The sequence below is a fragment of the Mercenaria mercenaria genome, chromosome 18 (genome assembly GCF_021730395.1).
Source record: "Mercenaria mercenaria strain notata chromosome 18, MADL_Memer_1, whole genome shotgun sequence".
Taxonomy (NCBI): domain Eukaryota; kingdom Metazoa; phylum Mollusca; class Bivalvia; order Venerida; family Veneridae; genus Mercenaria; species Mercenaria mercenaria.
The window spans coordinates 3592601-3736779 of NC_069378.1; the positions used below are offsets into that span (position 1 = coordinate 3592601).

A 144179-nucleotide genomic window follows, 5' to 3' on the forward strand; every position below is an offset into this window, starting at 1 on the left:
CAGTAATTAACCTATAACTTAGGGAATGGCCATAGCGGACACATCGGGTCATTGGGGTAAGGTAATCTACGATTGGGATAGCAACCAGATCATGATGAATCTTATAGAAGAGTGATAACCTACAATCTATACGCCTTAAATCCAGTCGACGAAGGTTTAGGAAGTGTAGCATATCTGTTACACTAGAAGTACGGCCGTAATCAGTCTTGATCCAACGGGCGGCCTTCCTTTGGACGCTTTCAATTTGGTCTATCTGGGTTTGGGTGTCGGGCGACCATACCTCGGAGGCATATTCAAGCTGGGGTAGGACTAGAGTACAATATGACATATGTACGAGGATGTTACATGTGTTTACATTACAAAATAATGAGAGGAAAAAGAAGAAACGAATATTCTTCTAGCATTTTACAAAACAGTTCATATGTATAGATACTATTACACGTGTAGTAATACGTAGTTTAAATCAATTCGGCAAAAATAAATATGAAGTTGATTATCTTAAGATGTCTAATTCTGATGGCAATTTTCATGGCCCTTAATCTGATATATCATTAAAATATTACGAACACATTAAAATTGAATCTGGCATATTTAATGAGACCATTAATCAATTTTTTAATAATTTACGGCCATTAACAGTGTATTAAAAAAATAATGGCCCCATTAGTTCTTACTAATTAATGTGGAATTAAGGGGTATTTTTTAATGGCACATTAATTTCATGCCAATTAAAATTTTCACGGAGTTTTAAGGAGCCTGTTCACTTATTTTATTGGTTTATTTTAAGCAGCTTTTCATGGCCATCAAAGTCATTTTAACAAGGTATATTTTACCAGGGTTTTAATATACTTATTTCATGGCTTTTTAATGTATGGCATTAAAACTATGGTCATGAAAATCCCATTAAATAGTAAGAAGTAATGGGTGAATTTTAATGGTGACCTGTTAGAACTCTGTTAAAAACGTTTGAAAAAATTAAGGCCAATTTCATGACCCTTTTAATGGCATGTGCATGCAGTAGTGAGTCATGTATTGTAAGGTATGTAGGTGCTATATTGTTATGTACTAATACATGGCAAAACGTTGTTTGATGAAAGATTGTATATGATTTTAGCTAAGGATTGCACTGAAGACACAATATAATTAAGAAATAATAAATCTGTTCCTATATTTTATCAGTTAATAAAATATGGGCTGGAGTTTGGATGCGTAATAATTAAATCACGAGTGCGTAGCACGAGTGATTTAATTATTCGCATCCAAACGACTGCCCATGTTTTATTAATTGATAAAATTATTGGAACATATTTATTATTTCGATTCTAACAACGCAAATAATTCGCATTTTACAGTACTACATTTTCAGCGTAATATGTCATTCGGGTCATATGCTGTTACAATTTACCCCCTATGGTTAGAGAGTGTTGCATAGCCAATGGAACGTATAGATATTTGTTTCTTTTTTATCAGAATTTTGAGTAGTATTCATAAATTAGTAATCTAACAGCTCGCAAACTAATTATGAACAGAATCATCAAATTTGGCGAGTTGACCCTGTGCTATGAATGACGAGCTTAACTTTTATATGACGTCACATCATTATGACGTCACACTTTATGTCATACGTTTATGACGTCACCGCTGAATCATAATAAATCTAATTGAATTCGCTCGTAGAGATCAGAACGTGTTTTACGGACCTACACATAAGTCATTATGACTTTTTATTATATTTACGTTTTTGAAATGCTGTTTTCAACCGTTTGGCCCTGAAATAATTCGTATGTAATGGAACTGAAGTAGAATCTCTTATGTTACAATCATAGGGGGTGAAATGTAACAGCCAACCATATTTTATCGTAGATTCATGTATAGGCGATTTCGCTATATGTTTATATAGCAATTGCTGCGGATCGTGTTAGAATAACCAACAGAAACTGCAACTGCTGCCTATACATATTTGAATATAGAACACTTGTCGTAACATGCAGAGTGAGTTATAACTCTGTTAAACGTTTAATGTGTTTACATTTTCAAGTGGAATGTTGTTTCAAAGGCAGTTTTTTTGCATAATAGTGACTGGAAAACCAAGTACGACGTCACACACACACACACACACATATATATATTTTTTTTACGGGTGGGAGGGGGTGGTATATTTATTCCAAGATGAAATCATTGGTTTGTGACAAATGCAGGAAGTGCTTGTGTATAAGGTACGATAGCCGATATATAATATTGCTGACATCAGAAATATATTTTCACTTGTTGTGCGATCACACTAGTTTAAATAGAAAAAATCATGCTGCTTGATAAAGATATATGGAGATATATGCTTATAAAAAGCAAGTATAAATATTCAACAGCTTAAGCCATGTTCCAAAAATGCAGCCTCCGCAAAACGCAGCCCACATCACGCGGACGTGCACCAGGCTTACACATAGACAAATACTCACATGTACAAACATAAACAAAGCAAACACATGAAGAAAAAACAAATAAAGGAACACAGTAAGAGTCTGTCTCGGAACGGCCAGTGACAGAACCACCACTGTGGAGCTTAAACCGGTTTATGGTACCCACTTAGTTCCAAATTCATAGGACAGTGTAATTAAAAGTTCTCCCCACCAGACAAAGTCCTAACACAGGCAACGGTAACAGGAGGCATACCAAATAAAACACAAATAAATGCACTTATAAGTTTAAAAATTAAAAGGCAAACTTAAGAACCAAAAAACGCATAAACTCAATGCCTTTGAAGAAGACAGAGCATCAAGCGAATCATTCTTGAGGACATGACAAAAAAAACCAGAAGACAGATATCAAAGAAGACCAGTTCCGCTGAGATTTAAAAAACAGCAACAAAGAGAACTCTGCCTGTTCCATACAAACATTGTAAAACTAAGGATAATCCTCTTTTTGCTCTTTTGTTTGATATAATTTATACCCAGGATAGTAATTCAGCAATTTGGACACCAGTCTTTCTTATAATACTTCTTACGTATAATACTGATAGATATTAATGCGCACTTTTCATCTTTGTAGATTCAATTTGTATGCGAACATGGCACAGATGTGAGGGAAGATTGTTTAAAACACTACATTATTTGTAAAACAAATAAAATGCTTCTATTATATTTTGCCACATCAAACGAATTGATCTACAACTACAACAAACGAAAGATTGCAAGAAACAGATTTGTATTTAGAAACTGATCTTATCTGAAGTTGCAAAAAATAAGTCTGTCTAGCCTTTAAAGATGGTCAATCAGATTTTAGTGATCGAAACATCAACACCTGACGATTTACATTTATTCGCGTTCACCGAGTAACTCATGATCACATACTGGATTCTGGTTTGAATTCCCAACTAAGGCTGTGTTATTTTAGCATAATTATAAATTCAATAAACATACTTTGCCTAAGGAATGGCAGATATGTAAGACTATTGTATTGTATTTGTCAAAGGATTGTACTTTAGTGCAATATATTACATATTGAAGTTAGTTTCCGGTCTTATTTGCGATAGATTGAAAACGGATATTGAACTTAAAATTGCTTAAAGTAGCTGATATATGCCCGTATCTATCACTCGAAATAATATTAAAATGAAAGTTAGACTTTTAAATACTTCAACATTAAAAGGAGGTAAAGGCAAAATTTAATAAATAGTATTAAAAATTTCATTTCTGACGAGGATATAATACTTTAAATGGCCTTTTGCTTCCTGAGATAAATTTGTAATATTTGGTTGAAATATGATTTACCAACTTTAATGTATTCCTGTCGAACCTGACTGATCTCATTTGCAAAAGAAATTGCATTTAAATGATATAGTATACAAAAACGAAATATTACATGCCTAATATTTGATATTAAGTGGATTATACATAACTTAAAACTTGTCCGTAAACTCAATTAATAATTTAGAAATATTCAATAAAAATGGTGTACTATACAAAACATAATTTTGATGTTTGTGTTTTTTTTTTCTTGGTATGCCTACGATGATAATGTGAGTACTTTAACTTTTGCTGTGTGTATATCTTGTTCAGCATTTATATTCATGTATACGTGTATAAATAATAAAAAGAACAGTTTTTCCTACAATACGTTGAATAAATAATACGATATATTCTGTAACCCTTTCCAGTTTAAAAAGTAAACCAATGGCATACATTTAATTCAGTTATTAAACACAAACGTGTATAATCTGGCTGATAAGATGTGCACAAATATTTTATCATGTAGGTATATATCTAGATCACTAGGTGTTAAGTTATTAAAATCATATGAAAGTGGCACAGTTCACCCTGTATTTTTTTGTTTTCAAGGTTGTTTGCCTGAATTTGCGTCTGTTATCAATTTTTGGAATTTTCTGGAATGATTCTACACAAAAAAAGTATTTGAATTTCTTACTCTGCAATTTTTCACCTGTTGATTTTTACTTTACATTGTAAGATTGTTTAACATCGGCGAGTGCCGCAGCTGTTTAAAAACTTGATTGAAAAGTTTTATCGGAATGTTTATAGGATACTGGATATATAATGCGGAGTAGTGAAAATTTTATATATTTTAATGTTCGTTGGGGGTAAGAGTGAGGTTGGGTGCGCACCATAAACCGGTTTAAGCTCCCCAGTGGTGTTTTTGCCACTGACCGTTCCAAGGCGGTGCCCCACTGTGTTCCTTTGTTTGTTCGTTTTGTCCTAATGTGTTGGCTTTGTGTGTGTGCGCGTGTATGTGTGTGTATGTTTGTGGTGTGCACGTCTGCGTGCTGTGGGTTTCGCTTTGGGGAGGCTGCGTTTTTGGTACGTGGCATTCCCTGTTTGATATTTGTCTTTGTTTTTTATAAGTTGTAAATATTCAGTTTATGATCAAATGTTTTTATTTGTAAAAAAATATTTTGAAAGGCTTTGAGTTTTATGCCACATTCAGATAAATCAGGTATACAAATAGAAAATATGCGTAATTACTCGGTTAGAGAATATTGTCAATATTGCACAGTCAGGATCATAAAAGGGAGGTTATCAAAAATATGGATTCAACAATAGTTTCTACTTAGCTAATTAATATTCAAGCATTTGAGGCGAAATTAACTTTCAGAAATAGGATTTAACAAGAACATTATATATTTCAAGTTCATAACAAAAATGTGACAGCGACATTATAAACAAAAACATTTTGACCATTTGATATGTAAGTGTAATGTTTTTACTGTTTCGGGTTAATGGAAAATGACGAAAAGTTTACATCAGATGATATACTGTAACAATTGAATGGAGAGTTCACCAATTGATTTCTTTAACATGTATCAAATGGCAAGTAAGACGGATGTTGTGGCAATTTTACTATTAAATGAAATGTTAAATCATATTTGTGCGTAATTAATTCACTGGTTTTAAGACAGAATAATGTTAAGATCTGCTCACAGCATCTGGATATAAATATTCACAGACATAGCGCGCCAAAGGTAAGTTAAGTTCTTTAACAGTGTCATGTTTGGAGTCTTTGTAATAATGTAAAGGTGTAAATATATTTATATACAAGTATATACGTATTCTTTGATTGACAGCTTTAGAATACAAAAATGAAAATCATTTAGCAGTTGCGTGATACAACACGAAATAAGATAAACAATCAAGAAAAAAAAATGATTACAGTTCGTTATATCGTTCTTACTAGAAATATCATATTTGTGCTATAATGATTGACCAAGTACTACTACCTTGTATAAATTAGCTATAAACACATTGCAGACTTAACTAAGTAACTAGAGCTGCTTTTGAGAAAAGCGCATGTCTCCCACTACTACCTAATCATCTAGATTTGCATTTCTTCTCCATTATGTATCTGAGTCAGCCATGTACCAAGACCTGTATCAATGGCATCAGTAATTTAGGTAATTCAAGGACCATAATTCCGAAGCGCCTGGGCCGATTTGGCTAGTTATCGAACTTGTTCGAGGACTTATTGGCAAACACAGTGGTTTTGCAGACATAATTACTCAAGATTTGTTCGTGAAACTGGGACAAGAACATACAAAATACCAAGTCCAGTTTGGGGAGACTTTTATTACTGATACTTTAAAACCGCTGTTGTGTTAGAAAATTTGAGTAGGTAGGGAATCGTTTCGAAGGGTAGCACGCAAACACATAAAATAATATCGGACTCAGTTTCATTGAGTTCGTGGAAGGTCCAACATCAATTATCCCCCAGGCAAGATTATCATGTTAAATGTTAAAAATAACCAAGCTTAATATATAACATTCAGTTCTCGGAGTTGAACAAATAACTCTGTAATCATGTTTAGTACGCAATGGAACGTGCTGTAAATCGGCACTACATTTTAATTCAGTTTCTTTCATTAATCAGCCATAGAAAAAAAGTGGAAAACTCACAGATCGCATTAACCCGAAGCATTTAAATATATAAACAGAACAAGATGTGTTTAGTCAGCGTATTCACACAATTATAACTATAATACGAACATGATTTTGATTGATTTTAACCTGTAAACGAGCATCTTATCTGCAGGTTTGTGACTAATTCTTCGTTCTGACTGAAATATTATAATTGCACATTTATATATACTCATTTTTTCTAAAATAGAAACACTTTTGCCCAGTTAAACATGTCAAACTGTGTAAAATGATGAGAAATCACACCCAGAAAAAAATAAACATTCGTAAGATGTTATTAATGTAATAGAAGCAGTCACGAGGTCGGTTTATTGCCTTCCTTTAAAAAGATTATGAATGTCACCATAGTGAACGTTGGAATATAGAATTAAAGTCCTTCATTTCATTTAGACAATCGAACAGCGAGGCCCTATGCAGCCCCTTTTTTACCGTCACGTGACTTTTTTAGGGATTCCATGAGCATTTTTGACCTTTCAGTCCAGTTTATGCTTTACACACTAGCACTCCGCATGGAATTTGATGCTCAAAAGCTGTTTTTTTTTAATAATTGTTACGTTAGTACTTAAAAGATATTTCATACTGAGCGAACAATTTCAGATAAAAGTGATAATTGAAACTGTAAGGAATTTAAGTTCAACATATGGGTAAAAGTTGCCCAATGCCTCCACCAGGGAGAACTTGTGAAATAAGAGGCACTAAAACTTGTTGAAATGGGGGTCTTAAATCAATTGGACTACCCTAAAGGCTATCAAATTTATGATGAACAAATGAACAAATGAAATGGTAGCGCTGTCAACATAGCTAGTATATAACTAAGTGAGCCTTCGGTTGAGGTATTACTTGATGTTGTCGGCAGTTAGATCATTTGTTTATAGCTTATAGAAAGAAAAAGACATTTAATTGTCAATCCGAACAAGGACACGCCAAACAAACCAGTAAATAACATGGTCCCTAGAGTGTTATTGACTCTGAAGGCAAAATCTCAAAAGGTCGTTCATATTAGTACACACTTTGTTACGGACAAATGGAAGAAAAGGTGACAGAGTAGGCGAAAGGAGAACGGGAGCGAACGATTCAGAAATGTTTGTACTGCGAACCGAAAAGAATCACCCATTTCTTGGAATTTACATTGAAGAACGGGGGCCGCCAATACGCGGTTGCTTAATAACATTCTATCAACAGATGAGTTGCATCGCAGCTATATCGAATACTATCTTACGTATACGACAAAAAGTTGGAACTTGTGAGATGGAAATGGAGTAGTGAACTGAACTTTGACCACACTTACAGAGTGCTCCATGGTGAGCACAAATTACAGTGGGGAATATTCTCACTCCATACAGAATTGCGAATCCTTACTCCAAATTGCACAAGACAAAATCAGCTAACACGTCAACAAGGGACAGCCCAACAGTCGAAGAAAGTCGTATTTTGAAGGCTAAAAGATGATGTCCTATTAAAACAAACTGCCGATATCGGGTAAGGTAGACAGCCACATGTTACACAAAGTGGACAAAAATCGACGAACAACCAAGCATCTTTGTGACAAGCCTCTATGTCGTGATTAGAATTAAAGACGGTTTTCATATACTGAACCCTGGCAATATCTTTAGACAATTATAAATCTGCCACTTATATGCACGCGCGGTCTGAGTCTCAGATTTAACACGAACTTGCTAACAGACTTTATGATATAGTATATGAAAGACCCATAATGCATCAGCACTTGGAGCTATTCTGAAAAAAAATGATTCCAACAAAGTGAGATTTATTCATGGTAGCAGCCGCCCTGTCGGCTACTCTATTTTCAGTATCAAACGAACCAGGATCCTGTAGAGTGAGTTTAGTATCTGTGTATAGATCATTTGGAATACACCAATCAAATTTCAAAGCCATGGGTCTTAAATGATGTTTTACTGGGCACACTCATTTCACAAATATGGAAGATCAACGCTTGTCTTTCGGTGCTTCGATCAGCCGAAAATACAAAGTCTGTAAAATAAATTATGGTAGACAATAGTATGTTACCTTGAGGATTTTCTTATAGTTACAGGAACTTATGAAGAATGTTTAAACCTAATTTATTTCAGACCTTAAGTCATTTTTAGGCTGCGCATTTAAAATATTATTTCTATATATAGACAAATACCCGCTTTTGGGATTCCCCATGCCTATGTACTGGCTTTATTTATTGTAAGGGATACTAAGTCTGAACTATGTATTTTTTTCTTGTGATTTTTCTGGGTTGAATTTGAACCAATGTAAATGTTTCAGACATGTACGCAAACTGTTAGTTCAGTTCTTTAGCAGTGATATTTGTCTGCATGTCTTTTGTATTTATATGAAAACAATTTTGTTTAAGGAGTAAGATACTATGGCGAAGTAAATCGTGTCATGTGCAAAACAAACTGATAAATAAAAAAACGTTGATAAATCCGCTGAAACTGTTTAAATTGATAAATTCGACGCCATGTTCTCATGTTTTTGCTCACGACACGGAAAGCTTTACCAAAGTGAAGAGAAACGTAGATAAATGCGTTTTCTCCATTACAAATAAGAACATAGTTTTATTTCTATTGCAGTTCTTTTACGTTTTCGCTTAAAATTTAGTATCCGCTTTTGTGATTTTCTATGTGTATGTACTGGCTTAACATATTGTAAGCGATACTTAGTCTGAATTTATGTAACTTTCTGTTGTGATTTCTCTAGGTTAAATTTGAAACAATGTAAATATTTACAGACATGTACGCAAACAGTATGTTCAGTTCTTTAACAGTGATATTTGTCTACATGTCTTTTGTATTTATATGAAAACAATTTTGTTTGAAGTGTAAGATACTGTGGCGGAGTAAATCGTGTCATGTGCAAAAACAAAATGATCAAAAAACGATTTATAACTTGTTGATAAATCCGCTGAAACTGTTTAAATCGATAAATTCGACGCCATGTTCTCATGTTTTTGCTCACGACACGAATAACTTTGCCAAAGTGAAGAGAAACATAAATAAATACGTTTTCTCTGTTACAAATTAAAACATAGTCATATTTCTTTAAAATTTGAATTTCAGCGTTCTGTAAATAGGTACTTCGTTCTATACTTCAAGTCTTTCTATCTAAAACAATGGTATCTTACTTGCTCAGCTTAAATGCCTCTAGCTTTTATCATCTATAATGCAGGGTAAACACACGTTGTTTTTTTTGTAACAACACCTGCAGAGGGATTGGTTGGAGCACGAGCCCGTAGGGCGAGTGCACCAACATAGCCCGAGGGATTCTGCAGATGTTGTTTCACGAAACAAACGTGTGTTATCGCTATTCTTGCATAAAACACAACTAAATTGCTGGAAATATCGAAAAAAAAAACAAGACTATTCAGTTGACATTAGTCGATCGAAGTCGGCCGTTTCAGGTTGTTATGGACACATGTTTTATTTATGCATTTCCAGGACCTACAGAAACAATGCATATTTCATACATGTCGAACGGACATTCTTGATGTGGTAATTTCTTTAATATTAAATATATGTAAAAAAATTTTAACAACACCTGCAGAGGAATTGGTTGGTGCACGAGCCCGTAGGGCGAGTGCACCAACATATCCCGAGGGATTCTGCAGATGTTGTTTCACGAAACAAACGTGTGTTATCGCTATTCTTGCATAAAACACAACTAAATTGCTGGAAATATCGAAAAAACAAGACTATTCAGCTGACATTAGTCGATCGAAGTCGGCCGTTTCAGGTTGTTATGGACATATGTTTTATTTATGCATTTCCAGGACCTACAGAAACAGTGCATATTTCATGCATGTCGAACGGACATTCTTGATGTGGTTATTTCTTTAATGTTAAATATATGTAAAATAAGTATGACTCCCCCCTTTTTCCGATATATCGGTAGGAACTTTAGCTTTAGAGGCTCGGAAATATGAGAAAAGGGCATATACGGCATCCTGTCTTTACACAATTTGCAGGTGTAGTGAGGTGCCGACAGAACACAATTCTGCTTGGTTTAAATTAATAGTCTGTCCCTTACGCTTTTTTAAATGTAAACATTATCGTGTAATAGAAATTGGTATCAATACCTATATTTTTCATATCGTTAAAAATGAAATCTCTAGGTCTATAACGTAGAAACTTTTGCTGTGCACCCCACTCCATCGCGATCAAAGTTTGATAAACACAAAAAATTGAAGTTTTCCAACATCGATATAATCAACTTAGATCGGATTTATAAACCCAAACATGGTTGGTGATATCTACAAATAAATTGAAAAATATATGATAAATACCTTCTGTTCATCATATGTTCATTAACTATGGAAAAATCCTTCAAACTTAACGCTTCGTCATGTTTATGCTTTACATTACACACCATCACTACATCAGTACACTGCATAGATGTGTAAAGTAGACACAAACATTTTTTAAAAGTTTTAGTGTAAGATTTAAAGTTAGCATGTCAACTTTCTCGACTCAAATTAATTTGAAAAACGAAATTGTATTTTTGTAAATGTTGTTTGCCTATCATTTTCAGGGATTAAATCGCGGCGTGTAAACTTACTTTGAGCAAATACGCGTAATAATACAGCCAATGCAGTCGCGTATCAAGAGAGGTAGCACTTATTACAAGGTTGAAAAATGAGATTTTTAATAAAAATGCAGATGAAAAGATTTCATAAGTCTCGGACCTTTCGACTTCCGCCAAAATTGATTCGGGATCTATAATTTGCTTGCGTTGGACCCGCAACAGCATATTCAAAATGTTCACCAACAGCGCGTGCTCACGAGAATCTCCTTGTTTGTACACGTTTTTTCCCTGTTTGTGCATGCCCGAAATCAGCAAAAAACAAAGGTTTTATGCAAGAATTCATGTTTAATACCGTCACGGCCTATCATTGATTACAAAATGGACTTGGCTTTAAATGCATATATATATACAGGGGAATTATGTAATAAGATGTTTTAACCGAAATGTCAAATGCTAGTGTTCAATATTTCATTATTATTACCGCTGTAAAATCTTCTGACAAAACATTACATGTTTTGTTTGTAGTTTCAGACGTTTTCATAATCGTTCATAGTGATTCTGTTCCCTTGTGTAATATTCATACAATTCGCCCTTTAAATAGCTTACAATATTCTTATACTTTGGTGTAAGTATGAGTAGCGAAACTGGCTCCTGCATAAAAGTGTTTAGTTCAGTCACAAGAACACATTCAAATCATGAAAGTTTCCATCAAACAAGCAAGGATTACAATTCACTTTACTTTATAAGATTTTGTCGGCTTTGCCAGCTTCAGAAGATAATACCTCAAGGGTCTTAACGACCAGGCGTTCACATTAATCATTGGTTGAGACATAAAATAAATCGGGACACGATCAGCCAGACAGACTGAATAGCGTGCACGAAGTCTATTAATTATACGTGAAAAACAAACAACTTTAGAAACAAAGTCTGTCAGTTCAAATGTGTTCTTACACATGAAATACAGATATTTGATTCAATCAATATTATTCGGTGGCAAAAATCTCACGTTCCCTTCAAAACTAATGTAAATCTAGTGTCTATAATTATTTCAGTAATTATTTACTGCTGTGCAAATTAGATATCCAGTACATCAGATCTTGCAGCTCATTCTGATCTTACATCATTTGAATTTCCACAGAGTAGAACATTTGAAAATATGCACTATGAAGGTATACATTATTACGCAGCACAAGAACGGAATTACTTTACGGAGTTTTTTACCTTTCTCTAATTAACCTCGATATTTAAAGTAAATGATGTCTCGTAATTGTTTTTATATTAATGAATGATAAGAATCTCATTTCTACTTTCCTTATTAGTTAAAACACACCGATTAACTATTCACAACAAAACCAAGTTAAATGAGTAGTATAAATGGAATGGAGCTGTTCTAGCATCAGGTAATTTCCCGTTGTAAATTTATCAAATTTAGCAATATAAAAACCTAGTTTTGATTGATGTACCATAACCGGAATTGTATTGGTAATGTTCTTTGTGCTTATTATTACATACGTTATATTCCACGAAACGAATGGGAGTGGCTACTGAGAAATACATTATTTAGAGTTATTATACCTCTTTTTTGTCTACAATGATAAAATCCCATTACCCGAGAAAGAGATATTTTGACTATCAAAAACATTTTCAACCTTTCTGACACGTGACCAAGCGAAAGTGACTGTCAGGTCATGTGACCGCGCTAATATTTTGAATGTCATATAAGTGCAATTATCTGCTTCAACGTTTTAGCCATATGATTGCCTCCCTTGTACACATATAATAGTGACGTCACTATGAAATGTGTACACAGGCGATTACCGGGTTAAGATGAAACTGTTAAATTAAATGAATTTAAAACATTTTAAAACATTTTTATGTACAAAATTTTGTTCGGTATAATGAAATAAATATCATATGGCAGCGTGTGTGACATTAATATTGTGTACCCTCGAAACAGAATGTCACCACTCGGCTTTCGCCTCGGGTGACATTCTGTCCTCGGGTTGACAATATCAATGTCACACACGCTGCCATATGATATTTACATATTGACAACCTTGATACTATATAGAGATATGATTCAGCCAGATTTGCGGAAACGCAATGTTCCAAAATACGACAAGAAGTTGGCAGCGACGATTAAGCTAAAGCATTTTGTTTTCAGCAAAATATCACCGTAAAGATTCAAAAGTAATAAAGTTGCACAGAAGTGTTAGATTTAAAGTCATTGATTGTCAATTACGCAATCAGTCAGGAGTTAGTGGCAATCTGTCTTTTACATATGAACTGACTGCATTGTTTTGCAATTATTTGCCATTTTTTTATGTCACAGCACATAAGTATTCTAGGCGAAAACATATTACTAGAATGCATATGTAAAGATTGTTGTAAAATGCAAGGTTGTTCTTATTTTCTTTCGCTAATTTAGAACTGGAATGCCAAGATGAAACCATTGGTTTGTGACAAATGCTGGAAGTGTTTGTTATAAGTACGAAAGTCGATATATAATATTGCTGACTTCAGAAATATATTTTCAGTTATTGTGCGATCACAGTAGTTTAAATTGGAACATTAATGTTGTTTGATAAAAATATATGGAGATGTGCTTATAAAAAGCAAGTATAATATTCAACAGCTTAAGCTTCGTTCCGAAAATGCAGCCAAAAAGCAACCAACATAACGTGGATATGCACCAGGCTAACACATAGACAAATAATCGCATGCAAAAACATAAACAAAGCAAACACATGAAGAAAAAACAAATAAAGGAACACAGTAAGGGTCTGTCTCGGACCGGCCAGTGGCAGAACCACCACTGGGGAGCTTAAACCCGTTTATGGTGCGCTTCTAACCTCAATGTTACACCCACCAAGTTCCAAAGTCATAGGACAGTGTAATTAAAAGTTCTCCCGAACCAGACAAAGCCCTAACAAACGCAAATGTAACAGGAGGCATGCCGTATAACACAAATTTAAAAATGTTCTTATCAGTTTAAAAATTAAAAGGGAAATCTTAAGAACCAAAATCGCATGAACTCAGTGCCTTTGAAGAAGAACATCAAGCGAAACATTCTTGAGGGCATGACGAAACGAAACAGAAGACAAACATCAAAGAAGACCAGTCCCGATGGGATTTAAAAGCTACATCATAGAGAACTCTGTTCCGTGCACGTGCAAACGTAGTATAACATAGTTCCTGGCTGATATGCTTGATATAGATAATCCTCTTTTTGCTCTTTTGTTTGATATAATTTATCACCAGGATAGTAATTCAGCAATTTGGACACCAGTCTTTCTTAGTTGACATATAATACTGATAGATATTAATGCGCACTTTTCAGCTTTGTAGATTCAACTTGTATGCGAACATGGCACAGATATCAGGGAAGATTGTTTAAAACATTACATTCTTTGTAAAACAAATAAAATACTTCTCTTATATATTTTGCCGCATCAAACGAATTGACAAACGACAACAAACAAAAAATTGCAAAAACAGATTTGTATATAGGAATTGATCGTATCTGAAGTTGTAAAAAATAAACCTGTCTAGCCTTAAAGGTGGTTAATCAGATTTTAGTGATCGAAACATTAACACCTGACCATTTACACTTACTCGCGTTCACTGAGTAACTCACATGCTGAATGTAATTTCCTATCCTGTTTTCCCAACTAAGACTGTATTATTTTAGCATAAGTATAAATTCTATAAAAATACTTTTCCTAAGGAATGACAGGAAAATAAGAACTATTGTATTATATTTATCAAAGGATTGTATTGTCAAGTATATTTTAGTGCAAAAAAAAGTGAAGTTAGTTTCCGATCCTGTTTACGATAAATTGAAAATGAATATTGAACTCAAGTTTGTTTTATGTACCTGATATTTCCCAGTATCAGTTGCAAATGTAATATTGAACTGAAAGTTAGATTTTGAAATACTTCAACACTAAAAGGAGGTAAAAGCAAAATTTGATAAAAATATAAAAAATCCGTTTTTGACGAGGATCTAAGTCTTTAAATGACCTTTTTCTTCCTGAGATAAATTTGTAATATAATATATAAAAACTGACAAAAACAACATGATTATATGGGTGAAATATGATTTACCACCTCTGATGAATTCCTGTCGAACCTGATTGATCTCAGTTGCAAAAGAAATTGCATTTAAATGATATAGTATACAAAAACGAAATATAACATGCCTAATATTTGTGGATTATACATAACTTAAACTTGTTTGTAAACTCTATTAATACTTTTAAAATATCCAGTAAAATGGTGTACTGTACAAAACATAATTTTGGTGGTAGTGTTTTTTTTTTCTTGGTATGCCTACGATGATAATGTGAATACTTTAACTTTTATTGTGTGTATATCTTGTTCAGCATTCTCTATTCATGTATACGCGTATAATGTAATAAAAGTAAAGTTTGTCATACAATACGTTGAATAAATTATACGATACTTTATAACCCTTTCAAGTTCAAAAAGTAAGCTAATGGCATATATTTAAGTTAAACACAAAAGTGTATAATCTGGCTGATAAGATGTGCACTAATATTATATCTTGTAGGTATTTACCTAGATCATTAAGTATTTACTTAATACTAATTCATATGAAAGCGGCACAGTTCTCCCTGTAGTTTTATTTGTAAGCTTAAATTTGCTTGAATGTGCATCTGTTATCAATTTTTGGAATTTTCTGGAATGATACTACACAGAAAAATATTTAAATTTCTTACTCTGCAATTTTTCATCTGTTGATTTGTACTTACCTTGTGCGATAGTTTAATATCGGAGAGTGCCGTAGCTGTTTCAATACTTGATTGAAATGTTATATTGGAATGTTTATAGGATATTGGATATATAATGCAGAGTGGTGTAAATTTTATGTCTTTTAAATATTGAATGTTCGGTTTATTAATTGTAAATGTTCAATTTATGATAAAATGTTTTTATTTGTAAAATGTATTTTTGAAGGATTTGATTTTTATGCCACATACAGATAAATTAGCTGTACAAATAGAAACTATGCGTAATTATTCGGTTAGAAAAGCATTGTTGTCAATAGTGCACATGCCCTTATACAGTCAGGACCTTAAAGGGAGGTAATCAAAAATATGGATTCAGCAATAGTTTCTACTATTAGTAAGCTAATTAATATTCAAGCATTTGAGGAGAAAGCAACTTTCGAAAATAGGATTTAATAAGAAAATTATATGTTTTAAGGTCATAACAAAAATGTGACAGCGACATTATAAACAAAAACATTTTGACCCTTTGATATATAAGTGTAATGTTTTTACCGTTTCGGGTTAATGGAAAATGACGAAAAGTTTACATCAGATGATATACTGTAACAATATGAATGAAGAGTTTACCAAATGATATCTTTACATGTATCAAACGGCAAGTAAGACGGATGTTGTGACAATTTTACTATTAAATGGAATGTTTAATTGTATCCGTGCGTACTTAATTCACTGGTTTTATGTCAAATTTATGTTAAGCTCTGCTCACAGCATCTGGATATAAATGTTCACAGACACGCCAAAGGTAAGTTCCGTTCTTTAACAGTGTCTGGTTTGGAGTCTTTGTAATAATGTAAAAATGTAAGATATATTTATACATTTGTATACAAGTATTCTTTAATTGACAGCTTAGAATACGAAAACGAAAATCATTTAGCAGTTGCGTGATACAACACGACATAAAATAAACAATCAAGAACATGACTTAAAAATCTAAATCGCCGTATGAGGTTTTAACGTCATACCGACACAACAATTAGCTAAGTCTGTTATTTCAAATGCTTGTTTTTACCCTTTATACGTCTTTCAAATATGTCAGAACCTTGTATGACTAATTCATAGATTAAAAAACTAAAGTTAGTTATATCGTTCTTAAATAGAAATATCATATTTGTGTGACTGAAATAATATTACTACCTTGTATAATTTAGCTATAAACAGACTTAACTAATTAATTTCTCAAGATTTTATAGTGAAATTGGAACAAGAACATACAAAGTACAGAGTCCAGGTACGGAGAGACTTTTATCTACTGGTACTATAAGACCTCTTTTGTTAGAAAATGTGATATACTTGGCAGGGAATCATTTCGAAGCGTAGCACGCAAACAGGTAAAATAATAACTCAGTTTCATTGAGTCCGTGGAAGGTCCAACACCACTTATTCCCCCAGGCAATATAATCCTGTTTAATTATTATACCAAGTAGAATAAACATTATTTAATTCTCGAAGTTGGACAAATAACTCTGTATTCATGTTTAGTACGCAATGGAACGTGCTGTAAATCAGCACCACTTTTTAATTCAATTTCTTTCATAAATCTGTCCTTCTCGGCAACTTTGTTTGTATAAATTATCCATGCTAGATCGAAATACAACATGCGCCTATGATGTTTGCCGGTGGCAGTTCCAATGCGGAGCTCCACTGTCCTGTCTACTGTATGAAACAAATGCACTCTTACAACGTTAGCATTCAACTTTAAACGCATTTTCAAAGTGAATATGTAACTTTTTTAAGTAGAGCATCGATTATACTAAGAACATCTTTGTATTCTATTGTAATTATTTACAATTAATTGTGGAGACACTACCTTTCAATATAAGTGCAAAATTATCTAGCGAAATTGATACATCAGATTTTTATATTTTACTAATTTTCAACAGAAGGTATAATCCGTTTTAGATATTTATTATATATTTTATATACAAATACGCCCGTATCAGATTTCATGCGCAAGGACAATTGACAAAAATTACTGCTCTTCCATTTATATAGACGAGCTATTCAGTTAAAACCCAATAAAAGCTATAAAATTCAAATATTTACCGACTTTAAAGTTCGTGAATGTAATAAAGAAGCTGTTTGAAAGTCACGTATTCATCCACCGACTAAAGAACGAAATATATATACATGACCATTTTCAATAATAATACCCTGGTTAAAGGACGCTTATTATACGGTAGTACCATGATATCTTGTAAGGAGTTTGTTAAAGGGGAGTTCGTCCCGTTTTAATATGTTAAACTGCTACACCCTAGTGAAGTTATTTCCACACGCATATAACCTCATTGTGTTGTTTCGATATGTTAAAACATGGTTCTGCTATAAATTATTTAATAAATAATTATCATGTTTATACCTATCATTCGAACAAATAACATGACTTGAATCCTGGCTGAAACATAAATACACGCTGTACGCTGTAATATCAGTGTCTATCACAGAGGCATAGGGGAGTAAATTTGAAAATCCCAAAAATTCGTGGTTGCCAGAAATTCATGACTTGTTTTAAATAAAATGTCAGGAGAGAGGAGAAAAGCGAATATGTACCCTTCACGGTGCGCTTTATTATCCTTTAGCTGCTAAATTTCTAAAATGGGCAACACCATTTATTATTCGAACGGGTGTTCTCTCAAAATTTACTAACTGAATAGCGAACAGTACAGACCATGATCAGCCTGGTCTGCACTGATCGCAAACTATAAGGCAGAAACACTTGCCGCCAGCAGACTACATGTTAATATTTTAAGCATAGACCACAATCAAACAAATATACAGATACAACAATCACCCACGCCACGGGTCCACTTACAAACAGCATTTTCATACATTATACATAAACATATACACTCCTTTAACTTACTTCAGATAAAGGAAATATACAAAATCTATAAGGTAAAGAGCTATTATTAACCCCAGTATTGATTGCATTAAATATAAAAATACTATACTGAAAACAAGATTTTCATATCTAGCGTATATAGAAAACAAAAGTAACAATGAAATGTGAAAGAAGTTGCATGCACCTAAATAATAATATTAACCCTTTAAACTTGCTCTGTTTTGCTTTACATTACATACAGGCTATGTTCGGTGATCTAAATTCAAACCAAGCATGAACGTGACGGTATGGCATATCAAATAACATATATAGCATATTTTTTTGATCTACAAAGAAACCTAACAAAGCAGGTATAAATAGTAATTGATTTTATCTAAAGTTACAAGTCGAATTGTACTCCAGTCAAAGTGAATATTTATAAGTGGCGTTGCATGTTATGTACATAAAATGCACTAGAATAGATATAAATGATAAGTTATGTGAAATAGATGGGCTATAAACTCAAGTTATGAATGAAAGTTGTTTATAAACTGTGAACCATGTATGTATTAGCTCTATGTACGAGGAAGATAAATTATAGTAATATTTAGGATATTGATGATTAAACATTTCAGATTTATAAGCTACATGTAATATTTTCAACTTATTCTAAATAAAGTGTTTAGTTTTCATTAAATAATCTAGGTGTAGTACAGTTTTTAAGACTTTTCTTTCGTCACAGTTGACTTCATTCTGAAAGGAAATAATATTCTATCGGATATATTGTGAAGCCTATCAGGTTTATATTATTGAGGTATTGTATTTTTGCTTATTATTGAAATATTTTTCTAAACTAAATCTAAATTGCTAATGCGTACAAATGACAAATATTTACAATTCGGTCCCACACTTAGATGTTACAAAATTCAGAGTGTACTGAGTACTGTAAACGGACTGGAAATACACAATCAAGGTAGTTCTGCACGTTCGGATCAAAATTGTTTTCAACAAATTGAATGTAGAATTTGATCAAACTCTGATTTTCAACACTTCAGAATGTAGTTGGAAAATCGGCAAATAAAAATGACAGGGTCGAAAGCTTGATGTTTTGCTAGAATGATTTGAACTTTTGGACTTTATACAAGTTTTCATAATTGGAGTCTATGGAAAAAATGATAATCTTAATATAACATTTTCGCAAATAGAATTGTTCCATAAAGTAGCTTTTAATAAAACGTCTCACAGATCAACGTATATAATATGGTGAAACAAAATATACAGGTCCATGTTCTTGTTTTTTTAGGTATTTGCACATGATTGAAGTGATCTGCGCATTTTAAGCTAAAAAGGCATTATTTGGGATCATTAAACGTGTCAGATGTTTTAATATCATATTTTAACTTTAGAGTGATAGTAACGTTGCCGCTGTTATAAATTTACTCACAGGTTGTCACCAATTGATAAAATGATTTTAATTTCCATACATCGAATCCAGGCTTTATTCTACTTCCGGTTTATCAAACGAGCAGAACTACCTTAAACATTGGCCTCTTTTGAAGGAATGAGCAAAACGTTGTAAGGTAGGGCAAATACAAATAGAAATTGTAATGGAAAGATATTATAGAAGGGTTGCTTCAAATACCAACCTAGAGACGGAAGACTGGCTGTGATCGAACCAATGATTTCTAAAGTACTTAGATAATCTGAATCAGCTATGCACTTAAACGTATTTCGACCCTACGTTTTAAAATTCGTTTTACCTATCTATCGGGATATATAATGCTTCATTTTATATATGATTCCGGAAATAAAGCCTTAATTATAGAATTATGAATTTGAATATATTCTCACGCATGAGTAACAAAAACAATGAATTACAATGTATTTCAATGTTAATTTTATCGTCTATATACACTTTTTCCTTTAACCTTAGACATTTAGTTTATGGTGATACATGAGATTTTTGTGTCGATTCGTCGTAAAATCTAAGTCACTAGATTTTATGCCATCCACTGATATCCCAAAAATTTGAGAAGGAGATAACTGTAATTGTATCTGGTTTTATCAGTCTTGATACCGATCATGTGAATTAAAATGCTATCCAAACCGTTACATATACTAAATCCAAGCCGTTAACTGTTTTTCGATTACTTGTATCCAAACCGTTACATACTTGATACATGTGTTTGACTTCAGTTTGTATTTTGTTTGCAAAATACTGATTTTTTTTCAGTTGAGAGACCAATAGCTACAATTTTGTATATACAATTGTGTTATATATGCCGCTATATTATATTATGTATCACTTTGTCCTCTTGGGTCTAAGACTTCTGGAATATGTATGAATAAACTTTAATACTTGTAACCTTATATGTTGACATCTGGATGAACATGGTCTGATAATGAGTTAAAACAAAGACACTTCGTGATAGCAGACGCCTACAACCTGGAAATAGCCTGTTGGAGAATTTCGTATAACTGTTAATAATATGTCTGATAATTCTTTTGTGCGGCATAATTGTCGCATCTATAGAGTTTCTAGGCTTGGCAGTTTAGTGATGAATGTCTTTGTTTAGCTGTTTCAGGAAACAATTCACAACTTCATGATATGTTTCCTGAATTTTGAATATTAATAACAAAATTGTGATAATAATCTTCGATATTGAAGTCTGGTTGAGTGAAAAAGGATCGTATACATTGTGCTTTATTGTTTGGTTGATATTTCAATACCCATTTTCCGATTAAATTGTATTCTAGAAAAGTAATAATCTACACCTTGCGGCGCATCTTGGATGGAAATGTTTTAGTCAATTGTTAAAATGCTAGGTTATTAATGAGAAAAGTCTGTTGATATCAAGTAATCTGTAATAATGTTAATTTCTTTCTTCATACTTACACCGATATTTTCTCCGAAAACTTTTTTAGAGTCAGAGATATTGTAAATGTTTCAAGAAAGTGCTATTAAAGAGGAATTTATGATAGAGATGGTCTTTACCAACTGATGCCAGTCTATGAGTGAGAGCAGAGTAATAAAAAAATGCAAAAACATCGAACACTGGATTATAATTGAATCTTTACTGCTACTAAGAAGATGGTTCTCTCTTCAAGTTAGACGGGTCTTTTGTTCTAATCATACCTTATTACAAACATTACTACCACAAATATATGTTTTAGACGTACATTGTATCTTTGTACACGTTATTATAAGAATAATGTCCTTATGTAAACTATTCGTTTGCCTTGTTTGTATAATTAGGTAGTTAGGCTTGGTGCATTTAATCCAATGTGTACCATTGCAAATGTCAACAAAACATCTTCCTTACATATTACTTAAACTAGAAATTAATTCATTCTTGCCCAACATTCGTCATGTCTTATTCTAGAATCAGTATCATTAACTTTCATTTAAAACGATTACCCTGTAAAACATTGACTTTGAATGAAATATAAATATTAATGAGAAATCAAAGTAAAAGAGCACGGTTTCCTACACGTATATATTTATTTGCAGGAAAGTTAATTAACTTTATCCATATCAATATAAGATATCGCGGAAGATAGTTTACAATGTTTCTCGCCATCTTTTCTTCGTTCAGTAATTTGTCTAATCCTAGCAAATTATTTCATGATAATGCGTTTGGTAAAAATATTGTCTTGTTATTCACTTGAAGCTGATACTCTTTCAGATGTTATGTAAAATTTCCTGTCTTCGCATTAATTGCTTTAGCGCAGACATTTAGTCTGCATTAGACATTATTTATATTTTGTCTTGGCGTTTGATTCAGTAATATGATATATATTCTAGGAAAACGGCTAAACTCGATATACACACTGGAGTCTACAGTGCTTTAATATTACTATAATTGTCCGTACTATCTAATACGTTTGTCGTATTTATTTTTTTTTTGGAAAGTGCTATTTACAAAACAATACAAAAAATAGTTACCATCTCTGCACATAATGCAAAATGAAATGAAAATTCAACAGTGCCAGACAAGTTTCATAGGATAAAAAACTACATTTTTACGTCTTCGTAATTGAAAATAACAAAAATAGAATTCATGCCTCAGAAATAGTTTTGTAAATAGCACTTTCCAAAAAAAGTTACACGTGTATGTCTGTTGTGGTCAAAATGAGCAAAAACAGTCGAAACGTAAAACTGTTTAAAATTTCATCATTTCCGATTGTTCCATAAAAAACTATTCTTGAGAAAATATTACTTTCCTTAACCTCTAAACCAGGAGGATAACAGATCGTTGGTGTAGAAAGTAAAAATATAACATTATATCACATATTTGCTGCTGCTTTCGATCGCAAAAGTTTCTTTGATGCTTTTCTGCTTTTTTAGATGTTTACATAATAATGTACTACTTGCTTAGACTGGGAGTGGAATTCTTAACTTTCTTTTTCGTCGGTTAATTAGCAAAATTGCTAGAATCAAAATTTTATTCGACACCAATTAGCACTTATTAGCGCCAGATAAGAAAGATGTGTTTAATGTAGATATTTTCCGGGTGTAAATCTTTCTTTATTGGCAGCGTATCATCGATTCAGGCCACATTTTACCACTTTCTAACAGTTGAAGATGTTAATTAACTTTGTGTTACTTGCTTTGCCTTTGAGTGTTGGTACGCACACTTTTCCTTTGAACAAATTATGCTGGAGATATGTTTTACACAAATCAGATTGCATCGCCAAAATGAAAATAAGTATTGATTTGCAAAATATAGTCTTAAGAAATTTAACAATAATTTCCTGAATTCTGAACTGACTTTTGCACTCGCCCCAGCAACGGCATCGGCGTCGGCATCGGCGTCACCTTGTGTTAAAAGTTTTTGATAAAGTCAAATATCTCTGTTAATTTCAAAGCTGTTGACTTGAAATTTAACATATTATTAACTTTCAAAGTCAACACCAGGAGAAACAATCCCTATAACTCTCATTTGAATTTTGACAGAGTTATTCACCTTTTTAACTATGAATATTTTGGTTAAAGGAAGAATATCCAACAGAGAAAGCCACTTTCTAAAAACGCAGCCTCCCCAAACGCGCACACGATTAACACATGCACACCACACACAAAGCAAACATATAAGGACAAAACAAACAAATAAAGGAACACAGTAGGGCACTGCTTTGGAACGGTCAGTGGCAAAACCACAATTTGGGAGCTTAAACCGGTTTATGGTGCACCTAACCTCACTCATACTCCCACAATAACCAATAACCTTTATTATACTGGACAAGATTGATTTGCACCCAGTGTAGATCATGATCAGCCTGTACATCTGTGCAGTATGATCATGATCTCCATTGTTCGCCATTCAGTCAGTATTGTTTTGGTAAGCATCTCTTTAAACAGTTAATTGTACTGTGCAAATTGAAAGATGGACAAGTTCATTATAGAAATTCAGCAGGGTAAGGGTTTACTGGCAAAGCTCTAATTCAGAGTCAATCACTGAGAAAAGTTGATCGCGCTGTCTTACGGACAGCTCTTGTTTTTTTGTTGTTTTTTTGTTGTACGATTTGGAGGTCCGTCCCTTTAATTCTTTCTTGATGAAAGAAATGGTAACTGCATATAATATTTCAGAGAAAATATATCCATCCCCTCAAATATATTTAGTATACAACATTAACTTTAATAAAATATCCGTTATTATACTACGAACAAAAACAAAACTTTTTAGGAAAAGAAAATTATATTATCATCATGTTAGAACTAAATAGTTGCTTGCATGGATATAAAGATGCCATTATCTTGCTTCGAATAGGAGAGTTATCAGCCCATAAAGCTTTGTTATCAATTTTCCAAGAAAAAGCGCACAGGCAATACGTGTAACTTTTATTTAAGAGAACAATATATTATTTGTAGACGCTTACATTATCAGAATGTCTAAACACACCACAACTGAAACTAATCAGCATGTTAGATAGACTTCTCATAAACGTCAATAAAAATGAGTGTTTTCTCTCTAATAATCTAAATACAGACTTTAGCAGCCAATTCATGGCAACTGAGGCGCTCTAAAAAATATGTCCTAAACCCCTGCTTTAGGCATAGTTAATGATTCTGATTTAATGTGTGAAACATCTCTCAAATACAAATATATTTAAGGCCCCTTTAGATCAGTTTACCATAAGTTGCTTTAATATAGAGAATAACAGGCTACTGTCTTTTGATATCAATGTTATCAGGTCGAGGCTGATATGGGCCCATTTCAGCCGAGACCTGATAACATTGATATCAAAAGACAGTAGCTTGTTATTCTATTTATCATGAAACTCATACAAACTGCTTAGAAAAACATATGTCTTCATCTCTTATTTCTTAAGAAAAATGTCTTCTGAAGCAAAAAATTAAATTTATATTTTACGGATTTGAAAATTCATCCGCCCCTGAAACATCTGAACGAAACAATACGGCAGCCATATTGAATTCCGACAATGTTTTTGACTTTCTGATAGTCCTGTAAAAAAATAACAATGAAATAATTTCATCCTCTTGAACATGCTTTATTTCCATATTATACAACATTTGACTCAGACAACTACATGTCCAAAGCGCTGAAAATTTCACTTCCAGTTCCAGGCTTTAAAGATTTTAAAATCACTAAATTTACACTGATCCAAGAATAATAATTAACACAAACACTTTTGCTAATACTTAATAAAATGTGCTTGCCTTAAATATGGCATACATCAAGAATAAGTATATCATACATTGTCAAGTGTGTTCCTTTCCAAAAATTGATCTATGTAAACATTGTGATGTCATGATGAACGTTTCACAAATGATGTCATTCAGTGCTATTGTCTGTGTAATAAAATTACAGACAACCATATTCAAGGAAATTTGTTGAGATTACAGAATCTATTTAGAAAAAAAAGTTGTGCAACATTGAAACTGGACTCTGTAATAAAATTCAGTCTGGAAGGAAACTGATGTAAAAACTAGTCCGTCAATATGGGAGGAGCTTAACAAAATAAAATATCAGGCAAGTGATATCAGGTAGTTGCATGATAAAAAATAAGAAATGTACCAAGTCTTATTCAGTGGCCCAATTAAAGCTGAAAGTTTAGTCAATTAGTCATACTTTATCGTTACAAGTATTACATGTTGGATATTCTACAGATATGACCGGAACTATATGGAATGTATGTTCACTAGTCTACGTGATCATCTTGTGATGCTTACCTGCGCATTGTTACATGTTCTGTTCTGTTTTATTGTCAGGTATTCAAACTTCAGAAAATGGTCATGTGGGATGCCTATCACGTCTCAGAAACAAATCAGTCTACCCGAGTCTGCTATTAGCTTGCTGTGTCGCATTGTATGCTTCCAAATGATCTTCTGAAACCTTATCCTGCCTAATTTCTATTACGAACTTTCAATTTGGACAGTACCATTAACTGTTAAAAGGGGTGATTATCAAACCGATTCTGACTTGACAACAAACAGTGCAGAACTTGATCTACACTGTTCGCAAAGGCAGAATCAATCGTGTCCTGCATGCTAAGGGGTAAAGAATGAAATACATACTGAGAACTTTATGTTCCCGTGTATCATTGAAGGTTCCATGTTCACCGCCGTTTGAATACATCTGCGGATGTCTCTAAATTGCTTTTTGTACTTTTAGCATGTGTCAAGCCGGAGCTAGAGGGCGTGGACGGTAGCATCCATTTCGACTACCGTCCATGAACAGGCTCAATCAAACCGAGCCTGCAACATTTCGTTTTTGTCTTGTTGAGCGACCTATAGGGTTTCCACTTTTTCTATTTCATATTGGACTTGAACATTTCTTCTAGACCGCGGAACAATCTATCTGCTATCTAATTGATTGCTCTGACAGTTTCGGCATGCATACGTGTTTTGGGAGAAGAACAATCGTATCAAAGATACGAAAACTTTTGCATGATTTGACAAGATACATTTTGTAACATTTTTGCCATAAAAGTCGATGAAAATTGAAACAGCTTCAACAGTATCGATTTTCCAAACCCGTTACATCAGGCTCATATACATTATTAAACTACTGGGATTATATTATGACAGCACTCTACTTCTAACCTTATTAAAATGTATGGACATGTTAGTTCATTAGTTAACTTTCGTTTGTTAATTATAATACTGTTGGAATTTTACATTTATCACGTGTGATGATGTTATAGCTCAGGACACTGAAAGGAAGAAACTGGATGTACATTGTGGGCTCTTTTGTTTTAATTCTATTTATATGAATGCTGTTTAATTTTAAAAAACAAAACTGTTTTCATGTTTATGCCACATACTTTGCTCATTAATATTTCATATTTAAAGACTCAGTATTTGATGCTCCAAATTATGTGACGCTCAATTGTGGCATAAACCAGATATTCAAACAAGACACGTATCAGCCTTTGCAAATGAAATCAAATATTTTTATAGTGGTATTGTACAAAGAAATTATGAATAATAGTATTATTGTATTAGCGACTACTACAAGTTAAGCATGACTGATTTATGTTCAGTGACAACAGGATGTGCAGTACACTCTTACACGACCCAATCTGTTTTCCTATTAAAAAAAGGACTGAAACTGTGTGTTTTTACGTCACAGTTATTACGTCAAACGTTTTAGCGGCCCGCTGGAATATCCTTCGCATCTAAACTCCAAACAATGATTTTATTCAATGACAAATTACTGTTTTAGGTATATATTACGTCTTAATTCACAAACTTTTGATATTTAAGAAACGTATTTATCTGTTTTCAACAATTATTTCTAACAAGCTGACTACGGTGTAACATTGAACAGTCAGTTATAGGGTTAGATATCTACGAAAGACCCGTGGTGACATTTCAACTTCATTATTTCACGATTTCTGCTTCCTGATTTCACGATTTCCACTTCATGAATTCACGATTTCACGATTTCCACTTCATGGATTCACGATTTCACGAATTAACGATTTTACGAAAAAACTTCACGATTTCTTGATTTCACGATTTCATGATTTCACGATTTCTTGATTTCACGATTTCCACTTCATGAATTCACGATTTCACGATTTCTGCTTCCTGAATTCACGATTTCCACTTCTTGAATTCACGATTTCACGATTTACACTTCATGAATTCACGATTTCCACTTCACGATTTCACAATTTCAACTTCACGAATTCACGATTTCCATTTCACGAATTCACGATTTCAACTTCACGAATTCACGATTTCCACTTCACGAATTCACGATTTCACGATTTCCACTTCATGGATTCACGATTTCACGATTTCAACTTCATGAATTCACGATTTCCACTTCACGAATTCACGATTTCACGATTTCAACTTCATGAATTCACGATTTCCACTTCACGAATTCACGATTTCACGATTTCAACTTCATGAATTCACGATTTCCACTTCACGATTACACGATTTCATGATTTCCACTTCATGAATTCACGATTTCACGATTTCAACTTCATGAATTCACGATTTCCACTTCACGAATTCACGATTTCCACTTCATGAATTCACGATTTCACGATTTCAACTTCACGAATTCACGATTTCACGATTTCCACTTCACGAATTCACGATTTCCACTTCACGAATTCACGATTTCATGATTTCCACTTCATGAATTCACGATTTCACCATCGTGAAGTCGTGAATTCGTGAAGTGGAAATCGAGAATTCGTGAAGTGGAAATCGTGAATTCGTGAAGTGGAAATCGTGAATTCATGAAGTTGAAATCGTGAAATCGTGAATTCATGAAGTGAAAATCGTGAAATCGTGAACTCATGAAGTGGAAATCGTGAAATCATGAAGCAGAAATCGTGAAATAATGAAGTTGAAATGTCACCACGGGTCTTTCGTAGATATCACACATTAATTTCCTTCGAAGATAAAACCAGCAGGTATCCGTTCTTGATGTTTTTATCAAAGTTGCAAAACTCCAAAGAAAATCGGCACATAAATCTACTTTATTGGATAATTTGTCAATCAAAGAAATAACATCTGCGTAATCATTATACCCTTTTCCTCCTCGACGAATATTTCTCTAAAATAACGTACATGAAAGTATGGTGTATGTGCAAAAGGACCATTTTATGGTGTATATGTACTTTGTAATGCATGTATAAGCTAGTATAGTAAACAAAGAGTTTCTCATATTGAGAGCATGACACGTACAATGGAACATATCAATTAGAGGTTATTATACAAGGCTCATAATGCATTTAATTAAAATGTGACTATCACATTTTTGTTACAAACATAAAAATATTATTTTCTTGTTAAATCCAATGTTTGATAATTTTGTCATAAGTTTGACTATATGATTAACATAAAAGAAAGTACTATAAAATGCACTGTTTTGATTATCTCCCTTTGTGACATTGACTGTAATATTGAAAGTAGCGCTTCTTTCTTACTATTCAATTGTGTGTAGTCTCCGCTTGAACAGCATCATTATCTGTTTTAACATAAAATTAAGAGCCTTATGGATCTTCAGTATTTATTAAACTGACAAAAATGTAGCATGCCCCTGTTTTATTACTTTTATACACATTTAACAAACTCAATATCCTGTGCCTTTATCGTTAATACCACTTTGAAGTTCATCCTTTTTATGGGTGTGTATGTGGTTGAATAATAATGACATAACATGAATAACTAATGAATTCAATATAACTGTACGGAAAACATAAATATCGGATTTTGTTTTGTTTACTGCTGAATGTTTTTCTGTTAGGAAATATAGAGGGCTGTCATTAGTTTGTTAGATTGTTAATAAATCATGAAGTACCGTTGTTGCTGGTCGTTGAAAGTAACAGCCGATATTTAGTTCACCCCGCTATAGCGAGAGAGTTGTTTTAAAATAAGCAATACGTTATCGTACGTACAAAGATTAAACAGAATACTGGATCACTGTTCTGCAGAATACTGATTGGACACAGTTGTCTTAATCGACATGAAAAATCTTAATTAAAAGATAAACGTATTATACAGGGATCTTTAATACGGTTTAAATGTGTTGCATTTGGATTATATTTCGTTTTAAATTGTTTTATATAGAGTGTGCTAAATGTTTTCTTTTAATTTGAACTCTTTATCTTTCCAGGGTGATGACAAAAGACCAAAGTACGGAGGGTAAAGTGACTGTTGATTGACGTGTCTACTTACATATATAAACCTAAATGGGACTGCTAGTATATTGCTGCTTGTGTGCGATTGGGGAAATATAAAATGTCTCATTCGGGAAGTGTGTACATTCAAGCTATGATTTCTTTGGTTTTATTTCGAAGTGCTGCCTGCTCAAAATATTTGGATACTAATGTTTACAAACAGTGTACTCAGACTGTAAGTGTACAAATTTCAGCATAAATTTCAAACTAAATGCCCTTCTCCTGCCCCTTGTACATAAACTGTTTAACAACATAAAACAATTTGCATATATGTACGTTTTGTCCATAAAACAGTTTGCTTATATGTACGTTTTGTTATTGAATAAGATAATCATAGGTACATTCAAAGACGCTTTCCCTTCGTGTGTAGTCTCTAGAGTATTTGTTTCTTTATCTTCTACTTTAATTTTTATTAATATGCAGAAAGCACGAGGTGTTTTTATGTTCAAGCCCTTTTGTTAATTTGTAATCATCGTAAGATCTGGCCACGTATGGACACAGAGACAAAAAAAGCATAATTTGTTTACATCTGTGCTAAAGCTTTAGCCTGCTAGCGCAAGTTATTTTGCCTTTGCAACCAGTGCAGACCAGGCTAATCATCGTCTGCACTGTTCGCTATTCAGTCAGTAAATTTTCAGAGAACACCTCTTCGAATAATAAATGGTATTTTCAATATTGAATGATAGACCAGTCCATTGTAGAAATATAGCACGGTAGGGGTTAACTTCCTGTTACAGGAGTTGATCCCGCTATTCAGACTTAAACATTTCAAACTGCTTGATGCTTGATAATGTAAAATTGTAGCAGGGTTTCCTGGTACAGGAAGTACCACACTAGAGTTGATCCCGCTATTCAGAATTAAACATTTCAAAAATGCTTGATGGTGTAATTATTTCAAGAGCCTCGTAGTTCACACAGGACTTTAAAAGTGTTAGCTATTTCCGAGAATGCAGTTGCTTATTTCTCAAAAAATATTTCAGTCAATCAATTGACAAATTCTTTAGATTAATGAACTGCTTTCAGATATTTTAAAGAAGTGTCAGAGTTTCTGGAATACAGGATTGTATATGAGAAGCTTTTCTGTTCTGGTTAATCAATGCAGAGTGGAAAGGCATTCGTCTTAAAATTCTTTTTTATCGCAATGTCACGTTTTTCTGACGAAACATCTAATGCTCTTCTTTCTTTCTATTGCAAATTTCTAAACAAGAAACAACGTAAACTGCACATCCTTCCAGATGTGTAATGTATTGTTTATAGTATACCTCATCAAGATGGTTATCCAGTTGCATCATCCGATATCGGAAGGAATCTTAGATTTTATGTCTTTTATTTATATGTTCGCTAGATTTCGCATTACATAACCTTAATCATACGATTGTCTGTCATCTACCTTTATTGTTTTGAAAGTCAGTAATCAAATATCAAGGCCATAGTGACGGTTTTCGGTCAAAAATGTCAAAAACAAAAGCACTCTTTGATCGTAACTCTTCAAAACTTCTTAGGCTGTTTGCCAGTGGTCATTAGATGATCTCTTTTATTTTGAGATCAGTAGCTTAACGGTTAATTTCACAGGATTCTTGAGACTGAAAACGATTTCCTCACAGTTACTAAAGAACACTTATATACAATCATCAAACTTCAGAAAATGATTGCCTCTGGTCAGTGGATGACCTCTATTGTTGGGGGCCTGTAGGTCAGATGTCATCTTCACAGCTGCCCCTTAACTGAAAATGATTTACACTCAGTCAGGGTGGTTTGCCAGTCTATAAAACACACATACAAATTAAAGTTAGTAAAAGTACATGATAAATCCCGTAAATGAACAAATGACGTATACTATTTACATTTCGGTATTCCCTGATGACTGGATAAGGAAATATTCCAATATCTTAATCATATTAACAAACATCGTTATGTCGTCATCTTAAATGAAATACGCGATATAGGATAAAGAATAATTATTCTGACAGCTGCTTCAATGGCCGAATGCACCTTGAAATCTGGCTGTGAACAGAAAATACCGTGATATTGACAACCACAGCAGTTTCCCGCAAAAGTGTGCAATGTATACGTAACAAACCGATCTTTATGTAAAATCATTTGATTTTGTTGATGCTAAATCGACTGTCTGGTCGAAACATTTTATGTCTACAATACTTTCTGAACCAAGAAACAATGAGACAGACCAGCCACAAAAAAATTCTTGTCAGCAATTTGATGCGTGAATGAGCCATAGAAATTTGAAGGAAACAGACAAGATAATCAGCTTTGTACAATCACTACCTTAAAAATGTTATAATCGGATTAAAAAAAAGTGATGTAAGTGATAACAAGGGTTTGCATTATCTCTGAAAATATAAACAATATAAAGCTGGGCTGTAAATGCAGAAAAGAGATTTTAATTTGTGCATAGAATCAAGTGGAACAAAATATCTTCAAATATACTTAACTAGTGTTTATATCTAAATAACGTCTTAACCAAAGATCAATTTGGCACACACGTCTTAAACACTTTCATGCCAGTAATTGAATTCTCTAGGACATAATTGTATTGGCATGACTCGATGGAAACAGAAAAGGAAGACAGAGATATGTTTTGTCAAGTGGCCAAATTGTACAAATTAAGTCGTCTAATAAATGCTTTTCGCTGATGAATAAAGCGCATATGCATCTTTTGCAGGGTATTCATCACTTGGTTCTTACATACTTAAATTAATGCCAGTCTGATTTTCAATATAACATTATCATTTCACAGAAACAGTTAGCTACGCGTATTTCTTTGTAATAAAATACATCCATTTTAAGATAGCGATAACTTCCTGTCAAAATATTTAAACTGTATAGCTCACTTTCAATATGAAGATCAATTCGTAAAATGTTAAAAATGAAATAAATCTGAATTTATTTGATACATATAAGAAAATGTAAAGTGACAAAATATGAAAAATACTTATTAAGCTTATACGGAAAACAAAACTTTCAAGTATAAAGCATTATTAAAATAGCATTAATTGTCTAGTTATTGTAATATATATTGTGATATCTAACACTTTGCAACACTTCGCAGACTGACAGCTATTGACTTGACTGACAATAAACTAACAACAAAGGTAATTTCAACAATCAGGCTGAACAGGATCACACAGTATTAATTATCAGGATCACACAGTATTAATTGTCTAGAATATAAGTATATACGTGTTCTTAGGATTGACAGTTTAAGAATACTAATAAGTTTTGTTGTGTCGGTATGACGTTAAACCCAACACATAAATAGCAAGACCATAATATAGTTAGATTATTATCAAATGGTGTTTTGCTCATGTGTTGAAATCAATAAAAAGATCATTTCGAAAGACAGACCGCAACCAAGACCAGTAACAGCAGATTCGGTTTAAGGCTGTATGTTTATGAGCGGTAATGAAACGTGTAACATTCCTCACGACCTCATTAGTTTCCACAAATTCAGTGACTCCACAGTACCAGGCCCTTATTTCACGAAAACGAACTTAAGTTATTGCTTAGCTAAGTCTGTTATTTCAAAGGCTTGTTTTTGCTCTTTATGCGTCTTTCATCTATATCAGAACCTAGCATGACTATTTCATAGTTCAAAACACAACAATTCAGAATTTTACAGAAAGCGAAGTATAGTAGTAAAAATATACTTAAGTTCGTTACATCGTTCTTAAATAGATATATCATATTTGCGTGACTGAAAGAAGTACTGCAGATTAATACTACTAACAATAGTATAATTTAGCTATAAATACATTGTTATAGAAAAATTCACAATAAATTAGAATAACCTAAGTAATGGCAAAATTTAAAAAAAACTTTAAATCTTGCCATTACTTAGGTTATTCTAATTTATTGTGAATTTTTCTATAACAATGTATTTATAGCTAAATTATACTATTGTTAGTAGTATTCATCTGCAGTACTTATATTACTTGTGACTAGATATCCGATGTTATGAAAAGAGTTTGTTAAAGTGTGTGTGTATGTGAAATGTTTACCGACTTTTAAAGTTCGTGAATATAATAACGAAGCTGCCTGAAAATCACGTATTCATCCAGCAACAAATGAAAGAAATATATAAACATGACCGTTTTCAGTAATAACAAGCGAAGTCCTGGTTAAAGGACTCTTATTTGATCTCATTTAAAACAGTTATATTACTTGTGACTAGATATCCGATGTTATGAAAAGAGTTTGTTAAAGTGTGTGTGTGTTGTGGGGGGAGGTCAAACTGCTATGCCCTGGTGAAGTAATTCCGCTTTCGTATTATTTCAGTATGTTGAAACATGGTTCTGCTATAGATTATTTCATAAATAATTATCATATTTATACCTGTGATATGAACAAATGACTTGTATCTTAGCTACAACTTAAGTACAAGATGTGCTCTGTATTACCAGTGACTATCACAGAGGCATGGTATAAAAAATTTGAAAATCCCACAAAAATACGCGGATACCAGTGTAATAAGGAGAAAATGAAAGAATTTTTTTTAAATGTCAGGGTTGAGGAGTGAAGTGCTAAAAATTTTAAAGGGACTGGTCCATCATTCAATTTGGGCAGTACCATTTAATATTCGAAGGGTTGTTCACTGAAAATTTACTGACTGAATTTCGGACAGTGCAGTCCATGATCAGCCTAATCTAGTTCTGCAATGGTCGGAAAGGCAGCATGCTAAAGTTTATTGATTGAGAAGCTAATTTGAAGCATAGAACGCAACCGAACAAATATACACAGATATAACACTCATCTACTCATTGACAATGAGATCACGGGAACCACATACAAAATTAAACATGTATCTGCATTTTCATACAGTGTACATAAACATATTACACTCCTTTGACTTACATCAGATAAAGGAAATGTATGAAATGTATAATCAGTACGTATAAAGGTAAAGAGCTAAATTAATAACCCCAGTATTGATTGCATTATGAATGATAAAAACTATACTGAAAACGAGATTTTCACATCTAGCCTAGTGAAAGTTTAGCAGAAAGAAAACAGTAACAGGTAGTTACATGCACGTAAATAATTATATTAACCTTTTAAACTTACCCTCTTTTGCTATACATTACGTACAGGCTATGTTCGGTAATCAAACCAAGCATGAACGTGACAGTATGACATATCAAATTACATATTTTATTCGAGCTACAAAGAAACATAACAAAAAGGTATAATAGTAATTGATTTTATCTAAAGTTACAATTCGAATAGTAAATATTTATAAGTTATAGACATGAAATACACTAAAATGGATATAAATGATACGTTACGTGAAACCGATGGGCTATTAACTCAAGTTATGAATGAAGGTTGTTTGTAAGCTGTGAATCATGTATGCATTAGATCTATGAACGAGGAAGAAAAATTGTAGTAATATTTAGGATATTGGTGATTAAACATTTCAGATTTATAAGCTAATATTTTTAACTTATTCTAGATAAAGTGTTTAGTTTTCATTAAAACAATCTAAGTGTAGTACAGTTTTTAAACTGGGTTTTCGTCACAGTTGACCTCATTCTGAATGGAAATACATGTTCTATCGGATATAGTGTGCAGCTAATTATTGAGGTATTGTATTTTTGCTCTTTATCAAAATATTTTTCTAAACTAAATCTAAATGGCTAATGTGTACAAATGACGGATATGTACAATTTGAACCCACACGTAGACGTTTTAAAATTCAAAGTGTACTGATTATTGTAACGGACAAAATGTTTTCAAAACTTTAGTATGTACTTTGAAAATCGGTAGATAAAAATGATAGAATCGTGTGCTTGACATTTTGCTAGACTGATCTGAAAAGGTTGGACTTCACACCTCTCACAGATGTAGATAAACGTGTGGCATATAATATGGTGAAATAAAATGTTTAGGTCCGTTTGCTTGCTTTTGAGATATTTTCCCATTATTAAAGTGATCCGCACATTTCAGGCTAAATGTAAGACATTATTTGGTCAGATGTTTTAACTTTAGAATGTTATATAAAACGTTGCTGCTGTAATAAATTTACTCACAGGTTGTCATGAATTGATAAAATTAGTTTAATTTTCGTACACCGAATCCAGGCTTTATTCTATGTTATCCGGATTAATTACGTTTCGCAATTACTTCATATCATTCTACTTTTTATCAAACATGCAAAACTACCTTAAATAAATACCTTTCGAAGCAATGATCACAACAGACACGGTCAGAACAAGACACCGCAAAGTAGGGCAAATACAAATAGAAATTCAAGTGGTAAGATAGAGTAAAAGGGCTGCTTCAAATATCCATCAACAAGTACATGTTTTCGAAAATATATTGAAAACGATTATTGGGAAAATAGGATGTATGGAAGAAAATGGTAAGTAAAAGGTTGGTGGCAGGAAAAGGAGTTGTAAAGAGAAGCAACACCACCAACATTGAAGACAATGTCTAGGATCCTGCAAAGGGTTAGAAAGTAACGGAAGTCTATCTACTAAACGAAACGAAGAAAGGGCACCGCCTTGGAACGGCCAGTAAGCTACATAAAGGATACTGAGGTTTTAAACACATTTGGGACATACAAACGTCACACACCCTTTTTTCAACTATGACAAAATAACAGACTGTATAAAGAAGATTATATAAATAAGGTCAGTCCGAGTGATCATTACATAAATGTTCTCATTAACTTACCTGAAACCAGATCACCAGGAGCCTGACACTTAAGGGCACAGCTAGGCAAGTTATAAGACAAAAATCTACTCGCTCCGTCCATTTTTATCAATCCTCTCCATCTGTCCGATTGTACTGTTTAGAAGAATAACATCAGGGAGTCGCACAGTTGAGTAATCATCGCGTCATTAAATAGGAACACGTGCTTTGTTCTTGACAGCTTTTGCGTTGTTATTTTTTAACAGATGTTCAAATATATTTAAAGAAAGCATTATGTTTAATCTTCTAAAGTTTATAAGTTACATCCTTATACCATATTGATGTGTTGGACCAAGTTTGAGAAGTGTTGTTAAGCATGCATAATGTCAGACTGAGTCTAAATGGACAAAGTAAGCAGGCAAACTCTTAGTAGACACTTGGATGCAAATTACTTGTCGACATGTTTTATTGCAAACAAAATCTATTATCCAACAGAAACAATATTTTATGGCAGTACGGTGTCAGAATAATTTGTATGTTTGATATATTGATAAGGTAACACATTAAACACAGATAGTGCTTGACTCCCTTTCCATACTATCATTGCTATAAGTATTGTTGAATTGCTGTTAATAATAGGATTTGGGTCATTTTTGGTTCATTATGTTGATAGCTGGATCCCAGCATCACACATTATGTCATATACAATAGTTCAAGGGAACCAGATATTTGATAGAGCAAGTACTCGTTGTAAAATACTATGTATAAATTTGGACCAATCAGAAACAAGTTCTATAAATAGCACGCCTGCTGAGGTATAAATAGCTAGATGCATAACAGAGGGGGCATTCTGTATCCAGCGATCGAAGAAGACACATCGAGGATTCAACTAATAATTTATCCCAGTACCTTGATAAGGAAGTTATTGCAACAACCCTGTCAGGGCGGATAAATTATTAAAAAAAGAAGACGTTTGAAGTTCATAGACTAAAGAAGAGTTGCAGAATTTCAACAAGGTTTCGAGCTATAGGGCCAGCGCATAGGAGTTTTACCTTTATGGTAGTTGAATGCTATAGACTACAGCAAATACAGACTGAGCATCGGAAAGCTGAGACAGAGACCCAGAGTTTGGTAATCTACTGAGAGTAGGAGAGTTCCAGCATATAGACGGTTCAGCGTTATTGACGAAGTACAGCCAAGGCATCGGGGATATACCTATATGGTAGTTGAGTGCTACATGTGATAGCATATAGGCGCTGAGCATCCAGAAGTCAGGGCAATTATATAGAGTTGCAACTTCAATTAAGAGGACAGAGGTCGAGCATCTATACGATATGACTCGTATGTTGTTGATTCAAAGACATTGTCTGACGGGAACTTCAACAAAAAGACTCTAGAGTCTGCAGCCTATAGGAGTTTGAGCTAATCATTATTAATTGAAGATTGTTAGTTTGAAACATTTAGTGATTTGCCTGATCCCTGAAATTATTTAGCTCATAATAGAAATCATTCTCAAATCATTGGTACACGAATCATTTAGGCAAGGTAGCCAGAGGAAAATTCTATATATGAGATATTAGGTCTCACCAGCTATACGTATTAACAAAGGACATCCTATTTCGTTTGTCAGCTAGTCTAAGACATAGTCGCCTTAGCGATTGGACCCATTTCATTGTTCAAGATACTAAAGGCGTAGGCACTTCCCTGGGTCTTATACCTCGTATCCTGACATACGGATTGTTTGAGTGGTATATATTCACTTATGGGTACATGCATTAATTATTCTGGGTTTGGCTAGAAATGATATAGCCAGAATGATTCGGATATAGCTGTTAACAATATATGTATGCAATGTATTCCAAAGACGTAAGAAAAAGTTATAAAAGCTTGAAGCTATCATTTTAAAAAATAGTGTAAACAGCTCAACTCCTAAGAAAACGTTCTAAAACTCATTACATTCAAGGACATCAGCACCAATGTCCCGTCATCTCGAGAAAGTTTTCAAAAGTTTATTTCAGTCAAATTAAGACAACCATACCCATGTGCCATTGTTGAGAATTTATGGGTACAGACTTTATTGCTTATTCAAATTCTATCAGTTCCAATAATAAGTTTACAATGATGTTTATTTTTCTTTTTTTCATATTACTTTATATTAATATCAGGATAAGACAAATGTTATTTACTCTCGTTCCAAGTTTAATGCTTTTATTGCCTTCTGCATTAATATTTCAATCAATAAAACCAGTAACAACAAAAATTATTAAAGATCGGTTTAAAAGGCGTATGTGAAAATGAAACTATATGACTTGAGCAAAGATAGATTTGTGCGCGATCTCTTTCATTACATGTTTCAATGGTATTGTTGGCTAAACTTTGCCTGTACATATTGAACTTTTGCACTAAATGTATAACAGTTGCGTCAATACACACACTAAGCGGGTGATTAAAGATACTGGAAGTTGAAATGACTTCTCTCGGATTAAACATGCAGTTATTACAGAAAATATAACACAAAAGCCTCACGTGCAACAACGAGGTTGACCTAAACTACCTATAAAATAAATATTGCACATGTTTGAGTGCGGTTTTGCCCCTTGCAAACGTAACATTCGAATTGTAGTGGCATATGTTGCGTACATTAATGGCATAATACGATATAATATGGAGTAGTTTATATTTGTCAATTTTATGTGTGTATGCCGTCATATTATATTATGTACCGCCTCTCGGCCCTAAGACCATCTGGAATTTATATGAATAAACTTTAATACTTGTAACCTTGTATGTTGACACCTGGAGGAAAATGGTCTGATGAGTTAAAGCAAAGCCACTTCGTGATCGTAGACGCCTACAACCTGGAAATAGCCTGTCAGAGAATTTCGTATAACTGAATAATATGTCCGTAATTCTTTTGTGCGGCATAATTGACGCATCTGTAGAACTTCTAGGCTCGGCATTTTAGTGATGAACGTCTTTGTTTTGCAGATTCAGGAAACAATTCATGACTTCATGATATTCATCCTGAATTTGAAATATTAATAACAAAATTGTGGTGATAATCTTCGATATTGAAGTCTGGTTGGGTGTAAAAAGGATCGTATACATTATGCTTTGTTGTTTGGTTTATATGTAACCTTTTTGCGATATACTTTATTCTAGTAAAGTAATAATCAACACCTTGCGGTGTATCCTGAATCTGTATTGTCAATTATTGCCCTCGTTCTATATTTTTATGTCTGCATACTGCCAAACCATCTAGCAACTCTTGCAGGCAGGACTACGTGCACGTAGGGAATGAGAATAGGTAAAAGGACTTGGCAATGAATATTGTCAAGTACAGTGAAACTTTAGTCAATTGTTAAAATGCTAGGTAATAAGTGAGATTAGACTTAAAAAGTCTGTTGAGATCAAGTAATCTGTAACAATGTTAATTTCTTTCTTCATACTGATATTTTCTCAAGGAACCATTTTCTCTCTAGGTTCATCTCAACAGAGTCAGAGATAAGCGATATTGTATTTTTTACAGAAAGTGCTATTAAAGGGGATTTTATGGTAGAAATATTTGTTTTGAATGACTGATGCCAGCCTTTTAGTGAGAGCAGAGTAAAAAGTAAAATGTAAAACATCGAATACCGAATTAATATTGAATCACTACTGCAGCCTGTTTCAACTGGTCAAGGTTAAATAAGGTTGCAATGATACTAAGAAGATGTTGGGTTTTTTTATTCTAATCATACTAGTACCTTTATTACAAACATTACTACAGCAAATATATGTTTTGATTTAATCAGATGTGTAGACAGTTTACCATTGCGAATGTTAACAAAATCACTCCTTATATATTACCGCTGTAACTAGAAATTAGTTCATTCTTGTCCGACATTCGTCATATCTTATACTAGACTCAGTAACATTTAACTTTGATTTCAAACGATCACGCTACTTTGAATAGTGAGAAATCAAATTAAGCGAGCACGGTTTCCTACACGTGTAGATTTATTCATACCAGCGGTATAGATCTAGTTGCAGGAAAGTTCATTAAATTTATCCATATCAATAAGATATCGCTCAGCGGAAGATTACAATTCTTCTCTTCCATCCCTTTTTCGCTCAATAATTTGTCAAATCCTGGCAAATGTAGTTCATGATAATGCTTTTTGAAAAAAGAAATATCTTATTATTCGCAGGAAGCTGATACTCTTTCAGATGTTATGTAAAATTTACTGTCTTCGCATTAATTGCTTTAGCGTAGACATTTAGTGTGCATTAGACATTATTTATATTTTGTCTTGGCGTTTGATTCAGTAATATGATATAATAAAAATTATATTCTAGGAAAACGGCTAAACTCGATATACACACTGGAGTCTACAATAGTTTAATATTACTATAACTTTTCTTACTACCTAATACGTTTGTCGTTTTTGGAGAGTGTTATTTACAAAAAAAAATAGTTACCATCTCTGCACAAAATGCAAAATAAAATGAAAATTCAAAAGGGTCAGACAAGTTCGTAGGATATTTTACTACATTTGTATGTGTCCGTAATTGAAAATAGCGAACTTGAATAGAATACATGTCTCAGAAATAGTTTCTAAGTTACCCAAGTATGTCTGTTGTGGTCAAAATGAGCTATAACAGTCGAAAAGTAAACATGTTTAAAATTTAATTATTTTCGACTTCTCCATCAAAATATTCAGTCTTGAGAAAATATTACTTTCCATAACCTCTAAGCCTGGAGGATAACATATCGTTTGCAGTTGGTGTAGAAAATAAAGTTATTGTATTATATTGCTTTCGATCGCAAAAGTGCATTTTTGGATGTTTACTACTTGCTTAGACTGGGACTGAAATTTTTTACTGTTAATTGGCAAAATTGCTAGAATCAGAAATTTATTCGACACCAATTAGCACCTAATAGCGGCAGATAAGAAAGATGTGTTTAATGTAGATATTTTTCGGGCTTATACTTATCATCGATTCAGGCTACTTTCTACTACTTTCTAATAGTTGGAGATTTCAATTAACTTTGTGTTACTTGTTTGGCAATTTTTCTTATTTTCTGAGTATTGGTACGCATACCTTTCATTTAGACAAATTATGTTAAAGATTTGTTTTACAGCTTTGGTAACAGTAGAAGATTTATATCAGATTGCATCGCTGAAAAGAAATAAATATTTAATTTAAAATAATATTTGAACTGAATAAACGTTAAATGGACATGACTCCAGATTTTTGCCTAAAATTGATCTTTCTTTCTTTAGTCATATAATGAACATTAGACATGAGGTTTTGTTTTCAAAACAAACTACTTTTAAAAGATGCTAGATCAAGAAAACAAAACATGTGTGGGTCGGGAATCGAATTGACAATAAAAACTTTCCAACCATCTTGATAAATGTACCACGGAGGAATTCATACTTAACGATCGCTTTCATAAAGCTTTATGATTATTGCAGTTTAAGTTAGGTACCTCGTTACAAACGTTTTTCAATTTTATAAAAGATAGTAAAAAAACCCAGAAAATTCCATGTTTTCCATGATTATAACCTGTCAGTAAGTTTCAGACAAAGCTTTCTTAAGAAGTATAACAATAATTTCCTGATATCTGAAAATTTGCTTTTTTCTTTGTTGTCACACGATTTGGAGTTCAGTCCCTTTAACTGTCTTTACTGAAAGAAAAGGTAACCGAGTGTAATCTTTCAGAGAAAATATATCCATTCCCTAAAATACATTTAGTATACAATATTAACATATTAATAAAATATCTGCTATTATACTATGACAATGGGTATCGAAAGTTCAAAGGCTATAGTTTTCACTCTATTTTATTCCATGGGAAGGCTATACAGTCTTATTATACTATGGACAAAAAACAAAATGTTTTCGAAAAGAAATAGTTGCTTGCATGGATATAAAGATGCCATTTTGATACGTACGAACTAGCAGATTTGTCTATTGAAAAGAATCTTGCTTCGATTAAGAGAGTTATCAGCCCATAACGTTTTGTTATCAGTTTTCCAAGAAAATGTGCACAGGCGATACGTGTAACGTTTATTTAAGAGAACAATATATCATTTGTAGACGCTTACATTATCTGAAAGTATAAACACACCAAAATGGAAACTAATCAGCATGTTAGATAGACTTCTCATAAACGTCAATAAAAATGAGTGTTTTCTCTCAAATAATCTAAAATAACAAGAAAATACAGAGTTTAGCAGCCGATTCATGCCAACTGACACGATCTTAATAATCTTTCCTAAAACCCTGCTTTAATTAAGCTGATTCAATGTGTAAAAAACATCTCTCAAACACAAATATACCTTATGGCCTTTTAGATCATTGTACCATAATTCGCTTATTTAAGGTATTGGACCCATAATAGAGTACCTTCTTTTTGAAGAGTATTCAGTCCCTACAATAAACCTACTTTGACTGCAATTTTCAGGGGAGCGAAGGTTCAAGCCCCACTGGGACCAAAATGTTTTTCTCCATAATTTCTTTATTTCTAGTAAGTTTTTACTTTTTTCAAGACTTATTATAGATGTATTGTACAGATGTGGAAATTTTTCATTCTATAAGCAATTTCTTGCTGTTCAAAGTGAATTTACCTCTGAATCAGGAGGGGTAGAGTTATACATCTTTAAAAATACTGAGTTACACGCGGTAAAAGTTCTCTATTTTGCCTTCATTCTTTAGAGTACATATTGTGGAAAAAATGCAGGTAGGTTTTACTTCTACCCCAAGGTTATTTTTGAATGACGTGAGCAAAATTCAAAACAGACCCGCAGGATTCGACCTTGACTTTTCTGTGTTTGAGTTAGAATTCCGTCGCATTAAATCTGTTTACTTGAGACACCCTGGAAAAAATGATATGTTTTATTTTGTGTTTTATAATTGTTTAACAATAGTTTGATGTTTCTTTTATCAAAATTAATGCTGTAATGAATTCTCTGCAAACGTTTTATATAGTCGCCATCACATTGAAATTTGTCTCTACTTGAGCTTGAGAAAATACCATAAATTATACAAAATTTACAAAAAACGGCACGGTAAAAGTTGTTTAAAATTTGCAACACAGTGCAAAACATGGTCAACTTTAAGAATACACCAAGCAAATGCCATTTTTTAAACATTACTATTAGGGGTCCAATACCTTAAGATAAGAAATGTACCAAGGCTTATTCGATTCTATTAAAGCAGCATGCCTCCAGATCGTTCGACAAGAAAAAATGTTGTTGTTTTTTAGATATCTTGAAATAAATGCTATATTTCTTAAGAAGGCTTTAAAACTTAATAACTGACAAACTTTCTGTTACACTTGAGAATTTGCTGTTTTTACTACTGTTTACGATGAAAATTGAAAAGTGTTTGTCACGCTTTTACTCCAGGTAAACTGTCTCGATTATAAATATCTATATAGAAGTCATTATTCACTACTTCAGCTATAGCGCTATTGGTTACGACGACGGGAAAATGTCTTTATTGCCGCGGCGGTACGGGGTTCGATTCCCAACGCGGTCATCTTATTTTTTTTTATTTGGAACTTTTAAAATATGTTAGAAACAAAAATTCATATTCTAATGTTCATGAAATGATCAAACTTCAATTTGAAAGAAAGATCTTTTTTAGCCAAAGTTGGAGGCATGCTGCTTTAAAGATGAAAATTAAGTAGTTAGTAATATTGTATGGTTAGAAGTAGTATAGCTAGACTAAATGTACGTGACCAGCTTGTGATGCTTGCCCGAATCATGATTTTGTGTTCATTTCACTCTTTTTTTTATTGTCGGTATCCAAACTCTAGAAAGGGGTCATGAGGTGCCGACTGTTTCAATACCTATCACGACTCACGAACAGACTCAGTCTAACCGAGTCTACTTTTATCTTGCATTGTATGTTTCCAAATGATTTTTTATATATTATATTCAGAAGAATGAAATATATACTGAGAACTATATTGGACTCGTATATTTCTTCTAGACTGCGAAACAATAATATGCTATCTAAATGACCGCTCTGACAGTTTCAACATGCACATGGGTTTTTTGGAGAAGAACAGTCGTGTCAAAGATACGGAAACTTTTGCATGATCTGACAAGATACATTGCATAAAATTCGATGAAAATTGAAACAGCTTCAACAGTATCGATTTTCCAAACATGTGCTTGCATACTAGTATCCGTCACATCAGGCTAATATATATTATTAAACTGTTTAAACTACAGGGATTCTTCTAACCTTTTTAAAATGTATGGCATGTTATGTCATTAATTAACTGTCTTTTGTTAATTATAATAACGTTTGAATTTTACAGCAATTATTATATCTAATTAATGCGTGATGGCGTTTTAGCTCAAGAAACTGAATGGAAATAATTGAAAGTACATGACTGGGGCTTTGTTGTATTTATATGAATGCTGTCTCAAAATTTGCTTTTTAATTTGTTTTCATGATTATTTATGCCACCTACTTCGCCCATAAAAGATTTATATTTGAAGACTTGAAGTGTTTGATGCTCCAAATTATATGACGCAATATTGTGACATATACCAGAACTGTAAACGTGACACGTATCAGCCTTTATAAATGAAATGAAATATTCGTATATCGATATTGTACAAAGAAATAATGAATGATTGTATTATTGTATTAGCAACTGCTACAAGTTAAGCATGACTGATTTCAGTTCAGTGGCACCAGGATGTGCGGTTCATTCTAAAACGACCCACTCTGTTTTCCTATTAAACAAAGGAAGACTGAAACTATGTGTTTTTACGTCACAGTTATAACGTCAAACGTTTTAGCGGCTCGCTGGAAAAGAAAAAGTAGTGCCCTCGGGATATATATCCTTCGCATCTAAACACCAAATAATGATTTTATTCAATGACAAATTACTGTTTTGTATATAAATTACGTCTTAATTCATAAACCTCTGATATTTAAGAAGCATAGTTTTCGCCAATTATTTCTAACGAGCAGAATACGGTGTAACATTGAACAGCTATAGACTGTGTTGCCAAACTTAAATTCCTTGGAAGATAAAACCAGCAGGTGTCCGTGCTTGTTGTTGTTTTTATATCAAAGTTGATAAACTCCATGGAAGATTAGTACATAAATCTACTTTATTGCATAATTGGTCAGTTAAACAAATAACATCTGCTTGATCTTCTACTATTTCTCGTTCCTGAAAGTCTGGTGAACGTGTAGAAAGGCAGTTTTACGGTATATGTGTACTCTGTAATGCATGTATAAGCTTGTCTGGTAAACAAAATGTGAGTTTCTCATATTGAGAACATGACACGTACAATGGAACATATTAAAGGGTCATAATGCCTTTGATTAAAATGTGGCTACCACATTATTTGTTATGAACATAAAAGATGTAATTTATTTGTTAAATCCAATGTTTGTTAATTGTTTTCTCATGTATTTGTCATAGGATTGAGTAAATGATTAACATAATAGAAAGTACTATAAGATGCACTGCTTTTAGTATCTCCCTTTGTGACCTTGACTTCTTAATTCCCTGTGTAATATTGAAAGCAGCATTTTTCTAAATATTCAATTACGTGTAGCCTCTATTTGTACAGCAGCATTATCTGTTTTAACATAAAATTGAGAGCCTTATGGAACTTTAATATTTGTTCAAATATGCTTGTTTCTGTTAAAAACGCTTACGCTTAAATGACGTCACGTTAACGTGCGATGACGTAAATGTTTTTGTTGCGACTAAGAAAGAGCGCTACTACATTTTATTTACTGTTTAAAATTAAGGGCATATTAGAATCGAAATAATATATAGCAAAATCGTTCTTTACCTAAATCAATACACTCAAAATCGGTTATACGTCGCCTGAATAATTCACTCGGGCTACGCGGATGTATAACCTATTTTCGTGCATTAATAACGTTAAAAGACGGCTTTTCTATACATTATTTCTTAACTATATTGACAAAAATGTAGCATGCTCCTGTTTTATTATGTTTTATAAACATTTAACAAAGACAATATTCTGTAACTTAATCGTGAATATAACGCTTTTAAGTACAGACTTTTTAAGAGTGCGCATGTTATGTTGTGTTTGATTAATAATGACATAACATAAATAATTAATAAACAGTAGATATCCTGTACGGAAAACGTAACTATCGGATTTTGTTTTGTATATTTAATGTGTATATTGTTAAGTGGTCTACTGCTGAAACCTTATCTTATAAGAAAAATAGATTGCTATCATTAGATTGGTACTAAATCATTAAGTACGTTGGTGTTGTTGTTGGTGTTGGTAATGCTATTGGGCACGCATTATTCCCTGTTTGTTGAAAGTAATAGCCGATATTGAGTTCATCCTGCTTAAGAGAGAGTTGTTTGAAAATAAGCAATACGTTCTTGTGCGTACAAACTAGAACACTGTATTGCAGAATACTGATTGGACACACATGAATAATCCTAAAATAAAAGATAAGCGTATTATACAGGGATCTTTTATACGGTTTAAATGTGTTGCATTTGGATTATTTCTTTTTATTTTGTTTTTATATAGAGTGTGCTAAATGCTTTTTTTTATTTTAACTCTTTACCTTTCCAGGTTGATGACAAATGACCACAATTCGGAGGGCAAACTGTTGAGTGAACTATACTGAAAAGCCTGCTTACGTCTGTAAAAGTGTGCAGTGGACTGACGCTCTACTTACTTACATTAAAACTAAAAAAGGACGCTAATATATTTTATTTTTTACGCGATAGGGAAAATATAAAATGTTTCATTCGGGAAGTGTGTGCATTCCAGCCGTGATTACTTTGGTTTTATGTCGTAGTGGTGCCTGCTCAAAATATTCGGGTACTGATGTTTACACACAGTGTACTCAGACGGTAAGTGTACAAATTTCAGCATAATTTTCAAATTTAATGCCCTCCACCTGTCCCTTGTACATAAACTGTTTAACTACATAAAACAATTTGCATATATGTACGTTTTGGTATTGAAGATTATAATCACATGTACATTCACTCTCTAGAGTCTATTGTTTCTTTATCCTCTGTTAAGATGCAGAAAGTACGAGGTACCTTTATGTTCTTTCCTTTCTATTAACTTGTAATTGTTGGAAAATGTTAGGGTCTGACCACATGTGGATATGTGGAGACGAAAGAGACACGTGGTAAGGAATATAACATGTTTACATCTGTGTTAACGTTTTATTTGTAAAATATTTTGTTAATGTTATATGTAAAATATTTTGTTAATGTCCTGATACAGGAAATGCGACACTAGAGTTGATCCCGCTATTCACAAATAAACATTTAAAAAATGCTTGATAATCTAATTATTTCAAGAGCCTCGTAGTTCACACTGGACTTTAAAGTGTTAGCTGTTTCCGATATTGCAGTGACTTATTTCACACAATTCATTCAATTGACAAATTCTTTAGATTAATTAACCGCTTTCAGATATTATGAAGAAGTGCAAGAGTTTCTGAAATATAGGATCGTAAATAAGAGGCTTTTCTTTTCTGATTAATCAATGCAAAGTGGAAAGGCATTCATCTTAAAATTCTTTTCATCACAATGTCACGTTTTTCTGACGAAACATCTAATGCTCTTCTTTCTTTCTATTACAAAGTCAGCTCGACCAACGCCTTATATACTAGAAACGTGTAAAGTATTGCTATTTATAGTATACCTTTAGGTTGTTACCCAGTTGCATCATCTGATATCGGATGGAATCGTAGATTTTATGTCTTTTATTTATAAAATACGTTCCTTCATAATAGTCAATTTAAGCTAAATAGACGTAAAAAATAGAGGATATTGTTTTATATTAGTGTCTTTTCATACTGAACTTACGATCTTTCTGTCAGTTGTTCCGCCGGTCAGTAGACCATTTAGTTACAGATAACAGAAGAATGCTAGATTTCTCAATGCATAACCTTCATCATACGATTGTCTGTGGTCAGTAGATGACCTTTATTGTTTTAGAAGTCAGTGGTCATAGGTCAAGGCCAAAGTGTCCTCAAGACTAAAAACGGGTTTCGGTCAATAACTAAACCACCCTTTGATCTTGAACTTCAAACTTCTTAGGATGTTTGCCTGTGTTCATTAGATTATCTCTATTGTTTTGGGGACAGTAGGTCAAAGATCAAATTCACAGTGTCCTTGAGACTGGAAACGATTTCCGCACAGTAACTCAAGAACGCTTTGTCCTACAATAATAAAACCCAAGAAATGAGTGCCTCTGGTCAGTGGATGACCTCTATTGTTGGGGGTCAGTAGGTCAAAAATCATCTTTACATTGGTCCTTTAACTCAGTAATGGTGGTTTAGCAGTCTAAAAACACAAAAAGTCAAGTTAGTAGAAGTACAGGATAAATCCCGTAACTGAACAAATGATGTATACTTTTTACATTTCAGTATTCCCTGATGACTGGGTCAGGAAACATTCCTAATATCTTAATCGTATTAACAAATTTAGAAGACGACTGAATTCGGACAGTTTGGCCTCTCGAGAAACATTGTGTCTTCCTTTTCTCTTTCCACCAAGTTTCTTTGACTTTTTAACTCCAGTACGATTATGTCGTAGAGAATTCCATTACTGTCATGAAAGCTTTTTTAAGACTGGTGTGCCACATTGATCACAGGTAAAGACGTAATTTAGATATAAACATGTGTTAAGTATAATTGAAGAAGTTTTGTGGCACTTGATCCTATGCACTAATTAAAATATCTTTTCTGTATTTACAGCCCAGCTTAATATTGTTTGTATCTTCACAGATAATGTAACTATCAAAAATAACCTGTTATCACTTATATCACGTTTTACATCCGATTGTAATATTTTTAATCGAGGTTATTGTACATAGCTGGCTATCTTTCTGTTTCCTTTAAATTTTTATGGCTCGTTCACTCCAAAGAATCATGTGTTTGAGCATCACATTGCTGCCATGAAATCCTTTTTTACGACAGGTCTATCTCATTGCTTTTTGCTTCAGAAGGTTTTGTAGACATAAACGTTTTCGACCAGACAATCAATTAAATATCAACAAAATCAAATGATTTTACATAAAAATCGGTTTGTTACGTATACATTGCACACTTTTGCGGGAAACTGCTATGGTTGTCAATATTACGTTATTTTCTGTTCACAGCCGGAATTGGTTGTGTGTTCAAAGTGCATGCGGCTATTAAAGCAGCTCTCAGAAAATTATTCTTTATCCTATATCACGCAATTTATTTAAGAGGACGACATAACGAAGTTTTTCTCTGATGAATAAATCGCATATGCATCTTTTGCAGGGTATTCATCACTTGGTTCTTACATACTTAGATTAATGCCAATCTAATTTTCAATATAACATAATTAAGATGACGATACATAATATACAGGAATCACTTCAGTCATGTTTTTAGACTGCGATTTCTGTTGAAGTATCATTGAAAACTATAAAGTAAAAATTACCAACTCTCTAACATATTTTTGTCATGTAATTTGTATTTTCGAATTCAGTAGACAATACACTTTCAAATGATACCGAAATTATATGAGCTTAACAGGCATCAATATTTGATACATTTTGACAGCACTGTTTTATAGATCTTGCTTAGTTGTGGATCGGACACCTTATGTTAGCGATAGCTTTCTGTCAAAATTATTAAACTATATAGTTCATTTTTCAACTGAAGATCAATTCGTTAAATGTTAACAATGAAATAAATCTGAATTTATTTGATACATATGAGAAAATGTAAAGTGATAAACATGATATGAAAAATGCTAATTGAGCTTATACGAAAAGCTAAACTTTCATCTTTCAAGTATAAAGCATTATGGAATATAACATTAATTGTCTAATTATTGTAATATACGTTGTGATAGGTAATTTTACGGTCATATATGTATTTCAATTCAACATACTGATATAACTTCATTACGTATTAAGCAAATTCTGGCTCATGTACATGCATCATTATAACAGAATCACTCACAGAAGAAATCACAGTGAAAATATACAAGATGTGTAAGCAAGATGGCAATAAATATATCAATAGATAGCACACTTCAAACCAAATATATGTTACATCTGTGAAAGAGGGGGAGGCTGTAATAGCGTTATGTAACATTATGATAATTATCAAGTGTTACACCATGACAGAGTCATTTAATTACTTTTATAAATGGTTGCTAAATTGAATTCAAAAGCAAATTTCGTTTTTCCAACGTCTTGTATAATAAGCTGACAGTTTTCAGTAACATTTTTCGTTTTAGTTGATATAATAAGAATGAAACCAATGATTTCTTCTAATGTACTGATGCGTTAAATCAGTATTTAGAAGACATTCGATAACATACAAACAGAGTGAGCAGGGACAAACGAAAAACTATCGGACTTGCAATTTGAAGTAGTTTTCGAACTAAACGCAGCACAGTCGATCAGATATCGGTATTCACAAACATTCTTGAAAGCAGAAAACAATAGAAAAATATAATTCTCTAGTATGTAGACCTTAACAAAGCATTTGTCAGAATCATATGAAGTAATCTGGAAACTGTTAATTCAAAAAAGCTGTACCCTTCAACTAACGATGTAGAGTGCTCTTAAATATTCTCTCCTGAAACACCTCGGCCACTGTGTGTTTAATCACTGGCATACTAAAACGTGTTTTACAATACAATTTTAGAAATAAGTTCAATAAGAACCAATAATAAAACATCCTATATAGCGTTATTATAAAATAGATTTTCTGAACATTAATAACGCGTTTGTAAAGAAACATAAATGCCTACAGATTGGAAATAAGCTAGTTTTCTTATATTTCATTTCATGTTACCACGACGATATCGACGCATTCATAATATTTCTAGTTATGATCGGTGTGTACACAGATTTCATAAATATTGTTTCCTTTGACCAGAAACTATAACAGTGAATGTTTATTGACTGATAAAAACTACCGCACTACCGCTATTAAGTAACAGTCGTACTAGCTAAACAATGAATATATAACAGATTTTTTTGGGTGGACGAATGTAGATTTCATTTTCAACCAAAGATGGACAAGATGGCTACCATTTGATATATGTCATAAATACTGATCATAACTTTCTCTCTGTAATGATATAAATAGTGAACATTTATTTTCCAACTCATGTTTTTTTTAAATAAAAAGTAAAAATATAATCCATCAAATTATCTAACGCAGTACTTGTGCCACACGCCACAAAACAGGACGTCTGAAGACTTTTCGTCCAACATCGAAATAATTCGTGATAGAAATACTCATCGTTTTACATTACTTGCAGCTTTTAAAGAGCACATCAGGCCGTAATTAGTTGGTACATGTCCAAGAGATTGTCGAAACTATTTCAACGTTCTTTGAACATATGATTTTGCAATTATTTCCCCAAGTGTTTATTAGGACTAATTTGGAGGAAATTCCTGGTATCAGATATGATAAATATGTCGTTGGAAGATTCTTAATGTTTGAAGTGTAGTGTGGGGGAAGCAGGACCTGTGTTCCATGCATTCAGTTTAAAGCTTTCTTCGCTGTAAGAGTGTGTTTTTGCCAATCTGCTTTGTTCCATTTTAAAACAATATAAATGAAAGAATAAATTCTGTAAATGTCCACGCCCATGAAATATATGTGTATAGACTAAAATATATCAGAAAAGAATTTCCTAACACAAGATGAAGACATTTATAAATAAATAACTGAACGTTTAAATCATTACAGGTCAATAACTGGTGAAATGGTTTCATCAAAACTCATGTCTGTTAACTAGCATGGTATTTGCATGCACGTCATAGAATGACTTTTGGTGCCTCATAGCTTAATTCAAAAGCAAAAACATTTTACAAAAACATATATGATATCATCATGTTAGAACTAAATAGTTGCTTGCATGGATATAAAGATGCCATTTTGATACGTAAGAACTTGCAGATTTGTCTACTGAAAATTATTTTGCTTCGATTAGGAGAGTTATCAGCCCATAACGTTTTGTTATCAGTTTTCCAAGAAAATGTGCAGAGACGATACGTGTAACTTTTATTTAAGAGAACAATATATCATTTGTAGACGCTTACATTATCTGAATGTTTAAACACACCATAATAAAAACTAATCAGCATGTTAGATAGACTTCACATAAACGTCAATAAAAATGAGTGTTTTCTCTCAAATAATCTAAATACAGACTTTAGCAGCCAATTCATGGCAACTTACGCGTTCTATAAAATATGTCCTAAACCCCTGCTTTAGGCATAGTTACTGATTCTGATGCAATGTGTGAAACATCTTTCAAACACAAATATATCTAATGCCCCTTTAGATCATTGTACTATAATTCGCTTAAATAAAATAATAAATGTCTTCTTCAATGGCCATGTTAAAGCTGAAAATTTAGTAAATTAGAAATATTTTATCGTTACAAGTACTACATGTTGGATATTCTACAGATATGACCGAAACTATATGGAATGTATGTTCACTAGTCTACGTGACCAGCTTGTGATGCATGCCTGAAACATTATTATATGTTCTTTTTTTATTGTCAGGTATTCAAATTTCAGAAAATGGGCATGTGAGATGCCTGTCACCTCTCACGAACAAATCAGTCTACCCGAGTCTGCTATTAGCTTGCTGTGTCGCATTGTATACTCCCAAATGATCTTCTGAAACCTTATCCTTCCTAATTTCTATTACGAACTTTCAATTTGGACAGTACCATTAACTGTTAAAGGGGATAATTACCAAACCGATACTGACTTGACGACAAACAGTGCAGATCTTGACCATGGATATGCAGGCTTATCATGATCTACACTGTTCGCAAAGGCAGAATCAATCGTGTACAGCATGATAAGGGTTAAAGATTGAAATACATACTGAAAACTTTATATTGGACCTGTACATTTCTTCTAGACTGCGGAACAATCTTATCTACTATCTAATTGACCGCTCTGACAGTTTCGACATGCATATGTGTTGATACGTAAACTTTTGCATGATTTGACAAGATACATTCTGTTACAATTTTGCCATAAAATTCGACGAAAATTGAAATAGCTTCAACAGTATCGATTTTCCAAACCCGTTACATCAGGCTCATATCTACTATTAAACTACTGGGATTATACCATGACAGCACTCTACTTCTAACCTTATTAGAATGTATGGACATGTTAGTTCATTGATTAACTGTCGTTTGTTAATTATAATACTATTGGATTTTTACATTAATCATGCGTGATGATGTTTTACCTGAGGAAACTGAATGAAAGATATTTGATGTACATGACGGGATTTGTTGTTTTTAGTTCTATTTATTTGAACGCTGTTTCAAAATATTTGTTTTCATATTTATGCAACCTACTTTGCTCATTAATATTTTATATTTAAATATTCAGTATTTGATGCTCAAAATTATGTGACGTTCGATTGTGGCATATACCAGAAGTTCAAACGAGACACGTATACATCAGCCTTTGCAAATGAAATAATTTTTTTTTGTATAGTACAAAGAAGTTATGAATAATTGTATTATTTTATTAGGAACTACTACAAGTTAAGCATAACTGATTACGTTCAGTGACACCAGTATGTACAGTACATTCTAACAGAACCCAGTCTGTTTTCTTATTAAACATGGAAGACTGAAACTATGTGATTTTACGTCAAACGTTTTAACGGCGCGCTGGAAAAGAAAAAGTTGCGCCCTCGGGATATATATCATCCTCATCTAAACTCCTATGACAAATTACTGTTAGTTATGGATATAAATAACATCATAATTCATAAACTTTTGATATCTAAGAAGCATATATCATTCGCATCTAAACTCCTTTGACAAATTACTGTTATGGATATAAATTACATCCTAATTCATAAACCTTTGATATCTAAGAAGCATATTTTTCTGTTTTCAACAATTATTTCTATACAGTGTTCTATTGAACACCTATAGACTGAGTTGCCAAACATAAACTTCCTTTGAAGATAAAACCAGCAGGTATCCGTGCTTGTTGTTTTTTTAATCAAAGTTGAAAAACGCCATGGAAGATTGGCACATATATCTTCATTATTGGATAACACCTGCTTGATCATTTACCATTTTCCTCCTTGATGAATATTTCTCTAAAATGACGTACATGAAAGTATGTGTATGTGCAAAAAGGGTCATTTTACGGTCTACACGTACTTCGTAATGCATGTTTAAGCTTGTATAGTAAACAAAATATGAGTTTCTCATATTGAGAGCATGACACGTACAATGGGACCTAAACCTTTGATTAAAATGTGGCTACCATATATTTTGTTATGAACATAAATATAATATTTTCTTGTTAAATCCAAATTTTGATAATTGTTTTCTCATGTATTTGTCATAGGTTTGCCTATATGATTAACATAATAGAATGCATTATAAGATGCACTGTTTTGTGACCTTGACTTCATAATTTCATGTGTAATATTGAAAGTACTTAGCTTTTTCTTCTAACTATTCAATTATGTGAAGTCTCTATTTGTACAGCAGCATTATCTGTTCTAACATAAAATTAAGAGCCTTATGGAACTTTAATATTTATTTTGATATGCCTATTTGTGTTGAAACACGCTTATGCTAAAATGACGTCACGTTAACGCGCGATGACGTCAATGTTTTTGTTATATGTTACCTACTGTTTTAGATTAAGGGCATATTAGAATCGAAAAAATGTTTAGCAAAATCGTGTTTTACCTAAATTAATACCCTCAAAATCGGTTTTAAGTCGCAAAAAAATAATTCACTCGGGCTACGCCCCCGTGAAATTATTCCGCATACGTTTAACATATTTTCGTTCATTAATGACGTTAAAAGACGGTTTTTCTATACATTATTACATAACTATATTGCCAAAAATGTAGCATACCCCTGTTTTATTATGTTTATAAACATTTAACAAATACAATATTCTGTACCCTTAATCGTGAATATAAGACTTTTAAGTACAGACTTTTTTAAGACTGTGGATGTTATGTTGTTAATGAAGGATAATGACATAACATGAATAATTAATAAAATGCATTTTTGAATTCAATATAACCTGTACGGAAGACGAAAATATCGGATTGCAGAATCTTTTCCTGTTAGGAAAAATATAGAAAACTGTCATTAGATTGGTACTAAATCATTAAGTACGTTGTTATTGTTGTGCCAGGGTAATGCTATTGGACACGCATTATTCCCTATTTATTGAAGGTAACAGCCGATATTTGGTTCGCTCCGCTAAAGAGTGAGTTGTTTGAAAATAAGCAATACGTAAGATTAAACAGAATACTGGAACACTGTATTGCAAAATACTGACTAGACACAGTTGTCTTAGTCGACATGAATAATCCTAAAATAAAAGACAAACGTATTATACATGGATATTTTATACGCTTTACATTTGGATAATTTCTTTATATTTTTTAAATAGAGTGTGCTAAATGTTTTTTTATTTATTTTATTTTAACTCTAGATCTACCTTTCCAGGTTGATGACAAATGATCAAACTTCGGATGGTAAACTGTACTGTGAATTATACTGACCAAGTCTACTAACGTTAAACGTTAAAATTGCAGTGGATTGACAAGTCTATTTACTTATATAAAACTAAAAACGGGACGCTGATATATTGCTTGTATGCGATAGGGAAAAAATGTCTTGTTCTGGATGTGTGTATATTCCTGCTGTGATTACTTTGGTTTTATTTCGAAGTGGTGCCTGCACAAAAGATTTGGATACGGATGTTTACAAACAGTGTACTCAGACGGTAAGTGCACACATTTCAGCATATGTTTAATGCCCTCCATCTGTCCTCAGTACATAAACTGTTTAACTACATAAATGTTTTGTTATTGAAAATTATAATAACACGCTTTCCCTGCGTTTATAATCTCTAGAGTCTGTTGTTTCTCTACCTTCTGTTAAGAAGCAGAAAATACGATGTACTCTTATGTTCTATCCCTTCTATTAACTTGTAATTGTCGGAAAATGATAGGATCTGACCACATGCGGAAACAGATGCAAAAGATCCCTATGGTGGTGGCTCGTGGCAAGGGATATAACTTGATTACATCTGTGTAAACGCTTTATATGTAAAATATTTCTTAATTTCCTGGTTCAGGAAGTGCGACACTACAATTGATCCCGCTATTCACAATTAAGCATTTTTAAAAAAGGCTAGGTCTGGATACCATAAAACTAAATAAGGTCTTTTATATACTGACGGTGACCTGTAATGCTCATGATCATCGTCAAAGACTGTCGACTAAATAAATGCTTAATAATGTGATTATTTCAAGAGTCTCCTAGTTCACATAGGACTTTAAAGTGTTAGCTATTTCCGAGATTGCAGTTGCTTATTTCGCAAAATTCATTCAATTGACAAATTCTTTAGATTAATTAATTAGATTAATTAACTGCTTTCCGATATTTTGAGAATGTGTAAGAGTTTCTGAAATACAGGATCGTTAATGAGGGGCTTTTCTGTTCTGATTACTCAATGCAGAGTGAAAAGGCATTCACCTAAACTTCTTTTTATCACAATGTAAAATTCTTTTCTGACGAAACATCGAATGCTTTTGTGTTGTTTTTTTCTATTACCAAGTCAGCTCGAGCAACGCCTTTTATACTAAAAATAACGTAAACTGCACATTGTCTTCCATACGTGTAAAGTATTGCTTTTATAGTATACCACACCAAGATGGTTATCCAGTTGCATCATCTGATATTCGAAGGAATCGATGATTTTATGTCTTTTCTTTAATATATGTTCTTTCTATATAATCTGATAAAATCTACTAAATTAAGCTAAAAGACGTAAAAAGTGTAGGGTATTGTATGAGTGTCTTTTTATACTGAACTTACGGTCTGTCTGGCGGTAGGTCGGTCGGTCGGTAGGATAATAACTAGAGAATGTTTGTTTTCTCATAGCCGACGATTGTCTGTGGTTAGTAGATGACCTTTGTTGTTTTGGAAAACAGTTGTCAAAGGTCAAGGTCATAGTGTCCTCAAGACTGAAAACGGTTTTCGGTCAATAACTAAGCACCCTTTGATCTTAACTCTTCAAACTTCTTAGGATGTTTGCTAGTGTTCATTAGATTATCTCTATTGTTTTGGGGACAGTAGGTCTAAGGTCAAATTCACAGTGTCCTTGAGACTAAGATTTCCGCACAGTAACTCAAGAACGTTTTGCACTACAATTATAAAATGCCCAGAAAATGAGTGCCTCCGGTCAGTTTATTACCTTTATTGTTAGGGGTCAGTACGTCAAAGGTAATCTTTACAGTAGCCCTTTAACTCAGTAATGGTGGTTTGGCAGTCTAAAAATCACACACAAAAAGTCAAGGTAGTTGAAGTACACGTTAAATCCCATAAATGAACAAGTGACGTATACTATTTACATTTTTGTATTCCCTGATGACTTGGTAAGGAAACACTCCTAATATCTTAATCGTATTAACAAATTTAGAAGACGATTGAATTTGGACAAGTTGGCCTCTCGAGAAACATTGTGTCTTCCTTTTCTCTTTCAATCGAGTTTCTTTGACATTTTCATTCCAGTACGATTATGTCGCAGAGAATTCAGTTACTGTCATTAAAGCTTTTTTTAAGACTTGTGTACCACATTGATCACTGCTAAAGACGTAATTTAAATGTAAACATGAGTTAAGTATAATTTAAGAAATGTTGTGGCACTTGATTCTATGTACTAATAAAAATCTATTTTCTGTATTTACAGTTCAACTTAATATTGTTTGTATCTTTAGTTCAAAATAAACTTGTCATCACTTATAAAAAAATTATCACGTTTTATATCCGAGTGTAAATTTTTTAATCGAAGTTATTGTACATAGCTGGATATCTTTCTGTTTCCTTCATTTTTTTTTGGCTCATTCACTCCAAAGATTCATATCTTGGAGCATCAAATTGCTGCCATGAAATCCTTTTTTACGACTAGTCTGTCTCCTTGCTTCTTGGTTCAGAAAGTGTTGTAGACATGGACATTTTCGACCAGACAACCGATTAAATATCAACAAAATTAAATGATTTTACATAAAGATCTGCTTGGTACGTATACATTACACGTTTTTTGCGTGAATCTGTTGCGGCTGTCAATAGTATCGTATTTTCTGTTCAAAGCCTGATTTTTGCTGTATGTTCAAGGTGTATACATCTTCCGAAGCAACTGTCAGAATAACTATTCTTCATCTTATATCACGTATTTATCCTATATCGCGAATTTCATTCAAGCTACGGTATAACGCATTTTTTTCTGATGCGTATGGCGCATATGCACCTTCTGCAAATATTCATCACTTTGTTCTTATATACTTAGATTAATGCCAATCTGATTTTCTTACGTTAATCTTTATAATAGAATACATCCATGTTAAGTTAGCGATAGCTTCCTGTCAAAATATTTAAACTGTATAGTTAATTTTCAACTGAAGATCAATTCGTAAAATGCTATAAAATGAAATAAATCTTAATTTATTTGATATATATATGAAAATGTAAAGTGACAAAATATTAAAAAATGCTAATTCAGCTAATGCGGAAAACGAAACTTTTATCTTTCAAGTATAAAGTATTATATAATATACCATCAATACTTTGCAACACTTTACAGACTGACAACGATTGACTTGGCTGACGTTACATAAACTGACAACAAAGGTAATTTCAAGGCTATATCTGTATGTCAATTCAACATAATGATTTAATAAAACTTTATTACATATTAAGCGAATTCTGGCCCATGTACATGTACCAATATAACAGAATCACTCACAAAAGAAATCACAGTGAAAATATATGTGTAAGCATGATGGTAATAAATTTATCAATAGATAGCACAGTTCATACCAAGTATATGTTACATCTGTGAAAGAGGCATGGACAGTAATAGCATTTTGTAACATTATGACAATTATCAAGTGTAACAACCTAACAGAGACTTTTAATAACATTTACAAATAGTTGCTACATTGAATTCAAACGCAAGCTTCGTTTTTCAAACGCCTTGTATACATAAGTTGACAGTTTTCTTATATCAATAACATTTTTAGTATTGATCAGGTCCATAAATTTGATATAATTAGGATGAAACCAATAATATTTTCTAATGTACTGATGCCTTAAATCAGTATATAGAGAGCATTCGATAATAAAAAAACATATTCAATTAGAGTAAGCAGAAACACACAAAAAACTATCGGACTTGCAGTTTGAAGTAGTTTTTGAACTAAACACAGCACAGTCGATCTGATATCGGCTTTCAGAAACATTATTGAAAACAGAAAACAACAGAGAAAAAACATGAATTGTCTTGTATGTAGACTTAAACAAAGTATTTGACAGAATATTATGAAGTAATCTGGAAACTGTTTTTCCCAAATAGCTGTACCCTTTAACTAACCTCGGTCACTGTATGTTTAATCGCTGACATACTAAAGCGTGTTTTACAGTACAATTCTAGAAATAAGTTCATTTAAGAACCAATAATTAAAAAATTCTATATAGCGTTAGTATAAAATAGATTTTATGAACATTAATAACGAGTTTGTAAAGAAACATGCGGGTAAATGCCTACAGCATGGAAATAAGCCAGTTTTCTTGTATTCCATTTCATGTTGCTACGACGATATCGACGTATGCATAATGTTTCAAGTTGTGATTGATGTATCTGAATCTTGAATCTTGAGTCCTTTGACCATAACAATGTATGTTTATTGACTGATAAAAAAAACTGCCGCTATTAAGTAACAGCTTTACCAGCAATTTTACAGATGTATTTTTCTTCAGGACGTTTGCAGATTTCATTTTCAACAAAATGTGATTATTCTACTTTTAAAATAAAAAGTAAAAATGTAATCCCTAAAATTACCTAACGTATTTGGAGCCACACGCCGCAAACAGGACGCCCATCCTTTCAGATTAGTATGAAAAAAAGTACGCGGTATTATTCCGCTTATACCTTGTGTTCTTTTAATTTGTAAGCATCGTAAAAGCCTGTCTGGACACGGCGATAAAAGAACATCGAAATAATTCCTGATAGAAATACTCATGGTTTTACATTACTATGATTAAATAGTACATGTACAAGACAGATCCCAAGGAGATTGTTGAAACTATATCTACGTTTTATGCAAACATGACTCTGCAAATATTACTTTAAGTGTGTATTAGGACTAATTGGAGGAGATATATTTCCTGGTATCAGATATGAAATGCGATATGCTAGAACTGTCGAACTACAAACAGATATCGGCATTTACTACTTTATAATATGTAATTCTATCAACAGTATCGTATGGAACGCCGGGGCTGACGAGGTATCGTCTTTAATTAGAATGGTATCTTCTCAAGATCTTGTTATGTTTATGTCTTGTTAATATCTGTATTATTACGTTGGCTTGCAATGCTGTCTTAAGTGCGCAATATTTTGTCAGAGTGACGATTATTTTGTTAAACGACTTTTCTATTTTCTCAAAGTAACATGCTATCATGTCCAGTGAACATACCATCTTCTCAGAGTGACGTACTATTTTGTCAACGACCATCCTATTTTCTCAAAGTAACATGCTACCTTCCAAGAAATCTACCCTTACCTTTTATCTTTTGTGAAAGTGACGTACTATTTTGTTAAACATCCATACTATTTTCTCAAAGTAACATTAAAGCATAGAGAAAATAGGATGGTCGTTTACCAATATAATACGTCACTCTGACAAGATAGTATATGTATTGGCCATGACAGCATAGGATTGTCGTTTAACAAAATAGTATGTCACTTTGAGAAGATAGTATGTCCACTGGAAATGATAGCATGTTGCTTTAATAAAGTAGGATGGTCGTTTAACAAAATAATATGTCACTCTGACAAAACAGTACATACGTTACACATGATAGCAAGTCAACATGATAATACAGTTATTAACAGGACATAACAGGTTCTTGAGAAGATTCTACTACCTCGCATTCATCATACGACAGCTCTGGCGTTCATAGTATCATACTTCTCACAATACTTTGAAGTGTGGTTGCATTTACTTAATTAACGTAACTCACTTCACTACTTTAGATAAATCAACTGAACAGTTGTCGTATTTTAACGATATGAAACAAGTTTCTTAAACATTTATATGCGTTGTTTTTATGATCTATCACTTAAAAATGATAATCCAGTTGCGCATCAGGGGCCCACGTGGCCGAGAGGTAAAGGTCGTAGACCTACAATCACTTGTTCCCCTAGCAATGTGGGTTCGAACCTCGCGTGATGTGTAGAATTCTTCCTGTGAAGAAGGTATCCAGTTTGCATACAGAATCTCGTTCATTCTACAGAGGTCCCCGCCTATATCTGAAGAAAGTGCCTGGAGGCATCCCTGGTCTTTCTCCGCCACCAAAAGCATAAGACCTAAGTTGTGTCGGTGTGACTCAAGATTAAGAAAAAACACAATCTATGTTTTCTTATGCACGTAAATATTCCTAGTAGTAATATCAATCTTATCTAGATTGGAATTGTTCCCTACAATATATCACACACATGCAGAGATCCTGCCAGACCAATTCAGAACTAAGTGTTTCGTATTCACGCATATGCTTATTTGATTTTTCAAAATATGGAAATATCTTGCAGCTGATAGATTTGTTTCTGCCAAGCTGAAATAATATTTTAGTAAATGCACTGATCATGTAAATTTTCTTTTTGATAAATAGGATAAAATGATTAAACTATTTAGAAAAGCATATGTCCACTATTTTGATAAACGTATTTCATTTGAAACATTATCAGTAAGTATGTCGTTGACAGATTCTTAATGCTTGACAGTGTTGTTTGTGTTCCATGCATTCAGTTTAAAGCTTTTTTTTCGCCGCAAGAGGGTGTTTATTGCCGATCTGCCTTGTTCCATTTCAATACAAAGCTATATTACATCTTGTAAATTTCCAAGTTCATGGAGTATATGTGGACGGGCTAAAATATATTAGAAGAGAATGTCTATTTATCTTATTAACAAAACAAGATAGAGACCTTTCGTGAATGAATAACAATACAATACAATACAATACAATACAATATTTTTTATTTAAGTCTCACTTTTCATGACATTACATATACATCCATTGTCATAAAATATTCATGAAAACCTTTCTAAAAGAAATATGAGAGACTATTTATTTTAAAACATACATGGATAAAAATTAAAACATAAAACATTTATGTATTAATTAAATGGCTCTGTAAGATTAGTATTCAAGGTTATACTTTCCTAGAACCTGACTGATGATCATATCATATAAAATGCTTAAATGGTTTTATATGACCTACACAAAAATAATCAACTATCAGTATCTGAATACTTCTTACTCTACTTGTAACATCTATCAACCCTTAATATGACCAAAAATTTATTTGATAAATACCCAGTTAACCTTGTATAGTACACGACATTTGTTCTGTCTATACAGTAATTATTTTAATAGAGGAGGATTATTCTCTATGCATGCTTCATAATTTACAGCTAGATAAGGTCGCAGTGCTCTAAACCCAGCAGAATGTAAATGAAAAACCAATACATGTATAAACAGTAGTCTTTTGACTACAATGACCTAGACCTAAGACAGCAACAACAAAGAGAAATTTCCTCTGACATAATTAATTAAATTCAGATTTTTCAGAAAACAACATTGAGCCAATCTTCATTCTATAAAGTGTTTAACTCACTAAGGAAATTTAAAATTTCCATTATAAAAAGATAAAAGGTAGTAACTATTATCTACAAAGACTTGTTAAAAGTTGAAATTTACATTTTAAAAGCCATCTCCAGTAAAAAGTGTGTATTTAAACGATGTACATTGATCTATGAATATAAAAAACATCTTCTCCTTAAGAGAATATCATAGCAGATTTTGGCAGAAAATTTTATCACTTCTACAGTATTGGAAACCAGGATCATAGACAGTTTATCCCTGTTATCTAATGAGTTAAAAGTAGGTATGTAACTAGAAATATGCTGAAACAAATTGTATCTCAAGTCATCATACAGTGGGCAGACAGTTAAAACATGTTCCTCACTTTCAATTACATTATTATTACACATTGAACATGTTCTTTGTTCTAGGGGAATACCCTCAAACCGACCAGTTTCAAGGCGTAAGGGGGCAACCCCACATCTGAACTTGGCATAAGCACTTCTATGGTGGCCAGGCAAAATACACTTAATATAAGCCTCTGTCTTATAATCTTGCTTAAACAAACGGTATGTCCTCAATTTATTCCTTCCATTCCCTCTTACAGCATTCTCAGCATTTAAATTACATTTCCAGTTGTCTATAAGTTTCTCATTCTGTTTCTCTAATACTTTATCTTTTATTCCCACTTTATCAATATTTGAAATGTCAATCGCATCAAAGATGTTTCCAACACCCGCTTCCATAAATAATTTTCTTAATCTAAAAGACCAATTTTTGCATGAGGTATTGATTTGTGACACTGACCATTGGTAGATTTTATAATTCAATCTACTGCTGGACATAGATCTAATACGATACCATTGACTGAGAACTGATGATAACTGTTTAATATATACATCTACCCAACCAATATCCCCATTTACCGCCACATTTGGGGTGTATTTACCAACCCCCATGAAAAATCTTGCTGCTCTGTTCTGAATTGCTGATATACAAGAAAACTGTCTATCACCCCAAATGGCTGCTCCATAACTGATAGTACTCCATACCGTAGCCTCATACAATTTTGAATAAGTCGAGAAAGGAAGACCACCAAAAAATTTGTACTTTGAGATTAAAAGTCCTAAAGCACGATTTGCTGATTTAGCAACATGTTTCGCCATAACATTAAAATCTAAATGCTCAGATAAATATAAACCCAAGTAAACATAATGATTTTCAACTTCTAAAACTTCATCTCCACATTTAAAATTCCTCATTGTACAAGGTATCGATGGTGGTCTAAAATGTACAATTTTTGACTTATCTGGATTAACTTTCATACTATTTTCATCACACCATTTTTGGAGTACGTCTAACATAAGTTGTAACTTATCTTCACAATCACTTATCAGTACTATGTCATCAGCATAGAGGAGGATAGACACATTCTGACCATCAATATTGATACCAAGGTCAAGATTCTTAACTGTTGAGATCAAATCATTAATGTAAAGATTAAAAAGCATCGGTGAGAGACTACATCCTTGCTTAAGGCCACACTTTACAGAGAACCAGTCTGTCTTTAAGCCATTTAACCTAACACAACATTTTACATTCTGATAGATGGCAAGTAGTGCTTTAAACATATTACCATTTACACCCATATCTTTGATCTTTGTAAATAATTTATTACGGTTGATCGTATCGTATGCCTTTTTAAAGTCTATGAATGCGGTAAATGTAGACTGTCTTTTTAATTTACGCGACTCTAAAATTAAAGAAAACGAGGACAGGTGATCAACTGTACTTCTACCTGCCCTAAACCCATTTTGTTCATCATGTAAAATGTTATTTTCATCTTCCCACGCTGACAAACGCCTATTGAGAATATTACAGTAAATCTTATAAACCACTGAGGTAAGGGTTATCCCTCTATAACTTAAGGGGTCCCTTCTATCTGCTGTGGAAGATTTAGGGATAGGATTAATAATGCCATATGACCAACTCTCAGGGATAAGACCCAGCATGAAACACTTATTAAACAAAGCTTGCAATGTTAGTACTAACGATGAATGTTTCAAAACTTCTGCTGGCAACTCATCAAACCCCACTGCCTTTTTGTTTTTCATAGCATTTGTAGTGAAAATAATTTCCTCAACTGATATAGTTGCACTTAAAAGGACATCATTTCCATTTTCATCAGGCAGAATATCAAAATTATCAACATCTGAGGAAGTTACAGAATTTAAAAGCCCCTCAAAACTAGATTTCCATTTTCCAAGCACATCACTTTTCTGGCTTGAAAAAGAACCATCCTCATTTTTAACCTCAAATGGAATATTTTTACCCCTTTCCTGACCTACACCTATTTTACCTATCTTCCTCCAAAACTCACTTTGATTTGACCCTGCCAGATTTTCTATTTCCTTTTGCTTATCAAACCAATATCTCCGTTTACTTTTCTGTACACATTTATCAAAAGCTTTTCTTTGGGCCTTGAATTCTATACGCAGTTTCTGTCGGGTAGAACCATCTGAATTCAACATACGTTTCTCAGCCTTGCAGGAGTTGTTCCAAAGCTCAGTCAGTTCATCATTCCACCAAGGCTTTTTGATTTTACGTTTTTTATTATTATCTGATACACTTACATTCACCGTTTTATGTGCTAATTTACTTCTCATCTCAGTCTTAACACAGTCACAGAACTGGTCATATACATCATTAAGGTCCCTTTGGTTCGATTCTTCCATCTCCAGTTTAGAGATGAAATTTTGTAACACTGTGTAATTACTATTCATAAAATCTACAGGAATATTCTTCCTAATAACTGAACGTTTAAATCATTACAGGCCACTAATTGGTGATAATTATGGTTTCATCAAAATTCATGTCTGTTAATTAACGTGGTATTTTCATGCACGTCGTAGAATGACTTTTGGTGCCCCATTGCTTAATTCTACCTTGATATGTAGCCAGCGCACGAGAAAACTTCTATTTTTTAAAAACATATTTGCTTGTGTTCACAAGGACATAAAAGATATGGTAAGATCTCATTATGTGGCATCTCATTATGTTGAAACAAACCCTCCTTTAATGTTTAGATATTTATCATATTGGCTATTGAATATATTTATGTGAAAATCTAGCATTACATTGGAAAAATTTCTTTTGATAACCCTATGACACCTGCAAATTTTTTAGGTAGTCGTATGCCTTTGACAACACAGAATGTCAGACGACATTCAGCTTTTCCTGGAAGAAAAGAAAATGAAAGCATACATGCTTGTCGCAGTTATATTGTTGTGTATTCAGCGTCCGAGCGTTTGGGTATCCGATCTAAAAGTATGCGCAAGGATCTACTTTTTATTTTATATTTTATTTCATTAACTGTTTTTGTGTTTGTGTGTGTGTGTGTGTGTGTTTCCTTTTTTATTCTTTCTTTTTGTTTCTTATGGAGAGTCAATTTTAGCACTTTAAGAAAGTTGGATTTGAAAACATCTCGAGTTGAGCACTACATGTCAGCTTTCTATCTATGAAAAATATTCGCACGCGGAAAAAAACAGAGCCTGTTATAATGGCCGTATGGGAACCCGGGGTCTTCGTCAAACATGAAAAAGCCGGACAGTCGCTATATCAACTATTATTCTGTCGCTCTCAATGAGAAAATCCGATGACTATTGAATTTAGTCTCCGCGATAAAATGTGTCTTCAGCTGTAACTTGTCCGTTTTCCATTACCCATTAATTCCCACATAATTATGTCTGTGAGCATCAAATTGCTGACAAGAAAGCTTTTTTATCACCGGTCTTTTTAATTGATCCTTGGTATAGGCCTTAGATAGATATAAACAGTTTCGACCAGACAAGCCGTACGTCATGACTGAAGACAGTAAAGTCCATTTATCATCAATAAAATCAAAAGGCTTCACATAAATATTGTATAATGTTGCAGCACTCAATATTACGCACTTGTCAGAATTTTTGTCATTCTTTTCACAAACTAATTCAATAATTGAGCCGCGCCATGAGAAAACCAACTTAGTGCATTTGCGACCAACATTGATCCACCAGCCTGCACATCCGCGCAGTCTGGTCAGGATACATGCTGTTCGCTTTCAAAGCCTATTGCAATTAGAGAAACCGTTAGCGAACTGCATGGATCCTGACCAGACTGAGCGGATGTGCAGGCTGGTCTGGATCCATACTGGTCGCAAATGCACTTTGTTGGTTTTCTCATGGCGCGGCTTAATTCAATATTGTCTGTATCTGCAGAGATATCGTGCAGGTGTTGTAACTTTTTTTTCAGTTTTTAAACAGAATTTATTTCCTCTACAAGATTAGATAGTATATGTTTACCTGACAAGCTTCACGCATATATGTTTCGGTATTTTTAAAAAGTATTCGATTTCCCTAACAATCTTCGTGCATATATATATTTAGTTATTTCTGAGATAGTGTAAGCTGCTTTTTTTCTGACAAGCTTTGTGCATATATATTTTGAAAATTCTTAGTCCAACATCAAATGTTTAGGTGTATTTTGACTATCTCTACTCGGTACAGACTTTTTGTGGACTTAGAACGATTTTGTGTGTCTGTCTGTCTGTGTGTGGATGATCGTTTCTGTAAAATAACTTTAGCTTGGGTCATGGTATTGAAACGGAGCTTGTTTTATAATTAGCTGAAATGTTTGAGTCATTCAGGCGATGTGTCAACAAATGATGGCCTCGACATTGTCGCCCTTTAAGCCTTATTAAGCGTATGATTTCCTTTGCAAGTTTCATGCTTGTACCTTATTTCTAAAAAAAACATAAATCACACTGCGCTAACGATTTATTATCAAATCTTCATATTACAGTTTCAATATTTATCATAAATACAATTATAATATTAATTTCTTTACAAAAAGTTTTAACCCTTACATACTTCTCGTGATACAATATAATGTACATTTATCATATAATAAATGCAATAAAGAAGTAACTTCGTAAACATATCTTTACAGTATATCCTACGTGAAGTTTATCCAACAAGATCATTCGTAACTGTAAACAATTTTATACAAAGCAACGAGACCCAGGTGCATATAAGAGGGTACTATCTTCAGAAAAATTGACAATTATGTTTGATCTAAGACTTCTTTACAGCTGCAATTATACGAGCAATATAGAAGCTTTGAAGTTCATTTTATTGTTTCCTTGGAAACATTGAAGGTAGCAATATACAACAGAAATGCAAATTGTTTCTCTAATTTAAAAAACAACCACAGGCTTGAGGTTTTTTTATCAGAAAGTTTAAAGGTAAATCTGCTTATATTAGAAGAAATTTGCATCAACTATTTGGCAAGCTTGATACCAAATTCCAGTTTAAAGGCGATTTGCGAGGATGTTTCGAATTAACTTGATTAACACATGATCAGTTACATCAATTATGCAAAAAAAAAAGAAAAGAAAAAAACACTGTATATAATAATTAAACTAAAGTTTTACCGTAAGTATAATGCATCATGATATCTATCTAAACATTCTTTTTGACAAGTTATTGTAATGAACGATGTGATGTCTAAAACTGTGAAATTCTTCTACTGTTCATGCTGGCGTTGTAGAGTCAGGCTAGATCTCACTACACCATTAACGGACGTCCAACGTATAACAAAATTTTCAATCCGCTCGTGTCTGTTCGCACGCGTTTCTTTTCCGTTTCTCATGCGGTGGCTGCGCTCCTTGTCCGGCGACGTTCGTTCCATCCGGTGGTAGGTTTTGAGCATCTTCAAAATTTAGAAAGTACACCACCGGAAAAAGTTGTCCGTTAGATGCACGGTAGCAATGCGCTGATATGCGTTTTGTTCGTTACTCATGCGTTCTCTATGCGTTTTGTTCGTTACTCGTGCGTTCCCTATTCTGTACTTGTCCAGTTGGCATCCGTTCTTGTCCGGTGGACCTGATTCACGGCCGGACTACTACCGGACGTATGTTCAACAGACGATAAATGACAAGAACGTTTTGTCAGTTTCTCATGCGTTGTGCTTATGTTTTACGCGGTACACATCCGTAACTAGTACGGTAATATCCGTTAATTGAACGTTGACCGTCCTATATATGTGCGTTAATCTTGCGGTCATTGTGCGTTTTATGCGCCCCATACACCGAGTGCGAGAGCATCGAGCAGCAGCGGGGGATGCCTTTTGTCACCGAATAACTTACTGCCGCAATATGTCTGTACGTTTGGCGTCCGTTAACGCTATACGGTATAGTGTGACTGACACATTAGGAGATATCAAGGCGAGCAGATTAATATTATACAGTTATTGTCTTATGTTGAGGTCAGTATGTGTTTCTACGGACCTGTAAAACTGAAATTGACCGAGGACGCAGTCCCAGACCGAAACATAAGTCTATAATTGTTATAATACATGCCCTTCTCAAATGCATTCATTTGACTGGCCCATATTTCATGCATATAAGAAAAAGTGATATCACAAGAGTCATTATCACTTTTGCAGGTCAATATCGCTTTTTGCGGACCCACGCGTGCACTCATTTCGACCAATCAAATGAGCGCATTTGAGAAGGGTATATAATATTTATAAATAGTTAGTAACTAGCTTAAGGTAGTTCTGCACGTTTGAAAAACCGGAAGTGATGGCGTAACGTCATTTATCCGGAAAACGTAGAATAAAGCCTGGGTTCGGCGTACGGAAATGAAAATCAACTTAATATATATAAATCAAAAACTGTGCGTAAAATTATTACAATGGCACTTTTGCTATATTTCTAAAGTCAACATATGATATTAAAACATATGGTATGTTAAAATATTAAAAATGATGTCTTAAAATCAACGTGAAATGTCCGGTTCTCTTTAATCATGGTCAAATATCTCAAAAAGAAGCTCACGGACCTATACGTTTTATTTCACCAAAAAATTTGCCGTATGTATATTTACAACTGTGAGAAGTATCATCAAAATCTACATTGTACAAAAAAAATCTATTCGCGAAAATGTTATAAAAGTTTTGATTTTCCCATAGACTCCCATTATGAAATATTGCGTTAGGTCCACATTTTTCAAATCAGTCTAGCACAAAATCAAGAAAACGACTATATCTTTTTTATTTGCTGAATTTTCTATGTATATTCTGAAGTTTTGAAAAATTGGAGTTTAATCAAATTCTACATTGTAGAAAAAGTTTCGATCCAAACGTGCAGAACTACCTTAAAATTGATAGATTTAGGAAACTGTAATTGAGAATAATTCAACATTTTAGTTTGTCGGGGCGACGTTCGGTGGAGTGCCATAACGACGTTTGTCGTCGTGTCGCTGCGACATAACGAAATAACACCATATCGAGGCCAATTACAGTAGCCTTTTATTATATCTTATACAATCTTCCAGTATAAAGAACTGTTGCTTTCTTAACGTTTACTCACATTATGCAGGGATTCTACATTTAATCTAATTGATTACAAAAATCAATTAACGATATTAACTTATCTTTTAAAATGCCACTCTCTCGTAATACCTGCATTCCATTCAAACGGCAACACCACACAAATATGCTTTTCTTGTGTACTTCATAAACTATTGAACTCCATTGTTTATACGAGCAGGACACCTGGTACCTGTAAACAAAGATTCTTAATGTTGTTATACGCTTAACTGTGAATTTCATATACTTGTCATATTGTCAAGTAGTTTGTCATCGAATTCATAGTATTTAAAGGATTGGCTCATTTGCTTTTGTTTTTGTTTTTCAATAATTTACCTGCGAATATAATACATTTTCAGTGTCTACTGCTGCCGGTATCGGTTTTCTGGAAAATTAAAGCTTCGTAATATACAACATAAAAGCGTTATTATATTAAAATGAGTAATTCGAGAATCATATGTGCGTTAATGTTTTGATTTTTTTTTAAGTAAGTGAAGATATAATTAGGAAGACCAACAGCGTTAACTTGGCTCAACTTCTTATAAACCCAACTTTGTACACAATAGTAAAACTATAAGCCAACATCCTATAATAGTGTGCAACCTACTTTTTGACCAATCAGAGCGAGTTATTTTTCAAAAAATGTGGTTTCTTATTCCCTATGACCAATGTGACTGTAGCAATAATTTTCGAAGAACAGCTCTACACACTGAAGAGCGTCGACTAAATGCGCATGCGTACCATTGACCGCCCCTTCATCGTATTTCAAATGTTAGTCAAAGGTAGGCGGAGAATCCGACACGACTGACTGCAATTCTGATTGGTCAAACGTAGATTTCACACTATGTTTCGCTACGCTCCGTTTCCCTCCCTATCGGTTTCTTTTTCACGAAGAATTCACTTCATAAACTCTATCTATAACATATAATTTATGCAAACCCATGAGAATTACAACAGACTGTACATTGTCAAGTTATCTAACATTTCATTTCAATGAAAGTATATTGTAGTACATTTAGAAATCAAATTTGGTATGTTACTTTAATCATTCGGCGGCAACACTATATAATACTGTGAGGCTCCAGCTAGATCACTCTTGCAAATTAAGTTATATAATATTCACGACTTAACAATACTTCTGGCTTTTCTGTATACCAATCTATCATGGGTTGGTTGTGATACTATCCAATTTAATTGTACTGATTTCGTGCCAAGGAACACGTAATGTTTGCATTTCTGTCAAAAGTGTAAGATAATAATCTAAGTATAACTTTTTCCTTGCTAATCATTTAGAATAATTTCAAAGGGAAATTTACTGCCAGGTATCAGGCAGAAGGCGTAGATGAGGAAACACTTCAAAATATTTTTGTATTTACTTGACTCAGTCAGACCGAGCCTGCAACATTTTCGTTTTGTCTTGTTGAGTTATCTGTGGAGTTTCCACTTTTTCTATTTTTAAAAAAATACTCTGCTTCCTAATATCACAAAGATAAGACATTTTTACAGGAGAACAAGGAAGTCAGAATTGTTAAATGATTACTTACTATCACAAACTGCCGGAAATATATTGTCAACAACATTCGTGTCGGTTGGTCAGTTTGATAAATACAAGGACTGTTATAGCTATATACCTTGATTCTACATTTAAGCACAGACACTTGGATTTAGGATCCTCCCCCCCTCTCCACCCACCCACACACACACACACTGATCCCCAAGTGTCTGTATTTTTAGTAGCGAAAAGCTGAACAACCGAGTCTTTTCCATGCCTTAACTATGAAACAAATAACACATACGCTGTCTCCGCAAAGACAGATGCTCTTTATGGTTGGATACAAACATCTAGTAACATTGTTTGAGAATGTAAAAAGCGTCTAACATCTGGAAATTTCCTGTTATACAATGTTTGATGTTATCAAATGAGCATTCGTCTGGTTTCTGAAAACCTTTTCTAGTGTTTCTAGTGTTTCTAGTGTTTGTACGTCTGACACTAAATTGACAACATCTCATTGTTTTGTAGCTTTAAATATCTGATTGGAAAAAAATCTTATTGGAAATGATAGGGCTTGACTTCCTATGTTTTCTTTTTAAATCCAGCACAATATTAGCAAAATAAAATGGGTTTCAAGCTTCATAAATATATCAGGTTTTTTCAGGAAATAGTTAATATATTCCATAGGCTTGCGCTTCAGACAAGTGTCTCATAATACGAGTAACTACAAGAAATGTTTATCCTCAAAAGTATATCAAGATACTATTACACCAAAGCATCATGGCCGTTCTGGTATTTGCCCGGAACGTTTAATTCTCCCCTGAATAAAGTCGTAACTTCCGAAATTTCTTTAATGCATAATAAACTGGGATACAGGCTCAATAAAAGCATCAATTTTATGAGAAAACTTTTAAATAATGCATGGACATGCGCTTCAAACCAGGGTCTTTATAATTCGTTTCATTTTCCCCTGTGTAAAGTCAATTTCCTGAAGTTTCATAATGCTTAAAGTTTATTTAAACATAAATAAATAGTGTAAAGAACGTGTTGTTCCGAAAGACTCTATGAACACAGTTATTGTGTGATGAAGGGATATAAAGGGAAGTAACTACAGACTCTGGATTTGATAATACTTCGATGTTGCTCAAATACTGTTTGTAAATAACTCAGATAACTTTTACCGAAAGTAATAAATAAAAGGGAAGAAATACATTTAAATCCACCATTTCTCGAAATTTGTGCAGCCACATTACGAAAGAAAGATATTATGAGCTTTGAAAATCATATGTAAATGTTTAAAGACTAGCCACATTTTGATTTCTGGCAAATCATCCAAGAATTGCTAATCAAAATGTTTTATCATCATAAGACATGTCTAATTCCAGTAGTTTTATCAAGCGTTGATATGGAAATATATATTTTTGAATTGAATATATATTTCATGATCATATGATATACACACAAATACTTGAAAAACTGTCCCTCAAAATTAGTTATAATTATGTTGTCTTTAGTGTGATGTAAAATGATGTGTTTTTCTGTCGATTATTGTACCTGTTAATCACAGAAATTATGGCCGTTGTTATTATGTTCTGGTATGTATTAATGAGTAAGAAATGAGCATGGATGCTATGATTTTTGTTTTGTTTTGTTTTATTTCAGGCTAGAAGCTCTCTGTATTCGACACCAAGAGTAACTATTCCAAAACAGATTAGTGGTAAGTTTCTTTACTGCCCCACCCCCACCCCCTACTTTTTTGAAGAAAAAAGGGAGGCATATGAATAAGCTGCGTCCTTCCGTCTGTCCTTCCGTACGTCCGGTCACAACTCCTGTCCGGTCCATAACTTGGCGTAAATGTTCTCTATAATCAGACGACGTGCCATGCGTAAGACATAGACCCCCAGCTCCAAGGTCAAGGTCACAGTTTCAGGTAAAAGGTTAACAGGGCCTGTTCCCAATGATGATACGACGTATCATGTTTATTAATTACTTATCTTATTGGCATGCAGTATGTTTTGTGAAAAATGTCCCTAGGCGAGGGTCGTTGGTAACTGTGCTACAAATTCTTGTTTCTATAGATACTTTGTATCGTGTCAGTACTTGAAGCTACATATAACTATATTATCCAGAAACGTGTTTTTATTTATGCCTAAGGGCCGTTACATTTTGCAAAAGTAGACCATCAAAATTACTATTTACAATTTTTAAAGTAAATAGTAGACTTTAAATCCAACGTCCTAAAAATGTATTATAACAGGTGTAGCACTTCCATAGTACTGGTATTCACTTATGACCTAATTAACCCTAAAATGTTGTTTTTAAAACATGAGAGGAGCGTATATAATGGGAGGTTGTTAGTTATGGAATATACGGTATTTATCATATAGCATGATTTTAGAGTCAAAGAAAATAAAAGTTAGCGAAACAGTGAGCACAAGTTATGACTCTATGCTACTTGATTTACTTCGATGTTCTAGAGGCATTTTTTGCGAGAGTGGCTAACGTGTGTTTGTTTAAACTCCCTTGTAACTGCTTTGTTTTAGTTGTTCCAAGGCCATGTCTTTCTGTATTCTTTCCTCGTGTGTGGTTCTGTCTTGTAACTTCTGTTTTTATTATTGCACTCACTTGTGTTTATGTATATATTTATGTCGCGTTATAGGATTTGAATATTAAAACGGCGGAGAAAATGTGTAGGCGGCCGGGTAGCTCAGTCTGTTGAGCATCAGAACGGTATTCCGAGGCCCCGGGTTCGATTCCCGGTCTGGCTGCACATTTTTCTCATCCTGTGACATGTATATGTTCAGCCCGTTTGCACGTATATACATTAACATGTACCATTATTTCCGTATTATGTGGCGTTTGCAAGGTTGGATCACACTCGGCGCTTGCGCGCTTCGTGAGATCCATTCTGGCAAAATCCACTCGAGCCGAATACAGCATCCCAGAAAGAGCTACAATTATAATAACCCTATCATATTTACATCCAGCTCACACAAAAGGTACGTGTTTGTTTTCAGCATTAGGTGTTCTGGAGCCTATGTCAGAATACAGTCGCTTAAAGATGGACCTTTGTCCCAACAGTAGATTTCTCAAACTCAGCTGGACAATCAACCAAACACAAGGTAAAAATCAAAAAGTTTTATGCGAAGCAAACATAAGGTATGTTTTCATGATTTGATATGTCAGGCAGACACAAGGTGTGGCTGCATAAATTTACATGTATATGCAAATCGGACAAAAGGTATTGTTGCAAGATTTGATATGCAAATCAGATAGAATTTGTGGCTTTCAATCAGACATACGATACGGTTGCATGATTTGATATGCCAGTCAGAAACAGTCATAGCTGCATGATTTTACATCCTTACCAGAAACGTTGGTTGCAAGATTTGACATGCCACTGAGATACAACAAGTTATAGTTGCATGATCTGGCATACCAGTCAGACACAGTGTGAATATATAGGATTTGACCTGTCGGCCAAACGCAGTATATAGTTGCCGTTTAGCTTCGGGGTTTGATATGGCCCTCCATCTGAAACCTGTTGTCATGTCATGTTTGTTAGTGTTTAACGTCTGTTTTCCAACGTTTTCAGTCATTTAAACGACGGTGTCTACTTGTAGCAGTGAGCGCAATGTCCAACTTTAAAATTCTAACCCCACCCATATATAGTATATGAAATATGTAATTATACTACCTGAAACAAAGGTTTTTGAGTAAACAGCCATATTTCAGTCATAAAGCTATCTTTGTGTAACTTGTAAATTTGACCATCGTCTCAATAACTTAAACAAACTAACATTTAAAGCGAATCTTTTCTGACAGTCCAGCAAGATTAAGATTTTGTTTTCTGTTTTCAATATCTACAGTTAATTATCTTTTTTTCTGAAATGACGTGAGGGCGTGTAAGAGACACACGTTTCAGATTCATTATTCGCACGCAATAATGATTGATAATTATTGTAATTCCTTTGTGTATGAAGTCATTAAGGAACACACGTGGAAGACATAATTCTAAGATTAAGATCTCTTTTATTTTCAGACTGTGACGTGATGATTTGTTTGAAAATGGAAAACAGTAGAAAAGAGGAAATTATGGATACAGTCTGTTATCGTATGCATATTCAACAGTCACACTATGCATCTGCAATGGTATTACTAGCATGACTTTTTAATCCCCCGCCACGAGTAGTGGGGTTTTAGGAATGGTCTCCGTCCGTCCGTCTGCCCGTAACAATTGTGTCCGCTCCATATAACTTAAACCCCTTGAAAGATTTTAATGAAACCTGGATCAAATGATCACCTCATCAAGACGATGTCGTCATGTGAGCGCAAAAACTGGATAACTGACATTTTCATAATTTTTCAGGAGAGCCAAAAAACTAATAACTCCTACTTTAATTTGAGCTCCTTTTATATGTGTATAATTTTCCAACAGTTGAAAATTCATGAAATTATACCTTAGATGTATTTTTTATAAAATCATTACTTTAAAAGAGTTTTTTGTTAAATATGCATATAGCTTGATTTCGTTCCGAAATTGTTTTGTGCAAAAACAGGTTAAATGCTCATAACTGGCTTTTGCATCATTTTTGTGTGTGCAAAAAGTAGCTATGTGCACTTCCTAATGCATATTTGCACAACCAAATTCAAAATAAAGCTTTGTATATGCTAAGATAACAAGAAGAATAGATTTCAAAGTTGACTCACACTCATGACTCGTATGTTTAGAGAGGATCTGCATGATTAAAGATACTATGTTGTATAGCGGGATATGTTTAACTTTACTACATTCAGCTACAATTGGTGTTACCAGTAATTATTATAATTATTTATGTTAATGACTTTAAAAAGTAGAAACCTAGTGCAAGCCAGTGACTGAAATTGATTACTTACTAATCTCAATAATCTTAATTAACAGTCCAATGCAACATAACAAAGGGGTCCGGCACATGAGTGGATTGAGTTATGTGACTTATTTGTGTGTCCTAGAGGGTATAAAAAACATACTAATATGACTACTCCATAGAATATAATATGACTCAGCGCTTTAGGACACAAAAATAAGTCACAAAACCCAATCCACTGATGTGCTGGACCACTTTGCAACATAATATAGATAGATAATTTTATTCCTCCAATAATTTAAAGTATAGCACAATACACTCTCCAACAAAAAAATTGTTAAATAAAATGATGGTAATTGTCATTTCCTAAATAATTCATAATCAACATGCAAATGTTTTATTTTACCTGTCAGGACTACAGTAATGTGGTTGATAGATGCTTAATAAAAATGCTGGTTAATGGTATGTATTTAATAATATGTATTTATGTACTGAAAACGTTCTGTGGAGATTTTGACCAGTCGTTTAATAAAAAAAAATCGCTTAATAGAGGTGTCGCAAGTACAATGGCAACTGCAATGCTCCAAGTCAGATTTAAAAAATATATATATATTTATTACTCCGAAAGCCATATTCTTTGTTTCGAAACTCATTAGATTTAATATTTTATAATTACATAAGAAGGTTAGTATAATTAGTATATAATTTCATAGCATAACACTTTTCTTGGCATTATTTCATTTAAACATTGGACACTGCTAAAGATGAGATTGATTCTATGTAGTTTAATTGTGAATGCAATATGTTGTACCAATAATTTCAGTATATGAACAGTACCATATACTGCAAACTTATGCATATGTGCAGGGAGTCATGTGTGTGTGTGTGGGTGGGGGGGGGAGTACAATTTCTTGAGTATTATATATACCGGTATATTTTCTTATGTATAAGACCATACTGATGATTGTCTCCTAAAAGCTCACTAGAATTAAGCAATTGGCTGTTTATATCAGAACTATCTGCAGTACTTCCAACAAACATCTTGTACCCAATAAAGATTTCTACATAAAATACATTTTTTTGCAAGTTTTGATGACAATACATAACAAACAAAAGTTATCAACAACCATAATCAGTGTTGAAATTGCAAAATTTTACAGCTGCTCCCCACGCAGCCCCCACCCTATACAGAAATAATACAACAGTTTCTCAAAATAAAATGTAATATAAGATGTAATATGCCTAATGCAAGTACATATAGCTTTTATTTTAAGGCATTTCTTTTTTTATTTTTGTACGTCAAAATATCATCTCCACAGTATCAACTCCCATAATAACTCTGACATGCATCTTGCTAATTATGCCCACTTTTGGACTTTGAAAATAAATCCTGTTTACTGTTATAAAGTTTGGGTACAAGTAACTTTCTCCAAAACTAATGCCTATATTGATTTGAAACTTCACATGTGTCTTCAGGGTTATTAAACTAGGTAATAGCATCAAGACCCATAAACCTGAGATGCATTTTGACCAAACTATGCCCCTTTTTGGACTTAGAAAAACCTGGTTAAAATTTTGCATGCAAGTTCCTATCTCCAAAACTAATGTAGAAATTGAATTGAAGCCTCACTTGTGGCTTCAGCCTAATAAATCTAGGTGAAAGCATAACTCTCACATGCATTTTTGCCAAATTATGGCCCCTTTTGGACATAGAGAATATCCTGGTTACAGTTTTGCATTCAAATAAACTAAGGCAGATACTGGATTGAAACTCTATAGATATTTTAACATTTATGGTAATATTCCACAATTCGAATAGTCGAGCTTTGGCAAGGACAGCTTTTGTTAAGAATAGCCCTCGAACACACAGACTAAATAATGTTAATAATAGTATATCTATTTCAACTCTTACAATACACAAAATTCATCACAGACTGTGATGAATTGATTATAAACTTTGTGTAAAATTTCATTAGCTTTAGAACTGTAAATTATGAACTACGACATTTTGTCATTTGTTGTCACTGGAAATATGTTGAAAAATAATCTTAACTGACTGTCATCAAGAACTGGCCATAGCTGAAAACATCTCACTGTCGAACAAAACAGAACTCAAGACGTTAAAGTATTGGACCCCTAATAGTAATGTTGAAAGAATGGCATATGCTTGGTATATTCTTAAAGTTGACCGTGTTTCGCACTGTGTTGCAATTTTTAAACAACTTATATATATAATTCATGATTTTTCCTCAAGTAGAGTCAAATTTCAAAGTGATGGCCACTATCCAAAATGTTCGCAGAGAATTATTTTTGATAATAGAAAAGAAACAAAGAATTATAAAACACAAAATAAAACTGTCAATATATCTTTTTTTCTAGGGTGCCTTAAGTAAACAGAATTAATGAGACAGAATTCTAACTCCAACATTAAAAAATTAAGGTTGAATCCTGTGGGTGTTTTGAATTTTGCTCACTACATTCAAAAATAACCTTGGGGCAGAAGTAAAATCTACCTATAAATTTTCTTCCACAATATGTAATCTAAAGAACTTATACCGCATTTAACTCAGTATTTTTAAAGATGTCTAACTCTACCCTTTCTATTTCAGAGTACAATAAATATTAATTTGTACCTTTAATCAATAATACGAGGGGCGTTCAATATATACCCGGAAAAGTGCTCTCAATTCTTCATGTATCATCAAAAATAAATGAAAATGCTACAAAATGTAGACTAGGGAATACTGAGTTGATATGTTAAAATTAGATTGTCTTTGGATAAATAATAAGTAAATGCGAGTCTCCATGGCAACGACATGTGACGTCATCCGGCCCAATTTTGTCTCTTTTTCTATTTTACATGCGCTTAAACATTACTTGCCACTTACCTATTTTTCAAGCTACCTTTTCTTAAATTGGGTGAATATTGGTATGGAAAGTAAGCGTTACGCCAATAACGTCAAATTATAAATGTGACATCATTAAAATATTTGGCAGGCATATTGAGTTGGTCGTCGCTTGAAAATCAGTGTTGAACGGAGATGTGAGATAACATTTTGTGTTCTGAATCGAAAATCAAGGAAAGAGACAAATGCTATGCTGAAAAAGGTTTAACGGACAATGCCCTGAAGAAAACAAAATTTTATTAGTGGGACGTGACGTTTAAAAGTGGTCAGGAGAATATTGCTGACGACTTGTGTTACAGACATGAAAAATAACGCTCACATTTAATAAATTAAAGAGCTCCTTGATAGGGCATCAGTTCAGTGTCCAGTTTCTTCAATACGACAGGAACATCATATGAATAGTATTTATTTATTCTTAGGAAGGTGTAAAAATGCATTTAATGGTGATAAACATTGTATCAATGGTAATCACGAGTTGTATTGATTAACTGAGTGTGATATGACAGCATCATAATGACTTTGGGCCGCTTTTGAGGTGATGGCGTTGCCTAGGAGACGACAAATAAATATTGTGCATGTTCTGAAATCTGTAATTTAGGTATTTGCATTCAGTTTGTTCATATCCTTCGTATTTTCAAATGTTACCAAAATGAGACCAGAAATAAAGAAATGAGAGCACTTTTCCGGGTATTTATTGAACACCCCTCGTAAGTCTTGAAAGAAGTAAAAACTTACAAGAAAAAAAAGAAAATAAGGAAAAAAATATTTGCTCCCTTTGGAGCTTGAACCAAAGGGGTACATCACATAATTTTAAAGGTTTTGGCTGGCTTTGTCCCTTTGGGGCTCATTTATCTTTTAGGTATCAATTATAGAATTAATGTATATGAAAACTAAAAACCATTTTTTTTCATCATTTTTGCTCAGAGAAGTTTATTACTATGCTTTAATCATAGAGACCTGCATTTAGCTATTTTATTTGTACTTAGGCAAATTACTCAATATACAGAATTACGTCTTTATCGCGTTTGTTAGCTTTGAATAACATAAGTATAACAAAAATATTTTGAGCTAAAAAACAAATTAAGATCAGTAAGCAGTACAGATTGGTGTTCAAACTCACTTAATGTTAAAATCATAATAAAATGCAAATTTACTATTTTGTATGCCTATCTGTTATATTATGGTTTTTAAACAAATTATTGATTCAAAAACAAGTTAAGTGCACTTAGCTTGTTTTTGCATTTAAAATTTATGCATTTATATGATATTTTTAGAGTACAAAAACAAACCAAGTGTACTTATCCTGTTTTTGCTCTTATTAAAACTTAGTTTGCAGATAGCAGGTTTTTGCAAACTTCTGAAAAAAGGTTTTTTTTTAATAAAAACTTGAAAAAATAAATGGTGGGCATATGTATGACATCATTTTAGACTAAAATATGCAAAAAAGTGATTTTTGAAAAAAATGTCAGTTATCCAGTTTTTGCGCTCATATGACGATGTGCAGACCTCATGAGTCAGCAATGTCGGCTCATTATAAAGGTTACAACTCATGGTCAAAGTTTTGAGCCTTCCACTATCCGTAACAGTGGCGGGGGATATAGCTGTCTTTCAGACTGCCTTGTTAAATTTGCTTTTAACGGTTGCATGTAGAATACTGTCTTCTCTTACAATATAAACAGTAAGATTATTAAACCTACCTTGTAATCCGTTAATTATTCATTTAAAGACTTCTGTCAATTGTAGATTCATTTACTAGCACCTAAAATATGCTTAATGTTGAAAATAAAGTTGACAGTGGAATGGAAGACTTGCTATTTTTGATTTCTTCTATCTTTATCAGAATAATGCCTTCAATATTTGACAACGGTTTATAACTATAAGCAGAGAATATAACTTGGTTGTAAATCTTCAGGACTGCTGGTTTCCAGTGGATTTCATCAGCAAAAGACCAATCATTAGATCATGGATTTTACCGATAAAGACGTCAGTTCATGGAATATTTTACGGCAGTCTTGACACAAGTGCCTTAGGTCATACGAAGTTTTGTTATTGCAAGTGAGAAGAAACTATATGCTAAAATGTAATGAAAAAAAATCATAGACATGAAGCATATTATAAAGTAAAATTTTCTTTTGTTCTGTTAAAAATGTATTTTTTTAACCTTTCAACGTATGGAAAGTCAATGAATTTGAAACTGTTGCACACATAGATGTTTTAACCTTTTATTGGGTTTAAAGCAGCATGCCTCCAGATTTGGCTAAAAAATAATCTTTCTTTCAAATTGAAGTTTTGGTCATATTATGAACAGTAGAATATGATTTTTTGTTTCTAAACTATTTTAAAAATTCCAAATCAAGAAAAATAGATGACCGCGTCGGGAATCGAACCCTGAACCGCCGCGGCAATGAAAGACATTTTCCACTCGTCGTAACCAATAGCGCTATAGCTGAAGTAGTGAATAATGACTTCAAAATATAGATATTTATAATCGAGTCAGTTTACCTGGAGTAATTTCGATTTTCATCGTAAAAATTAGTAAAACAGCAAATTCTCATGTGTTTCCGTAACATAAAGTTTGTCAGTAATTAAGTTTTAAAGCCTTCTTAAGAAATATAGCATTTATTTCAAGATATCTAAAACTAATACTTTTTTTGTTGTCGAACGATCTGGAGGCTTGCCGCTTTAACGTCAAAGCGACACAATTATAGGTCATATGGCGACTTTCCAGCTTTTGATGGTCGAGAAAGACTCCAGTTACCCTGAAGGCATTATTTCAGGCATGGGTAGATCCTCCGACCGTCCGTGGCTATCTAACATGCAAAAATTCTTCAGTCCAAGCGAGGTTTCGAACCTTCAGTGGTGACGAGAAAGTGATTCAGACCCCTTAGAAATCGGGAACGTTAACATACCTAATTTGTATTGTGTGGAACGTTATAAACAGCTCCAGATATCATATATATTATGGTGTCTATAATATGATAAATCATCATTATTTTATAGATCCTGTAAACAGTTGTAAGGATATTTGTGAAACCACCCCTATGAACATAGGTTCACAGATTTACTGTCAGGATACGGATTCTTCTATCACATATGACAAATCAACGACTATAGAGCATTTGTCTTTTAATGCCATCGATAATTCATCGTGCAAGAACGGTATAAAGATCTTTAAACAGGTATGTAGATTTTTCTGTTATATTATTAATTTATTTATAAATTGTCTTTCCATGTTGGACTTCATTTTTCAAAAATCTTTAAAATACTAGTACGCGTGACCCAAAATAAGGGTTGACATATGAATTACATTCTTCAGGGGGTTTACTGGAATGATGTTTACTTACCCGTTGCCTTTGGCCATTATTGTCATTATTATCAATTAACGACATCACCGCCTCCACCGTCATCATCATCACCAACAACAACAACAGCAGCAACAGTAAGCAGCAATATCATCAGCAGCATGCATGCATGCATGCACAACGAATAACACCTATGAAATACGAAATTAAACAAATATGGACAAACACACTTTTTGTTAAATATCTGTATAATTTCAAATATAAAGCAAAGGCACTATGTATGCCAAGAGTATTGAAATCTCTTAGAATAAAGATGAACTACATTTATATGACAGTTGATGGTAATTCTGATAGATCATGGAAATTGATTTATTTTACATGTAAATGAAAAGCTAAAGTCCAACACAGAAATGGGGAATCAGTGTTACGACAAAATCACAAACGGAATGAATAAACCAACATCATATTTATGTCACTATACTGTCAAGGGTTCATACGCAGGTATTAATTTTGTTAAGCAATGCCTCTAGAGGCAGCGACATTGAAAGGTTCGTTCAATAAACAGAAATAACTTAATTTTACTGAATACTGAACAGGTGGGAAGAATGTGATTTGTGAAAATTGACATCCATCATTTCTTTTTTGCGGCTTTCTAGATTTTTTCCAAAGTTCGCGTTTTCTGTAATAAATTTTTCGTGACAGTGTCAAGAATTTTGAGGATTATACGTTAATTCTTAATTTCCCACCAGTTTTACATGTGCGTGCAAAACACTCACCGTCACCGAACTTAATTCTTACTAATAAACTCTTGGGGACTTTGATCGGATTGTGTTTAAAATCATCAGTGGTATTACAACGCATCAGAGTTTCTCTTTCGTGGTTTTTATTGCGACATTCGAAGCACTTTTCTAAACTTCATTAATAATAAACAAGTTGTACCGTAATACTACTATGAAAATAGCATGGTAATTACCGTTTGAATACTATTTCATATAGAGTTCTCTGCGACAAAGTATGATTGTATAAATTCCTTTCTTCTTCTTCTTCTTGGCGTTCACAAATAAATGCACATAAATTCCTTTTAAATGCAGCCCACGTAACTCAATAACGAGAGAGCGCAGGTCTACGGATTGCAGGGTCGTTCGTTCGATCCCCAGGCAAGGCGTATGACCATTTTATAAAAACATTGTGTCTTATGCCAGTTATTCGGTCATGTCTGATTCCTGTAGAGAAGTCGGCAGTTACTTGCGAAAAATAGGTTAATACTGTCTGCTACAGAATCTAGGAACACTGGTTAGCTTAACTGCCACTTGTTACATAAATGAGGTTGAAAAATGACGCTATACCCAAAATGCCCTTCCCGTTAAATATTAGATATTATACTTGTTTTTGATAGATGGTCGTTCAGTGTCAGCGCTTTTGAACGTTTATTTTGTAGATGAAAAGAGCGCTATAAAAATCTGGTAAATAATAATAATAAAAAATAATAATTAATCAAATACAACTATAATATAGAATATTTCATTTAGTTCGATAACTAATTTAGAGGACACGTTACTTACAGGTATATAAACATGTGAAAATGTTATAGTAGACTTGCTTATTAACGATTTGAATTAAAACAAAATGCATGATGATGAAAATTTCAAAATTTTATTTCTAGTTTGATGGTCGACTGGAATATCAGCTAAACTGCAGTTTCTCCGGGGTAGGATATATCAAAGTAAGTCTTTTAGAGATTCATACTCGAAGACCCGGTTCGATTACGGAATTATTACCCAAAGAAGTGCATAATGGCCTCAGCGTCATAGGCTCGATCAACACTATTTTCTCAGTATTCGCACCGGGCAATGAAGTATTATTATGTCTTATATAACAATGCTTTGTCAGTAGGAAACCGACTCCCGACTGGATTTTATCGTCATATAAACAAACTACGTCATCATGATACAGACATGTTTTGTGTAATTAAGGTAACTTAAGTTGTTGACAATGTTCTTTAGTTTCGGTCATGTGGCTTAAAACTCATTAGATCTAGACATTTCAATAATATGGATGTTTTAGCACGCACAGTAAAACAGTCATGTAAATAGAGGATTCAGAAAGAATGACTTCACTTGCAGCTTGCGATTTGAACCTGAACATATAGATACTTACAAAAACGTTTAAAATGAAGCTGACCTACATAATAGACCGGGAAAATATTTACCTGTTAATTAGCTTTATATTTCTTATCAATATACTTATACGTAATTTGTTTTCCTCACCTCTTCTAAATAATCTTGCAGAAAATGAGACAGGTAGTTTATTTAGTTTATTGTCTCATCCAATATACATGTTAACATGACATTATACAACTATGGCACATATTATATTACATGTTAATGGCTGTTCAATACTGAACTATATGAGACAGTAATAAAAAAAAAAAAAAATTAAAAGTCTATATATATCACAGAATTATATATATTATTATTATCTATTACATTCATGATGATGACCAGAACCATATCAGGCACCCAACTGGCAACCGAAAATGTATAGTATTAAAACATTATCAGATGAGGTGCCTTGATACAGACCCTGCCAGCATCCTAAATGTAAAGGTGTATTTAGCATGAGATCATTACAAAAATTGAAACAAAATTGCACATTTACAAGATAAAAGTTATATAGCCATTGCTAATCCAATTATTAAGAACTGCCATAAAATTAACATATAATAAGAGACTGATAACTGTAAATTGGAGCACTAGTGCGCATATAAAAAACATTTTAAAAGATCGAATATCACCTCTGGTCAGACCAGAAGAGAACTGGACTATATAAACTCTAATAAAAGATTTACACACATACATTAAAACAATTTACATTTCTGTTATGATACGCATTAGATATAATAAAATAATATGCATTGTATACAAAAAGGAAAACATTTAAACATGTTAAGTGTGACCAAATAAAAATATATATGCCCTGAACTGGACAAGGGATGTCAGCATAATAAGAGACAAATAATCCAGTTAAAGGCACATATAAAACATCGCTCAACATGTCCAAATAAATCCCATTAACATTTTCTATACAATTATTCATATAAGAAGTTGGTCCTGGCTTTAAGTATGTCATAACAACAGGTATGTCGGAGTCATAATGACGCTGTGAAGCTGTTTACATAATTTTTATGATAAAGATCTATTTTGTACTCATTATAGTTTTCAACAGTAAATAGACCCTATACTTACTGAATATCTGGATATATTATGATTTGACTTGAAAAATGCAGTGTTTGTCAAAGCAGTCAACACCTTTCAGATGCGTTCAGGTAATAAGGTAGTGGTTACTTTTTATATTATGTAGCATATATTTACAGATATTGTACAGTATTCAGGGAAAGTATTGCCTAAAGTACCAGATGGTCACAATTTCCTGTCCTTACGGTGAGCCAAATTGAATATTTACCTGGATTAATTTGCCAAGCATGTGTTTAAATTGCAGTTTCTTTGTTTGTTAGCTGTTTAGTAGCTTACAGTGCTTCCTGTGTTTTTACTTTTACTTGATAGTTGATACAATTACCATCCAAACTTCATCTTTAAAGACTTTTCGTACAACTCAAGGAACCTCCTTGAGTAAGGCTTGACGGACTGGTTAAGATCGCTGACTTCGAATCACCTGTCCTCATCGATGTGCGTTCGAAACCGCTAGAGGTTTTGAATTCATCATGTTAGAAAGTTATCCAGCTGGATGAAGGAAGATCGGTGGTTGTGTACAGGTGCCCATCCAAGCTTGAAATAAATCCCTAGAGGTGCACCTAGGTTATTCCTCCACCATCAAAAGCTGAAAAAAGTCGCAACATGGACTATAATTGTGTCGGTTTGACTCTTAACCTAGTGAAAACAAAACAAATAAACATTATGTATGAATGGAACTGCATACACTTATTTTTTGTATATGTCATGTAAATAAACTTAACTAGTCTGATTTGATTTTATGTCATGTAATGTAACACTGATCAGATATTACGTTCACACTTATTTCAGGTAAATCTTCTGAAACGACGCTTGCAGACGGCATTGACGACACACACTCATTCGGGACGTTTATGATATTTGGACTTGTTTGTGTCATTGTTATAGCAGCGACATTTTTCACCGTAGTTATTGGTAAAGGATCTTTAGTTCACAATTCTGTATTTATAAGCAAACGATTTCTTGATCAGCAGCAAAATGTAATTGTTCCAATAATAAGTGGACATCGCTCTTTAATTTCTAGCATAATTAGATGTGCAAGAATTATTCCCCTTGCCCACACTTTTGCTAAATATAACACTTATAAGTATATTTCAAGATATTGTTTGATGAGCAAGTCTTCACATAATAATAGATTCATCTTTCCACAACATAACCACTCAGTTGAATCATTTTTTGTTAAAATACCTCGCTAAAGGGATATATGGACGCAAAAAAGGACGAACAATTCAGATCTTCTCGTCATTATAGAAATGATATTTAACACTTATTATTCCTGCCATGTGTAACTTAAACGATACATAATTTCTTAGTTTGGAGGCATGCGCATACAAATTACACGACTTTGCTAATCTGACCTTTGTATGTCAGGTTGGGATATTATCTGAAAATTACTATAAATTATTATATTCCACGACCTTTTTATTTCTATTTATTCTTGCCTCTGACAAAACCGATGATTCATAAGTATAATGTACATGACTTCACACATAGCTACAATCATGGCAAGAGTTTATTCAATAAAATGACATCTTTTTGTTTCTTTTTGATTGACAGTGTAAAACAGTGTTGATAAATCATGAACAAAATTCGGAATATCCCTTTGAAATGTCATATTCGAGCAAATTACTTCAAGTCTGTTGACTCGGGAAAACAGTAATATGAAAAAAACAACTGTATTTTTATTTTGATCTATTTCGCATATTTTCGTTTTTACAAGAAATGGCTTATACATGTAATACTGTGATGACTGAACAGGTTCAATATTATCAACTTTTATACAGCTTACGTCAGTATAAGAAGATTAAGATACATGTTTAACCCTTACCCTGCTAAATATCTAAAATGGACAGGTCCATCATTCAATTTGGGCCATACCACTTATTATTCAAAGGGGTGTTCACTGAAAAATTACTGACTGAATAGCGAAAAGTGCAGACCATGATTAGCCTGCACGGATGTGCAGGCTAATCTTGGTCTGCACTGGTCGCAAAGGCAGAATAACTCGCTGCCAGCAGGCTAAAGGTTAATTCCTTTCGTGACTTTTATGTTGCATTATTTGCGCTAAATTGTATACGGGGCCTCGGTGGCCGAGTGGTTAAGGTCGCTGACTTTAAATCACTTGCCCCTCACCGATGTGGGTTCGAGCCTCACTCTGGGCGTTGAATTCTTCATGTGAGGAAGCCATCCAGCTGGCTTACGTAAGGTCGGTGGGTCTACCCAGGTGCCCGCCCGTGATGAAATAATGCACGGAGGGGCTCCTGAGATCTTCCTCCACCATCAAAGCTGGAAAGTAGCCATATGACCTATAATTGTGTCGGTGCGACGTTAAACCCAACAAAACATTTGTATACCAAAGACACGATTTCAAATATAAATACGAATGAATTGTCTATGTTAAATCCATGTATGTATTTTGCTACAAAAGTTACAATATAATTTTTGATATTATTCAATTAATATTCAAACTAAATGTACATGCCTTTTGTTGTTGTGTTTACAGTGGTGCTATGGCTATACGATAGGAAATATTATAGTAAGTCGCCACACAGACGTCACTCCGCAGGTATGTGCTGAAGTGAATATGTCCGAATTTATGACCAATACTTATGTATTGTAGTCTCATATATGTACATAAAAAAGTGATATGCACAAAGTCATTTTGTCAACAAGAATGATTTGAAACCTTCCCAAAATAAGATATCAAGATACATATTTACATATCACGTTTCATTATTTGTTTTTTCTTTCATGAATCTACGTTTATTACGGTTATTTGCATTTATTGTGAATGACCATGTTAAGCTATTAGCCAAATATCTAGTGCAAGCATTTGTAAAACGAAGAAACACAATTTATACAAACTCATAACTGTATTTGATATCCTGTAGATGTAATGTACTCATAACTGTATTTGATGTCCTGTAGATGTAATGTACTCATAACTTTATTTGATGTCCTGTAGATGTAATGTAATGTACTCATAACTGTATTTGATATCCTGTAGATGTAATGTACTCATAACTTTATTTGATGTCCTGTAGATGTAATGTACTCATAACTTTATTTGATGTCCTGTAGATGTAATGTATATATGATTCTGATTAATAATGTGTTGCATCTAAACATGATACTCTTTAATTCAAATCCACGTAAAATGACATGATATATCAACATGGGTGACATATAGGCACAAGAGGCCGGATGCCTTATTTACTGTATATAATATTGTATTATTTATATTACAGTGCACAAGTCACGCTAAAAAACAATTTACGTACTTTACTTACTTACATATTTGTTTCCATGGGCTGAAGCCATGTGTAATGCATAATGTGTAATATCTAAGTACTGTGCATTAATAAGTAGAATTTGAAAGAATATTTAATTGCAAATTGTATTAAATCAATTTAAAAGTTTTAATTCAGTAATAGATATACGTACATCTTGTCTCTAGTATTTCTTTTTAAAACGGTTTGCATGATTAATTTGTTTGTAAATGTAATTATTTTTATATTTGTCTTCATGCAAAATGAGACTAAAATAAACACTTCCTGTCCTTATCTTTCATTATAAAACTAGTAAATGATTATACTATATACATTACCTGCCTGGTAACACTGTACGCAGAACTATGTGTACGATGTTATTGTCTATGGCTAAACGTTTTTATTAGTTGCTTATGTTTGCCTCCTATTACTTGAGACAACCCTTCCTTTTTATAACACAGGTGCTCGCCATGTCAGTTTAAAAGCAGACAAGAATTATCCATTGAAGACTTTCAGTCCTCAGCCATCAGGTACAAACAGGTTTTCTTACAATCTTAGTTTTTCAAAAATTCTAACAAGTACGAGGGTTGTTCAAGAATAATGTAAATTGTTCAAATGTTCGTCTTTCTACGAGAATAAATTGTGTGTCACGATAATTGACTTTTAGTTGGTAATAAACGGCACTACTATTTCTGGTTTTAATTTTCTTGTAAATATTTTGAACTGCTTTGCTTGTAGGCTACACTTTTATTTCAGTAAGCAGTGGATCTTTTCATTAGGTTACAATAAAATCTATGTAAATGACATAAATGCGACCGTTGTTTTCTTGCCTACCTGGCGAGGAAAGTATATGGGATTTGTCCGATCATGTGCCAGGGATAAATGTATACTTGTCCTTCCTTAGGGGAATCTTTGTCTTAAAAAGCGAACACTTTCAGTAAGGTAACTAAAATACTAGCCATATAATAATGCAATAAACTCGGGAAATACACAAGCTAGATCTACTTGTCATTCCTTTTTGAACGTGACAGACAAGAAAAAATTTCTGACAGCTGTTTTCCCAACAAGCAGGAAGGAATACCTCTGTTGTTCACAGGCAGATATGGAAGTTCCTTACATTCTTGCCTACCTGGCGGTGATAGGTAGGTAACAAGGATATTTCAATGACAGGGTTACAGGCGTGCATTGTGACGTCATAATTATGATGTCATAAATTGCATGCGACCCTCTGGACAACGCGGATAAGAAACCTCGAAAACGCTTGATGTCCCAGTCCCTGCTATTCCTCGGGTTTTGAAAACCCTTTCTTGCATACCAGACTGGGATTTCTGGTGATTTCACCGGTGCTGGAAAACTTCATCTTACACCCTTACACCCCGGGGTGTAAGGTGACTCTCGTACTGTAAATGACGTATACCGAACTTTATATGTACAGAAGATTTGTGTAGTAATAATAATGTTTTACGTAAAACGGGATAAAAATAAAATACCTTGATAGTTTCTCTTTGTTCCTTATAACATATTTCTCGATTCAAAAAACGTCATTTTACGGAAATAACATAACGTTTCAATGCAGATGATAAAACAAAACCGGAACTATTACGTTGTTTTCGACTTTGTAACGTCATGACGTACTTCCTGTTTACAAACGTAAAGTTCCCGCGCTTTGTTAGTACGCTACTGTAAGAAAAAAGTGCTATAAGAAAATCATTTGTTTGAATTTATTTTTACTATTATTTTTTGAATATGGCATGCAAGAAAAAGATTCAATCACTGGCTGTAGGTGCAGATGGGAATATCTGGCTCTTGGGTAACTGTTAGAAGCCTCGTTACCGCTTAAACAGTTACCCTCGAGCCAGATATTCCCATCTGCACCTACAACTAGTGAAAGAATCTTATAGTCCTGACAATAACGTAATAATGACGTTTATCCGTATCATTTGTATGGTAAATTAGATAGTTCATAAACATACCTTCTTGTTTAATAGGGAGTAGACCTGTAACTTGTGTTGTCAATACAGACGTAAAAGAAACGAAGAAAACCTCGCCTAGACAAAGATCTGCATCAACTTCTTCAGACAAGATGCCTGAGGCGGAAAACGAGAAACAACGTCTTATTGTTCTGCCCATGCGCAGAAGCATCACCATGGCGCTGTTGGAGGAAACAGATCTATTCTACAAAAAACGAATCCTGTTTTTACCTATACCCTTTGATCATTTCACTAACGATGTGACCAAAATTCTTAAATCTGTATTCATGGAAACAGCTGGTGTACCTAGCCAGTGTTGTTTTGATCGTAAGATTTTTCAAGAGTATATGACAGGTGATCGTTTTAAATGGATAGAAAATGTGTTAGGTGACCATGATAAAATCCTTATTTTTCTGTGCTTTACATCGGTGAGTGTAGAACGAACAGGGACAAAACGGGACTCCATGGCGGATGAAATACTAGACAATATACTTATAACAAAAGTAAAATCACATAGACTTTGCAAAGTGATATTTCTTTATTTAACGGACAGCGCAGACAGTGTACAGAAGGTTGGGGATATTGCAACAGATAGTTTTCATATAAGTAGTACAGATTGTTACGTAAATTTTGTTGGTAATGTTATGAACTTTTGTGGAAGAAATCCTGAAGAAAACCCAGATCTAATTAGAAGAATTTCAAGTTGTGAAGCTTCAAGACATTTCCTTAGATTCATTGGTATAAACGATATTTCATAGGAAAGACGGCTCTTCATTTCAAGTGTATCTGTGGCTGACTGAACTCGCTGCTTTAATTGATTTTATACTGGGTAAAAATAAAGAATGACTTAATAGCATATAAACATAAACAACAATGATTTTATAACTTGTAAGCATCAGCAATGATTTTATAGCGTGCAATCATCAACAATGATTCTATAACTTGTAAGCATCAACAATGATTTTATATCTTGTAAGCATCAACAATGATTTTATAACTTGAAAGCGTCAGCAATTATTTTATAGATTGTAAGCATCAGCAATGATTTTATAGATTGTAAGCATCAGCAATGATTTTATTACTTGTAAGCATCAGCAATGATTTTATAACTTGTAAGCATCAGCAATGATTTTATAACTTGTAAGCATCAGCAATGATTTTATTGCGTGTAAGCATCAACAATGATTTTATAGCGTGCAAGCATCAACAATGATTTTATAACTTGTAAGCATCAACATGATTATAGCGTGCAAAATCAGCAATGATTTTATAACTGTAAGCATCAACAATGTTTATAGCGTCAAGCATCAATGTTTATACTTGTAAGCATCAGCATGATTTATAACTGTAAGCATCAACAATGATCATAGCGGCAAGCTCAAATGATTTATAACTTGTAAGCTCAGCAATGATTTATAGCGTGCAATCATAAACAATGATTCTATAACTGTAAGCATCAACAATGATTTTATATCTTGTAAGCATCAACAATGATTTTATAACTTGAAAGCGTCAGCAATTATTTTATAGATTGTAAGCATCAGCAATGATTTTATTACTTGTAAGCATCAGCAATGATTTTATAACTTGTAAGCATCAGCAATGATTTTATAACTTGTAAGCATCAGCAATGATTTTATTGCGTGTAAGCATCAACAATGATCTTATAGCGTGCAAGCGTCAACAATGATTTTATAACTTGTAAGCATCAGCAATTATTTTATAGCGTGTAAGCATCAACAATGATTTTATAGAGTGCAAGCATCAATAATGATTTTGTAGCTTGTAAGCATCAACACTGATTTTATAACTTGTAAGCATCAGCAATTATTTTATAGCGTGTAAGCATCAACAATGATTTTATAGAGTGCAAGCATCAATAATGATTTTGTAGCTTGTAAGCATCAACACTGATTTTATAACTTGTAAGCATCAGCAATTATTTTATAGCGTGTAAGCATCAACAATGATTTTATAGCGTACAAGCGTCAACAATCATTTTGTAGCTTGTAAGCATCAACAATGATTTTATAACTTGTAAGCATCAACAATGATGTTATGACTTGTAAGCATCAACAATGATTTTATAACTTGTAAGCATCAACAATGATTTTATAACTTGTAAGCATCAACAATGATTTTATAACTTGTAAGCATCAACAATGATTTTATAGCGTGCAAGCATCAACAATGATTTTATAACTTGTAAGCATCAACAATGATTTTATAACTGGTAAGCATCAACAATGATTTTATAGCGTGCGAGCATCAGCAATGATTTGATAACTTGTAAGCATCAACAATGATTTTATTGTGTGCGAGCATCAACAATGATTTTATAACTTGTAAGCATCAACAATGATTTTATTGCGTGCGAGCATCAACAATGATTTTATAGCGTGCAAGCATCAACAATGATTTTATAACTTGTACATTTAATCATCAACAATGATTTTATAACTTGTAAGCATCAACAATGATTTTATAACTTGTAAGCAACAACAATGATTTTTATAGCGTGCAAGCATCAACAATAATTTTATAGGTATCAATAATACTGTTTCTGATTCCAATCCTTGTTCGAATTTAATCCAATAAAGATTTTGGTGCAATTTAATTTTCTGAAAGGAATGTGATCAATATACGCCTTTCGTATTAAAGTTAAGAAAAGATATTAAAATTTCATCGTCAATATTTTCCCACGTCCACATTGTGACGTCATGACGTTACGCAACCTAACTGGAGTAGTTTTGGCCTAAACCTTTGGAATAAGAAGATAATTCTCATACGATATTTTCTCATCTGTGACAACAGTAAAAATATGATCATGTAATGCGTGAAATTTATTCGATGACATATATTTCGACCGTCCACAAAACTCCTCGGATGTAACTTCAAACTGTTTATAGCACGAGAAACCATATATTGTACAATTTCATAACTATATTGAAATAACAAATAAAAAATAATTTACAAGGCCTCCTTTTCAATGGATTTTAGAGGCCTTTTAAGAACGACATATGTTCAGTTAAGCATTATTTGTGTGCATTATTGATGACCATTTTTGCACTCCAATACTAAAAGAAATGAAAGAATAAAGCTGACATTTTTTTATTTTTACGATAAGTATGTTTATGAGTTTTTAGATACATTCCTTACGTATACAGTTAAAACTGTGTTATGCAGTCAGTCCATGGAGTGACACAATCTGGTCAGCGAGTGACACAGTTTGGCTACTGAACACACGTGACTGCTTAAGACAAATTGAAATTAGAACACATAGTTAATTTGGAAAGTTAGATAAGCTGCTTTAAGGCATGGACCTGCTTAATACAGGTGGCCACTAAAGCTGGTTTCTTTTTACAAATTTTATAAATTGTATACATTTTTGGCAAAAATTGAAAATCACATATTCATAAGAGACTGTGTATAAAACAAAGTACAGATTATAGAAATAGCGCTTATGTCTACACGTAAAATTGCATGAAGTATAATTTTTGCGAAAGGAACACGGTTTTGATGTGTTGAATTGTCATTATGAATCCAGTAACGCACGATTAAGATTTCTAGACAATACTCGCGATTGTTTTGAGTACCAAAATATATTAAATTGTTGCATTTTTGCAAACTGAACAAAACCTAAAAAAAAAAAATTAATTGATAAAATTTATAGCTAAATGTAAGTTTACGATTATTTAACATGCGAGACCTTGACCTATGAGAAGACCGGAAATGCGTTTACATGTTCATTCCATAGAGTTTAGTCATACGTGCAATTATACTGAACTGTTATAAGTTTTGTGATATGTGTTATATATATTTTGTTTCAGTTTACATATTTTAGATTTTGTGCTTTGTATACAACTTAAATTATGAATGCCTCGTTCCGGCGAAAATAATCTGAAATAAATTGACCAAAACTTTGCCACGTATACTCGTGTTCTTTATATTCGTGTTCTTTACATTTCCCCTAGATTAATCCAGTTATATCACAAAGGGTTCTTAAAGCTGTAACTTTATATCTATTTTGGAGATTAACTCTAAACAAATATTCGCCTTAAGACTGACATCATATTTTTAGAGCTGAGAGAAAATGGTAATGTACCTGTTGAATATGTACCGACTAAACACAAAACGCAACGATAGACTTTTTTAATCCAACAACTCGCATGTCATTTTTGAAAAAAAAACAACAGTTATCATATCTAAACATTTGTAGAGGTTGGTAGATTTTATTCCAAATACTTGTGTATGACGCCACATTATTATGACATTAGATTGATACGAAGTCATTTCTGACTCGTATCGTAGAAAAAGCCTTTTACGGAAGATTTTACCTAGCAAATTGGATGGCTTCCTCACGTGAAGAATTCTACACCCTAGGTGAGGCTCGAACTCACATCGGTGAGGGGCAAGTGATTTGAAGTCAGCTACCATGACCACTCTGCCACGGAGCCCCTAGTTTTAGTACCAATGCACTCAGGACAAACATGTACAAAATTTCAACTGCATACTTATGATAAGAAACATTACAAAATGTAGAGAATGTTTAGTATTCAGTGTTGCCATCCGTTTTACACTTTGTTACATTATTGATGATGCAAATCAGTTCATGCAATGCAAATGACTACATCCGCAATTAATCCTTCTACCTAAAAAGCACACATATAAGTATATATACATTGTAATTTGAAATATTGTCGGTTTATACAATTGTTTTAGTTTTGTTATATTTTCTGGTCCTTTGGGATTATAGAGTCCATTTAATATCTGTGCAATACAGTTCCGCTTAAGCCTGTGCTAGGGGACGTAATAGGTGTTGCACTTTCCATTACCTTTCATGAACAGACTAAATAAAACAGAGTTTGTTAATATTCTGCCTAGTTGCTTACAAAGGATCGTCTTACGGATTTTATTATTCATCAAAACATAATGGAATATGGAATATCAAAGTACTTCCTTTTTCGCATTCAGCTCAGATTCAGGTTTAGACAGAGATGGCAGACAACTGACGTTGACATCAACGTTATGTCACACAATTACACTATGTAAAATTGATAAATCCTGCATTTTTATAAGTCTGTAATTAATTGTGCAATTCTACAATAGCACGTAACAAAGACGAACAAACAAGGCCTTACTTCCATAGAATATACACGGGATCTTCGAAGGGACGATAACTGCACTATTTCATACACATAAAACCTTGCGCGAGTATTCTACCTTTTGTTTCACTTTTTATTGTGTTTTGCTGTGCAAAATATAGACACACATTTTCAGCCTTGTATTTAGCTTGAACTCGCGGCTGCGCTTCCATAAATAAATTGAATCGTTTGAAAATAAAAGTCTTAAATTTATATACTGGATTGAAAACTAAAAGGTATATGCAGTTCTTGGGTACGGGTCAGTTTGATGATTATTGCCTTCGAATATGGCTTATATGATACTTTCCGATTGTTTGTTAAAAAAATAACAATTTATATCAGTCGCCTAGCTTTATTCACTAGGCATATATCTATTTATTCTTTATAAAATGAGCAATTTCCAATAGGTTATCTTTATTTAACGTCGCATATACTAGTATAATCAACTTGCAACACGAGCTACAAAGCTCTTGTGCGACAAACTATGTATCCAGTAACAGATACTTACCTGTGATTATTTTACCTCCTGATACAGCCCTTTTAAATGCTAAGCACCAAGCAAGGGAGCTACCAGTAACATTTTTCACGTCTTTGCTATGAAGCGGCAACGCAGCTGGGGATCGAGCCCCAGACCCCCTGTACTCAAAGCGACCACTCTTCCACTGACCTATTGAGGCGGTAAATGCCTGCAGCACACACCAGGGTCCATTTTAAATGTCTGTTCAAGAATGTTGTCAGTGCTGAATAAATCAAAGGAAATGTGGGGATCAAGTATGATACAAGAAAATACTTCCAATCAAGTAAATACACTGAAAATCAGCTAAAATGAGACACCAAATTGTAGTAGTGGTATATGTCATAGATGACAAACTCTGTAATGCTATTACATTTTGTATTTCATTATGAAATTGTTATCTAAATGTCAAGCATAGATATGTCATTTATTTCAGAACAGAAATGCAGCAAAAGTAAGGAAATTAGCTTCAGAGAACTTTTCCACGCATGTGCGTTGATAGACTTCAGTTTGAATTTAAGGCTATAATTATAACGTAATATAAATATGTGTTGTTTGAGAGCAACACTACCAATCCGAACACTTTTTGGCCTACTTACTACACTCTGTGTAACTCTGTCCACTTACTGTCAACGTAATAACTTCAAAAGTTGTTAAGACGCATGTCCAAATAACATGAATAAACCAAGTACCATTCTAGTGGTTGCATAAACATGGGTGGAAATTATATTCGACTTGTAATTTACGGACAAGTTTAAGAACTTCAACCTGTGATTCATTGCATGTCCATTTTGAATGTCTGTGGAGAAAATTCGAGTAACAGATTGTTTCTACCGTTGTAATTAAGATCAGCATCTACATCAATGTCTTATATAAACGGAATGACAGTGGTTCTATCCAGGTGTTACCCCATGTCCAAGGGACCATCCTAGGTCTTCCTTAACCATCAAAAGCCGGAAAGTTGCCATATGACCAGCAATGGTATATATTAACACATGTCCAGCCAAGTATACGCGTGTGGCATAATATTGTAGGAATAGATCCTGGCTGCCGTTTGAGACTAAGATCACGTACCCCGGGTAACTACCTATATAGGCACTAGCTACCGTTTAAGACAAAGATCAGGTTACCGGGATAGCTGGCTACACAAACGTATAGTCTCAACCAAGATCAGATAACCGGGGTAGCTAGTTATAGTTTCTAGTTTGAGACCAAAATCAAGAAAAACATATAAACGTATCAGGTAACCGGGGTAAATAGTTACACGAACGAATATTTAATATGTCCTGGCTACAATTCTGTCAATATTTCAGACAAAGATCCGGTAGCCGGGATCTACACACATACTTTTGACTCCTTGATTTCGTTTTAGACCAAGACCTGGTAAGTGAGGCTAACAATTTACATGAACGTGTATTTCTATGTCCTGGCTACCGTTCAACATATAAAAGCGGTATTGTTGTTTGCTATCTGGTATAGAGACACTAAACAGGGAAATGGCGCAAAATAAATGGTAGTTGCATTAAGGGAGATTCAAATAGTTCTAAGATTCTTTTGCTCTATAGGGCTATATATTTTTATTATTTTCTTTGCAATTGTTTACTGAATTCACATGACAGATCTATGCTTGACATTTAGATAGCATTTTCATAATGAAATAATACACCGCCACTACAATATGTGACTCATTTTAGCTGATATACAATGTTTGTTTGACTCGCATCATGCAAGAACCCGCTTTTCTTTTGATTTTTTATTAACAGGGACAATGTTCCCGAAGAAAGTGTAAGTTACAAACATTTAAAATGGGTCATAGTGTGTGCTGCAGCCATTGGAAGTTTGTCAATTTCATATAGAATAAATAAGACACAAAATGTGTATGTCTAATTGAACGAATCTGAGACCAAAATTGTTTAACAAGGACAGTCCGCGAAGCTGACGTGTTCGAACTTTTTGTATACAGCTGCATGGAAAGGGTATACAGTCCCTGGCTCGCGGATTTTTCAAAGTCCGCGCTTCCCCGCGACTGGACCCTAGGGCGGACAATTTCCTGAGCCGCGGGGATGCGTGTTTTTTCATGCATCTCCGCAATACATTTAACAGCGTCCGCCGCGACCAAATGCAATAAAATCGATTGCGGTGTCCCGCGATGACGGTCGCGGCGCATCGCGATGAAGTGCCGGTTGTTTGCGGTGAATTGCGATGATTCGCCGCGATTTACAGGTAAATGCAGTAGCTTGTTGTTATGTATACAATTAATTTAAAATTTCAACACTATGATGGGATAAGAAATGGAGAAATTAAACAATGTTTTATATTTTTGAATCATTTCTTTCTTTCTACTTCTCTATTTCAGGTGTTATTTCCATTAACTTATATAATTTAATAAATGCAAGGATTATATTTTTAAAACATCAGGGTTATGAAATTTAATGTCATTATGTCTTTGAACTTGTATAATATATGTATATATACATGTACTACTGTATTATTTGTTAATTTATTTAGACAAGATGAAAATAAATAGTATTTTGTATTTTGCAAGCATTTATATATTCTAACTATTCTATTTCAAGTATAATTTCCATTAAATTCTATAATTTCATAAATGCACAAAAGACTGTCACTGCTTTTAAAATTCCGGTGTTATGTTATTTCATTGGACTCGTATACTATAATTAGCTAATTCGTTTTAACCAGATGATTTTGGTTTTGAATAATATTGCAACAATATTTAATAAAACACTATTTACGTTGAAGTAATTGAATATGTTGATGGCTGAGTTGCGAAAATACATCACACATCCAAAATTCGATTTCATTCATCAACGTATTGTGGTCGATAATTGCCCCAAGTGCAATGATGCCCATTTGTTTTAATTCCGAGATATGAATTTAATTATAATTGATACTTATTTGAGTGTTTCATGCTATGTTCTAAATTTTCCACTGATCAGTTCGTTAACCAATAAAAATGTTACTAGTCAAGCATTAAGTACACGTGAAAATTAAAGACATGAAAACAGTCATTGTTCATGATAGTTGTGATATTGTGTTTAACTTAAAAGTTACAGAATTACGCTGGAATTAAAAAGTAACCTATAATGACACTTCGACAACGGACGAATCAAATTTCGCATTTTCTTGTAAAATTCATGTGTGACGACAAGAAACAGATCAGGAATTAAAGGACTTATTAGAACTAACGATGAGGTAATTGAAGATTTCACTTCGTTATCTTATATCTTATTATTTCCCAGGAGTTTTGCATAATATGAGCCGCGCCTTGAGAAAACCAACGAAGTAGCTTTGCGACCTGCATGGATCCTGACCAGCCTGCGCATCCGCGCGGTCTGATCAGGATCTGTGTTGTTCGCTAACTGTTTCTCTTACTGCAGTAGGTTATGAAAGCGAACAGCTTGGATCCTGTCTAGACTGCGCGGTAACAAAGCCACTATGTTGATTTTCTCATGGCGCGGCTCAATTATATAGTGAATTAATTTTTATCAGATATTATCAGATTACGAGTTTAAAAATCATATATTTACAGCTTTCTGTAATATTTTAGTGATCAAGTCTGCTACATGTAAATAAGGCGTTGAAGGTGTTACATAGTGAAATTAATAATATCGAAAATGATTTTATAATGTATATAAAATATCTGCATTTAAAACGGAATTAAATTTCACCCGATAATGTTCATGAAACTTTTGCAATAAAAATGATTGATTTAATAAAATCTAGAAATATATATCATGATAACAGATAAATTTTCCATGGATGCAAAATAAATATCATAAAAATATTTTTAAGTCAGTGCTTTAAACTCCAACAGAAATACGTATGTTTTCATTATATAAACTAACTTTTACACATTTATAACAACAATGTATTTACGTCCGTTACTAATAAACTTTGATAATGTGGCAGGTGAGTCCAATAAGTCCAGGGGTGTTCAAAGATAATCCTTCATAGATCTATTGTGCAGCAAATATTGGATTAACCTGTATTGGAAAATAAACAGTGTCGGCTGTATTGAGGTCAACTGCCACATTATCAAAGTTTATTAGTACCTTCCATTCAGATTACACGCCACGTCTATATGTCATCTCGATAAATATGTTACTCTATGTACTTTACTATTCGCATTATGGTTAACAATTTCGCTTTACTGTATGTTTTTAAATTGATGGCATTTTGTTATTATTAAAGATTTTTTAATTCTGTTTTTTGCCTTTCCTAGCCGAAAGTCCAAATTAAATATCCGCATTAATTTCAATTTATTTACTTTTTAGACATAATAGCTATTTACGACCGCGCTGTATGAAATTTTACCGGTAATTTTACTGAAAATAGGCCGTTTTTAAGTAATTTTGTTTAGTTTAATGCTGATATCTTAATGAAAATGCCCTGTCAATCTAGCTTTATCTATCTTTTATCGATGTGGAAAGTTGGAAGCAAATCTATTGGATAATAAAAGATCTACACGCATTTCCTGAGTACGGGACACCTCAATTTCGGTATAATTCTTAGCCAAAAATTACCTGTTTACCTGTTGCCTGCTTTCGGTTGCCTGTCGTCGTCTGCTTGTTTACTGTACTTCCTCACTTCTGGATTTTCCTATGTCATTCTTACTGGATTTCTTAAAGTTATTTGAGCCGTGCCATGAGAAAACCAACATAGTGGGTTTGCGACCAGCATCCGCGCAGTCTGGTCAGGATCCATGCTGTTCGCTTTTAAAGCCTATTGGCATTGGAGAAACTGTAACGGAACAGCATGAATCCTGACCAGACAGATTGGATGCGCAGGCTGGTCTGGATCCATGCTGGTCGCAAACCCGTTATGTTGGTTTTCTCATGGCACGGCTCATTTCTTATTAAAGTTTTATTACCTTTGTTTCTTTTCTATGTAAAACATGTAAAAAATGTGTAAATTTGGTTCAAAACTGTTAAAACTAGCTACAATTGGATAAAATAAGAGTCGGCCTTTGCCGAAAACGAAAACACAAAGACTCTTAATTCTGATTTTTTGTGCCTAAAGATTTAATAAAATTTTATTATAAAATTATATTTAAAACTAAGCTGGTAAAAACAGGTGACCATCCTTGCCGAAATGTAAAGTGGTTTACTTAGAAAGTACTCAAACAACGATTTCTTTATATATTTTATATATTATTCTATAACAAAAAGGCCTGATATAATTAATGTATGTTCATAATACATATCACATTGTGCAACTGTTTCTTTACAAAAATAGAAAAGTGTCAAGTGTCAAGTGTCAAGTACGTGTATCATACAGTATTTGACTATGCTTAAAATATAGATGACAATAAACAGTATGAAAAGTGACACTTCCTGCAAGTGTTAAACGGGTCATTTTTTGTTTTTCCAACCTCGGTACTCCACAGTGACATGAGACAGTTTATGCTATATATTGCTTATATTTCTGGTTTTTTTTTGCGAATGGATATAAACATTAATCCTCAACAGGAAATCATTAAATTTCAAATTAAAACTACAAAATTCCAACGCCAAGCCCTACGTGTAAATTTTGAAATTTATCCAAAAGGTAAGACAGGAATAAATTTTAATTTGTTAAATACTATAGATATTTACTAAACTAATGGAATGACATATCAACATAAATTTTATTTATTTGTTCTTAAACCCTATCATTTGTCCATTTTAACAGAAAAAACTAATGAAATTATACATGTAACAACAGTAGAGAGTTTATATGTATTTAACCTACAACATTTACCTGGATTTCGCGGTGATTGCCGGTGGTTCACCGCGATCCATCGCAATTCACCGCGACCCGCTGAGATTATTCCTCGTGACTCGCCGCGGGCATTTATTGATACTTCTATTGCGGTGTATTATATAATCACCGCGATTTTTCGCTCTTGTCAACAGCCGTTCAATGTGAAAAAATCATCGCAATTTTCCACTCAAGGCAAATATTTGTGCCGGTGGTAACGCGGAAAAAGCAAAATCCGCGAGCCAGGGACTGTACTTAACAAAACAGGATTACACTTGTTGTAACCACTTAGCAGCAGAATATTCTGTTTATTCCATGGCACGTTACTCAAACTCATAAAAGATGTAATTACGACGTAAATTATCGCGTAATTTGATAACACATGGATGTCATTTTCTCTAAAGGATTCATCGATTCCCGTATTTCTATACATAATCCTGTTTTAGAATCACATTTACGTGAAGTCAAGCAGCGGGATATCAGAATAAATTTAATTTCTATGCAAAGCAAAACTCTCATTATTGAATAAAGAACTTAGCTAGTATAATCACATTCGGTGATCTCTTTGACAGACTAAAGACACATCGAAACATCTATGTTTACTTCTTTTAGATTTTGTTTGCAACAAAATAACTGCCTTATACCAAAATAAAAATACACAGCGTCAAGAAAATAATCATAAATTTATGTCCGAATTTCTTTTAATAAATGGGAAAAGGCAAAGAAGTGATTATCTAACTATTAAACAGAAGAAGCCACCATAATTGTAACAATGCACACACATACAAATTTCACAAACGTGTTATACTGACATGCTGATGGTTCAAATGGTACAAATTAATTCTAGAATGTTTTAAAATATGGTTTATTAGTGTTGGCTTCAGTGGCTTTTTCTATCTGATATTTTACCATTTTGTAATAAAGACAGAGCTTTTAGTAGGAGTTGCCTTACTACTGTCAATATAATATCAATCAAATCTGGAATCTTTTGGAAGCATATAACGCGGCTATGTAGAATTTTCTTTCAAACGTCACTTATTGTGCTACATGTATGTGAAATTGCAATTCGCAACCTTTGTGTAATTTGGTCATACAGTTTTTGTATCATTTTTGTTAAGAAGCGAATCGCTTAGAACGTTTTAATTATCACAGCTAAGCATAATCGTCGCAGCCGCTTTTTTCATCTTCAATAAATGCTTAGGGTATCCGGTCCACACAAAAGCAAGTTCTATACATCAGTACTATTAAACTATATTAAATATTGATGCCTGGTACGACAATATGAATTTGTTATCATTTGAAAGTGTATTGACCAAAGAACATATGGATTACACGTCAAAATGTGTTATAGAATTTTTATTTTTTTACTTTATAGTTTCAATGATGCTTCAACAAAAATGCAGTTATTACAGAGTAAGGTTTATCATTTCCTAATAAAAACATGACTGTTGTAATTTGTGCATATAATTATGGTCATCTTATTTACTAATTCATGTTCAGCAGACACAACTCTTTCAAATGCTACCAAAAAAAAAAAGAAAAAACAAAAACAAACAAAACATGGGGTTACCAGGCATCAAAATGTTATCTATTTGTGGATCGGATACCTTAAAACTCGCCGTTATAGTCCATTTATTTACCTAAGATATGGCCCAAAGTGCAGCAATACGTCAATGCAGCATGCACCGAAAGTATTGCTACAGTCTAAACTAAGTTAATTAGCCCAAAGTGCAGCAATACGTCAATGCAGCATGCACCGAAAGTATTGCTACAGTCTAAACTAAGTTAATATTCGTTGTTTTTAACGAATACAAAGTCGTCGACTTGCATAGATAATCAGACAGTTGTAAAGTAACCTAGAGATTTTGGCAAACACCAACTTGAATTATATAAATTAATGAAGCTGACACTACAAAAATGTTCGGTCACTGTGTCTTAGTCTTCAAGTGGTATAAACGATTCACAAATGGCCTAGAGTTGCTAAATGACAGCGAATGTCGAGGGAGAAAATAAAAAAGAATATCCGCGATTGGACGTTTACGTCAATCTTTGACGCCTTGAATAAAGACCAACTACACTAAGTGTGCAACCTGTCTGGTATGCTTGGCATAAGAGTTCATACTGTTTCAAGTATTCTTTCCGAACAACTTGTTACGATTTAAGTATAATTGTTATTCAAAATTTCACAAATACAAATATAGCAAACTTAAATTAAAGCACCTCGATGAAGTAACGACGTCGTTAACATCGTTAATGTTCCGAAATAATTATGATCACCGTGCGCCGGCTTCGTAGATGAAGGTTTTCGAGGAGGCATAACTTCTTACTGTATGCTCATAATCACATCAAATTTGCGGTAAAATTAATAGTAAGATTTCGAATAATGATGGTATATTTCATGCTTCGTTTCATTAATGAATATAAAAGCTAGAGACAAAGTTTTCTTTTTTAACAGCCCTCGCATCAGACTCGTGTTGTCTGCATGATACCTTGCCATATGTAACATCACTCACGCGCCCTAGCACCGGTTCAAATGGCACTCTGTTATAAAACAGAAACACTGACTCCATGATCTCAAAAATACATATAAAGAACATTTAACGCCACTTAGTGTAAGTACGGGGAGACGTTTTAAGGCCACCAATAGGCACTGAAAGATTGCTGTCGTATTAGTTAATGAAATATGTAAGGAGAACCTTCGGAAGATTAACGCTTGTAGGTAATATCATCTACTTAGGAGAAATTATATACCTGTCTAATGGCTTGAATATGACTTTTTTTAAAACCGTTGATGCATCATTTATTATTAAACCCGTATCTTGATGGCAAATCTCTGGATCAATATTCATTTGTAATACATTAGATATCCTCTTAGGATCGTTAAAAGCAAGGAATCAGTTGAGACCAGACATATATCATATATTCTAATTTGGTTGTTTCTGTTAAAACACGCCTATGCTTAAATGGCATGTTAACGTGCGATGACGTCAATGTTTTTGTTGCTTTTAAAGATTTTGTATTATTTGTTTTAAGTGAGTTGGGTTTTACGGCAAATCGACACAAAATGGCCATATATCGCCGAGTTATTTGTTGCTTTAAAACAAATAACTCGGCGATATATGACCATTTTGCGTCGATTCGCCGTAAAACCCATCTCACTTAAAACAAATAATACAAAATCAAACAAAGAACTACCGGTATATGATTATAGAAAAATATAACGTATTAATTTCTAAGTGTATCTGAGGTTCAATTCAATAAAATACTCAGAAGTATCTAATCACTTTCTCGATTATTTGAAAACATATCATCATCACATATCTTCATTGGACAAGCAAAGAATAAGAGATATGATTTACGAAGTTGTTTTTCATAAAAAGAGATTTCATTTGAAACGCGAGGAAAGGTTTATTTTCATCTAACACTAACGTAACGTGACTCTGAATAAAACACTCACGTTAACCATGTCCAGCATTATACGAGTAACAAATTTCATTTCATGCGTACGATTGCCAACAGAAACAAACTAGATGTTCTAATATCATAGAAATCAGTTTCTCTTAGTAGACTATTAATTAGTGAGGTATTGTAGCTCAAAATATGTAGGAACAATTATAAATGACCTCAGGAACTTCTATCTAGTTAGCTGGGAGAGGGTATCCTTGTATTGCAGTGTCTGACTGATACATACCTGTTGTGCTGGCAAAACATTTTCACTCTCAGATGAGTTTGATAATAAAACTTTATTTGTCATTTATATCTAAATTGCTTGTTTAAAACTAAATTTTAAGTTAATGACTATTTTCTAATAACTTTTCAGTATTGATGGTCAGTCTCAGTTGGAATTTAATCTTGAAGTTTTAGTTAATTGAATATTAAAATTTCAAACTCAAACTAAGCTGAGATCGAGACGCAATTTATGAACATGAGGTTTTATCCCTTGTTTAATCGTATTAGACACCAGAAGATCTACATCGCCACTCGGACAACTAATATGAATAACATATTTTAAAACAATCGCATAAGAATGTGATAAAAGTTCACCAAAATACAGCTGGCTATACTTGCGTTTGGATTTTATAAAATTACTGAATTTTTAATAATGTTCTCCTCTGTACTGATATATCGGGAGGCACTCATACAGTTTAACTAAAATTGTCAATTATTTGGTAACTTAAAGACACATTAACAAAGTATCAGCTGATTTGAACTGGTTTGCTTGCGACAAACCTCACTTTTAAAGCCCTGCCACATACATATGTATATAACAAGACAGTGTCATTTAAAAGTTACTCTCCACCAAGTGAATCCCTAATTAACGAAAGAGTAACCACAAAAACAGACAAAAATGCCCATGTAAAGATATATAAATCAAAACCCATGGAACAGTAAACAAACCTACTTAATGACTTTGCAGAAGCCAGGGTAACAAAGGCAGCACCATTAAGGGCACGACCAAGCAGGGCAGTAGTAATACATCCCAATTTGGGATTTCAGAGCTAGCTGGCACGGAGTCCCCCTCTTGTTCCGTCAACGCATAAGAGGAAAGCGTAGTTACCAACTGAAAAGGGACTGAACACTATACATGCAGTGTGCCATAGAACAATACGGCCATAGCCTCTTGCATTAAAACTTTTGATAATAATAATTTCAATAAAAATATTCTCGAGAATTTTACGACGTTTATATATCGCATCTCTATCAAAGGCAGGTTGTCCTTAGAATTACTTTGACTTTAACCAATAATTCCGAATATTAAGATGATAATTTTTTTGAAGTTTATGATAAATGTAGCCCGACTGAAGAAACTTTTTGGTAATAGCAATATTACGCAGATAAGAGTCTTCAACATGACTTTGTGCTCTGGCATTTTGTAGCAGTAAATTATCAGATATCAGCCTAATAACATGTGGCACGGAGTACGTCTCCATTTCGGTGGTGAGGGAAACTGACAATTTATGTCAACCGCACGCATATAAATTCCCAATTTTCCTTTATGTACGTTACTGACCGTTCCAAGGCGGTGCCATTATTTTCAACTTGCTTTTTTCCGTTTTGCATCATATGTTATGTATATTGTCTTGTTTGTTAGTGGTGTAACTTTCTTTACTCTCCCTGACGCCTTACATTTTTGTTGCCCCTCTCCTTTTACCATTAGAAAGGTAAGGTACCACCATACCCTTAACGGTGCTCCACTATGTTGCTTTTTCTTACTTGTCTGTTTGTTTTGCTTTGTCTTTGAGTGTGTTTAACAGGTTTATGTTAGTATATGTATGTCTTAGTTTTGTGGGCATCAATGTTTACATTGATGATGTTTGCATTGTAGGGATACTTCGTTCTCAGAACGTGTCTTTCCCTTTGATTATTCATCCTTGCTTTTTCCCCACCACTTCTTTCTCCACCATATTCCGGGGTTTTTTTTGTCGTCATCAGTTTTGAAAATGATCCCAAAATTTCGAATACTTACTTTACCAAACTAATAAGTTATTTCATGTGAACTTTTCGGTACATGGTATATTGGAAAAATAGCCCTTTTGTGGAAAAAGCGTCGACATGATCCGTGTCTGTATCTTTGAAAGGAAAATGACTTTAGAACCAACAGTAAATAGAGAAGGATTTTTCATCCTTTTTACATACACATCTACTTGCTTTTTGTCATCAGTTAGGTCACAACAGAACTAGAAACGTAAATATTTTTACATATTGATGTCTGAATTTAATATCGGGTGCCTAACATGTTTTTATATGTGTCACGTCCTTTTTGTCAATTTTATTCAGGCTATCGAACTTATTCTTAATTTGTACTTTATACAAACAGTTCATTTCAGCAGGGCTTTGTTTATCTATTGGCAAGCAACCATCCTGTTTCAATTTCGCCAGTAAAAGCCTAATATGCTTTTAAAATTCCTGTCTATATTGCTTTTGTATCACGTTTATGTTATGATACTGTTAAGATAATATGGGCGTAAATAATTTATTTGTACAATACAAAATAATTAGTAAAAGAACGATAATGAGGATCCTCCTATGACATTGATAGGAATCTAAGACTCTAAGTGCTAATACAAAACATAAAAAGTAAACCTACATTACAAAATGAAAAAAAAAATTTAACACATCTGTGATGTATACTTGGTGTAAGAACTTCAAAGCAGTGCATGGTACTTTGAAAACAAACCCGAAACGTCACCAGTGAAATTATTGATGAAAATATATAATATTTTATCACTGGTGTAGATAGGAATATCCGGCTCGAGGGTAACCTTTTGCGCTTCTATCACAATGACTGAGCAACAATTGTTTAGGCACGAGTTTTATCCCAAGGTTTATTTTGTTGGATTTCCAGTCATGTTGGTATTCATGGAAACGAGGATGCTGATATTGCAGCAAAGAAATCCCTTTCATTATCACAATCTAATTTGAAATTACCACATACCGATTTTAGGCCCAATATAAACAAATACATTTTATCTAAATGGCAATCGTCATGGAACAATGCTTCATTCAATAAACTTCATGATATCAAACCTACTCTAGGGGAATGGCATCAAGGGAACATATCTGTTCGCAGGGAGGAAGTTGTTCTTTCTCGCTGTCGAATAGGTCATACCCGTTTGACTCATTCTTATCTTTTGAATAAAGAAGATCAACCCGAATGTGTACCATGTCAAACACCACTATCTATTAAACATATTTTAATCGACCGTGTGGACTTTGCCACACAACGCAGTACATATTATGACGTTCAGTCTTTGAAAGAGTTATTTGAAAACGTTTCAGTCGGAAATATTTTATCGTTTTTAAAGCAGATAGGAATATATAAAAAATCTAACATTTCATATTTTTATTTACATCTTGCAATATTATTATGTTTGCAGCTGATATTGTAACACATACGTATACATTGTTACATAACTGATTTTAGATATGCTTTACATTTTTACATGGATGTTTTTAGATATGTTTTAAATTATTCATAGTATAGTGTTCTTTACATTTTTACATGGATGTTTTTAGGTATGCTTTACATTTTTATATCAATATTTATGCTTTACAGTTGGCGTTTGCAATATGACTTCTTCTCGGCGATATATGACCTATATCGCCCCTTAGTTCAAAACCCAGTCGGTTAAAAGCTTTTTTAATCACTATCTTAATCAGTAACTCTTTCTCTCAACGGAGTATTTCATTTTTGGTTATTTAAAACAATATATGAACTAAAATCGGCTCTTGTGTTACCTAAACATTGTCACTGGTTTAAACATATTTTATTGCATACCAATTTATATTTACATCTCAAATACAAAACTTAACATGCAAAAGGGTTGGGTAACAAGTTCTCTCAACATTATTACATACCCTCCCCTTAACAAATTTCACTTACATGAGATTCGGCTATGCAAAAAAATATATTTTTGAAGTAAAAAAGTAGAGGGAAAGAGGAAAGAAAAGAAAGTAAGACGAGTTGTAGTTAGATCAAGTACAACATGTTCTTTATAATTCGCATGGCACTGGTATTTTAGTTATTGTTTTGTAGATTTTAATTCTTTGTCATGTTGTTGCAGGACTAGAACTAGATGAAATTAGACACAAAAGTCACTGCTTTTTTATTTTTTATTGCCACTTAACATAATCATTCTTGTGATGTGTGAATATCTATATAAATAATATCAAAAAATGTTTGATGAACATGCTGAAAGTATTCGTTTTTAATTGCCCTACTCTACTTCTTTTTACTTATTAATTATCGTTGCTATCTTTTTACTGCCTTTTTGCACCCGTCGTCGGACAGCTGTAAAACGATGTGCATATTTCAAGAAAAGGAATTAACAAGCTCAACGCACTCAGTCTCATCTCAGCGAGTTTATAATGTTTACTGATTGGGCTGCTGAATAAAAATTTCTGACAACCGTCATGTCGATGATTGCATGCTTAACGTTTGGTCTTTCGCAGCTCGTTCTTTACGGAAAATTTTATCGGGTTTTGGCCAGTATTAGTAGATCTATTAGGTCCGAGACCACAAATTCAAAAACAGTACATGAGAATGAGGTAAGTGTATAAGCGTCTGTGTATTCTGATTGGTCAGTCATGTAAACAAACCCAAGAAGTGATTATTTATTTCAAAATTGAGATATTTTTACTGCAATTACAGTATTTTATGTGTATTGAAAAACAAGTCTTATCAACCGAATTTCTCCCGCCATGCCAACGAAGTAAACATGGGGTCATCTCAATCACACGAAAATTACTTAAATAAAGAATCACTATTCGTATGTTTTACGTCCGATATTTTGGTAGAACTAAGATAGTTCTTGAAAAACATGTAATTAGATATACATGTACATGTTTCGATTTATGGAAGGCCGTACGCGCCATTATATTATAATGCAAGCCTATAGGAAAACAATTGTTGGTCTCTAACCTACATTAGAGCTAAAATACGACTTTGTCGGAAGCCATCACAGGTAATGACAATGGTCACCAGTCTGTTGTAAATGATATAGAAAGACGTTTTCGTCTAAAAATAAGCGTGAAATTGGAATATTTTGTAATTTTTGTCCTCTTCTTTTTGACAGGTGTGCCCATTTGTATCTGAGCTCTTGGACCAAAATATTATTTTTGTCTCAGTAATGTCAGAGAATAATAAAAAATAATAGACTTTTGATTAAAATTAATAGACTAAATTTCATTTTTTATGAAATGAATAATATTTCAGCTTCCCAGCCAAATCCAATGGAGATAACTTTAACTTTCACGAAATATTGCAATCAGATGACGACAGGGTCATCAAGTTGCTGACTTATTTGTTTGGCTTAAAACTTTCGAAACGACAAATGATACGTGCGATTCTCTTGTTTGGTGAATTATATTACTCACAAATGCGCGACAGGAAGGCAGCTTGCAATGATGAAAAAGAGAACTGCGACAATGAAAGTCGAAGCAACGATGACGGAAGTCAAGATCACGATGTGTGAAAGTAGAGATCTAGTTGGTGAAAAAGTTGCAATTTCAATGATAAATGCTGAAACTACGATGATAAAATTAAAAGCCGGAACTAAGATGGAGAAATCATGAAAGCCGAAAGTGAAAAAAAGATGTCAAAAGTCAAAACCACAATGATGAAAGTCAAATGCTGAAACTTCTATGATGAATGCTAAAAGCACGATGGTTAAATCTTTCGACATTCGTCCTCATTGTTTCATGTTTGCATCATAGTGGTTTTTCTTTCTTCTTTCAACATCGTGGTTTCTTCTTTCAACATTGTAGTTTCTTCTTTCAATATCATGGTTTATTCTTTCAACATCGTGGTTTATTCTTTCAAGATCGTATTTTCTTCTTTCAACATAGTGGTTTCATCTTTCAACAGCGTGGTTTTATCTTTCAGCATCGTGGTTACGTCTTTCAACATCCTGGTTTCTTCTTTCAACATCCTGGTTTCATATTTCAACAACGTAGTTTCTTCTTTCAACATCGTAGTTTATTCTTTCAGCATCATAGTTTCTTCTTTCAACATCGTGGTTTCATCTTTCAACATCATGGTTTCTTTTTTCAACATCGTGGTTTCTTCTTTCAATATCGTGGTTTTGTCTTTTAGCATCGTAATTTATTCCTTCTATATCGTGGTTTCGTCTTTCAGCATCGTGATTTCTTTTTTCTATATCGTGGTTTCTTCTTTCAACATCGTAGTTTCCTTCTTTTAAAATCGAGGTTTCTTCTTTCAACATCGTGGTTTCATCTTTCAATATCGTGATTTCTTCTAACAACATCGTGGTATCGAGCATTGTTTTGGAGAAAGAAAAATATAACCACAATAGTTTTTTCCTGAGCTTCATGACACAAGACGTTTGTTTTAATCATAGAAGTGCATTTTGATATCAAGTTATCAAACGTTAAGTTCAATTCATTTAGAAAGCAAATCCTTCAGTTTGGACAAAAGTGTTGTGCAATATCTCCGTAGCAAAAGTTATAAGATATATATCAAAACATTGCAACGTTGCGTTTCATTATGTACTAAGTGTATATCGTACCCTTATTGTGATTCATGCACAGTATTGTTTTGATTAAAGTTTTCAATGTCGAAGCTTAAAACATGGTAAACTGCCTATATCAAGTCTTACTACAGAATTGTCAGAAGTGAAAGGTCATTGTACAGTCTGCCGCTTGAAAGCATAGGTCACAGATGCCACTAAGAATATATAAATCCCTTTTGGTCAAGATTCAACTCAGAGTATGTGATTCTCCTTGGTTAAGATATCCTTTCAGTGTTCAGTAAATGGCATGCCAACATTTATTAGTCTGTTTTGTAAGCTTATATAGAATGCAGATTTTAGTGTGATACTTTTTCGATATACTGATGTTCTCGATATTGTTTCAAATCAATTAGTATACTTGAGTCTAAGACTTATCTATGATGCAATTATCGCTACACCTATACAAAACAGAATTAATTATGTTCTGAACCGTGTTAATTAATAATGAATTGTAAAAAATGTAACAAGCTATAACAGCACTTTTTCTCACAGATTCATGTTTAAATAAAGCGCGGGAAATGTACGACACAAACCAGAATACGATTAACGTAAGAATTACTGTTTGATTTTATTACTGTACACATAGCGTAACGTTATGTATTTATCGTATAATAACGTTCTTGAATCAAAAACATTACTAATAAAAAAACAAAAATGCAACTAGAATAGAAATACAGACAGCAGGTATTATTTCATGTACATGTATAAACAGGTACCTGGATAGAATAATTGATTCCAGATGTGTACTGGATAACTTCCTTTCATGGCGAACCAAGCAGAACCAGAACTTTATGACAGGAAGAGCAGTAATTCCATGTCTGGCAGGCCCAAAATCTGTACCAGTATTGTCCCGCCGCATTAGTATATAGGCCTCACAGAAAAAGATTAGTCCGATTTGCAAATTGTCCTACGGTAGTGCGTAGACTATAATATATAGTACAGACCTATTACAGTATGTCAAACTATGATGACGCCTTCTACTTACAGTATTATGAAAAGCCGTTTTATATACGGAATACCGTTACATTGAGAGTCGTGCAGTAGTCCCGTTTTCTCCGTGCAATAGTCACATTGTAAGTCAACAAAACAATAAAACGTAAGCCCTGATTGAACTTTTTAACCGACTCTAGTGTCTATTGAATATATATATCTAAAGTGAACAGTGTTAACTTTGTGAATCACACAGTTTCAAACGACAACAGTAGTTTTTATCGTCATAGTATATTTTTATCATTTGAGGTGTAATCATCTAATGTGTGATACATAATGAAATTAATTACATTTATAATACAATATTGCCTAACCAAGTTTTAATGATTTTTTTTTAATTTAGCACGTGGCCTCTATTTAGAGTGTTCTTTTTATATTGAAAAGAAAACAGAATCAATAAATATATGATTATTGATGAAAATTATTAATGATATTAAGCGTTAAGTTAAAAATCTCTATTTTCTTATTACAAGATGAAAATTATTAAGTACACTGAATATATGATTGAATGAACGAGTACAAGTCTGTTGCGGCGGAGGTGTAAAAGATGTTATGCTTGACTTTGAATCTTTAAGTTTTCCATTTGCGGAATGTTCGATCCTTGAATGCGGCAGATATTTTGTTTTCTTTTTCCCTATTTCAAATATAACTATATAAGTTACTATCACTGTAAAACTTTCTTGTTTGCTATGTGGAACATATTTGTACATTAATATCTTTTACAGGAATTGTAAAGTTTCTTCTCAGATCACTGCGGAAGGCGGCAGCGTCACAGGATGAAACTACGAAGACGACAACGACCATAGTGGTAGTGATATATATACTGATAAAATAGAGACACGATCCATGCACCTTTTAGAAAAGACTTACAGCGACAACAACGGAGATGGAACATTTTTAGACGAAAGTTAGATGTAGAAGATAATGCTGGATATAATGAGGATAATGATATGTAAGATCATTTATAGAATGTAGATGCAGCGGTCAAAAGAAATGAAATGCTGGAAATATCATACATGAGGAAAGAAACGAACAAAGAACAATATTATGAGTAGCTTAGGTGACATCAGTCAAGAATTACGAATCGGGGCGGAAGAATGTAAAAAGAACAACGTTTGTATTTTACGGTAAGAGATCTACAGGAACCATTTTTCCTTACTTATGTTGTAGGACTTTGCTCTGTTAGAAATCGAAATGCTCATTTTAATGAACACGGTGTTTTGAATCGAAAGCATGTCAATTTACGCACTTAAATTTTATGACATTCAAAGAGATGCCCGGTTTCAAACTACGCTGATGAACTTAGAATCCTTCAACCAGCAGGACCTAGTGGAAGGGGCAATATTCTACCGATATATTTGACAGTGATATAACAAAACTTAAGGTCAACGCAGGCTATGCTTATAGTTGCAAAACACGGGCAGTGAAAAATAAAACATCAAAATTGCTTGCCGAAGAAATGCTTGTGTGAGAAACATTGGATACTGATAATGGATGCAGTAAGTGAGAAGAAAATCTGGAGGAAGCAAGAACATGTTATGAGTGCACAAAAAGGAAGAGAATTGTAATAGATGTACTAAACGTGGTAGACAGTCAATGTCTTGCTCAACAAGAAAGGAACAATCACTGCAAGTTTGACTTAGGCCAAAATAACAACATACCCTACCCATGTAGACCTAGTCGGTTCCAGCTGTTTGATGTACGTATAAGTGAATACGTTTTCATACATTTCATGCAGTAATTACTGCATTCACTGTTGCTAGGTATAGGATCGATAACGCCCAACAGTTCAACACCCTATCCATTAAAAGCTTTTTACAAAATAAAATCTAAGTAGCAGAGTGTGACTATCTTAAAAAGTATCACAGTCGGAAAATATTAGCCTACACTACTACTCTTTACGTATTTATAAGCATTGCTTTTTTGTACAGTCGGCGGAAAGGTGAAAACCCATATTCTAACAAAACGAAGTAACGCATTCGAGGAAATTAATTTCATCACAGAAAATAAAGAAAGTGACTGATTATTGCTGAATTCAGATACCTGGCTGTTATCATGTCGATATATTTTTGTCTTTGGCTGCTTTTTCTTTATAAAGGGACCTTGGCCAGCACTAAGTTTACTAAGTTTCTTCAGTATGTGGATCTCGGAGGGTTTACCTGTCAGGCTGCCCAGATCATTTTTGATGAAAAAGTAGGGACCTTAGCGAAGTGCGTTTTGAAGTGTTACGATGCCACAATGTGTTATGGCGTTTTTTACCAACCTCAAAAATTGAGCTGCGTTGGATGCGAAGAACCGTTTTTCACAGGTGACGTCGCACTGCTACTAAATGGCACACGGTATTATAGACGTCAAAGTAAGTGTCTTATCTCATATTTTAAAAATTTGGCTTATTACAAGAAATTTTATCACTATATTAATGAATTTATGGCAACCCGTGAGAAAATTTATTAAAACGGCCACGTTACTTTAGAAATATTATATCCCAAACAGTGATTTGTTATTGAATAAAATCATGGTTTGGAGCTTAGATGCAAAGACATTGCGCCCTCGTGTGATATAATGATAAGCACCTGTATGACAAACCTCGATTTTATTCAAAAGTGAGAAAAAATCACTGAAATATGTTATTCTGTTTCGTTGCTATGACATAATAAGTGTGACGTACAAACAGTGATTTCGTGCACAATAATACACAGTTTTAATGTTTTTTTAATAGGTAAATAAATTGGGTTGTGTTAGAGAATGATTTTAAATTAAAACGTTTGACATGTTAGATAATTCCAAATAATGTGTAAAAAGATCAGCTTGAAATGTGCAAATTTCTTACATTTTGGGTAAATATCTCAAAGACAAAACACATAATTCACCACTTTTCATATCATATACTTCTTTATAAATGGTAGAAATTCCATTAAAATCGACTTTACAGAAAAAAATCTTTCGCGAAAATGTTACCACAATTGCGATTTTCCCAAAGACTTCCATTTTAAAATAGAAAAAGGTCGCTCAACACGACAAAAATGTTGCAGGCTCGGTTTGATTTAGCCTGTTCATGGACTGTAGTGGAAATGCATGCTACAGAAATATTTGAAAAAATCTGTTTAACAGAGACATCTTCATGAACAAGACTAATAAGTAAGAATATTAAAAGGTTAGAGTTTCTCGGAATACAGAGCACCCAAAACATCATACACATTAACATTTATCAACACAGGCATTTCATTTTCTGTTGAGTAACAAAACGGAAATGCGGTCATGAACGGGAAGATATTCATGTTCTAATAGGGGAGTAACACCACACCGAAACTTACTAACTTCTGATCAATGGGAAGGAGGGAGAACATGTTTGTGCAAAAGTCTGTTTAGAATGCACAATCAGTTCTGAGCTTCATGCGTCCACATCCACCAGCACTGTTATAATACTTACACATGCGATTTCTTTCCTTTATTTGGCATTCTGGCCATAATTGGCCTTTACTATATCATATCTTCATTTCAGCCCAACGAGCTTAGCCTAGTAACCATACACAATTAACAATGAACGTTTGTTTCACTAAAACAAGTTTTACCATGAACTTCTTGCTTTGATATCTGCTTATATTATCATTAACTGTTACAAATGCGTGATCTGAAGACAGAAACGGTTTCAAATGTCGGTCAATAGAGGGATCCCTCTCCAATTCCCCTGCTGCCGCAACATAAGATGTGTATATTCCAACACCCAAAGAAACTCCCATGCCCCGATTACGCACTGCATCGATACAGACAAATGCTCTAGGACCTATAACTAATGATAATTGGCCGAACAATGCAGTCATATAACTGATAAAGTACATCATATGGAACTCCTCCTACCAAATTACATTTAGCAATTAGTATACCGAGAGCTCGACTGTATTTTTCTAAGTTTCCGGCGAAAATCTAATCATTGGCAATGAAATACTCTAAAACTATTAACTGCCCGACAAGTTTATATTACCACTTGTCTTTAAAAGTACTGTGCAATTGTAAATGGCACAGGTGACAAACCAGACTTTGAACCCGCATAAAGACAGTTTCTATTCCCCGTTAAGTTACAATGGAACTGGAAACGTCAATATATTTCCATACACTGACGCCTGAATTTCATATCCTTGGCGTGACGTTATTTTACGTAAGTCGTTGCATTAATACCTTTATTTAACTCAGTATTGTCAATCTTATTCAGGCTGTTGAACAAATTCATAATATATACATTACAGTTATACATGTAGATACGTATGTAATAATAAGGTTGTTATCTTTGCACTCCTTTTTTAGCGGAAGAATATTGCGCTCCTAAAGTCGCGCAATATTTCCGCTGCAGAATTCTTGCATATTTCCTGATACAAAGCTAATAGCCGATAAATATTTGCCGCCATAAAAGACATCCACAGTGACATTAAAACACATCATGGAATATTGGCTTACTGTTACACTCAGTAGATCTTTATAGAACTACAGCCATACACATAAAAGTGCAATGACTTCCGTTGAAAAATAATATTTTAAATAAGGTTTATCTTGAAAAAAGGCTACGGGGCCAAAACGTCGACATTATCTGGTGTTGATTTTTTAGTATTATATAACTTCCATGGGAAATACATGTGTCGTCGTACGCTATTACAATGTATGTGCATCGAACTGTTTGATACATTATTTAATATACTGGACTGAAATAGTGAAATATTGTTACTGTTTCCGCTCATCGCAAGGTAGATATCATATAGAGACGTATTATAATCGTTTCTTTTTTCAGATATGAACTTACGGGGGCGTTGAAAGAAGTGTCGAATGAGATATACCTATAACTATTAGAACTTTCTTTATCATACATACATAATGATAATATTATATTTGTTTAAAATCTATTTCAGCGTACAAGGTGATTGAAGAGAAAATGTACTGGGATGAGGGACAGGTATTTTTGTCTCTTTCTTACTCTCTTCTCTTCTGTTTAAAATCAATTAAGATAGTAGCAGCCATGATAGATATGATCGGTATTGCAGTTACAAAATCATTCGTAAGACATTTCGCGACATTGTCATATTTCAGTTGTCATAATTGTTTTTACGAGCCTTAACGGGAAATGAAAAAGTCGGTTACTGACTTGTATATTACACCTGAATTCTTCATACTCGTATCTTATAGTGAATAAATATTAATTGCTGGTCTACTGTAGAGGATAATATAATAGGTTAAGGCGAGATTGTTCAAGCTGTTCACTGAAATGTTTAGCTTTCTAAAAGCAGACATTACTAGTAGTTTGGAAAGATAACTTTTTACCATTTTATGCAATAACCACTGGAACCTGACTAAAAAGTAAATTTTATGCAATTCTACATGATATACCTTACCTATGTATACTACGAGAACCATGTTACCAAGTGGGAAAATGTACTGCCCATTTCAATCGTGTTTTTCTCGCCTAAAACTTGCCTGGTGCAAGTAGTCATGACGCCTTAATTGATACTTGTTTAATTAAAAGAAGGCAGACATTTTTCGAATACTTTTCCTGAAAAAGCTTCTTATTTTACAAGCCTTTACGGTGGATGATGAATCCTTTATCAGTTTGCTTATTGCAGGTAAATTCTCCATATTTGCATCTTACCATGTGATGTAACACCTGATCGTGAATGAATCTTAAACGGAGATTACCCTTTGTACGAAATAATGTAATAGTTTTAGACGAAATGGTTCACGCTGATCTCTTGAAATTTTAATTTTTATAAAAACAGTCGTAACTTATGAATGATAACGTGTTATCATTTTACAGCCATGACCACTTGCAACAGACTAGAAAGAAAATGCCACAGTACATGTAATACACTACACTAGATATACTTTGAGAAACATGTTACTCAATGGGAAATTATTCTAGCCAATTCTAACCTAAAAGCCGCAGTTCGGCAAATGGGTAATTTATCTTCCATCGTGCACCAGTCACATTTTCTCAATGTTTATTACCTAAGAGACACTTATGTTTTCGTAATAGTGATAGTATACCTTGTGGTAGGGTATAATACGTACAATAGAACTTTTTTTCTGTACTGGTGACGTTGGCCGTGACGTCTTAAAAGTAATTAAGGCACACATCTATAAGCACTTCATTCTTTCATTTTACAGAAAGTATGTGAAATTCTAGGAGGACGCTTAGCAGACATAAAGACACAAGCAGAGGAAGAATTTTTAGAGAGATACGTCTTTCCCGGTTAGTGGGGTTTTTCTTTTTTCTCTTCTTTTTTTCTTCTTCAATTTTCTGGACATTTTAAAATTTTATTCCTTATAATCTATCAATTACATTTGCGCAAATGGAAATGAGAGTACTGATTTCTACCGTTTTAATGCCAACATAAAAGTAGAGGCTTCCGGGGCCTAGTAGTTAAGTTCACTGACTTTGAACAACTGAACAACACAACTTAATCATGACCGCTTATGGTTCGAAAATATAATTGAGGTGCAAAAATTCTTTCATGTGGGGAAGCTATCTAACTGGCTTTCGGAAAGCTGCGATTCTATCTGGACGCCTGTCCGTGCTTGCAGTCTTCATCAACCATCAAATGTTTATGTCACCATATGACTATACTGTGTCGTTGTGACGCTAAACCCAACAAAAATGCAGCAATAGAGGTTACATGGGTGGAAATATATCTATGACGAAAGAAAATACTCATCTTCTTTTCTGCTTCACCAATTGATTTTACTACTACACTTACCAAATCGTACGTTCGACATTTCCTGACATTTATAAGACATTTTCAGCCTACAGATTACCACTCCCGGATCTATCAATCATTTGTCTTGATGAAAGTATGTATCTAGTTGGATCCATGCCAAAAGTTATTACATAACTTGTCAAGATGATATATATTATTTTATTCTGTAGAAGTTTTATCATCTGTAAGACATATAGAAAAATTGAATTTCTGTTAGCTGTCACTACATATTCTAACAATATCAAAATTCAGTTGAATGGACGAGGTGTAGGTCATGTCTCAGTATGAAGTCTTCGTCGAAGTTGTTGTCGAAAACATATCCTGGACTGAATTGCAGAAAACTGTTTGCAGTGAAGAAGCTTTCTATAATGTATCACTCTTTATATATTTACAAAAATGTCGAGACAATTACATTTTGATTTAAACATATATATGTTTGTTTTGAGTGAAATTGAATATAATATAATAAAATCTGTAAAAAGATTCTTGGAAGCATAGAATGCAACAAAGCAGAATAATAGCAGTCTCGGTTTGACCGACTCTGTCATGAGAAATAATGAAGTATGCAGCACTTCTTACTCCCTCTAGCACTGACTTAAGCGGAACTCTATATTACGCATCTATAGAATGGACTCCATGATCCCAAAGACCAGAAAATATATCTAACCAGAAAGAAACATTTTTGAAATTTCGCATATCGCAAATCGCTTGTGAAAATGTGGAATTTGTCTCGCTTCGTGGTGAAAATATATATATGAAAAACAAACAACTTTTCTTTCTACATATGCGATTGTGCGTTTGGGACACGCACTTCTTTTTTAATCAAATTACCTTGATCGCCAGAGGAAAGATATCGTGCGACCGAAATAAGATATCGCAAGCTCGAAATAAGATGTCGTGCGAAAATAAGATGATGTGCGCCGGAGATAAGATGTCAAGCGCTGCGTATACGATGTCATGTGATCGATATAAGATGTCATGCACTCGAAATAAGATCTTATGCGCTGGAGATAAGATGTCAAGCGCTGCAGATAAGATGTCGTGCGATCGAGATAAGATGTCTTTCGCTCGAGATAAGATATCGAGCGATCAAAATAAGATGTCGTGCGATTGAAATGAGATTCCGTGCCCTCGAGATAAGATATCGTACGATCGAGATGCGATTTAATGCTATCGAAATACTGTGCCGCGAACTTATCTGACTTTGATATTTCTGAAAGTGCGTGCGACTGTTACTTTCAAAATCACGTCACTATTTTTACGTAAGTGACGTCAAAGACTTGAAACGCAACATAAGTATGCGCCACATTGCCGTTAACGACGATAATTATAAATTTTAATCCTGTGAGATGTATATCGGGTTAGTTGAATTTAAAAGGAACCCGCTTCTTTTTGTAGGAGGAAAACTGTGCGTGAGCTGACTAGCACTGACTGCTGTCCATTATTTAAAAAATATTCAAACAATATGACAGATAGTCCTGTCGAGACAGCAGTTAAAATAATTATTTGATGCTACGCTTATTTTCGAAATAATAAAAAAATGTTCGCGATTTTCTGGGACAACTCTCGTTATTTGTATCGAGAAATATGCTATAAAAAAGCATGACTACAATTTTCGTCAATTCTTTTTTCGTCAAGTCTTACACGAAAAATTAGAAATTAATACACAATGTACAAGCAGATCTGTAAACCTTTATCACTTACAGTGAGTGATATGGATTATATCTCACAGATAAAAAACAGTATTTCATTAGTTTCTATTGTTTACTTGAGCAGTGATTCATAAGTTCGTCGATGAAAGAAGCTATCCCGGTATACAGATTACCATCTATATGCAGGTTTAGGTATCTCAGTTCCGGTATAAATGTTTTTGTATGTTTTCTTTCAGGATATAGTCGTAACTTTTGGCTAGGTGCAACAGACTTTAAAAACCTAGGAACGTATCTCTGGCTAGACGGAACCAAAGTTTCTGATTTTTACGTCAACTGGTCGCCAAGACAGCCCAATAGAGAAGAAGAGCATTGTGTTATCGCTTCGAATTTAGACGGTTGGGGATGGCGTGATACGGATTGTCAGAGCAAGCAGTTCAGTTTATGTGAATTTTAATGAAAACAATGTACACATATATATTGTATTTGTAATATTAAAGTTTGTCCATTTAGCTAAAATGTCTTTTACCGTGGTTCAAAGTAGTCATCAAATATATATACACGCTTCCCTGTTTAAACCTAACAAGGTTTGCATTGCTCATGGTCAAAAATCGAAAGATTCAAATGTAGCAGAAGAAAGATCATTATGATAGACTCTATTCTATAAACCGCTTTATAGAGTTTAGTGACATAATGCCATTTTAATTTACGAAGTCGGACTTCCTTTTGAAAAATTAAATGACTGACATACCCATCTATGATACTTGATGATTTTGTATTGTGTAATTTGCTTAAAATTGGATTTTTTTCGGCGTTAGCTGAATAACATGGATTTTGACCTACATTATGTAGTAATCGGGACACGGAACAGGTGCGCGCTGAGAAGATAAGCCATTTATTAAGTCTGAAATGACATTGATTATCAGAAGGCACATATTAAATGGAACATATTTTGTAGTTTTGTAACCCTAAACTAAAATGATATATTCTAATTTAAAGTTTTTAGTGATTTATCACCGCTAGAGAAATCGAAAGTAAACTTCTTCCCCCGTTGCGTACCTCGCTTATGGATGAATGAGTTGAAGCTGGTTGTAACTGTAGAGTCAGTGTACCTGGTGTCGGACTGTACGCGGTTTCGCACTCACGGCAAATTCATGTTCTTCGTGAAAATAAAGCAGAAAATTTAACAATTCTTTGTTATCATTTCACGAAACTGAGTTATTCCCTACATAATTTGACACCAGGGGGTCTTTCCCCACTATAGCCTCGCTCTGGCAAGTGCAGACAAAAACAATAACAACACCAATGGAGGCCAGTAGGGCAGCTGAAAAAATTTAATTTTCATGAAAATAATGACTATGCAAACAACAACAATGTGCAAATAAAATTTAAAAATCACTATTCCATCACATATTATGTAAGTATTTACCTATTACTTTACCCAAATTAAAAAGATTTCAACATTTATTGAAGGTATCCCAATCTGCAAATGTTTGATTTAAGTTCTTTCTTTTTTAACTGAAAACTTAATCAAGTAATTAGGGTTATGGGGTCACTACTAGTGATTTAAAAGCTAGGGTTTTATTTTCATGTCAACTGCTTTAGCCTTTTCCAGTCCAACTAATTGTACGCTGGTCGACATATTGTGCTAGTGGGTTACTTATGGGGGATTCTGACCCAACACGAAATTATTTCAGAATCAGCCCAGGACGTCAAAACATTTCACTGAAAGGATACCTATTTATCATTTAAATTTGCTGCTTAGTTGAAATTTTTGCAAATGAATAATGTGTTCGTATATGCATATCCAAATATTTTCTGTCTGTACATTCTGTTTAATTCTGAATTTTTCATGCAACAAACATTATTACCTCTACGCCGTTTGTCTTTTTAAAGACATTTCTTGTTTATACTGTTATAGATGTTTTGTAAATGACTTGTTCCTCTTGGAGGAAAAAAGTCAAGGTCTTTTTTTTAGTAAATATCATTCGTGGCTATTTACTGAGATTTTAGAGTCCTCGGTGGAACGTTTCAGAATGAATGCATATATTAGAAGTGATGAATGATAGATTTCGCTTTATTGAAATACATTTGCAAGACTTTTAGAAAATGGATTATATTTTCTTGGTGTCGTTCCGTTCACATAACACGCTTATATATCAGGATGGTATCCCTCTTGTCAATACACTTGTCGAATCTCACAAAAAAATCTAGCACAAAATAAAATTTTATCGGTTCTGGAGAAAAAACAAACTGTCTATTCAAATGTAGTGTCTGTACAACTAATCGTAGGTTCTGCACTATAATCGTAAGTGACCAACTGTAAAATAGTAAACTTTTTATCGAATACTCAAGATCTGAAACTAGATTAGTATATACATCAGACGTTGAAAAAATATACGAAATGAAGGACCCGTGATTTTGTCTGTCAAATATGGTGAAATTGTAACAGGTAGTATGACAAGGGAATTCACGAAGAGACTGTCAATTGAAATGGGATCAGATACCTCAGTATCATTGACTTGGCTTCCCTGCTATATTTATCGAAAATAAACCTTTATGCTGTTTTCCTTTCTTTGTTTTTTAGTTGTTTTGTTTTGTTTTCTGAAATAGCAAAACTAATTCTTATACACAGCTATGAATATTACGTAGCATCTAGCCAGGTAAGGTCTGCACGATACAAACATAACGACAGGAAAAAACTGTCTGTTTGAATATAGTGTCTGTACAACTGATCGTCGGTTCTGGATAATATAACCGTAACTGACCAACTGTAAAATAATAAACTTTTTGCTGAATAATCCAGATCTCAAAACCGATTAGTAGGAATAACATCCGTTCAAAAAATATAATGATTTGTGTCTTACGAAATGCAGGACTCGTGCTTTTCTGAAGTTGTTACAGGTAGCATGACAAGGGGATTCACAAAGGGAATGCTATTGACAATTGAAAACGGGATCAGATACCTCAGTATCATTGACTTTGCATCACTGCTATATAGATCTATCGAAAATAAATCTTATATTCTTTTCTTCTTTTTTTTTTGAAAAGGCAAAACTAATTTATATGCGCAACTATGCATATTTGCGTCAAACTCCGATCGATACACAAATAACGGCAGAAAGAAGATAGTAGTAGCTACGTCAAGCAAGTACAACGTATATATATTGTTTGCATCTTTAAAAGCGCAGATATTACAAAGAAAAATCCTACAAACTGTTCTTTTAGCGGTAAGCCCCATATTTTGAGAAATAAATTTCAAACAACACCAAGTCATAGAAAGAAGGTGTTGTTTTTCATGATATGTCAACATTGAACAGCATATAAAACATATATGGTCAGGATCCATGCTGTTCGCTAATGGTTTCTCTCATTGCAATAGGCTTTGAAAGCGAACAGCATGCTTGTCGCAAACCCAGTATGTTGTTTTTCTCATGGCACGGCTCATATTATATTATTCTACAAAACAACTGTCAATTTACAATTTACATTTAATTCCGGAAAAGGACACACTTTCGGACAGTTCAACGCCTTTAAAACCTTACGATTTTCAAAGACCTGTTACATGTCTTTGTTTTGATGCATTTGCAATAGTGTCCCAGTGCTATAACTGCAACATAGTTTTCTGCAATTGTTTATTTTTATCTCTTTACAAATGGCATTCATTCTTAAAGGGGGACAACTTTTGAGAATATTCTAAGCATCAACTCGTTCAGGACAGAATGTTAGAGCATGTGATGGACAGGTAGATTGGGAAAAATGTTGTTAATTTATCAAATATTTCTGTGTTTTGATGATATACTCTTAAACGTTAGCAAAACATAAACTGAACTATACATACCTATCAATTTAATATGCCCTTTGCTTACAGTTTCAGTTTTACATTTGCTAGAAAAGTATTTTAGGGAATGTTAAAAACATTAGGAAGTAATTTGTTGTAAATCCGACTGTCTGTATTATGAATTATTTTGCAGTGAAAACCTGTACAGACGGTTTACTTTGTCGATATATATATATTTACAATATGCCATAATTTTCATTTAAGAAAATATGATAAAGACACGGCCTTATGTACTTGTTTTTAATCTTGTTTTTGTTATGTTATTTAGTAATTAAGTTACGTCTTAAGAAGTGGCGAACTCCCCTTAACCAACTGCCTCTCCTGAAACATGGTTGACAGGAGCATAATTATGTAGCTCCTTCTCATTAACAATTGCAACCAAACCTGTGCTTTAGACTACCTCCCAATAAAGGTCACAATCCTCCTTACTAAGGTTACTGTTAACATAATATTTACCCTTCCTGTCTTGAGAGACCACCTGTTCAAGAAGATTAACATTTTCATTTTCCAAGGGAGGTTTTTACAGACGAGTTTGACTGTTAAATATCCCAGCACCCACCAACAGATTAAGTACCAGGTCGATACCCGCTAATATTACCATAGACAATGTCTGATGGCTTTAACATAGAGTGACATGATGCCTATGTAAATAGCTGAGGTTACACGCATGTCTATTACGTCAGTGCGAGGATTAATATTAAGATTAATACAGGAAATTCAGTTTCGTCAGCAGCTGCACGAGAGAACAGACCGGGTATAATTCATAGAATATGGCTCTAATGAATATCCTATCTAGTGGAAGGAGTCACCACCAGAAAAGCGGCGTATGCTTCAAGTTGATGGGCGGGTCGTCTTGGCCGTAAGTTCCATGCAGACCAGGCAGACATTTAATTGCCTCAGACAGACTGCAGCTTATATAAGCGTGTGTATTATATCCGAAACAATGCTATCATATCATGGGTCTAGCCAATAGGAAAACATCAAACTTCATTATAGGATATTTATACCACTGAATGTTAAACTAGTGAGATAAGGTCAATTCATGGTACAAAATGTTTAAATATTTTATCACTAAGTTCATGTGTTTTTCATAAGCCTGCATTTTTTATTCAAAGTTAATTCATTTGATGTACTTCGTTTAACTGTATAGCTTTATGTAAGTATGTAGTCTACATGTGATATCAAAATATATCTTCCCCAATAAGGGAGACAATTCCCGAGACTGCTATTATTTTGATTAATGATGATCTTCTTATAGAGTTCTTCACAATTATGGCTGAAAAAAGCATCTTCGTAAAGCTATATACATTATAGCAAAATAATAATATTCCGTAGGTTTTGTAATATTTAATTAAATTTATTTTTATGGCGAAAAACACAACACATGATATTAAAACGATCGTAAAAAATCAGGTGAAGGCGACTTCTCGCACTTTGTGTAATATGTACGATCACATAATTATTACATGATATTCAGTAGGAAACCAGACAACGCACTTTTAATCAGTCAAAATTGTACTCATTCATCGGTTGTCGATATTGAGGCTTATGAAGTCGAATCTTTGCATTCATATTGGCAGCACACTAGAATATTTGGTTACTGCAATACACTAAAAATTCGTGCATAAAAACATTATTTGCGTATTCACTCTACTAGAAGATATTAATTTGGGAACCAGAACAAAGTCGTTGAAATAAGTAAATAGTAGAGTAACTGTTGGTATTTCAATGTATACTCGACAGGACTAAAGAGTTTAAAATTGAATACCTCTCATATCATTTGAGTATTCTTTAAATAACGGACGGCAGTCAATGCTTAACTACGATATAAATTTTAATTGTATGAGATGCATATCGGGAAAGTTACAAGAATTTAAAAGGAAGTATGGGTAAAATTAAGTGTGCGTCGACTAGCACTAACTGTAATAAAAAAGTTCGCCATTTTCTGGGACAACCCTCGTATTCTTTTATTTCTGTTTATCATCAAATTTTAATATAATCCTGAATGTTAATCTTATAAATTAAATTACCATCATTCAAATTAGTTTAGACAACGATGCCTATCAAAAGATAACAAATCTTCAGGTATCATGCAATTCAGTAAATTGTGTAGTATGTTATAAGAATCTAATATTTTCATGTCTATCCAGAAACGGAACTTGGTGTGTAACAACAGTAACAACAACTAAAGATGTTTGTTTTTACACTATTATGGACAATTACGTAAACCTGTCTCTGATTTGAAACTAAATTTGTTAAATAAGGCTAAAATGATAAAAATGATTACAGCAGAATTTCATGACGGTACCTGGAAGTAACCCTGTTAAATCAATAGCTTATATCTTCAAAGTAGGTGAGTATTAATTCTATTTAAACTGTGGTGTAACATGGTCTAAGGGTTCACGCTACTAAATATCAGCAACAACAACAACTACTGTTCACTATAATAACTACTGTTTAATATTGTACTAAGTTCTAAGATAATATTAACATCAATGTCTTTCTTCATAATTCTCTAACATAAAACTCTGTTATTTCAAATAATCTCTGAACTTTAACATTAGTACTTCATCGTTAATTGCCTCAGTTCTAATCTAACTAATTCATTTTGCGAGTATCGAACATACGCATTTAACCTAACTAGGTACCAGAATGATACTGAAGTTTTGTCTCAAAACTTCTGCTTATGAAAGAAATGATTCGTGACTTCAGTCATGTGGCGTGATCAAAAGACCGGGTGTTTATAATTACCCTGTCATTTATCAAGTTAGTCAGTTGTCAAAACAATTAGTAATTTTGAAACATGCATTGCTGGACTATGCATTAACTGGGCGATATAATGTAACCTGTCATTTAATGCACATGACTAATTTCTAGACCGTAAAGTTAAGTGTGAAAAGGAATGCGAAATATATTCTTAAAGTACATGACTTATTATCGACCGAAAAGCTATCTGAAAAGAATGCCTAAGAAGTATTTGGTACAATGGATTCTTTGAAACCATTATATCACAAAACGACTTCAAACAGTCACTATTTGCCGCCTTATTTTTCATTAGTTTTGATTAAACTCTGGAAATTGTGGCTTTTATGCATTTGTAATAGAATGGCATGCGGAATATAACCACCTAATTACATCTGGGAAATATGCGGATACTAAGTTAATTATCACGGTTTTTATTTTTCAAGAAGAAACGGAGTAGCACATTCACTGCGGGGAATCACATGATCAAAATAATCTCTAAACCAAAATAAATTTATTAATAATGTCGGATAATATTGAAGAAACTTTTGCTGTAAATCTAAGATACAGCCTATCATACACCAACATACATGTGTCCTAAAACTACATAGATTTCAATCACAATCACCTTCTGGTTATCTGGAATACTTCAAGAATCTGATACTTCTTATTTTCCTTAGTGTTTTTAATTACAGGATATCTATCATTATTGTCAACTCCATGATAATTTAACAATCTTCATTAGTCATATGATAGGCTATGTTTCAATTTTATATCTTATCAAGACAGGAAATTTATTCATGTTCTTCAAAATATAACTTTGGTTAAGAGATTATTTTGATCATGTGATTCTCCACAGTGACATTAAGTAAGACTTACTTTTCCGGTCATTTGGTGTAATTATATTTTATACCTTGAATATACAAATTTTGTTCCTTTTTCAGTACCAAATGCCGCCATCTTGAACTAATATTGAACTTATCCCTCATCTACTAGTCTATTTAAGGAACACATTTTCATATTTTTTTAACTGTATTTCACAGCGGTACGTGTGCCATCAGATGTCATGACATGCATCAGAAAATGGCCTAACTTGTTATAAGCAGTAGAGTGCTGGCCAAGACTAAGCTGATCCGACCCGGTGAGCCGTGAGAATTGCTCCAGTGGTATCATTGGACTCAGTGTAGGCAGTGCTTGGGTTTTCAGGACTGTATTGACTGCTCTGAACCGGTCACATATTGAGAGTATTACCGGATTTTGACCTATGACCTTGACCCCTAGCCGATCGGTTTCGAATCTGACGTGGCCTGTTTTCTCTTAGATATTGGCTTGCCATTTACAACAAGGTATCATTTATCAAAATTGGACACCAGGTTATGAAAATATGACTCTTCCTACTCCTCCTCTATTTGATATATGAAGTATGCATTTTTTCACGAAAAATGATATATTTTGAGACGTTTCTCTGACGAATGCGTCGGTGGTAAAAATACACAAATTATATATCCTTTAGACAATGTTTAGATTTAATTTATAAAAGTTATTTCATTAAAATATCTTGTGTTTTGAACATTCTACAATTATTTGAAGTTAATGAAAAACACGGACTTTTTCCGTACGGAAAAGTACGGAAATATAGCTTTTATCCTAGATTATATACAGGCGGACGAATTGATGTTGTCTTTTTGTCAAAAATTTTCAGATTTTGTCATTTTCTATCAAAACAAGCTTTTATTTGCAGTTATTTACCCAAAGTAAATATTTTTTCTTATTTTACAGATAATATTTTAAGTCAAAAATGGCAAAGTTCAGCAAATGTTCCCGACGGCATGTCCGTCGGTGAAGAAAATTGTTATTCATATTCGATTAGACAATATTTCAAACTACTTATTAAAAGAAATTTCAGTTTGATATCTTACTTTTAACGCTTTTTATAGTAATATGAAATCTGTGATTTTTTCGAAAAAAATGCGACCAAGATTAGCAATATACGGTCCCTATAGCGAGTCTACAGATCATACAGACGGACAAAACTTACCTAAAACTTTTTTTCCATACAAATGATTGGTATTCACCAAAGCGTGTTACTTTAGAGCCTATGTTGATGTAAAAATGTTTTGAAAAACAAGGTGTATTTTCGTGCATTTTTTTTTTTTTGCTTTTTCTTACATCATGGCACCCATGTTCGAGCCCGGGCGACCCCAAGGGTCGGGTTTGAGCCTTAAGCTATACCTTAATGAAATAATTCTTGAATAGTTCTAGATCAAAAGGATTTAAAATTACCAACTTGAAGACAACACATTCTTTACTAGTTTCGACCTTTATGTCTTCGTCAGAAATAACAACGTACAATACAAACGACGTCACGTCCGTTTGGACGCGAACGTCAACGTGACAAAAAGCGCAAATGAGCCGTGACATGGGAAAACCAACATAGTGGGTTTGCGACCAGCATTGATCCAGACCAGCCTGCGCTGAAAGCGAACAGCATGGATTCTGACCAGGCTGCGCGGATGCCACTATGTTGGTTTTCTCATGTCATGGCTCAAATATAGAATATATTTTTATTAATGTACATATAGATACGGATCATAACGATACGGCAGGTATTTACCGAAAACATATTTCTTCAATATAAAGTAGAGAAAAATTAAGCCCAACATATCTACATGACAAATTTTGAAGTATACATGTGAAGCATAAGCGAGAATTAACAATAGATCTACTTATAATTATACAAATAACATTAACTTAAAAGCTAATCACACATATATAATTACAGACACAATCAAAAAATTAAAAACTTAAAAAAATACGATTTAAAAAACAAAATGTAGTCAAACGGCGGAAAAGGGGACCTTAAAGCAGGAATAAGGGGAGGTAATAAAACTGCAATAAAATATCAAAATTACGAAAATTAGAGCAGATACATTCTTAACTTTTACTTAAATTATTAATATTATTTTAAAGTTAGAAAATATATTAAAAATAATACTATACAGTTATAATATATAAGCTATAGGGATATAATGAAAGTGCTAGTATATAAAACCCCATTAATAGACCTTTTCCTTCTTTCATCCTCATGTGATGTGTACACGTCAGGTGTTGGAGATCCATTCCCTTGATCAAAATATCAGATTTCACTGTCCGACATATTGTTGTTTCAACTACTCTAAGCCCCGACTAAAGACTTACAAAAGAATGGTATGGAAATTTGACCAAGGTGACTACGATAACTTAAGACAAGAGGAGGCATCTACCAACTGGGACTCCCTAGCAGATGATATTGATACATATGCAAATAATGTCACTCAACATATCATTTCCATATCAAAAAACATATTCCTAATAAAATAACTACAATTAGACCAGCCGACCCTCCATGGATGCACAATGAAATAAGAAAACTCATCAGAAAAAGAAAAAGAGCATACGATAAGGCAAAACGTACACAGAGCGAACATCACTGGACCAAATACAGACAAATAAGAAATAAAACAACCCAGCTCCTCAGAAATGCTAAAACACATCGTTCTCAAAAACTATCAGATAAATTAAAAAATGAAAATCTCAAACCAACAGATTATTGGAAAATATTAAAGAAATTCATATCACCTTTAACTAACCCAGCAGTTCAAACCTTAAATGATAATGGTAATCTTATTACATCAGACACTGACAAGGCAAACCTACTTAATAACTTTTTCCAATCGCAAACATTACTTGACGACAATAACAAAACCCTCCACACATACAATTAAATCCGAATCACACAACACTAAACTCTATCAATATCACAGAAGACGAAGTAACTGTAACACTCAAGTCACTTTCAACAGGAAAAGCAGCAGGACCAGACAATGTAAATAATAGAATCCTAAAGGAATTATCACAGCAATTAGCCAATCCATTTTGTAAACTCTTTAACATGTCACCATCACAATGGAAACTTGCACACGTTTGTGCTATCTTTAAAAAGAATGACCCGCAATTAGTACCAAATTATAGACCAATATCTCTACATAGCACCATCAGTAAAGTATTAGAAAAAATCATCCACAAACATGTTTTCAATTTCTTCTTAGAAAATAACTTTATTCCTTCTCGCCAATCTGGATTTGTCCCCAACGACTCAACTACAAACCAACTTGTCTCGATATACAATACATTCTGTCAAGCACTAGATGAATGAAAAGAAGTCCGTGCTGTCTTCTGTGACATCTCTAAAGCCTTTGATCGCGTCTGGCACAGAGGGCTTCTTTTCAAACTCGAATCCACAGGTATCTCTGGACGTCTTTTAAACTGGTTTCGTGACTACTTAACACAAAAAGTAGTTCTTCCTGGTGGCTCTTCTGATACAGTTGTTATCTCTGCTGGTGTACCACAGGGCTCTATTCTGGGACCTCTTTTCTTCATTGTTTTCATCAATGATATTGTTCATGATATACACTCTACCATCAAACTCTTTGCTGACGATACAAGTCTATATATCATTGTAGATAATCCAATATCTGCTGCTGAATCTTTGAACTCTGATCTTTTAAAAATAACTAAATGGTCGAATGACTGGCTAGTAGACTTTAATCCAAGAAAAACAGAGTCTCTTTTTATCTCTCGTAAAGTTAATAAACCCTTACATCCTCCTCTAACCATGCATGATGTCAAGATCAATGATGTTGAATCCCACAAACATCTTGGAGTTGTTCTCTCTAAAGACGGAACGTGGCACGAACACATAGATAGTATCAAGGAAAAGGCGTGGAAACGTATCGGAATCATGAGAACCTTAAAGTTTATTCTTGATCGCAAATCCCTCGGAACTATCTATCTGTCTTTTATCCGACCTCTTCTTGAGTATTCTGATGTGGTATGGAGTAATATTACCCACCAGGAAGAATTTGAACTTGAGAAAATTCAACTGGAAGCCTGCAGAATCATTACTGGAGCAACCAAATTAGTTTCTTTTGAGAACCTGTACAATGATACTGGATTTGAGTCCCTTAAAATCAGGAGAAACAAACATAAACTGATCCTATTCTATAAAATGACTAATCTTCTGACTCCCCATTATCTTTCCTCCTTGGTTCCAGATGCCGTTGGCCAAACATCTGTATACAATCTAAGAAATGCAAACAATATCAGAAACTTTCAGTGTCATACACAACTATATGCTAACTCTTTCCTACCATCAACCATAACCGAATGGAATCAATTACCACTAGAACTGGGAAACTCTCCCACACTAGCCATCTTTAAAAGGAGACTCTTTTCTGGAGGACATAAAGCCCCCGACCACTACTATGTTGGAGACCGCAAATACCAAATTCTCCATTGCAGACTCAGAACACATTGTAGTTCTCTAAATGAAGACCTCTTTTCCAAGAACATCGTTAATAGCCCACTATGTACATGTGGCGAGGTTGAAAATACATACCACTATTTCTTCAACTATGTTGGAGACCGCAAATACCAAATTATCCATTGCAGACTCAGAACACATTGTAGTTCTCTAAATGAAGACCTCTTTTCCAAGAACATCGTTAATAGCCCACTATGTACATGTGCCGAGGTTGAAAATACATACCACTATTTCTTCAACTGTCCTATTTACACAAGAAAGCGCACGGAATTATTCAACAGCGTCCAACTAATTTCCAACATAACACTACATACTTTGCTATATGGTAATTCATCAGTCACAAACACACAAAATAATTCTATCTTTCTACACGTACAAAAATACATACAGAAAACAAACAGATTTAAAACATAACACGACTCCAAATTAGCTAATTTCTTAATTCAGACCATTTATGAGTATGATATAAGTCCGTCAAATATAACCAAATGCTCTAAAGTGACCACTACAACCTATCTTTTCTTGCTTCTTGCTTTTCTATCCTTTCTTTCCTGTACGATCTCATAGATATGTTTTTGTCTTTACATTTGCTTTAAATACTAAACGAATACACATATAGTTATTTTCCTTCATTTTATGTTTAACCGGTCTACATATAATACTGTTTATTGTGAAGTTAACATGTTACCGAAACAAAATACCAAAATACGCAAGGAGAGAGTTTCAAATAAGCTTGGCTTTCTACTCAATCCTTCATGCTGTAACTATGTAACGTTTCATGTTGTAAATATATATGAATAAAATATTGTTTAAACCAAAACCCCATTAAATGTTACTCGGTAACTGTATTCACACAGTAAACAATACGCTGGTGTTCATGCCAGATGGGTGCACGATATTTAACCGGTGAAACCAGGGCGTTCCACGTAATAATCTATCCATATCATCATCAAAAATATCATGAAATCATCTAAATTGTGATCAGTACTGTTGAAATGTGTAGCCGCACTACTAGCATATGCACAATCTGACTAAAGTACATATCCTATTACGCTACGCATAGGATCTGAGAACGACCTATTCATTGCCTCGTTCTGACGACCCTTTCGCTAGCCAATCAGAGCCTAACTTACAACATCTTGCAAATCTACCTGTAGCCTTGACTTTTGATATTTACAATTCTTATGTCATAATGTATCAGACAGCCGGTTAGCTCAGTCGGTAGGCCACTTGCTTTGTAAGCGAGGGGTCCTGGGTTCGAGCCCTGGAATAACTGCACATTTTTCTTACTCTTTGACATTCGAACATGTCGTCTGATTGGATAAAATAAAAATAGCAATACTGGAAATCCAAAATATACAGAAGACGAATGTGAATGGGTCGTTCTCAGATCTTCGTTTAGAAGATCAAGTACTTTAGTCAGATTGAGCATATGCAAGATCGCTGAAATTGTTATTGTCAAATTTATGACCGTTCATACGTTTAGAAACATGTTGTCGTGTTTGACACACATATTGCGTGTTACACTTTTTAAAAGTTATGACATAAATGACATTTGAAGATGTGCAGTGTATATTAAATCAAAGTTTATACATAGAAGAGTTTGAAGAACTAACGAATTCATCAGTTTCTACTATCTTGCTACAATGTGTACATCTCATTGAATAGTTCTACAAATACATGTAGCTTTTATTACGATATCTTAATATACCTTTGTAGTAATATTTCATTGAAAATGACTGATTCTGAAAAAATATATATATATTAACAGCATTTGACCAAAATTACATGTACCTCGACATGCGACAATTCCACGATATTTGCGCGATAGACTGTCGTGAGTCTTTGCTCGTTGTCGTGTGTCGCGTTGAATGTCCTGTGTCATGGTTAAACTTCAAGTCGACAGTCACAATTCCACGACATTTGCGCGAAATAAAGTCGAGCGTCGTTGTATATTGTCTTGTATCTCTTTGAATGTCGTGTGTCACGTTCTTAGGGTGAATTCTTTCGATGTTTTTACACCAAGCAACTCTTATTAGCGTAAAAGTATTTCATGCTATTTCGTTAAGCGTTGAACAATTTTACGCTAATTAAAGTTGCTACCCATTCAGTTATATGGCAAGACTTGTCTACTTTAGTATTTTTACAGTAGCAGTTTAAAACCCTCATACGATGTTACATACATGTTTCTTTTATCTTATTATTTCCTGTAACTCTTGCTTTTCCTATTATAATTATTATATCTAACAATGTTTAAGACGTTTCATAAAATAAATAATTAATATACATCATTGATTTATTACCTCCCTTTATTTTGACTTTCTCGTGGAGAAAGTATATACCCATTTTTTTTTTTGCTGGGGTGGGGTACGCTGATTGTAAGCCTGTTGTTTACGTTGACGTCACCTCCGTGATTCCATACAAACAAAGTAAAGTGCAGTGCCAATGCCGAGAAGGCGCCGAGATACTATATATGATTCACGTGTATACTTTTTTTCTTATTTTTAGGGTTTTAGATTACAACAGTATGTATAGTTTGTGTGTGATTGGTTCTCAATACCATACTGAGAATGTTAAATACATATTTTTTGGTTTAGTAGGGGTGTATTACAAGCCCTCCTTCAGTACATTTTGGTTCGATCGTGTCACCTAGTCGTCATTTTGGCATACAAGTAATCAATGTAGATAATTGTAGATACTAAATTTTTCAATGGAAAAAGAATAGGGCGAATGTAAATATTGCTACTTTAACAGGGGGTTGGACGTATATAATGTCTCTCGGGTTTTTAAGCGAGAATTCAATGTCATCTTGGCAGAAATGGCGATGTTAACAAAGAAACGGGAAGTTTATTTAAAAAAAAAAACATGTAAGTACATGCTTATTTGCCATTTGATCGAACTGCTGATATACTCTTTCGATAGCCACATGTGTAAGGTGGGATCGACACATTCGTTTTTGGTCGCAGTTGACAGTACAAAAACTATTGAAGTGACAAATTTATTTAAAGTGACTGTTTTTGGATTTTTGTCATGTTTTTGTGCAAGTTTTGACCAAAACAGGCATTCTGCTCGTGTTAGATTGACTGTATTACGTACTCTATTACTGTATCTCAATTTCGACAATGTTTGCACGTTTCTAAAACCTGGCATCGCCGGGTTTTGTAACTTTAAGCATAATTGGATGTCTGTCGGGCCTATTTATGCAAATTTAATGTATCAACTGGCTTCAAAGCATAAGCAAATCAAAGGTTGAAACATACATGCTAATTGTGAAAAAGTAAAACTTAACTTAAACCAATATTTGCATGCCATTCGAATACTGTGTTTACCGTGTTACATTCTAGACAATTGTATGTAAAAAAAAAATTGGGTCTTAAAGCACGTACAGTAAGATACGGTACAAAAAAAAAACGTAATTTTCTGCCTCTTAAAAAAGTCTTCTTTTTTTAAATTTCAATGAAATAGTAAAATATTATCTTTGATCAATCATCTTTATGGAAATTGCATATAATAAGTTTGGTCATTTTTAATTAGCAGCGGTATTTTAATTGGAAACAGTTCAATCGTTTTATATCGGCAATGTCCGGAGAAAAGAAGCACGTCAGAGCATTTTCAAATGTTCATATTGGACTTCAAAACTTATAAAACAGAAGTTGTAATTAGACTAGTTTACATGCATTAACGTTGTTTGAAACCGCCGCAGCAAGTAGAAGGTAGCCCTTTCATATTATGTCTAAACTTATTATCTGCAATTTCCATAAAGATGATTGATCAAAGATAATATTTTACTATTTCAGTGAAAATAAAAAAAATATTTTTTTTTTAAATGCAGAAAATTACGGGTTTTTTTGTACCTTATCTTACTGTACGTGCTTTAAGACCAAATAAAAAATACAAAACAAAAAAAACAAAAAAACAAAAAAACCGGGTATGTGTTTGATGAGGTTCTCTCAAAGGAAAGTACGACCAAAATTGCAAAGAAAAGTGGAAATGCCATAATTATGTACCGGGCCTGGTGTCAAGATAATTATTTATTTTTTTGTTTCTGAAAGTGTATATTTCAGTAATCTTGTGTTATCAGCACAATTTTAGATTGACACAAGGTTCGGCTCACAATGAAAGGCGGGCATGTAATGAATAAACCTTGTGTTAAAAACGGTAAAAATCGTGGACCTCCTGTATTTTGAAGGTCTCAGTCGTACAAATAATAATTTTATGAATTAGTTTTGAATTTTTAAAGAGATTTGATCATTCTTATCAATAATGATAATAATATGTTTACGAATCGAGTCGAAATATCCGTCCCGAGGTCATTTGCGAGAGGCTTGTATAAATACATTGTATATATCAAAATTATTGAAAACTAAGAATATCAAAACCTGCCATATCTGACAAATCATGCGCAAAGTAATAAAATACAATTACGGTTAATTCCGCCTACTGTGAAATTTTCAAGACCCTCATTAGATGATGGGAGTCAGTACCCGCCGTTTTAGTTTTGGTCCAATGACAGGTTATAATTAGCAGCAGTTTTGGTCCAATAACCACGGTAGGGGTCAACTTCGCATTCCAGACCACGTGATCTAAGAGGCGGATCGATCGGGCGTTTGGCGACTGGTCAGTTTTATGCAAGCTATGTATTATAATAACTGTTTACAAAATAAAAGTGAAATGTGATTTATTGACGGATCTCGAATATATAAAATATGCGCTGTATTTGTTGCAAAAGTTTTATTTCATTTCATTGATTTAAACATGAATATTATGATATTATCAAGTAAAAAAAAGGATGAATTGTGATTCGATACCTTACCTTTTTAATTCACTTTTTAAAAGATAATTACAAATGTGGCCATTCATTTAGTAAGAAAAGCATGATGAGAATGTCTTGAGTGTTTTCTGGTGTCTTTGTTATAATAATTGAAAATAAATTCAATTCAGTCTTGTCAATTTTATTGGGAGAGAATCTAAATCATAATCTCATCGTTGATCATTTGCTTGAGATGTGCGCAAACTGTAATTGAATCTTGAAAAGAAACGTGACATTTACAAACCTAATTAATTACTGCTTTCTGTATATTGTAATATCTACATTTTAGACAGAACAACCCGTGTGCATTTTAGTATTATAAAATGGAGCATTACTTTATGAAACAAAATATCCATATATAGATGAAACACTATATATTGTTGATTCTTTCTTATTATGTTAAATTCTTGTAACAAAGACTGCATGTTTATGACATTTATCATTTACCTTTTTTGCAAGAAAATGTATATAAATGATAACTAACTGGTAATACCGTTTTCATTATTAGGATAATTTCAGATATTGTATTTCAATAAAACCGAATTATCGAGTTTTCACCTTACCTTTAGTTTATTCGTATTATTTTCATAAATCATTATTTTATATTATTATGTTTTTATCATCATTTATTCCTTCTACATTCACTGAAGGAAAATTAATTTCTTTCAGTTCCATTGCACACACTTTTCATGGTCCAGCGGGAATCCCTGCTGTGCTAATTGCACTTCCGTTAATTACTATTGCATAATCGCTGATAAGAAGCAGATAAGTTGGAAGGTGATTTTGCGGATTGGGTCATTATCGGTCTCATATTGTTAGTTTGGGAAATGATTTCATAACGGGTTTGGAATTAGCTGGAACATAATGAGCATAAGAATAAGCGTCCTTCTCGCTCTTTTTCCCTAACTTTCCATTCCCTTCCATCAGAGGTTCGCCAAAATCCCGAGGAACCATGGTAGACCTCTGGTATGCGAGAATGTTAGTTTCATGATCTGTCACACTTAGAAGAATTTTTGTATTCAATTAAATCGTTTTTATATTGTTTACTTTGAAGAAATGAATCATGGTAAATGAAAAACTACTGTTAATTTGTTCGCACCATTCTTCATTCACATAATAATACTTGGAACAATTGATACGTATTAGACCTTCCTGATAATACCAAGATGAATCTATACTGATATCAATAACTTATTCAAGGTCTTTAATTTAATTTAAAGATAACAAGAAGAGATGCACACAGTCTACCTTTATCTCGCGATATTAAATGAAACATTTATTATTAAGCTTGAAGACGTACTTCTATTCAACACAAACTGACAACCTGATGGTAAACACTGACAACAGACGGACATACCGACATCCTAACTGCATATACTGACAACCTGACGGCACAAACCGAGAAACTGATCGCAAACACTGACAACCTGACGGACATACTGACAACCTAACTGTATATACTGACAACCTGACGACACAAACTAACAACCTGATGACACACACTGACAACTGACGGACATACTGACAACCTCATAGCATATACTGACAACCGTACGGCACAAACTGACAACCTGACGGACATACCGACAACCGAACAGCATATACTGACAACTGGACGGACAAACTGACAGCCTGATGGCAAACACTGACAATTGACGGACATACAGATAACTTAACATAACTGACTGTATGGACTGACAACATAACTGTATATACTGACAACCTGACGACACAAACTAACAACCTGATGACACACACAAACGGAAGACGCCAAAACGGACACTCGACAAATAAGATATTTCTCGTGTTTTCGTCTTTTCGTGTTTTCGTGTTGGCGGGGCGAAAACACGAAAACTCGACAGCACGACAAATAAAGGGCGCCAACACGACATATTCATACCCGCCAGCACGAAAACTCTACAAATATATATGTCGTGTCGGCGCCTTCTAAACGTCGTGTTTTCGTGTAATTTGTCGTGTTTTCGTGCTGTCGTGTTTTTCGCCCCGCCAACACGAAATGGCAGAAATCAGCCACCATACACTTAATGTGCGCTAATTAGTGTAAATTGGCATTCACTAAGTTTCTGATATCAACCAGTCAATTTGAGGAAACAAAATGTCAGATTGGGTTTCCAGGTCAAAAACATAAAAAAAATAATATTCGAAATATTATAGTAATTTTAATGAAAGAATGGATTCGAAATAATTCAGACTCTGTTTTATAGTTAATGAACTTTTAAAAAAGCGTATCGTATGAAACGATATAGCGGCTCTGAAATGAATATATTCAAGAACTAGTGCTTAGGGATACACAAAAGATGACCTCTCCTAATATGTTGTTATTATTATTATACCAGATTTATTTAGCGCCCTTTTCATGATCAATTTCACATTCAAAGGCGCTTTACATAGTTCAAATGCAGCCACACAGGGCGCATAATTCATCCTCTACTAGTACAGACACAGAGCGATCTGACCAGAGGGACGGAGTGAGACAAAGCCCCCACGGCAGAGAGATCAGAAATCAGATACAGGCTTGTCCGGCTAACGTAGCCAAGCTCGTTGCGAATAGACAGCCTGGGTTCCTGACCAGTACACCTCTAGTCGGGTGGGAAACACTGATGAGCGTTTCTGAAAATTCCCAAGTAGCTGCCGGGGATCGAACCCCCGACCTTAGGATTGGAAGGCCATTGTGCAAACCACTGAGCTATCCGTCCACCCACGAATGTTGTCTTCCACTGTAGAAGTCATCCTGTAAAATACAAAACAAACCTTGCTAACTCGTCCTTTAAAGCCAACGTTAACAGGTGACCGAGTATTGCAGTGGCAATACAGAAGTCCTCTACCGGTGGAAACCTTTGTTAGTGTTCGTCCCTTGTGGTTGTTGGCAACCGTGTTGAACGGACGGACAAACAGACGGACGGACGGATCTCCTCCGGTGTAAAAAGCACGCACAACGTTTAACAAAATATCCAGGTTCTCGTGTTGGAAATATGAATGCAATGTATGCAAGTTGTACATTAGACACTATTTAAGCCCTCTCCGACCCGGAAGTTATTTTCCTTCGGAGTGACCCCTGTATAAATTTACACAAATTCGTTCTGTAATCAGTCTACCTAGTTTGCTTTCTGAAGGCGTTTGACAATCAACAGAAGAAACGTGACTTTACTTATTCGATATTTATCCTTGTTTTAAATATCTTTAAAGAGCATACTTTTCTGAAAATTATACACAAAAAAGAAACGTGTACCTTTAATATGGCGTAAACAGGTGAAAGTCATGTCTTTTTGTCCTACACCTCTGGTTAATCTTGGTGAAGTTTGCAGTTACTTATGAAGAGCATGTTAGTACCTGTTAAGAATCCAGAAGCAATGTTTAGAGTGCCTGCCGTTTTGTAACTGAATTACTGTTTAAAAACGGAGCTTAACCCAAAACAAACAAATGAACAAACTGAAATGCTCCTTCCAATTTCTTAGAAAGAAATACAAAGTACATATTATATGAAAAGAATTCAAACTTACGGATTGCATGAACTGTGTGCAGTGCATAAAAAACAGGCACATTGGCCAGATGTTACGGGCAGATAACGCCTGTGATAGCAGACAGAATAAACACAAGCAGAAAATAAACATTCTATCTTTCCAAAATTTTCATTTTCATTTATATGTGTTAATACAATAGGGTTATTGTAATAACAGCTTGTTGTCGTTTTGTTATTGAAAAAAAATCTTCAATGTTTTAACAGTTGGTCGATGTTAAAATAGAACTGAGTGTAAATTTTGTGTGCGCTATTTCAAGAACTTTGTCAGCTCATGCATATTGAATGAAAGTAGACTTAAAAGGTACAATACGTTTTTTTTTCTGCCTGTTCGCATTTACTTGTAAAATACAAGCCGTATTTATGACAACACTTATATAGGTATTTGATAAAAGGCTGTATTCTTCGCAGATATCACGCTTTTATCACATTTGTTATGTAATAGAAAGTACGCGTATCCAGTCACCGTATGTCACATTCATGTACCAAAAAGTGCCAGTAAACCGTATGCCGTGTGTCATTATTTTCATTCCTTCTGTTGTTAATGCTAAGACACGACACGCCATGTGAAACATGGATATGAATAGTTAAAGTTTGATAAGAACGTAATTTGTTTCTTTCAGTAAAAAAACCAGTCGTACATGATAATTGTTATATAGATATCACTGAGTGCTAAAGTACGTACTAAATTTACATAAAATCAACCGTGTTATAGGAAGCTCCGTGTCCAAGTTGTTAAGTTAGTTGAATCACTTACCCATCACCGATGTGGGTTCGAGCTGCGTTTGGGGCGTAGATGATTCTTCATGTGTTGAGGTCATCCAGCTGGCTTACAGAATGACCGTTAGTTCTACCCAGGCAATAATGCTCGCAGAAGCGCCTAGGATATTCCTCCCCATGAAAAGCTGGAAACTATAACTGTGTCAGTATGTCGTTCATCACTACAATAACAAATGAATCTGCTTTTTTATTAATCTTCATTTCAACTTTTATTATCAAGAATAACATTTTATTTTTACCACGACAATAGATATTTAATCGTATACAGTGTAATTGCTTAGTACCTAGATTTTAAGGAATAAAATGAATTTTACATCATTTATGCTTATTGTACATGTCATGTGTATGTTGTAAATGCTCTATAAAACAAATGCCAGTAGCTTCTATGCATAAACGAAAAACAGGTGTAAAGTGTGTCAGCAGTATCAAAAAACAGTTTTAATTAATAATGTAGGCTTTCGTTGCATTCGACATACGTTTGCATGTTTTCCAAACAATGTTATTCAACCTTCGTAAGCAATTGTTCATTTCCATTTTACCTTGTACGGCCAGACATTTATGTATTGATATCATTATTAATTAATCAGATTTCTTCACCCTCAGGATGCACAAACTTACGAATCATAACTTCGACTATAGCTAACATGCAGCAAAAATAACACATTTACGACGGATCAAACATAGAAAATGTAAAATTTACAGTAAATTACTTAGACA

The 144179-nt window shown here is 33.6% G+C and overlaps 2 protein-coding genes across 6 annotated transcripts; both read left to right on the top strand.

Annotated features, from left to right (window-relative positions):
• Nucleotides 1-15763: 15763 nt before the first annotated feature.
• On the top strand, nucleotides 15764-92795 carry LOC123538576 (uncharacterized). Of its 5 annotated transcripts, none has more exons than XM_045322778.2 (15): nucleotides 15764-16505; nucleotides 29690-29928; nucleotides 46997-47280; nucleotides 55918-56197; nucleotides 73685-73739; nucleotides 75040-75144; nucleotides 76065-76174; nucleotides 81688-81805; nucleotides 82776-82954; nucleotides 84741-84800; nucleotides 86451-86517; nucleotides 87118-87240; nucleotides 88829-88891; nucleotides 90056-90124; nucleotides 91583-92795. In XM_045322778.2, exons 4-15 carry the CDS (start codon nucleotides 56084-56086, stop codon nucleotides 92320-92322), a joined length of 1803 nt encoding a protein of 600 aa, XP_045178713.2. In that variant the 5' UTR covers nucleotides 15764-16505; nucleotides 29690-29928; nucleotides 46997-47280; nucleotides 55918-56083; the 3' UTR covers nucleotides 92323-92795. The 5 variants fall into 5 exon arrangements, with proteins under 5 accessions (XP_045178713.2, XP_053386228.1, XP_053386227.1 ...); XM_053530252.1 differs by lacking the exon at nucleotides 15764-16505 and adding an exon at nucleotides 19026-19395 and having other exon boundaries at nucleotides 55904-56197; XM_045322777.2 differs by lacking the exon at nucleotides 15764-16505 and adding an exon at nucleotides 19026-19395.
• Nucleotides 92796-111026: 18231 nt separating this feature from the next.
• On the top strand, nucleotides 111027-122846 carry LOC128550821 (C-type lectin lectoxin-Lio2-like). The gene is made up of 5 exons (XM_053530648.1): nucleotides 111027-111031; nucleotides 113726-113874; nucleotides 118902-118945; nucleotides 120151-120235; nucleotides 122629-122846. Exons 1-5 carry the CDS (start codon nucleotides 111027-111029, stop codon nucleotides 122844-122846), a joined length of 501 nt encoding a protein of 166 aa, XP_053386623.1.
• The last annotated feature ends 21333 nt before the right edge of the window (nucleotides 122847-144179 follow it).

Coding starts and splice junctions, on each gene's coding strand:
- LOC123538576 (XM_045322778.2), top strand. CDS start 56,084: ATGTCTTGTTCTGGATGTGTGTATATTCCTGCTGTGATTACTTTGGTT. Junction 82,955..84,740: donor GTATAAAGATCTTTAAACAG/GTATGTAGATTT, acceptor TTTTATTTCTAG/TTTGATGGTCGACTGGAATA. Junction 86,518..87,117: donor CACAATTTCCTGTCCTTACG/GTGAGCCAAATT, acceptor CACTTATTTCAG/GTAAATCTTCTGAAACGACG.
- LOC128550821 (XM_053530648.1), top strand. Junction 113,875..118,901: donor AGTATTGTCCCGCCGCATTA/GTATATAGGCCT, acceptor AATCTATTTCAG/CGTACAAGGTGATTGAAGAG. Junction 120,236..122,628: donor AGAGAGATACGTCTTTCCCG/GTTAGTGGGGTT, acceptor GTTTTCTTTCAG/GATATAGTCGTAACTTTTGG.